Here is a 144179-nt window from a genome sequence, read left to right as displayed (position 1 = left end):
TAATTTTTAATACTTAAGTAAGATAATAATTATTAATTTTTTTTAATTAAATTTTTTTATATGTTTTTCTGCTCTTATAAAAAGGTGCTACAGTAAGCCATCCCACCTAAATCAACAAGTGTAAAGGTAATGTAAATAGTTTTATAGGTATTATTAGCCTGTGTTATTTACATTTAAGAGTATTGCCAAAGTTGCCTATTGGTCTGCAAATATTTAACTTTTAAATATCCTGAACTTAAAGAGCAACTAGTTTAACTTTTTTGGTATTAAATTTAACAAATTTTAAATAAATTTGCTTTACATGTTTTTAACATATCAAGTTTTGACGAAAATAGTAAAAGTTCATAATACCTTAATTAAATTTGCAAATTATAATATGCTAATGATTATACACAAAATATTTATTTAGATTCTTGATACTTAAACTGTTTAAAGAAAGTTAATGGAATAATATTCAGAAATGTCGAATCGAGGTATGTAAAGCTTAAAGTAAAATTTAAAATTTTTTCAGCAATCTATTTTTTTATAACATTATAATTAAAAAAAAATACATTTGATTTATTTAAAACTAATCACATTTTAATTTATTTTTTAGATGCAAGAGCATTGGTAAAATTTCTTTTTTATAGTTACTTGATCTTATGTTCTTAAATATTTCATTCAAATTATTAACTAACTAATAAGCAAATTATTAAATCAGCTTAATTGCTAGTTTTTTAACCCTATAAAAAATAAAAATGTTGTACATAATTTAAAATTGTTAAATACTTATGTAATTTAAGTTTGTCTATTACTATTTAAATTCATAGCAATATATTAAAATTTTAATAATTTTAGTAAGAACTATTATATATATATATATATATATATGTTTCACCATTTAATTACAACTTTTATATTTTCATGTAATTGGAACTAAAGCATGTAAGTTATATATTTATTAACCCACCATAATTATTTGTATTAAAAAAGAGTTTATTTAGATTATTAAAAATTGGTTTTAGTAAAAAAAACAATTTTTTTATTCTTAATATTCCTAATTTGTAAATTTCTTTTTTTATGTTGCCAAAACTACAGTATGTAAGTATAAAACAAAATTAAATAATTCAAATCTAAAAAAAAATTACCTACAATTGTAAAGTTTATGAAAATACACTTTAAATTAAATTATCTAAAAAGGTTGATTAGATTTTTAAATAAATTTATTTTTATGTTTATGATACGAAAGTGGGTAAGTCATAAAATTACTTAAATAATTTATGTTTTAAGGGTTAATTTAGAAATATGTTTCATTCTGAAAAACAATATTATGCCTGTAATCTAATTAGCATTTTAGAATTTTGTATTTATTTAAGACAATATAAATTTTCAATTGATGTTATAACACTTTAATAGTGATAACTTTATATGTTAATTAAACAATAAAATTTAACTATTGCATAAATTTTTATGATTTATTGGAACAACAGATCGTAAGTATTTATATATAAGTAATAAACAAGATATTGAGTTTAAAAAGTTTTACAAAATATCTTTAATTTAAAATCTGATACTAATATTTTAAACGAATTTAAATTATAAAAAATTTAATTATTATGTTGTTTATTAAATGATATATTTTTATGTATGTGGAACTACAGAGTGTAAGTAACTATTAAAATTTTTATGTTTAAAACTTGTTTTTAACGTCTTAAAATTTTATTAGATATCCCTTTTGTTAAATGAATTGCTATATAACTTAAAATGTTTTATTATTATATTTACGGAACAAAAGTTTGTAAGTATCAAAAAATCTTAATTAAAACATATTAAAGTATAACTCATTAGATTTAATACTATAAGAACAATAATAAGTTTTGTAATTTGTATTTTAAAATATTTTTGAACCTAAAATAAATTTTTTTTTTTAAATACCTTTTTAACATGCAACCTAATAATTTTTAGCAATTAAAAAAATTTTAAATATAGTTTAAAAACAATTTTTTTTAATTTTTTTATGTTTATTGGAATTTAAGTCTGTAAGTACTAACTTTTTTATGTATTTTAGTAAATAACGGTTATTATATTTTTACTTAGAGGTGAATATAAAAATAAAAAAACTGTATTAACCTTGATTTTTGTCCGCACCAAAATTTCATGTTTTGGTGGGCTTTAATAATTTTTGTTTTTAAGGTTATAAATTAGTGTATTAAATATATAGTACAGCTATATTACTGTCAATTATAAATGGGTTAAAACAAGTTTTTTGTTTCTAAAAACATTATATATGTTATTAGTCTCTAATTTAAAGTAGCAAATATCATTAAATATTTTAATTTAGCAGATTAACATGACATATATATTTAAAGCATTTTAAAAATATTTTTTTACGCATAAGCAGAATCAAAAATGTAAACATCAAAAAATCTGTAAACATCAATCTCGTGTTATTTCTTTCCATGACTGAAAATAAATTGAAACAAACAAAATCTATTTTTTCATAAGGAAATTTACTAATAAAAAAAGTTATTATCACATAGCTGACATATTTCAACTTGCACACACATTGTTTTTTTTTTTAATAGTTACACCACATGGCGAAGTAAATAAAAACAGACGACTGAAAAAAGATTTAACATTTTTTGAGGTTCAAAGGTTTCCCGGATTTAGTGAACAGCTTAAAATATAAAAATATAAATCAGATTAAAATTTTTTTTAGGTGAACAAAATATTGATGACAAGATAATTTTATACTTGTACTTATAAATTGGTAATGTTCTGGGTACAGCTGCACCTTTTTAGCTTTAACCGAAGTCCACCTCAAGTTACCTTACAACAAAAATAATGTTGGATTTATCATTGGGTATAACCTAAGTTTAAGATAGTAATTAATAACTTAAGTAAGATAATTTTTAATACTTAAGTAAGATAATAATTATTAATTTTTTTTAATTAAATTTTTTTATATGTTTTTCTGCTCTTATAAAAAGGTGCTACAGTAAGCCATCCCACCTAAATCAACAAGTGTAAAGGTAATGTAAATAGTTTTATAGGTATTATTAGCCTGTGTTATTTACATTTAAGAGTATTGCCAAAGTTGCCTATTGGTCTGCAAATATTTAACTTTTAAATATCCTGAACTTAAAGAGCAACTAGTTTAACTTTTTTGGTATTAAATTTAACAAATTTTAAATAAATTTGCTTTACATGTTTTTAACATATCAAGTTTTGACGAAAATAGTAAAAGTTCATAATACCTTAATTAAATTTGCAAATTATAATATGCTAATGATTATACACAAAATATTTATTTAGATTCTTGATACTTAAACTGTTTAAAGAAAGTTAATGGAATAATATTCAGAAATGTCGAATCGAGGTATGTAAAGCTTAAAGTAAAATTTAAAATTTTTTCAGCAATCTATTTTTTTATAACATTATAATTAAAAAAAAATACATTTGATTTATTTAAAACTAATCACATTTTAATTTATTTTTTAGATGCAAGAGCATTGGTAAAATTTCTTTTTTATAGTTACTTGATCTTATGTTCTTAAATATTTCATTCAAATTATTAACTAACTAATAAGCAAATTATTAAATCAGCTTAATTGCTAGTTTTTTAACCCTATAAAAAATAAAAATGTTGTACATAATTTAAAATTGTTAAATACTTATGTAATTTAAGTTTGTCTATTACTATTTAAATTCATAGCAATATATTAAAATTTTAATAATTTTAGTAAGAACTATTATATATATATATATATATATATGTTTCACCATTTAATTACAACTTTTATATTTTCATGTAATTGGAACTAAAGCATGTAAGTTATATATTTATTAACCCACCATAATTATTTGTATTAAAAAAGAGTTTATTTAGATTATTAAAAATTGGTTTTAGTAAAAAAAACAATTTTTTTATTCTTAATATTCCTAATTTGTAAATTTCTTTTTTTATGTTGCCAAAACTACAGTATGTAAGTATAAAACAAAATTAAATAATTCAAATCTAAAAAAAAATTACCTACAATTGTAAAGTTTATGAAAATACACTTTAAATTAAATTATCTAAAAAGGTTGATTAGATTTTTAAATAAATTTATTTTTATGTTTATGATACGAAAGTGGGTAAGTCATAAAATTACTTAAATAATTTATGTTTTAAGGGTTAATTTAGAAATATGTTTCATTCTGAAAAACAATATTATGCCTGTAATCTAATTAGCATTTTAGAATTTTGTATTTATTTAAGACAATATAAATTTTCAATTGATGTTATAACACTTTAATAGTGATAACTTTATATGTTAATTAAACAATAAAATTTAACTATTGCATAAATTTTTATGATTTATTGGAACAACAGATCGTAAGTATTTATATATAAGTAATAAACAAGATATTGAGTTTAAAAAGTTTTACAAAATATCTTTAATTTAAAATCTGATACTAATATTTTAAACGAATTTAAATTATAAAAAATTTAATTATTATGTTGTTTATTAAATGATATATTTTTATGTATGTGGAACTACAGAGTGTAAGTAACTATTAAAATTTTTATGTTTAAAACTTGTTTTTAACGTCTTAAAATTTTATTAGATATCCCTTTTGTTAAATGAATTGCTATATAACTTAAAATGTTTTATTATTATATTTACGGAACAAAAGTTTGTAAGTATCAAAAAATCTTAATTAAAACATATTAAAGTATAACTCATTAGATTTAATACTATAAGAACAATAATAAGTTTTGTAATTTGTATTTTAAAATATTTTTGAACCTAAAATAAATTTTTTTTTTTAAATACCTTTTTAACATGCAACCTAATAATTTTTAGCAATTAAAAAAATTTTAAATATAGTTTAAAAACAATTTTTTTTAATTTTTTTATGTTTATTGGAATTTAAGTCTGTAAGTACTAACTTTTTTATGTATTTTAGTAAATAACGGTTATTATATTTTTACTTAGAGGTGAATATAAAAATAAAAAAACTGTATTAACCTTGATTTTTGTCCGCACCAAAATTTCATGTTTTGGTGGGCTTTAATAATTTTTGTTTTTAAGGTTATAAATTAGTGTATTAAATATATAGTACAGCTATATTACTGTCAATTATAAATGGGTTAAAACAAGTTTTTTGTTTCTAAAAACATTATATATGTTATTAGTCTCTAATTTAAAGTAGCAAATATCATTAAATATTTTAATTTAGCAGATTAACATGACATATATATTTAAAGCATTTTAAAAATTTTTTTTTACGCATAAGCAGAATCAAAAATGTAAACATCAAAAAATCTGTAAACATCAATCTCGTGTTATTTCTTTCCATGACTGAAAATAAATTGAAACAAACAAAATCTATTTTTTCATAAGGAAATTTACTAATAAAAAAAGTTATTATCACATAGCTGACATATTTCAACTTGCACACACATTGTTTTTTTTTTTAATAGTTACACCACATGGCGAAGTAAATAAAAACAGACGACTGAAAAAAGATTTAACATTTTTTGAGGTTCAAAGGTTTCCCGGATTTAGTGAACAGCTTAAAATATAAAAATATAAATCAGATTAAAATTTTTTTTAGGTGAACAAAATATTGATGACAAGATAATTTTATACTTGTACTTATAAATTGGTAATGTTCTGGGTACAGCTGCACCTTTTTAGCTTTAACCGAAGTCCACCTCAAGTTACCTTACAACAAAAATAATGTTGGATTTATCATTGGGTATAACCTAAGTTTAAGATAGTAATTAATAACTTAAGTAAGATAATTTTTAATACTTAAGTAAGATAATAATTATTAATTTTTTTTAATTAAATTTTTTTATATGTTTTTCTGCTCTTATAAAAAGGTGCTACAGTAAGCCATCCCACCTAAATCAACAAGTGTAAAGGTAATGTAAATAGTTTTATAGGTATTATTAGCCTGTGTTATTTACATTTAAGAGTATTGCCAAAGTTGCCTATTGGTCTGCAAATATTTAACTTTTAAATATCCTGAACTTAAAGAGCAACTAGTTTAACTTTTTTGGTATTAAATTTAACAAATTTTAAATAAATTTGCTTTACATGTTTTTAACATATCAAGTTTTGACGAAAATAGTAAAAGTTCATAATACCTTAATTAAATTTGCAAATTATAATATGCTAATGATTATACACAAAATATTTATTTAGATTCTTGATACTTAAACTGTTTAAAGAAAGTTAATGGAATAATATTCAGAAATGTCGAATCGAGGTATGTAAAGCTTAAAGTAAAATTTAAAATTTTTTCAGCAATCTATTTTTTTATAACATTATAATTAAAAAAAAATACATTTGATTTATTTAAAACTAATCACATTTTAATTTATTTTTTAGATGCAAGAGCATTGGTAAAATTTCTTTTTTATAGTTACTTGATCTTATGTTCTTAAATATTTCATTCAAATTATTAACTAACTAATAAGCAAATTATTAAATCAGCTTAATTGCTAGTTTTTTAACCCTATAAAAAATAAAAATGTTGTACATAATTTAAAATTGTTAAATACTTATGTAATTTAAGTTTGTCTATTACTATTTAAATTCATAGCAATATATTAAAATTTTAATAATTTTAGTAAGAACTATTATATATATATATATATATATATGTTTCACCATTTAATTACAACTTTTATATTTTCATGTAATTGGAACTAAAGCATGTAAGTTATATATTTATTAACCCACCATAATTATTTGTATTAAAAAAGAGTTTATTTAGATTATTAAAAATTGGTTTTAGTAAAAAAAACAATTTTTTTATTCTTAATATTCCTAATTTGTAAATTTCTTTTTTTATGTTGCCAAAACTACAGTATGTAAGTATAAAACAAAATTAAATAATTCAAATCTAAAAAAAAATTACCTACAATTGTAAAGTTTATGAAAATACACTTTAAATTAAATTATCTAAAAAGGTTGATTAGATTTTTAAATAAATTTATTTTTATGTTTATGATACGAAAGTGGGTAAGTCATAAAATTACTTAAATAATTTATGTTTTAAGGGTTAATTTAGAAATATGTTTCATTCTGAAAAACAATATTATGCCTGTAATCTAATTAGCATTTTAGAATTTTGTATTTATTTAAGACAATATAAATTTTCAATTGATGTTATAACACTTTAATAGTGATAACTTTATATGTTAATTAAACAATAAAATTTAACTATTGCATAAATTTTTATGATTTATTGGAACAACAGATCGTAAGTATTTATATATAAGTAATAAACAAGATATTGAGTTTAAAAAGTTTTACAAAATATCTTTAATTTAAAATCTGATACTAATATTTTAAACGAATTTAAATTATAAAAAATTTAATTATTATGTTGTTTATTAAATGATATATTTTTATGTATGTGGAACTACAGAGTGTAAGTAACTATTAAAATTTTTATGTTTAAAACTTGTTTTTAACGTCTTAAAATTTTATTAGATATCCCTTTTGTTAAATGAATTGCTATATAACTTAAAATGTTTTATTATTATATTTACGGAACAAAAGTTTGTAAGTATCAAAAAATCTTAATTAAAACATATTAAAGTATAACTCATTAGATTTAATACTATAAGAACAATAATAAGTTTTGTAATTTGTATTTTAAAATATTTTTGAACCTAAAATAAATTTTTTTTTTTAAATACCTTTTTAACATGCAACCTAATAATTTTTAGCAATTAAAAAAATTTTAAATATAGTTTAAAAACAATTTTTTTTAATTTTTTTATGTTTATTGGAATTTAAGTCTGTAAGTACTAACTTTTTTATGTATTTTAGTAAATAACGGTTATTATATTTTTACTTAGAGGTGAATATAAAAATAAAAAAACTGTATTAACCTTGATTTTTGTCCGCACCAAAATTTCATGTTTTGGTGGGCTTTAATAATTTTTGTTTTTAAGGTTATAAATTAGTGTATTAAATATATAGTACAGCTATATTACTGTCAATTATAAATGGGTTAAAACAAGTTTTTTGTTTCTAAAAACATTATATATGTTATTAGTCTCTAATTTAAAGTAGCAAATATCATTAAATATTTTAATTTAGCAGATTAACATGACATATATATTTAAAGCATTTTAAAAATATTTTTTTACTAAAATTATTATAAACTAAAATATATTTATTTTTATATTCATGGATCATTAGCCTGTAAGTTCAATTAATATTTTCCAATTTTAACAATATGTAAAACATTTTTTTAAATTTAAAATAATAATCAAAAATATACTTATTTAAAAAAATTGTCAATAAGATATAGTAAAAGTTTCTTAATTAACAGCAAATTTTGCTTTTTTAAACATAAATAAAAATTTAAAAAGAAAATTTGGTAGATAAACTTTAAATACCTTACACATAAAGTTAATATAACTTGAAGTTAATATAACTAATTATTTCTAGAAATTAAAAAATATAATGCTAAACTATGAAAAAACTATGAAAACTGTAAGTATTTTTTGCTTTTTTTTATAAAGTACTAGTTTAAAAACTAAATTCATTAAAATATTAATTCAACTAATTATATTTTTAAAAGTTGTTTGAAAATCAAGCATTTGATATTGAAGAATTTGAAATTCAAAATAAAAAAGCATTGCAAAAAGTTAATGAATCATTTCCTAATTTTACTTTAAATGATAAAGATTTTATCGATTTCGTTGATGACAGGAAAAAGATATTTCAAATTGATAACCAAAAAAACCTAAAGGTTTATAAAAATTAGTTAAATTTATCTTATGTTACATTATTATAATACATATAAAAAGAAAACACTTTTTATGTTGCAGAAAATTTATGAAACAAAAAAAAATTATGAAGAAGGATTAGAAAAGGTTTCAATGGGCTTTTAAATTGACATATTAAACTGTGCTTCTAAAAGCAAGAATAAATATATTTACTTAATGTTATTGTTTACTTCAATAACAGAAATGCTTAAAAACCCTAATAAAAAAATCTTATTTATTTTTTGCAGCTGTGTAAATATTATGTTTTTACTGAGAAAGAATTCGAAACCAAGCATGAACAAATGTTAGATGCTATTAAAGATTCACTTCACCCAAATCTTTTTACCAACAAAAGCTTTCAAGATTTTGTAAAAAAAAACTAAAAGAGAATACAGCATTAAAAATGTCAGAAATTAAGACTTAAACACATAATTTCATCAAATAACAAACTTTATAAAATTTATCTCTTAAGTCTTAAACTAACTAAATAAATCAAATAATAAAAAATGTAACACAAAACATTGCATTTATTGCTATAAACATTTTTTTATATTTAAACCAGACAAATGTAAACCTGACCAAAAGAGTTGATGAGTTATTAAATCTCAATAAACGAATTTCAGAAGAGTTGCAACAAAGTAAAGAACAACAAAAGAAAATCCAAAAAGTAACAGTTAAGCAACTAAAAAAACTGTAACTAAACAAATATGTAAAAAAGAAAATTTTGTTTAATTCATCAGAAAACAAAAAATCTAGAAAATGAAATTGCAAGATTACAAAAAGAAATAAAAGAGATGCCAAGACCTAATTATAAGGCGAGTGATAGTTTTTACTTAACACTATAAAATAATTTAAACAAAATTTCTTACAGTAATATTTTTAAATGAAATGTTATCATAACTGCTTATAGTAAATTAACTTGTAAATTAAAAAAATTGTAACAGTATTACAACCCAAATGATGTCGAGATTAACAAAGAAAGAAAAGGTTTTCTTGGTAAGGGGGGATTTGGTTGTGTTCGTCTGGGTTTTCTTAAACATTGTGGAGTTGTTGCCATTAAGTGTATTTCATTAACAGGAGATTCAGCTAATGATATTGATAAAAAAAGAGAAAGGTTAGCATTTAAGTTGCACCAAAAATAATAATAACACTGACTAAAGCAACTCATATTGTTAAAAGTATACCCTAAATCTAATACCATATCACATTGTATGTAGTCGTATTCATTAAAATAAAACTTATTTATATTTAATCGCCATTATGGAAGACAATTTTATATTACAGTATAAACTTTGAGTTACAAATACAGAAATCTCCTTTTTAAATACTCTATAACATAAAAGCAACATTATTAACTTTAAATCCAATTATATGCATAGAATGTTGTTAAACCAGCACCATTATCTGTTTAGTATCTTGTCTCTTAAAACACTACAAAATAACTTTTATAGTAATAAGAAAAAATGTGAGCAAAAACAAACCTAACCATTAATTGCAAGATTACCCAGAAAATTTTTTTAACAGAATTATGCACGAAATTAATATGTGTATGCAAGCCAGTCATTCAAAAATTGTTAGTTACATCGGTTACACCGAATGGGGGCCATATCCAGAATCTATGGGAATAATTATGGAGTACATGCCAAACGGAAACTTAAGTGCGCTAATGGTTCAAGCACTGGATCAAAAAAATATAAGTGTTCCAATAAATGTTAGGTTAAGATTTGTGTCTGACATTGCGTGTGGGCTTTCTTTTTTGCACAATCTTGATAAGGATCAAAGAATGACACATGGTGACTTAAAACCTGAAAATGTGCTTTTTACGCATGATCTTCAATGCAAAATCTCAGATTTCGGTGGTGCAAATATAGCAACAGTCACTAGCACTACTCAGACATGTAATGCCCTAGCAACAGGAGGAGGAGGACATACTTGGCGTTACACAGCTCCAGAGCGATTGCAAAACATGAGTTTAAAAGTAACAACAGCAATGGATGTTTACAGCTTTTCCATGATGCTTTTTGTAATACTTTCGCGAAGATATCCATGGATAGAAAACGAAAATTTAAACCGAGATGAGCACAAAAGTTTAGTACTTGGCGGAAAACGACCAAATTTGCAGAACAGTGCAAACCTAGGGCAGTTTGTCCCAGGCCAAAATGGCATAGAAATTAGTGATTTTCTAAAAAAACAAATGGAAAAATGTTGGAATAAAAATCCAAAATCCCGTCCTAAAATGGTTGAGGTTCGAGATGATATTGATATCATGTTAGCAAAACAAAATGATATTAAAATAAAACAAAATGTTGTGGACATTATTAGCACAATGAAAATTAAACCAATTTTTAAATCCTCAATTACTTTTGAACCACTCCAAAATTTAAACTATTTTTAAATTTTATTTAATTATTTTATAATTATAACTTTTTTATAAAAAGTAATAAAATTATTATATTATTGTGTAGTTTTTACCTAAATTTTTTTGCTTAGCGCAAAAACTGGCATTTCACACTACTGCTGTGCTATTTTTGATATTGGTATTTAAGTTGTAGAGCTAGTAAATAAATACCTATTATTTTGCTAAAATACATGTTATAAATTCAAAGTATAGCTTTTGCAATCTCTTAAGTTGACTAATGCTGGGCACTTAGTTTTTAATTTTAGTATTAAATTAAACAGTGCATAGGCACAGCAAATGAATATGTTTACTTTGTCTACAAAGCCTTATCATTAAGCCAATATAAAGAAATTTACCTAGGTAACAGAATATACAGATTAGTAATCTAATGCATGTAACCAGGACTCATTGCTTAAAAACGAACTGAATAATACTTACAAAATTTTTATAATTTTTTTTTTATTTTACTTGTTAAAATTGGTTCTATTATTCATAAGAACTGAATAATAGAACCAATTTGACAAATAAAATAAAAAAAAATTACTAGTATCAAAAATTAGCAAACTATTTTAACGAAATCAGGTAAATTTTATTTAAAAACAATTTTTTTAATTACAATAACTTATAAATTTTGATACCAGAAACTTTATATTTTTAAATTTTAATCTAAATACTTTTTGCCACATAACTTAAGCTACAATAAAGACCACATAATGTCATATTCAGGTAACTAAAAAATTATTCAAAACAGAATATGCCTATTGTTACTTAATTAATGGTTTATCAAAATACTTTTAAAAAACTCATGTTTGTAATATAACTCTTTTAAACTAAATTAAGATTTAATACTCCAAATTTATAATATTCAAATTTATTTCAGACAAACATCTTTGCGTTAAAATAATTTTATAGATTTAAATTTATATATTGTAAGATATTGAACCAGTGTGAATTTATCGTCGTATACTTTTACGCTTGACCGATTTTATGTTCTTTCTTTAGCCAAGTATTGTCAGAGATAAGATATAAATTTAGCGTGTTAGTTTTATCTGTTTTAATCTAGTCTAATCTTATGTTTCTTTTTATGTACTTTGTGTAAATTAAGTTTAAATGATAAACTGAATTACCAAGCCAACGAGATTTTACCATACCGATATATTGTTCAACTGGGCTTTGTCTTAAAATAGTTTGGTAAGCACGTGTTTTATAATGTTTTCAATACTGTTAATTTGAGTGCTTTATAATGTTTACTGTTATCTTAAGATAATTGTGTAAGGTATTTTGGACTATAAGTAGCTTATATATGTTTCTTTGTTTTAGAAACCGTATTTTTCACCGATCTGTGTGCACCGTTTTTCGTTATAAGAATTGCGTTGTCCTATTGTTGCGTCATATGAAGGGCTAACAATAATAAGTTCAAAGAAAGTTAAACTGGTGTGATTGATGTCTAAACGAGTTAATAACTATAACTAAGTCTGGTGTTGGTAATTGATTATTTCTGCTACTCGTCTGAGTGTATCAAAGCCGCACTTACTGCAAGGACGACGTAACATATATAAAACAGTTTTCATTTAAACTTAATAAATCGCTGCAAAATTATCCATATATCATGATTGTTGTGATTGTTGGACAGGAAAAAAAGAAGTGTTTAGAAAAAATTACTCTGTTACACATAAATTTATTTCTTATGTCTATGCCTTATTATCTGCACTATGTAAGCATCATTTTTTCCTATAATTTTACTTGTGTTAAAATCCGCCACTAATTAAGATATGTATAATTGTATATTTTAACAGATTAGTAAATATGGTATGATTAAAGATAAGGAGCTAACATGAAAAAACACTTGATGTGATTAAGAAGTGACAAGAACCTCATCTTTTCAACAATGTTACAAGAAAAGTTCGATCTTCTCGTAATTTAGCCTAACGTTTAGGTGGCGATATAATAAAGGTTCAAATCGTATTGACCCTCTCCTTAAAATGTGTATTAGGGCGAGACGATCTCCCAAATTAAGTATAAGCCTACGTACTCCGCTTTAACAATTAACTGTAAAAAAACAATTAAGCTAACTCTGTTATCTATACTTGTATTATTAAAAACAAGTAAGCTTATGGTACAACACTAAAACACTTGAAGGTATATAATTGTATTTGTATATATTGTATATTCACTAAAATCAGTTTTTTTACTGCACTATTTCTTAACAACACCTTATTATTTACAATAAATTTTTACCTATTACACTGTGTGCTACAAATTTAATACCCCGTTATTAACTATCTTATAAAAATTCTGCTCAACCCAGTGTCTAAACATTAAAGAAGCATCATTTTATTATATTTTCAGTAAATACTTCCTATAAATACTTTAACTAAGAATTTATTACTGCCAAGAATTTTTTTTTTAGGGTGGTCCCTCAGACCATGTACTCTAAAAAGCAACACCAACCTTACCTCATCGTCGTAAGATCATATGCTGGCAGACATAAAAAAATGACCCTATTTTGTCTTCTCTGAGCCGTTTGTTGTACTTTTTTTAGTATTTTTTTGCAGAAAACAAACTTAACATAAAAAGCAATATTTAGCCATATTATATTAAAATTTTTTTATTTTTTAGGAATTTTTAATAGGGTAGGCCGTATTTAAAAATTTTTAACAAATTATGGCTATGCTGTTAATTTTGAAAATTTAACAGCCAAAAACGCTTACAAACTCTTGCAGGAAACGGACAGGTCAACTAAGTCTTATTAAAGCAAAGTTTACCGTTAACACAATCTTAGTTTTGTTTAAAATAAAATCACTTCATTGTTTTTAACTAATATATTGTCAGTTTAGCGTATAGCCTATATGGACGATATATATTTTTATTTTGGTTATACTATAACAATTATTTAGGTTATATTTTTACAATTGTAAAGCACAAACTAAAGTTAAAAAAGGCAGCAAACACTATTATTTGTTGCCAAGGGTACAAGTACTTACGTATATTGTACGTTATATTAAAAATTGTTTGGAATTATTAATAAAAAAAATACATAAAAGATGTTAACCAGAATATTTAGTTTATAGTTTATTGATGTATAATATACTTTATGTGTTAACCAATGTGACGTTTAGTGATTAGAACTATTTATATATGATACCCAACAAAATTGTCGGATATATGAAAGTTTTAAGCAAAACTTACTGTTCTAACAGGTAAACTTTGCTTCGATAACACTCAGTCAACCTGTCCGTTTCTTGTAAGTGTTTGTCAGCCAAGATTAGCAATTCTGACTGGTAAATTTACAAAATTAACAACATAACCTTGATTTGTTAGAAATTTTTAAATACAGCCTACCCAATTAAAAATACTTTAAAAGTAAAAAATGTCTTATATAATACAGCTAATTATTGCTTTTTATGTTAAGTTTGTTTTCTGCAAAAAAAAATTTAAAAAAAGTACAACAAACGGCTGAGAGAGGACAAAATAAGATCATTTTCTTATGTCTGCCAGCATATGATCTTATGACGATGACGTCATGCGTCACGTGACTCGCGAACGTTAGAACTTTGACTATTTAAAATATTTACCTTCAAATCCGGATATCTTAAAAACTACCTGCGGCCAATTTAAAAAAAAATAGTATCCTTATGCAAGTTGGAAAAATTCCAACATAATTAAAAAAGAAACTCTGCGACCGAACCATCTCTTTAAATAAACATTTTGGTTACACTGAAAGATCATTGACGGTTTACTTTAAAACATCAGAGGTATATTATATACAAATTAAATTATAAATCAATAAATAACAAGGATAATTTTTCACATTTATGTTTCATTCAAATTTTAACAGGTACCTGTACTAGCCCAATATTAAGTAATATATTTCTAACCTTGCATTTTTTCTATGGTGTCTTCTCTACGAAACGGATTTTTAAATGTTTTATATAATAGAAAAGCCACACTGTCAAACAAATAGTTTATACTGGTTGGATAAGTGATAATTCGCCTCCTGATACAAAAACCATTGTCGAGATTTTGTCCAAAGTTGGGAAATATTTTGACAATGCAGTTGAAGTTCGTGGCAAAAAATTTATTGCTTTGTTTCATTGCATGTAAGTATATCAAAATGTATTTACAAAGGTTTATTTAAAAATGGAATACCGTTTTTTAAAGAACAGTACCAATATTAATTTTTAGCTAGATGTATTTTATTTTTTTTATTTTTTTTTCTTGTTTCAATGTATTGGTACGTATGTGGTAGTTAGAACACTTTGCTATACATTTTAAGATTATTTGTTTATTTTTCACTGCGTCCATGTAGCGCCTTTAAGTAAAGCGCCTAAACAGTACAAATTTCTACCAAACCCATAACCAAACGGCATCTTATTGAAATATTTAAAACTGCATCTTGCGACTGGATTGGGATATGTTATCCTAGTTTACGCCCATGAAACCGGCTTTCTTACATCAAGGTTAAAAATACACAAAAAAAAAAAGTCACAAAAAATAAGCAAAGTTAACAACAGTTCTTTATTTAAGAGATGGCTCGGACAGAAGCGGTGCTGTTTGTGCCGTTGCCAACTTAATTAATCGTTTAAAAAATGAGAACAAGGTCGACGTGTTTCGGTCGGTAAAGGATTTGCGCGACCTTAGGCCTGGAATGGTTTATAGATTTGGCCATTTTCGTTTTTGTTACGAAGCTGTCTGTGAATTTATTCAAACCATTAGCCTGTATATTGATTTTAATTAGAAGGTTACAAGTTTCAATGTTGTTCAAAGCCTTCGTTCTTTCAGAAAAATTAATTTTATATAATATCTAGGAGTAAAACTTAAAAAATTTGTCGATTTACTATTTTGCGCTTATACATTTACATAAATATTGCCTGTAATTAAATAACAATGTACATATTTCATCATATCGCGTTTTTACAACTGTATTATGAAAAGGAATTGTAACTAATTACTAAATTGTACTTCTTGAACTCTAAAATTAATTAGTTAGCATTGTGCAACTGTTAAAATTTTTTATCAGTCTTTTACTTAAAAATTTATAACATTATGTAATTATTTATATTAACTTACAAAAATTGATGCGCCATTAACCAACTCTTAATTTGGGATCAACAAAAAAATTATGATATGGTAAAGAGGGTAATTTATAAATTTTTATGCTTATTTTCCTTTTTTTTGGTAATTTTTTTTAAGAAAATACGTCCAACCTTGATAATTAAACGCATATGTTTACCAATTACCAACAAGCTTATTCTCTAATTTAAAATTAAATTATTATGTGTCTTGATGTAACATTTTAAGATATCTGTAGGCTTGAATTTTCGACAAGTAAATGCTATTAACTTCTTTATTGAGGTGGCCACAACATCTTACTATGTAACCTAGTCCTTTAAACATTCGCCAATACTTTTTAATTATACTGGTGTGAAGGTATTTTAAATACAAGAATCTAACTTAGACCTATCCTTGCAATTTCATTGGTCAGGTGGTTTCAAGTGTGCACAGGGAATCCTGATACTACCATGTAGGCATAACCAATTGTTTTCACTTGTATTATAAAGGTTAAGGTAATACGACTCAGGAATATATGAATTTTGGCGACGACAAAATATTTAAAACCCATTTTTATATATGTTAAAATGATGAAGCAGGTTTAGTGTAAGAGTATATTATTTTGTGTTTAAAGAACTGCAAATGAATGTAGAAGTAATAGGTTTGTTTAGGGCGTAAACTACACAAAATCCAAAATTACAGATACAACTACGGTGACATAGCGTAACACCGAAAATACTTCCCACGTGACGTAACAAAGTGGCATCATTGATTATACACCTTGAACTGGTTAATTACAAGCAATAATAAAATCCTTAAAATCTAAAAGACTTGAAGGCTGACGTCACTACAATACACCCAGTGTTAAAATTTTAACGACATTTCAATAAAATTTAGGTCAAGACTTTTTTTGAAAAGTAAAGAAATAGTAAGGTTAACATTAGCTGAGATTAATATAAAAAAATATATTCATCATTGAAATAATTGTTGTAATATGAAGTTTTCGGTTAAAAAACAGTAATTTATGTAATGAGTTTTGTTTTATTGTTACAACCAAATAAACCTTCCAGCTTATGAGACGTTCGAAAGGCTTCGAGCGTGGTTGTTATTAGCGATTAGTGAATGTACAGATACAGAGGGTTTTGAAAGGTAAAAATTTAAAACCCCGGACTTTTTCTAAGGGTTCGCAGATATTGTCTTGCAAATTATTTGTTGATGTTGAACCCTTCATTCAAATATGATAATGTGTTTTACGTTATTATGTATATAGTTTGGTTACAGTAATTTTTGACCCACCAAAATAGTTGGACGCCAAGAATTTATATTTGTTGATATGTATATGTATATTGATGTGAAATGATTGATATGTATATGTTTATTGATGTGAAAGGCTATTTTTCCTAAATTCGATTCAAAAGTTTTTTACATCCTTTATTAATATTTTTAGTAAAATGTCGTTTTAGTAATTAACAATGAATACAAACTTATTTACAAGAAAGTAAAAACAAAAAATACACAAAATTACTCATTGAAAATTAAAAACTATTTAGTTTTTTTAGTATAAGAACACTACAAAGGTTAATTAATCTAGTCATAGCATTATAAATTAGGTAAAATCGTTGAGTAATCCAAGTTCCGTTTTGAAATCTTACTCAAAGAAGTAAACTAATTTTTCAACCGTTATTAAAAACTTGCTTTTAAACCTTTTCTCTAAGTAACAAGTTAGTGATTTTGAATAAAAAAACATCACAGTTTAAGATATTTTGGTGACTTTCAATTTAACAAATATATTTTTAAGCAAAGATGCTTTTTTGCCGTAGATAGATTTAAAAAAAGTTTTAAACTATTACAGTTGTAAGGTATAATTGATAAATTAAGACCAAACTGTAAGAGAAATTTTTTTTAAACAAGAATAACTTAGTTAAAATATTTTTTACTTATTTATGTTACTTTTATTACTTTTTGCATTTAATAAGAAGGTTTAAAGTATCAAAGATTGAAAGGCTAACTTATTTATTAAAAAATTTTAAACAAAAATTACGATTTTATTTTTGTAAGTTGTATAGTATAGAAAATTTTGAGTAATTTTTACAACAATTTTTATTTAATTTCTACTTTTACTAAATATTAACATTTGAGTTTTTATTTGGTAAGAACAAACGTCGTAAGATGGACATAATATTGCTGACAATATTTTTAATTTTAACACCTTTGCCGATACGAACGCAAGGTAATTTTATGAGTTTTTAAAAACTTTTAGTTAAAAAAATAAAATATAGCGTAAAATAGCTTTGTTTGATATTTTCATGCTAAGTTTGTTTTTTTGCAAACAATTTTTTTTTTAAAAGTACAACAAACGGCTCAGAAAGGGCAAAATAATAAATTTTCCTATGGGTGTCAGCGTGTGAGCTTACGACGATGACGTCATGCGTCACGTGACTAGCGAGCGTAGGGACTTTTCCTATTTACAATACTTTATCTGCAGATCCTGAAATCTCAAAAACTACTTAATCAATTTTAAAAATAATAGTATCCTTGTGCAAGTTGGAAAAGTTTCAACTTAATTAAAAAAGAAACTCTGCCACCACACCAGCTCTTTAAAAAAATTTTTTTTAAATTTCTCTTATACAACCATAAAAATAATTTGCATTTATTGGTTTTCTTTTGCTATTAGTAAAATCAAAACAGTTTTGTATAAATGAATAAAAGTTATTGATATAATTCTTGGGAAACCTAATTTAAATCTTGTTTTCTAGAATTTTTACCGTTTTGTTTTACAGATGTGAATGAATGTGATACGAATAGAGGTGGTTGCCATATTGATGCAGTTTGTACAAACACACCAGGTTCTTTTGCTTGTACATGTATGAGTGGTTATACTGGAAATGGAATAATATGCTCAGGTGCTTATAAAATGTTTTTGTGTTTTAGTTAATATTTAAAATAAATATATTTTAGTGCCTTTACTGAATGAATATTATTATAAAGTATATTCAGCGTTATTTTTAGACAATAAAAATTGTTAAATCTCAGTTAAATCTCATTAAAAGCTTTAAAAAAAGTTTGAAAGTTTCCCTTCTACAACTATAAGTAATTTGCATTCTATAGTTTTGTTATACTAATGTTTACATACTGCTATCAGTAGAAGCAAAACAGTTTTGTAAAAAATAAATAAAAGTTATTTAAAAAAATGTTAAATGCATTTAAAGGTCGATATTGGAATGTTAATTCAAAGTCTATTCACTGTTCTTTTTAATAATTAAACAAAAAATTATTATTAAAAGCAGACAAAATTATCTAAATATTTTTATAAATGACAAGTAAAAACTTTTTTATTTTTTATTGTTATTATTTTGAAGGTTTAATTAAAAAATTAAACTTTAGTTAAAATTTTTTTATTTGTACATGCTTTTATGTAAAAAAATTGTTTGCAAATTTTTTTTTTTGTTTTTACTTTTTAAAATGAAATTTGGTTAATGTTTTAATGTTATTTGAAAAACAAAGCAATTATTAATAAACCTAGAAAAAAAATTTAAGTTTAGAAAAATTTAAAATCGTTTTAAAAATTGTTTAACATAAATTTATTTTACAATTTTTTTTTAACAGATATAGATGAATGTAGAACAAATACAGATAATTGTCATAATACTATAGCAACATGTACAAACATACAAGGTTCATTTACTTGTGCATGTAATAGTGGGTATACTGGAAATGGGATAACATGCTCAGGTTCTTATGCTAAATTTTGTTGTTGTTATTAACTATTATGGATAAACCATATATAAATATTAAGTGTCAATATTGAAATGTTTTGATATAGGTATTATATTAAGAACATAAACAACCATTTAAGAAAAGAAGATAATTTTCACACTTACCAAGAAATATATATATATATTTATTTTTATATAAATGTATATATTTTATTACTAATTTTTTTACTTTTTGTTTAAAATATTTGCCAAATATAAGTTTAAATTCAATAATGAAATAAATAATGCTAATGTAGTTTATTTTGCTATTGAAAGTTACAATATTTTTTATAAGTTATACTAATTATATAATTTGGAAAACTAATTTCTATGTTATGTTGTGTTTTACAGACATAGATGAATGTACTTTAAATAAACATAATTGCAACAAAAATGCAATGTGTATAAACACTCCAGGTATTTTTACCTGCAGATGTAGAAATGGTTTTACTGGAAATGGAATTAGAACTTGTGGATGTCTAGGTATTATTCCTAATCTAAAATAGCTTAATGTTAACATGTTTAGGTTTAAAATTATTTAAAATTTTAAGATTTAATGCAATTCTTATACTTATAATTATAATTAACTGCTAAACTAAATATCATGTACATGCAAGTAAAAGTAATATAATTTTTACAGAGATTAATACTCAGAATTCTGTTGGTACTTGTTCCTATTATTTCTCAAGTTTTACAGTAGAAAGTTATACTGATGCTAAAACACAATGTTCAAGTAGAGGTTCAGTGTTAGCCAAGTTCAAAACCAGTTATGAAATGTCTTTTGCAAGATTAACTATTAACAGAGTTTATCCCTTAACCAGTAATGTTTATTATGTTGGTGGTAGAGAGGAAGGAAAAAACTGGTGGTTGTGGAATGATAAAGATAACATTATACCAAGTAAGTTTTTATTAAGTTGTAATGCTTTATTAAAACCTAATTTATTTTAAAACTTTTAAAAATTGTTGTAATTTTTGCAATTTTTATTTATTTTATGTTTTTGTAAGTTTGTTCTATAATAATCTAATCTCTTAATGCTTTTTTTTACAATAAGATCCTTCAGGTAGTTTAAATTGTGCAGCTATCTCAACTTCATCTTTTACTTCAGTGTCATGTTTTTCTACAAGATATTTCAGTTGTGAGCGGGCAGGTTTGTTTAAAACAATTTTTTTATATTAAAATTATTTTTTGGCTTAACTTTGTAAAGTTGATTGTAAATAGTTTAGTTCAATCTACTTTTATTTTTTTTTTACAAAAATAATTTTTAAATACTACTTATTACATTAGTCAGTGGAAATAATTGTCAACCAAACCCATGTCAAAATGGGGGAACATGTACTCTTGATGGTTGCACATTTACTTGTCATTGCGCACACAGTTACTTTGGTTATACTTGCAAAATCCGTAAGTCATGTTTTCAATCTATAAAACCAGAATTTATTTTAACACAATAAAAACTCCATAATGACATTGTTTAAACCCTAATTATTAAAAGAAAATCTAAATTACAAATAATATTTTTAAATTTTAATTGTTTTACACTTCTTGCTGTTTTGTAGAACAATTGCAAATATTATCAGAAACCAATATCACAGCAATACAAGGCGACAATGTTAACCTGGAGTTTAATGTTAATATTTTTGTAACTGGAAGTGTTGCATGTACTTTACGATTCAGTGGTCAAGATTTAAGAACTTTTGATTCTTTTCAAGAAAATCAACAGTATGTTTAAAATATTTTCATTAAATATTACATTTTTAACCTGAATGTGAATATTATATATTTGTTACAAAGTTAAATTTTGTTAAAAAAAGAATTATTCCGAAATTTAGATAATCAAATAAAATTTAATGGTTGTTCATAAATTTGATTTAAAAGTTTAATGACATTACTCATCTTAAATTGTATTTAAAATCCCATTAAATAAAATCTAAAAATTGTACCCATTAGGTTATCTTACATGGTCAACAACATTCAAAGAGATGCAACATTTGTGTTAACTTGTGTTCTGACTACAAGCTCTAATGTTAATGTTCAACAAACTAGGACAGTTAATGTTGTTGTACATGGTAAGTGATTTTAATGGTATTGAAAATTGTTAAGCTGTGTGTTTAGGTAAAAAATAAAATAGTTAAAAAAATAAAATTTTGCTGTAATTAAATATTAAAAAATATTTGAAACTTTTAAAAGTTGAAGGGTATCTAAGCTAAATTGTTATAATTTTTTACAACTTTCAGATATATTCTCTCTAAAGTAAGGAACTAAGGATTTAGTTTTGTTAATATTGCTAATCTTTTAAATTTGTTCTGTAAAAAAGTTCCTGCAAGTATTCAGATCTCAGAAACTCAGGTTGATATTGTAAGGAGTAGCAACCCAAGAACTGTTGTTGTGGATTGTACATCAACCGGCACACCATTGCCAACTGTAGTTTGGAGAAAAAACAATGTAGATGTTGCTACTTTAAGTAGTTCAAGTGTTTATCAAACAATAAAAACTGGTGTCAATGCTGGAAGTAGACTTATTCTAACTAATGTAAGTTATAATTCAATTATTTTTTGAACAACTTTTATTTTTATTTATTTTTAAAATAAAAAAGCTTGATTTTTGTGATAAATATCAATGATCTTTTTCATATGTTCAATTGTAAGGTAATTTCGATTAAATTTACTTGTAGTATTTCTCAAATCTTACAAACAATATTATATTTTAAAATTTGTTTTAAGGCGAGATTTGAGGACCAAGGTATGGTTGGCTGTGTTTCTTACAATCTTGTTGGTCCTTTACAAGAAAAACGAACAGTTTTTCAAAACATCACAGTAACTGTAACAGGTACATTTTTTTCAATTAAAATAAAATAGCATAACTGTTAATAATCATAATATCTTGATTATTCTTGTAAGTTTATTTGGTTTTTAGAACCACAACTAATAAAGTATAACGTTAGGAAAAATGCATTATGGGAACAAAGACAATGCATGTATTATGACGTTAAAATAAACACTTTAATCAACATTCCTCTTTTTTTAGCCAAACAAAATAACTAAGTTAAAATCAGATCAATATCAGTTTAAGAGTTAATTTTTTCCCTTTTCCCATCCACGTTTCGAAGGGTGCTGAAAATATACACGTTGGCCTTGTCTTAGATCAGCCATACCCTTTGCACTTTTGTCATATGTATTTTTCACTTGTTCTTGTCGCATTTTTTGTTTTTTAAAACTCATGTTAGCAGAGCTGGTTTTAAACATGGGTATTACTGATCTTGTTGCTCTACCAAACATTATTTATGCAGGACTTGTGTTTGTATCCTGTCTTGGCATATTTCGCATTTCAAGAAGGCAACGATTTCTTGATAAGATTTTTAATCGCTTTTACACCAGCTTCTGCCTTGCCGTTACATTGCTGATGTCCCGGTGATGATGTAACATGGTTTATTCCCCATTCTTTGGTAAACTCATTAAACTCGTGTGAAGTAAATTGTCGACCACAATCTGATACCACACATTTCGGAATACCATATCTTGCAAAATTTCTCTTTAGGCAAATTATTACCTGAGAACTCGTCATTGTAGTTAGTAAATCAACTTCAATAAAATTTGACAAATAATCCACAGTGATTAAGTAGGTATAATTTTCGTATACACATAAGTCTATTCCAACTTTTTCCCATGGTAGTGTACCTTCACTATGCTGTTAAAGCGATTCTTTCTGATTTTTTGACTTCAGTTCTTGACAAATATCACATGACTCAGCAATTTGTTTTACTTCTTGCGACATACCCAACCAAAATATAGCAGAACGTGCTCTACGCATCATGCTATCATAACCAAGATGTGCGCTATCCAATCTATTTCTCATATCAGGACGAAGTGATCTTGGTATAAAGATTTTTTCTCCTTTTAAAATAATTCCGTCTTGATGACTCAGCGTGTCGCGAATACAATAATATGGCTGTATTAGCATAGAAAGTTCACATCTGTTATCTGTCCAGCCATTCTTTATTACCATTAGAAGCTGTTGCGCTTCATTATCATGTATCATAGCTTGGTTTATTTCTTGACATCTTGCGTCAGGCATTTCACTAAATACATCTATGTTCATTATTCTTACGTCATCAGTCTCTCTTATGACGTACGCTCGACTAAGAGTGTCGGCTATCACCAATTCTTTACCGGGTGTGTATTGAAATACAACATCATATCGATTTAAACGCATCATTAGCGCTTGCAATCGCTTCGGTGCTTGACTAAGAGGTTTTCGTAATATTGTCTCCAGCAGTTTATGGTCATTCTGTACATATACGAGTCTGCCATATGTATATTGATCAAATCTTTCCAAACCGAAAACTACAACTAGAGTCTCTTTTTCTATTTGAGCCTAGTTACGCTCTGACGACGTCAACGCACGAGACGCATACTCGATCGGTTTTCCATCTTGAAGTAACACTGCACCTAAACCGTCTTTACTGCTATCCACTTGGATATCTACTTTTTTACTTTGGTCAAAGTAGGCTAAAAGTGGAGTCGAAGAAACTTTTTCCTTAATTTCACAAAAATTTTCTTCTTGTTCTGCATTCCACTTCCATTCAACGTCTTTCCGAACTAATGTTCGAATAGGTTCAAGATCCATCGATAAATTTGGCATGAATCTCGCCAAGTACTGGATCATACCACAAAATTGTCGAACACCATTCACGTCAGTAGGACGAGGCATCTTTAATATTGCTTCCACCTTCAAGCTATCAGCTTTTATACCATTGGCTGTTATACGGTGTCCCATAAAAGTTATTTCGGTACTTTTAACGACTGCTTTGTTTTTATTTAGCTTTATATTTCGTTCTCGACAACGATTTTTCAGGTTCTTTAGATTTATTTCATGATTAAGTTCAGCTTGCTCATCTGTTGAACCACATCCAACAACAACAATGTCATCGGCTACACAAATTACACCTTCTAAGTCTATCAAGGCATGAACTAGCTGTTTTTGAAAAATTTCGCTACTTATTTTTAAACCAAAAGGCAACCCTTTCCAGCAAAATCTACCGAAAGGCGTAATCATTGTCGTTAATTTACTGGCGTCTTCATCAAGTTTTACATGCCAGTAAGCTTGCTTAACGTCGAGTTTACTAAATATTCTTGCCTTGTTTAGGCTAGGTAGAACATCGTCAATAGTTGGTAGTTTAAAATGTTCTCTTTTGAGTGCAACATTAAGTGGTTGAGGATCTATGCATATCCGCAAACTACCATTTGATTTCTTGACGACTGCCATTTGACTCACCCATTCTGTAGGTTGTTCCACTGGTTCCAAAATTCCCCTGGCAACCATTGAATCGATTTCTTGTTTTACATTATCCTGTAAAGCAAAAGGAATTCTTCGGCACGGAAGTGCTCTCGGAGAAACATCACGATCTACAGTTAAACTAGTCATTCCTAAATCACCAAGTGCTGTATCTTCAGTTATATTTGCAATAAACTTTTTGTCATTTACCGTTATGAGATTTATTTTTGTAATAGATTCTAGTCCCATTAGACAATTAAGATCATTCTCCACTACACAAAATTTAATCTTGTAGATTTTCTTATTTTTAATGTTTGTGACATCTAGTACAGCTTCACCAATATGTAAAATACCGATTTATTCCACATCACTAATTTCTCAGCATTAAAATCTACTTGGTCTTCTTTCACATACCTCTGATAAATCGTATTCACGTCAGAAGCGCTATCGAGTTGAAATTTCACCGCACAACCATTTACTTTAAACTTTGCCATTTCACTTGCACGAAATATCTGTCTGGTTTTCGTTAAATTTAAGTCTACTTCGCGTAATAATTCTTGCAGTTTTCCAGTGACTGTAAATACAATTTTATCTCTTATCATTCTGTCTTTATCTTGAAAATTGCATGCTTCTGCTCCTGTACGCAATTCATTTAGAAAGGTATCAAAAGATTCTTGGTAAGCCACATTCCAAAAGCAATATGTTTGTACCACCATATTCTGTCTAGGTGTACAATAGTTTTCTATGGCCTTTAACATTTTATTAGGATCATCTCGATCTTCAGGATCGTCAAATTCAAAATGTTAAGCACTGTCAATTACCTGAGGTCCCGCACAATGTAGAATTATAGCTGTGCGTATCTTTTTGTCTTTTGTTGAAGCTCCACTTGCCAGCATGTAAACATCTAACTGCTGTCGCCAATTTCTAAAAGCTTCCGACAAATTACTATCATTGACATTTAATATAGGCGGTAATCAAAAATTAGCTTCTGCCATCTTCTTAAATTCAAATCAGTTTAGCTGCTACCATGTTGATAATCATAACATCTTGATTATTCTTGTAAGTTTATTTGTAGTAGCCACGAGGTTTTTAGAGCCACAACTAATAAAGTATAACGTTAGGAAAAATGCATTATGGGAACAAAGACAATGCATTATGACGTTAATATAAACACTTTAATCAACAATAACCTTATTTGCTGTTGTAGTTAAAAGTTGAAATTTAGTTTTTAATTATTTTTTAGGAATTCCTGAAATTGTTTCTTCAACTGAGTATTTAGATTTACCATTAAACAATAATGTCAGTTTCGAATGCTTATTTGATGGAAATCCACTTCCTAACTTGCAATGGACTTACTCTAATGGAGACCCCTTACCACAAACAAGTCAATTTAAGGTGTCTGGATTGAAAGTATAGTAACATAAATTCTACATTTAAATTTTAAACTAAGGACATTTTATGGAATGTTAAATAATGTGTAATACTTAACACTTTAATTTTAAACCAGGTTAGTGCTCTCAATCAGATTACAGCATACAGAGTTTCATTAAAGCTTGTTGTTTATGGAACAACATCCAGGGATGTCAGTTTGTTGAGTTACAGATGTCAAGCTTCTAATTCACTTTCAACAACTCCTGTTTTAAGTCAACCATTTGTGGTCAACATAGGTAAAGATTTTTTTCTTTTTTAAACTTTACATTAGCAATTTTTATAAATTTTGTTAATTTTTAATAAGTTTTAGGTTTCATAATTTAATAAATAATCTAGAACAGAAAATTTACTGAATTAACAAAATTATATGTTACATGTTTTTTCGTACTTGTCTAAAAAGTTTTTTGTGCTTGTCTACAAAGTATTAACGTAAAATTTAAGTTTAAGAAAGTAACCTCCTGAATGTTTTGATTATTTAATAAATTTAAGATCGAACTTTTTGGAGATATTCTGTTGTCTCAAGAACTTGCTTGGAAGCAAAATCCTATTGTGCAGGAAAAGGAGGTTCATTAATTGTGTTTCCAAATCAAAAAGCTATGTCTGAAATTAATGGAAAATCAGTTGTCAGTAAGTTGTGACTCATTTTAAACAAAAACAAGTGATGTTAGTTTGATTATATTTTATATAATTTACAACTTTACCCATCGAATATTTTGTGTCTTGAAGTCGTGTTTATTCTATTTTAACAGCAAGATCTTATTGGATATCATCTCAGACACTTGAATATTTTGAAAATTGGTCACAATGGGACACAACCAGAATGCCCAATCCTGATGGTTGCATTCGAGTTTCAAAAAGAAGCGGTGTTTGGTCAACTACTCAATTATCACCTGCTGCATCATTATGTGATGGTAAGTGTATTCGGATTGAAAAACAGTTTAGTCAAAACTTGATAAAGGGCATGGTGTAATTCTAAAAACAAATGGCTTTACTTCATAATTTAATAAATTCTTGTCACTTTTATGCTGTAACACCCTGTGAATGGTGAAAACTGTAAGGTGCTGTGAATGGTGAAAACTTTACTTGAGCTTTTAAAAGGTTAATTTCAGATTTATAGTTAAGCAATTACATTCGTTAATATTCTAAAATAATAAGATCAACTTAAGATTGAATCAGGGTATCAAATATTATTTTACGGGTTCAGGCATTCTCTCATAGTAAGCATACTAAAAATAATTCACTGTTATTAACATATTAGCATTACGTAGAACTATATCATATACAAAAACTAGAATTACTAAAGTAGTATTTTTAAGTGTTTACTATTTTCAGTGCGAGTTTTATTACAACCAAGTATCACAATTAACACTGATGTTTGTGATGGAAAAAGGGCAACCATTTTTTGGAACACTTTACCAGGAACTTCCTCACTTAATTACCAACTTGTATATTTTACTTCTCAAAATACCAGGTTTGTACATGCTGTTTAATTTTTTCTTAATTCAGAAAACATTTATTTTAACCATTTTTCTTGTTTGTTTAACAGAGAAAATGTAACCATACCTAGGGGGGAGTTAACATATGATATTGATAACTTATTGCCAAGAACATTATACCGAGTACAGGTAGTTCTTTGTTTTTATATTTTTGATTGTAAATACTAGAAAATAAATTGTAATTTGAAATGTTTAGAAATAAAAAAAATATAAGTTTTTAAAATAATTTTTTTTATTAAGGTTATACCTTTATATTTTGGTTGCAACATAATCGTTCCTTCAAGGCAATCCACACTTTTTAATACAACCAGAGATAGTTTAAATGCACCTAATCGCGTACAAATAAGAAAAAATAATGAAATGTGTTCTGTAAGTTGGGAGGATTTTAACACACAAACTGAAATAGAAGCATTCAGGGTAAAATTTATTGATATAAATGTTTATATTTTCTTGCTATTTCATATTAAATTTTTGTTTTCTTGAGTTTTCTAGAAACAGACACAAACATGGTAGAGCTTTATGTTATTCTTTTAAAATTAGTTTAATACTTTAAATGGATTTAAAAGTTTTTGCGTTAAAATCAACTATTTAAATTTAAATCAAACTAAAAAAATTAAAAGTTTTTGTTTGATGTTTAAAAAGTACAATCTTCTAAAATATTACAGTTATGTAAAGTGATTGTGACAAACTTATAAAATTTCTTCTTAATCGGTTTATCTTATTGTAAAATTAAGATAAAATGTGCAGGTAAGATACACTGCAGTTGCAAGACAAAATCAAAACAAATTTGAACCTGAAGTGAACTTTACTCAAGTTGAAGCAACAACTGACCAATTTGTAATTCCTTTCTTGAAACCCAACTCTGAATATCAGATTATGGTTGGTGCTGTGGCAAGTTTTCCGTGTGAGAATAAAAAAAATGTGGTTTGGTCAAATGAAACTACTGGATGTTTGACTTCACCTTCTGGTATTTAACTATTATTATTTGCCTTTTTAATTGTAAAAAAATGTTATGATATTAAGATAACTTTGGCATTTTTAAGATTTAGTAAGTGAAATTTAACTTTTTTAAAAGCACCTGACATGATTCCACTGTCACCTGCAGTTAATACAAACAACCAAATTAAAATTTCTTTAATTCCAGCAAGTGAAAGAAATGGTTTAATCAGGTTGTTTATATTTGTTTATTTTTGTCATTTTTTTGTATTTAATTAATTTATAAACCTAAAGCAACCTAATTTAAACAACATGTTTTTATTGTTTGTAGTTGCTATTTTATTGTTGTACAAAAAGTGGCAAATAATTCTGATATCAGTGTAGAAAATGACATTAATCTTATACAACAAACTGATAGCAATGTTGGCAGAAAATACATTGCCTTTGCCACCAAGTAATTTTATATTATTAAATATTTTGTTTAACTTCAAAATAAAATAATTTAAACTAATAATTAAAACAAATTTATTTAAACCTTACACTAATTTAAATTAAATTATTTTAAGTTTAACTGCGCCTGTGAGTTTGATGTTGGGTGATAGTAGATTAACATGTTGTGATATTAGTGGAAATCAAATAGAAACTTGTTCTATTGAAAACTCTTTACGTAAACGTCGAGCAGCTAGTTTAATTAGACAAGGTCAAAACCGAGTGTTAGAACCAAATGTAGAGTACCAGTATTACATTTTAACTGCAACACCGGATCCTGATAGCCTGAATGTAATTTACTCAGCAAGTTCTGTGTCTCCCCGATTTACACTGGGTCAAATGTCAGGTTAACTTTTTTTAAACAAACTTAATCTAAATTAATTTTGGCATTCTGATGCCATATCATTAAATGACCTAAATTTATTAGTTTCGGTTGCATATTTTATTTAAAATAGGTGTAATTTTTATAACATTAATTGTTGGTAATCTTTATTAAATTGTTATTACTGGTAAAACTACAAATAAAATTTGATACCAACATCCAAATTGCTTACGTTTTTTTACTTACCCAATATTTTTTATAACATTTTTATTTTGTATAAAACAAACTAAAATATCTAAGTATTGCAACTTGTTTTTTATAGGTAAAAGCTTAAATAGTGGTCTTATTATTGGAATTGTTGTTGTTATCAGTGTTTTGGTTATAATTGCAAGTGTTGTTATATATAAAAAAAGGTAATAATAGAACATTTTCTTTGCAAATACTATAAAAATTGAATGTAAAATAATTTTTAATTTGTTAAGTAAAGTAAATTTTAAATTTAATTTAATATATTTTACAGACGGGCTCATCCTATAGTTCAAAGTCGAAAAATTATAACACCAAGTGAACACAAACTTATTGGTGATCCATCTTCAATTGTTAACCAATCACTACATAGCCCAGCAGGTAGTTTAAACATTACAATAATTTGTCTGTTTTTTTAAATATCCAAAATTTTTATTAAAATATATTTCTTGTTAACCAAATTTTTATAAACAATTTAAACTTTTACAGATCACAGCGGACCAGTTATTGAAATGGATTCTGTTAACATTTCCACTGGTTTATTTTCCAAGTTTAATATCTTGACTGGAAATTTTCTATCTCTTTACCAGTACAAGTCTGATAAAAATAACCTAATATTTCGGGAAGAATTTCATGTACACTTTTTATCAAACTTTATATGTTCCATATATTTTTTAAATAAAATGTAGTATTTTAAATAAATAAAAACTTAAATAATATTTTTGAATATACATACTATTACTTTTTTGATCCTTTTTTAACAATATTTGTTGTTTTCTAGAACAAGTTGCCAAACATTGGAACAACCTCTTCAACTTCTCAAACAAATCTTCAACCACATAGTTCAAAATCTGTATATGCAAACACTTCACATGGTACAAAAAACAAAAAATAATTTATAAATTTATTAATACTAATAAATATTTTTAAATTTGTAGTATATAAATAACTTATTTATATTTTGTTAAATTGTTGGTATTTAAATTTGTTTTAAGTTGAAGCAACAAAACTTGGTTTGGAAAAGTCTTTGAATGATACGCAAGATAGTTCATTTAACTTTTCATTTGTGGATGTAAGGATAACTAAAATTTAGTCTATTTTTTGTTGTTTTTTGTCAATTTTGTAGTAATATTTCAATTCTAAAGTTAGAAAAAATAGGTAAATTTTGAAGAACTTATTTTAAAATTAAATTTTTTATCTAGCATTTTTAAAATGAAAATTTAACTGTTTTTTATTTTTAAGCTGTTTAAATAAAATTAGCTTAGTGTTTAGTTAACTTTTTTTAGGGATTTTCAAAAAAGAAAAAGTTCATTGCTGCTCGAGGACCAACATTCTCAAATGTTAATGAATTCTGGAGATTAATTCAAGATAATCACTGCACCGTTATCGTCATGCTAACATTGGTGGAAAAAAATGGCTTGGTATGCATATAAAAAAAATGGTTAATGATATCATATATTCTTGTGTTTTTGTCTGTTTTTTAATTCATTTTTTTTTTAGAAAATTTGTGAAAAATACTGGCCTGACCGGGAAGACAAAAAACTTTTTGGAAATATTTTGGTTGAAAATGTTGAAGAAGTTGAAAGTGGAGAATATTTGCGCAGAAATTTGGTCATGAAAGTTGAAAATGTAAAAAAAAAAAATAATTTTATAAATAATTTTTTTTAATTTTAAAGATATTTATTTTATTAACCTAAATATTACTTTGGTTCGATGTCTTTGCGTTAAAAACATATTGTTATTCTCTTTATTATTTATCTTATTATTCAGGGTCTTATAAGCTCTATAACTCAATAATAAATTTTAATCTAGTAAATTTAAACTTATGAAGGTCAGTATGTAGTTCTGTACGATATAGTGCCACAAGGAAATATTTTTCATGGATCAATCATTACTTATTCCAACTTAATAAATGTTTTTGTATAATTCAAGTGGCTATAACTTTTGATTTTGTTAATTTAAATTTTTTTAGGTAATTAAATATTGCTTATTACTAAGAGATAGGTGTTTGTTTATTCAAATTTTAAGATTTGTGTTAAATTTTTAAATTTTGGTCAAGTTTGTATTATGCTATAAATAAGATAAAAATATATCAAAAGATTAATTTTAAGCCTTTAAAATTTGGTCTAGTGTATATCCTAATATAAAAAAATGTAACAACCAATAAGAGGAAAATGTGTTAATTTTTTTTATTATTAAATTTCTAATTGCTTATTAAAATTTTAAGTTATCATAAAATTGTTGGGGTTTCTTGTAATTAAAACTTGATATTTGCATTACCATTTTTAACAATTTATTTAAAAGTCTTAATTATGGAATGTTTATGCATTCTTTTATTTATCTATAACGAATTATTTTACAAATGATTTTATTATTTATTATATAAATCTAGTTACTTTTGTTATACATTCTAAAGATATACTTTTTGAAAGCATTTATTTTTTTTAGGGAAGAAAATAACAAAATTATTTTCTATGTTTAATTTTAAATAATTTTTTTACAAACTTTTATTTCTCGATTTTAGGAGGTTCTTAGGATCCAACAGTTTCAATATCTATCAGAATCACACAGTCCCATTCCAGTAACTACAACTTCATTGTTACAACTTTATGATATTGTCAAGTTTACTGCCAAGAATAATGTTAACCCTATCATGGTACATTGCAGGTAATATTCTATGTTTATTTTTTTAGAAGGTGGTAGTAGATTTACTGGAAGATTTTAATTTAACTTAATTGCAAATTGCTGTAACTATTTTAAATATTACTGCCAATTATATCTGATTTTTAACCTGTTGATTAAAAATTAAACTAAGCAGAAAAGTAAACTGATACGGTGTTAACATAGGTGGAAAACAAAAACATTAATTTTTGGTTTATTTGTACAAACAAAAGGTTTAATGGTATATCACACTGCAACATAAATAATAGAAATTTAACTTTAAAATTCAAAATTTAATGCATAAGTTAACCTTGTTAATTAATTATTAAAATATTAACTGTTTGGTGCCTACCTTCAAATGTTACCATTTCCAAAACCTTATGTTAACAGGAAATCTTAATCAAATAAATATACTTGACTTAGATTAAAAAAAGATTTTTATACTTTATATGATGTTTTTTTAGTACTGGGTTAGGTAGAACTGGAATTTTTATAGCTTTGGATATTTTAAGTGACCAAATAAAAAGTGGGGAAGTTGTTAATGTGTTGAAATGTGTTCATGATATGAGAATAAATAAATCTGAAATGATTCAAGGAGTAGTAAGTATTTTATTTTAACAAACTTTTTTTTAAATATAAACATTTTGATTTAATTTGTTTTTTCTAGGATGAATATATTTTTATCTACAAACTTTTGGCTGAAATTCTTGAATTTGGTAACACTAATGTTAATAGTGTTCAGTTTTTAGGATATGCAGAATCTCTAAAAAAGTAAGTTTAAAATATTAAACTTGTTTTTTATTCAATTTTGATTGTTCTAATTTTATGTTAATTTAATTTTAATTGTTTTGAACATGCTATATTTTAAACTGTGAAATTTATACCCGCTAATTAAAAAAATGATATTACTTTGTTAAAAAATTTACTTTGTTAAAAAAAAAGGTCGATATTTATAATTACACAATTAATTTAGGTATATAGTTTAATCTTTATTTTATATCTTACTGCACCTGTTTAATAAAGTTGAATAAATTTATAATTTTTTTAGTGTAAATAACACAACAAATACTTCCGAAATGCATCGACAATTCGAAAATCTGAACTTAATTCCTCCGACTTTTACTGAACAAGAAGTTGGCAAAAAATCTTATGAAGAAAATGCTTACCTGACTTCTACCATTTTACCATGTAAGTTTTAAGAAAAAATTTAAAAACACAGTTTAAATAATTGGGTAAACATGAACTAAATTTAGATGATCACAACTTGGCATTTCTAAGTAAGAATCAACAAGATGAAAAAGCATTTCTTAATGCATCTGTAATTCCGGTAAATTTGTATAAATTTGTTTTTGATCAAGTTTAAATCATTTACATTAGGGATTCTTCAATATAAATAAAACATTTTTATTTTAATTAAGGCTTACAATGCTGGGTATTACTATATTACCGCACAAGATCCCTTACCTTCGAATATTCACTTGTTTTGGAGATGTGTGGCAGATAATGAGATTAAATGCATTGTCATGCTAGCTATGGTAAGCCTTATTTTATTATGTATGTCATTGTTTTTTCATTTTTAAAATGCGTGTACTAGTTTTGTATCTCATTAACTACGTGTAATTGTTCGTTTATAATTCTGCCAAATGCACTTCGGTCTAAACGCTTGAAAAAAAGCATTGCCTAACTTAAACTAATAAGTGTTTAAAATTGTCTTAATATTTTTGTAAGGACGACTTGTCTTGTCCAAAATATTGGGCAAACGAAAATGAAACTAACTCTTTTGGTGACGTCACCGTGCATTGTATTAACTTAAATAAGTATTCTGGTTACACTGAAAGATCATTGACGGTTTACTTTAAAACATCAGAGGTAAATTATATACAAGATAAATTATATACCAATAAATAACAAGGGTAATTTTTCAAATGTTACTCAGATTTTATGAAGTTCCTGTATTAACCTAATATTAAGTAATATATTTCAAACCTTGCGTTTTTTCTATGGTGTCTTCTTCCCTACGTAAAAATTGTTAAGTTTTTTTATATAATAGAAAAGCCACACTGTCAAACAAATAGTTTATACTGGTTGGATAAGTGATAATTCGCCTCCTGATACAAAAACCATTGTCGAGATTTTGTCCAAAGTGGGAAAATATTTTGACAATGCAGTTGAAGTTCGAGGCAAAAAATTTATTGCTTTGTTTCATTATTGCATGTGAGTATATCAAAATGTATTTACAAAGGTTTATTTAAAAATGGAATACTATTAACAAGAACAGTACCAATTTTAATTTTTAGCTAGATGTATTTTATCTTTTTTATTTTAATTTTTTTTTTCTTCTTGTTCCAACGCATTGTGTAGTGTGGCAATTAGAACACTTTGCTATACATTTTAAGAACATTTGTTTAATTTCCACTGCGTCTATGTAGTTGCGCCTTTAAGTAATGCGCCTAAACTGTACAAATTTCTGGCAAACCCTTAACCAAACAAACGGCATCCTATTTTTTTTAAATATTCAACACTGCATTTCGCGACTGGATTTGAATATGTTATCCTAGTTAACGGCCGTGAGGCGGGCCTTCTCACATCAAGGGTAAAAGTATATAAAAAATAAACTAAATTTACAACAATTCTTTATTTAAGGGATGGCTCGGACAGAAGCGGTGCTGTTTGTGCCATTGCCAACTTAATTGGTCGTTTAAAAAATGAGAACAAGGTCGACGTGTTTCGGTCGGTAAAGGATTTACGCGACCTCAGGCCTGGAATGGTTTATAGATTTGGCCATTTTCGTTTTTGTTACGAAGCTGTCTGTGAATTTATTCAAACCATTAGCCTGTATGTTGATTTTAATTAAAAAGTTACAAGTTTTACTATTTTTCGTTTATACATTTACTTGATTAGTGCCTTTAAATAAATAACAATGTACATATTTCATCATATCGCGTTTTTACAACTGTATTATGAAAAGAAATTGTAACTAATTACTAAATTGTATTTCTTAAACTCTAAAATTAATTAGTTAGCATTGTGCAACTGTTAAAATTTTTATCAGTCTTTTACTTAAAAATTTATAACATTATGTAATTATTTATATTAACTTACAAAAATTGATGCGCCATTAACCAACTCTCAATTTGGGATCAAGAAAGAAATTATGATTTGGTAAAGAGGGTAATTTATAAATTTTTATGCTTATTTTCCTTTTTTTGGTAATTTTTTTTAAGAAAATACGTCCAACCTTGATTATTAAACGCATATGTTTACCAATTACCAACAAGCTTATTCTCTAATTTAAAATTAAATTATTATGTGTCTTGATGTAACATTTTAAAATATCTGTAGGCTTGAATTTTCGACAAGTAAATGCTATTAACTTCTTTATTGAGGTGGCCACAACATCTTACTATGTAACCTAGTCCTTTAAACATTCGCCAATACTTTTTAATTATACTGGTGTAAAGGTATTTTAAATACAAGAATCTAACTTAGACCTATCCTTGCAATTTCATTGGTCAGGTGGTTTCAAGTGTGCACAGAGAATCCTGATACTACCATGTAGGCATCACCAATTGTTTTCACTTGTATTATAAAGGTTAAGGTAATACGACTCAGAAATATATTAATTTTGGCGACGACAAAATAATTAAAACCCATTTTTATATATGTTAAAATGATGAAGCAGGTTTAGTGTAAGAGTATATTATTTTGTGTTTAAAGAACTGCAAATGAATGTAGAAGTAATAGGTTTGTTTAGGGCACTACACAAAATCCAAAATTACAGATACAACTACGGTGACATAGCGTAACACCGAAAATACTTCCCACGTGACGTAACAAAGTGGCATGATTGATTATACACCTTGAACTGGTTAATTACAAGCAATAATAAAATTCTTAAAATCTAAAAGACTTGAAGGCTGACGTCACTACAATACCCAGTGTTAAAATTTTAACGACATTTCAATAAAATTTAGGTCAAGACTTTTTTGAAAAGTAAAGAAATAGTAAGGTTAACATTAGCTGAGATTAATATAAAAAAATATATTCATCATTGAAATAATTGTTGTAATATGAAGTTTTCGGTTAAAAAACAGTAATTTATGTAATGAGTTTTGTTATTGTTACAACCAAATAAACCTTCCAGCTTATGAGACGTTCGAAAGGCTTCAAGCGCGGTGAAATGATTGATATGTATATGTATATTGATGTGAAATGATTGATATGTATATGTATATTGATGTGAAAGGCTATTTTTCCTAAATTCGATTCAAAAGTTTTTTACATCCTTTATTAATATTTTTAGTAAAATGTCGTTTTAGTAATTAACAATGAATACAAACTTATTTACAAGAAAGTAAAAACAAAAAGGCAATTTTTAAATACACAAAATTACTCATTTAAAATTAAAAACTATTTAGTTTTTTTAGTATAAGAACACTACAAAGGTTAATTAAATTAGTCATAGCATTATAAATTAGGTAAAATCGTTGAGTAATCCAAGTTCCGTTGTGAAATCTTACACAAAGGAAGTTAACTAATTTTTCAACCGTTATTAAAAACATGCTTAGATTTATGTAACAAGTTATTGATTTTGAATAAAAAAACATCACAGTTTAAGATACTTTAATGACTTTCAAATTGACAAATATATTTTTAAACAAAGATGCTTTTTTGCCGTAACTAGATTTAAAAAAAAGTTTTAAACTATTACAGTTGTAAGGTATAATTGGTAAATTAAGACCAAACTGTAAGAGAAAATTCTTTTAAACAAGAATAACATAGTTAAAATATTTTTTACTTATTTATGTTACTTTTATTACTTTTTGCATTTAATAAGAAGGTTTAAAGTATCAAAGATTGAAAGGTTAACTTATTTATTAAAAAATTTTAAACAAAAATTACGATTTTATTTTTGTAAGTTGTATAGTATAAAAAATTTTGAGTAATTTTTACAACAATTTTTATTTAATTTCTACTTTTACTAAATACTAACAATTGAGTTTTATTTGGTAAGAATAAACGTCGTAAGATGGACATAATATTGCTGACAATATTTTTAATTTTAACACCTCTGCCGATACGAACGCAAGGTAATTTTATGAGTTTTTAAAAACTTTTAGTTAAAAAAATAAAATATAGCGTAAAATAGCTTTGTTTGATATTTTCATGCTAAGTTTGTTTTTCTGCAAATTTTTTTTTTTTAAATATACAACAAACGGCTCAGAAAGGGCAAAATAATAAATTTTCCTATGGGTGTCAGCGTGTGAGCTTACGACGATGACGTCATGCGTCACGTGACTAGCGAGCGTAGGGACTTTTCCTAATTACAATACCACAATTGCAGATCCTGAAATCTCAAAAACTACTTAATCAATTTTAAAAATAATAGTATCCTTGTGCAAGTTGGAAAAGTTTCAACTTAATTAAAAAAGAAACTCTGCCACCACACCATCTCTTTAAAAAAAAAATTTAAAAATTTCTCTTATACAACCATAAAAATAATTGGCATTTTATGGTTTTCTTTTGCTATTAGTAAAATCAAAACAGTTTTGTACAAATGAATAAAAGTTATTGATATAATTCTTGGGAAACCTAATTTAAATCTTGTTTTCTAGAATTTTTACCGTTTTGTTTTACAGATGTGAATGAATGTGATACGAATAGAGGTGGTTGCCATATTGATGCAGTTTGTACAAACACACCAGGTTCTTTTGCCTGTACATGTATGAGTGGTTATACTGGAAATGGAATAACATGCTCAGGTGCTTATAAAATGTTTTTGTGTTTTAGTTAATATTTAAAATAAATATATTTTAGTGCCTTTACTGAATGAATATTATTATAAAGTATATTCAGCGTTATTTTTAGACAATAAAAATTGTTAAATCTCAGTTAAATCTCATTAAAAGCTTTAAAAAAAGTTTGAAAGTTTCCCTTCTACAACTATAAGTAATTTGCATTCTATAGTTTTGTTATACTAATGTTTACATACTGCTATCAGTAGAAGCAAAACAGTTTTGTAAAAAATAAATAAAAGTTATTTAAAAAAATGTTAAATGCATTTAAAGGTCGATATTGGAATGTTAATTCAAAGTCTATTCACTGTTCTTTTTAATAATTAAACAAAAAATTATTATTAAAAGCAGACAAAATTATCTAAATATTTTTATAAATGATAAGTAAAAACTTTTTTATTTTTTATTGTTATTATTTTGAAGGTTTAATTAAAAAATTAAACTTTAGTTAAAATTTTTTTATTTGTACATGCTTTTATGTAAAAAAATTGTTTGCAAATTTTTTTTTTTTTGTTTTTACTTTTTAAAATTAAATTTGGTTAATTTTTTAATGTTATTTGAAAAACAAAGCAATTATTAATAAACCTAGAAAAAAAATTTAAGTTTAGAAAAATTTAAAATCGTTTTAAAAATTGTTTAACATAAATTTATTTTACAATTTTTTTTTAACAGATATAGATGAATGTAGAACAAATACAGATAATTGTCATAATACTATAGCAACATGTACAAACATACAAGGTTCATTTACTTGTGCATGTAATAGTGGGTATACTGGAAATGGGATAACATGCTCAGGTTCTTATGCTAAATTTTGTTGTTGTTATTAACTATTATGGATAAACCATATATAAATATTAAGTGTCAATATTGAAATGTTTTGATATAGGTATTATATTAAGAACATAAACAACCATTTAAGAAAAGAAGATAATTTTCACACTTACCAAGAAATATATATATATATTTATTTTTATATAAATGTATATATTTTATTACTAATTTTTTACTTTTTGTTTAAAATATTTGCCAAATATAAGTTTAAATTCAATAATGAAATTAATAATGCTAATGTAGTTTATTTTGCTATTGAAAGTTACAATATTTTTTATAAGTTATACTAATTATATAATTTGGAAAACTAATTTCTATGTTATGTTGTGTTTTACAGACATAGATGAATGTACTTTAAATAAACATAATTGCAACAAAAATGCAATGTGTATAAACACTCCAGGTATTTTTACCTGCAGATGTAGAAATGGTTTTACTGGGCATGGAATTAGAACTTTTGGATGTCTAGGTATTATTCCTAATCTAAAATAGCTTAATGTTAACATGTTTAGGTTTAAAATTATTTAAAATTTTAAGATTTAATGCAATTCTTATACTTATAATTATAATTAACTGCTAAACTAAATATCTTGTACATGCAAGTAAAAGTAATATAATTTTTACAGAGATTAATACTCAGAATACTGTTGGTACTTGTTCCTATTATTTCTCAAGTTTTACAGTAGAAAGTTATACTGATGCTAAAACACAATGTTCAAGTAGAGGTTCAGTGTTAGCCAAGTTCAAAACCAGTTATGAAATGTCTTTTGCAAGATCAACTATTAACAGAGTTTATCCCTTAACCAGTAATGTTTATTATGTTGGTGGTAGAAGGGTAGGGAATAACTGGTGGTTGTGGAATGATAGAGATAACATTATACCAAGTAAGTTTTTATTAAGTTGTAATGCTTTATTAAAACCTAATTTATTTTAAAACTTTTAAAAATTGTTGTAATTTTTGCAATTTTTATTTATTTTATGTTTTTGTAAGTTTGTTCTATAATAATCTAATCTCTTAATGCTTTTTTTTACAATAAGATCCTTCAGGTAGTTTAAATTGTGCAGCTATCTCAACTTCATCTTTTACTTCAGTGTCATGTTTTTCTACAAGATATTTCAGTTGTGAGCGGGCAGGTTTGTTTAAAACAATTTTTTTATATTAAAATTATTTTCTGGCTTAACTTTGTAAAGTTGATTGTAAATAGTTTAGTTCAATCTACTTTTATTTTTTTTTTACAAAAATAATTTTTAAATACTACTTATTACATTAGTCAGTGGAAATAATTGTCAACCAAACCCATGTCAAAATGGGGGAACATGTACTCTTGATGGTTGCACATTTACTTGTCATTGCGCACACAGTTACTTTGGTTATACTTGCAAAATCCGTAAGTCATGTTTTCAATCTATAAAACCAGAATTTATTTTAACACAATAAAAACTCCATAATGACATTATTTAAACCCTAATTATTAAAAGAAAATCTAAATTACAAATAATATTTTTAAATTTTAATTGTTTTACACTTCTTGCTGTTTTGTAGAACAATTGCAAATATTATCAGAAACCGATATCACAGCAATACAAGGCGACAATGTTAACCTGGAGTTTAATGTTAATATTTTTGTAACTGGAAGTGTTGCATGTACTTTACGATTCAGTGGTCAAGATTTAAGAACTTTTGATTCTTTTCAAGAAAATCAACAGTATGTTTAAAATATTTTCATTAAATATTACATTTTTAACCTGAATGTGAATATTATATATTTGTTACAAAGTTAAATTTTGTTAAAAAAAGAATTATTTCCGAAATTTAGATAATCAAATAAAATTTAATGGTTGTTCATAAATTTGATTTAAAAGTTTAATGACATTACTCATCTTAAATTGTATTTAAATTCTTATTAAATAAAATCTAAAAATTGTACACATTAGGTTATCTTACATGGTCAACAACATTCAAAGAGATGAAACATTTGTGTTAACTTGTGTTCTGACTACAAGCTCTAATGTTAATGATCAACAAACTAAAACAGTTAAAGTTGTTATACATGGTAAGTGATTTTAATGTTTTTAAAAATTGTTAAGCTATGTGTTTAGGTAAAAAATGGAATAGTTAAAAAAATAAAATTTTGCTGTAATTAAATATTAAAAAATATTCGAAACTTTTAAAAGTTAAAGGGTATCTAAGCTAAATTGTTATAATTTTTTACAACTTTCAGATATATTCTCTTCAAAGTAAGGAACTAAGGATTTAGTTTTGTTAATATTGCTAATCTTTTAAATTTGTTCTGTAAAAAAGTTCCTGCAAGTATTCAGATCTCAGAAACTCAGGTTGATATTGTAAGAAGTAGCAACCCAAGAACTGTTGTTGTGGATTGTACATCAACTGGCACACCATTGCCAACTGTAGTTTGGAGAAAAAACAATGTAGATGTTGCTACTTCAAGTGGTTCAAGTATTTATCAAACAATAAAAACTGGTGTCAATGCTAGAAGTAGACTTATTCTAACTAATGTAAGTTATAACTCAATTATTTTTTGAACAACTTTTATTTTTATTTGTCTTTAAAATAAAAAAGCTTGATTTTTGTGATAAATATTAATGATCTTTTCCATATGTTTAATTGTAAGGTAATTGCGATCACATTTACTCGTGGTATTTCTCAAATCTTACAAACAATATTATATTTTAAAATTTGTTTTAAATTGTTTTAAGGCGAGATTTGAGGACCAAGGTATGGTTGGCTGTGTTGCTTACAACCTTGTTGGTCCTTTACAAGAAAAACGAACAGTTTTTCAAAACATCACAGTAACTGTAACAGGTAAACTTCCTTCAATTCAAATAATATAGTGTAATCTAATTTTCTGTTGTAGTTGATAATTGGAATTTAGTTTTTAATTATCTTTTTAGGAATTCCTGAAATTGTTTCAACTGAGCATTTAGATTTACCATCAAACAATAATGTCAATTTCGAATGCTTATTTGATGGAAATCCACTTCCTAACTTGCAATGGACTTACTCTAATGGAGACCCCTTACCACAAACAAGTCAATTTAAGGTGTCTGGGATGAAAGTATAGTAACATAAATTTTACATTTAAATTTTAAACTTACATATTATGGAATGTTAAATAATGTGTAATATCTAACACTTTAATTTTAAACCAGGTTAGTGCTCTTAATCAGATTACAGCATACAGAGTTTCATTAAAGCTTGTTGTTTATGGAACAACATGCAGGGATGTCAGTTTGTTAAGTTACAGATGTCAAGCTTCTAATTCACTTTCAGCAACTCCTGTTTTAAGTCAACCATTTGTGGTCAACATAAGTAAAGATTTTTTTTTTAAACTTTACATTAGCAATTTTTATAAATTTTGTTAATTTTTAATAAGTTTTTAGGTTTTATAATTTAATAAATATTTTAGAACAAAAAATTTACTGAATTAACAAAATTATATATTATATATTTGTTCATACTTGTCTAAAAAGTTTTTTGTGCTTGTCTACAAAATATTAACACAAAATGTAAGTTTAAAAAAGTAACCTCCTGAATGTTTTGTTTATTTAATAAATTTAAGATCGAACTTTTTGGAGATATTCTGATGTCTCAAGAACTTGCTTAGAAGCAAAATCTTATTGTGCAGGAAAAGGAGGTTCATTAATTGTGTTTCCAAATCAAGAAGTCATGTCTAAAATTAATGAAAAATCAATTGTCTGTAAGTTGTGACTCATTTTAAACAAAAATGAGTGACTCTAGTTTAATTATAATTTATATAATTTACAACTTTACTTACTAATTATTCTGTGTCTTGAAGTCGTGTTTATTCTATTTTAACAGCAAGATCTTATTGGATATCATCTCAGACACTTGAATATTTTGAAAGTTGGTCACAATCGGACACAACCAGAATGCCCAATCCTGATGGTTGCATTCTAGTTTCAAAAAGCAGTGATGTTTGGTCAACTACTCAAACATCACCTGCTGCATCATTATGTGATGGTAAGTGTATTTGGATCGAAAAACAGTTTAGTCAAAACTTGTTCTAAAAAAAATGGCTTTACTTTATAAATTCTTTGGATTAATTTTTGTCGCTTTTATGCTGTAACACCCTTGGGTAAAGTGCTGTAAATAGTGGGAATTTTACCTGAGCTTTTAAAAGGTTAATTCTAGGTTTTAAGTTAAGCAATTACATTCATTAAAATTCTAAAACGATATGATCAACTTAAGATTGAATCAGGGTAACAAATATTATTTAACGTTCAGGCCTTCTCACATAGTAAGCATACTAAAAATAATTCACTGTTATTAAAATATTAGCATTACAAAAAACTATATCATATACAAAAACTGAAATTACTACTGAAATTAATTAGTATTTTTAAGTGTTTACTATTTTCAGTGCGAGTTTTATTACAACCAAGTATCACAATTAACACTGATGTTTGTGATGGAAAAAGGGCAACCATTTCTTGGAACACTTTACCAGGAACTTCCTCACTTAATTACCAATTTGTATATTTTACTTCTCAAAATACCAGGTTTGTACATCCTGTTTAATTTTTTCTTAATTTAGAAAACATTTATTTTAACCATTTTTCTTGTTTGTTTAACAGAGAAAATGTAACCATACCTAGGGGGGAGTTAACATATGATATTGATAACTTATTGCCAAGAACATTATATCGAGTACAGGTAGTTCTTTGTTTTTATATCTTTAATTGTAAATACTAAAAAATAAATTGGAATTTGAAATGTTTAAAAATAAAAAAATATAAGTTTTTAAAAGAGTTTTTTTTATTAAGGTTATACCTTCATATGTTGGTTGCAACATAATCGTTCCTTTGAGGCAATCCACACTTTTTAATACAACCAGAGGAAATTTATCTGCTCCTGTTCATGTACAAATAAGAAAAAATAATGAAATGTGTTCTGTAAGTTGGGAGGATTTTAACACACAAACTGAAATAGAAGCATTCAGGGTAAAATTTATTGATGGAAATGTTTACATTTTCTTGCTATTTTTTATGAAATTTTTGTTTTCTTGAGTTTTCTAAAAACAGACACAAACATGGTAGAGCTTTATGTTATTCTTTTAAAATAAGTTTAATACTTTAAATGGATTTAAAAGTTTTTGCATTAAAATCAACTATTTAAATTTAAATCAAACTGAAAAAATTAAAAGTTTTTGTTTGATGTTTAAGGAGTACAATCTTCTAAAATATATTAATTATTTAAAGTGATTGTAACAAACTTATATGTTTTTGTAAAATTTTTTTGTTAATCGGTTTATCTTATTGTAAAATTAAGATAAAATGTGCAGGTAAGATACACTGCAGTTGCAAGACAAAATCAAAACAAATTTGAACCTGAAGTGAACTTTATTCAATTGAAAGCAACAACTGACCAATTTGTAATTCCTTTCTTGAAACCCAACTCTGAATATCAGATTATGGTTGGTGCTGTGGCAAGTTTTCCGTGTGAGAATAAAAAAAATGTGGTTTGGTCAAATGAAACTACTGGATGTTTGACTTCACCTTCTGGTATTTAACTAACATGTTTTGCCTTTTTAATTGTTGATAAAATGTAATCACATTAAGTTAACTTTGGCATTTTTAAGATTTAGTAAGTGAAATTTAACTTTTTTAACAGCACCTGACATGATTCCACTGTCACCTGCGGTTAATACAAACAACCAAATTGAAATTTCTTTGATTCCAGCAAATGAAAGAAATGGTTTAATCAGGTTGTTCATATTTGTTCATTTTTGTTATTTTTTTGTTTTTAATTAATTTATAAACCTAATACAACCTAATTTAAACAATATGTTTTTAATGTTTGTAGTTGCTATTTTATTGTTGTACAAAAAGTGGCAAATAATTCTGATATCAGTGTAGAAAATGACATTAATCTTATACAACAAACTTATAGTGATGTTGGCAGAAAATACATTGCCTTTGCCACCAAGTAATTTTATATTATTAAATATTTTGTTTAACTTCAAAATAAAATAATTTAAACTAATAATTAAAACAAATTTATTTAAACCTTACACTAATTTAAATTAAATTATTTTAAGTTTAACTGCGCCTTTGAGTTTGATGTTGGGTGATAGTAGATTAACATGTTGTGATATTAGTGGAAATCAAATAGAAACTTGTTCTATTGAAAACTCTTTACGTAAACGTCGAGCAGCTAGTTTAATTATACAAGGTCAAAACCGAGTGTTAGAACCAAATGTAGAGTACCAGTATTACATTTTAACTGCAACACCGGATTCTGATAGCCTGAATGTAATTTACTCAGCAAGTTCTGTGTCTACCAGATTTACACTGGGTCAAATGTCAGGTTAACTTTTTTAAAACAACTTTAATCTAAATTAATTTTCGAACTTAGATGCCATATCATTAAATGACCTAAATTTATTAGTTTCGGTTGCATATTTTATTTTAAATAGGTGTAATTTTTATAACATCAATTGTTGGTAATCTTTATTAAAATGTTATTACTGGTAAGACTATAAATAATATATGATACCAACATCCAAATTGCTTAAAGTTTTTTTACTTGCCCAATATTTTTATAACATTTTTATTTTGTATAAAACAAACTAGAATATCTAAGTATTGCAACTTGTTTTTTATAGGTAAACGCTTAAATAGTGGTCTTATTATTGGAATTGTTGTTGTTATCATTGTTTTGGTTATAATTGCAAGTGTTATTATATATAAAAAAAGGTAATAATAAAACACTTTCTTTGCAAATACTATAAAAAATGTCTGTAAAATAATTTTTAATTTTTCTAGTAAATTAAATTTTAAATTCAATTTAATATATTCTACAGACAGGCTCACCCTGTAGTCCAAAGTCGAAAAATTAATAAACCAATTGAACACACAATTATTGGTGATCCATCTTCAATTGTTAACCAATCACTACATAGCCCAGCAGGTAGTTTAAACATTACAATAATTTGTTTGTTTTTTTAAATATATAAAAAAAAAAAATTTTAAATATATTTCTTGTTAATCAAATTTTTATAAACAATTTCAATTTTTATAGATCAAAGCGGACAAGTTATTGAAATGGATTATGTCAACATTTCCACTGGTTTATTTTCCAAGTTTAATATCTTGACTGGAAATTTTCTATCTCTTTACCAGTACAAGTCTGATAAAAATAACCTAATATTTCGGGAAGAATTTCATGTACACTTTTTATTTAATATTATATGTTCAGCATAGTTTTTTGTATAAAAACTTTAATAATATTTTTGAGTATACATACTATTACTTTTTTGATCCTTTTTTAACAATTTTTGTTGTTTTTTGGAACAAGTCGCCAAACATTGGAACAACCCCTTCAACTTCTCAAACAAATCTTCAACCACATAGTTCAAAATCTGTATATGCAAACACTTTACATGGTACGTAAAACAAGAAAATATTTTATAAATTTATTAATACTAATAAATATTTTCAAATTTGTAGTATATAAATAACTTATTTATATTTTGTAAAATTGTTGGTATTCAAAGGTGAAGCAACAAAACCTGGTTTGGAAAAGTCTTTGAATGATACGCAAGATGGTTTATTTAACTTTTCATTTGTGGATGTAAGGATAACTAAAATTTAGTCTATTTTTTGTTGTTTTTTGTCAATTTTGTAGTATTTCAATTCTAAAGTTAGAAAAAATAATTAAATTTCGAAGAACTCATTTTAAAATTAAATTTTTTATCTAGCATTTTTAAAATGAAAATTTAACTGTTTTTTATTTTTAAACTGTTTAAATAAAATTAGCTTAGTCTTTAGTTGACTTTTTTAGGGATTTTCAAAAAAGAAAAAGTTCATTGCTGCTCAAGGACCAACATTCTCAAATGTTAATGAATTCTGGAGATTAATTCAAGATAATCACTGCACCGTTATCGTCATGCTAACATTGGTGGAAAAAAATGGCTTGGTATGCATATAAAAAAAATGGTTAATGATATCATATATTCTTGGGTTTTTGTCTGTTTTTTTATTTATTTTTTTTAGAAAATTTGTGAAAAATACTGGCCTGACCAGGAAGACAAAAAACTTTTTGGAAATATTTTGGTTGAAAATGTTGAAGAAGTTGAAAGTGGAGAATATTTGCGCAGAAGTTTGGTCACGGAAGTTGAAAATGTAAAAAAACAAATAATTTCATGAATATTTTTTTTTAATTTAAAGATACTTGTTTTATTAATATAATGATTTTAAAACATATTGTTATCTTTGATTTAAAAACATATTGTTATCCTCTTTGTTATAAATCTTATTTTTCAGGGTCTTATAAGCCCTATAACTTAAGTAATATTAACTTTTAATCTAGTAAATTTAAATTTATGAGTTTTAGTATGTAGTTCATTACGATGTATTGCCACAAGGAAAATTTTTTCATGAATAAATCATTACTTATTCCAAAAATTAAAATATCACAAATGATCTTTTTATTTGTTAAATAAGTCTAGTCATTTTTGTTATACATTCTAAAGATATACTTTTTATAAGCAATTATTTTTTTACTTTAGGGAAGAAAATAAAAAAATCATTTTCTATGTTCAATAATAATATAATTTTTTAACAACCTTTTATTTATCGATTTTAGGAGGTTCTTAGAATCCAACAGTTTCAATATCTATCAGAATCACACAGTCCCATTCCAATAACTACAACATCATTGTTACAACTTTATGATATTGTCAAGTTGACTGCCAAGAATAATGTTAACCCTATCATGGTACATTGCAGGTAATATTCTATGTTTATTTTTTTAGAAGGTAGTAGTAAATTTACTGTAAGATTTTAATTTAACTTAATTGCAAATTACTGTAAACATTTTAAATATTACTGACAAATATAAAACAAAAACATTAGTTTTCTTGGTTTATTTGTACAAACAAAAGATTTAATGATATCACATCGCAACAAAAATTGCTGGGCCAGGTTATAATTTTGTAAATTAACTTCAAAAGTCAAAATTGAATGCATGAGTTAACTTTTTTATTTAAATATTAAAATATTAACTGTTTGGTAAAAAAGATTTTTATACTTAGTACATTTATTTATATACAATTTTTTTTCTTATTTTAGTACTGGGTTAGGTAGAACTGGAATTTTTATAGCTTTGGATATTTTAAGTGACCAAATAAAAAGTGGGGAAGTTGTTAATGTGTTGAAATGTGTTCATGATATGAGAATAAATAGATCTGAGATGATTCAAGGAGTAGTAAGTATCTTATTTTACCAAACTTTTTTTTAAATATAAACATTTTAATTTAATTTGTTTTTTCTAGGATGAATATATTTTTATCCATAAACTTTTAGCCGAAATTCTTGAATTTGGTAACACTAATGTTGATAGTGTTCAGTTTTTAGGATATGCAGAATCTCTAAAAAAGTAAGTTTAAAATATTAAACTTGTTTTTTATTAAATTTTGATTGTACTAATGTTATGTTAATTTAATTTTAATTGTATTGGACAAGCTATATTTTAAACTGTGAAATTTATACCTGCTAATTAAAATTCTTTTTTTTTATATCTTACTGCACCTGTTTAATGAAGTTAAATAAATTTACAATTTTTTTAGTGTAAATAACACAACAAATACTTCCGAAATGCATCGACAATTCAAAAATCTAAACTTGATTCCTCCGACTTTTACTGAACAAGAAGTTGGCAAAAAATCTTATGAAGAAAATGCTTACCTGACTTCTACCATTCAACCATGTAAGTTTTGTTAAAAAAAATAAAATAAAGAAAAACACACTTTAAATAATTGGGTAAACATAAATTGAATTTAGATGATCACAACTTGGCATTTGTAAGTAAGAATCAACAAGATGAAAAAGCATTTCTTAATGCATCTGTAATTCCGGTAAATTTGTTTAAATTTGTTTTTAATCAAGTTTTAATATCATACATCGAGAATTGATCAATACAAATGAAATATTTTTATTTTAATTAAGGCTTACAATGCTGGGTATTACTATATTACCGCACAAGATCCCTTACCTTCGAATATTCACTTGTTTTGGAGATGTGTGGCAGATAATGAGATTAAATGCATTGTCATGCTAGCTATGGTAAGCCTTATTTTGTTATGTATGTCATTGTTTTTTTCATTTTTAAAGTGCCTGTACCAGTTTCGTATGTCATTAACTATGTGTAATTGTTCGTTTATAATTCTGCAAAATGTAGGCTTATATGAATTACTAACACCTAATTTCAGCTTGTCGTGGCATGGATTTATTGGGTATAAAATCTTGCACTTCGGTTTAAACGCTTGAAAAAAAAAAACTTAAACTAATAAGTGTTTAAAATTGTCTTAATATTTTTGTAAAGGACGACTCGTCTTGTCCAAAATATTGGGCAAACGAAAATGAAACTAACTCTTTTGGTGACGTCACCGTGCATTGTATTAATTTAAATAAATATTCTGGTTACACTGAAAGATCATTGACGGTTTACTTTAAAACATCAGAGGTATATTATATACAAGTTAAATTATAAATCAATAAATAACAAGGATAATTTTTCACATTTATGTTTCATTCAAATTTTAACAGGTACCTGTACTAGCCCAATATTAAGTAATATATTTCTAACCTTGCATTTTTTCTATGGTGTCTTCTCTACGAAACGGATTTTTAAATGTTTTATATAATAGAAAAGCCACACTGTCAAACAAATAGTTTATACTGGTTGGATAAGTGATAATTCGCCTCCTGATACAAAAACCATTGTCGAGATTTTGTCCAAAGTTGGGAAATATTTTGACAATGCAGTTGAAGTTCGTGGCAAAAAATTTATAGCTTTGTTTCATTGCATGTAAGTATATCAAAATGTATTTACAAAGGTTTATTTAAAAATGGAATACTATTTTATTAACAAGAACAGTACCAATTTTAATTTTTAGCTAGATGTATTTTATCTTTTTTATTTTTATTTTTTTTTCTTGTTTCAATGCATTGGTACGTATTGTGGTAGTTAGAACACTTTGCTATACATTTTAAGATTATTTGTTTATTTTTCACTGTGTCCATGTAGTTGCGCCTTTAAGTAAAGCGCCTAAACAGTACAAATTTCTACCAAACCCATAACCAAACGGCATCTTATTTTTTTGAAATAATTAATACTGCATCTTGCGACTGGATTGGGATATGTTATCCTAGTTTACGCCCGTTAAACCGGCCTTCTTACATCAAGGTTAAAAATACACAAAAATAAAAAAGTCACAAAAAATAAGCAAAGTTAACAACAGTTCTTTATTTAAGAGATGGCTCGGACAGAAGCGGTGCTGTTTGTGCCATTGCCAACTTAATTGATCGTTTAAAAAATGAGAACAAGGTCGACGTGTTTCGGTCGGTAAAGGATTTGCGCGACCTCAGGCCTGGAATGGTTTATAGATTTGGCCATTTTCGTTTTTGTTACGAAGCTGTCTGTGAATTTATTCAAACCATTAGCCTGTATATTGATTTTAATTAGAAGGTCAAGTTTTAATGTTGTTCAAAGCCTCCGTTTTATTGGAAATATTTATTTTTTATATAACATTTACTAGTAAAACTTTATAATTCCGTTGATTAACTCGTTTTTGTGAATCACGTATGTTGTCCGGCTTTTTAGACAACAACGTGCGGTTTACCATAGAAGAGAATTCTCTCAAACCGTAATCCCGACGAGAGAATTTAGGAGAGTCGTTAGTGTAATTATGTTTTGTGTCAAATTTGTATGTGTTCTTTCTACTTGTAAAAGTGTAACTATGTAACATAAAATGCAATAAAGCACATACATCTGGTATGAATTACTACATTTTAGGTAATATAGTTAAATTTAACAGTTATAAGTTGATTAAGCTTCAAATTTGGCGGTACGCTCGTTGTTAATTAGCAGTCGTCATACAAGACCTATTGTTTTAAGTTCGCGACTTTACTGAACACTGACGGTTGTTTTACCACTGCAGACATCATCTAAGTCTTTAAATATATATGCCCTTTACCCCAACCCTATCTAAGTTTGCTGTTAATTAGCCGACATGCCCAAAACGAAGAGAAAACAACGTTCCGTTCACCATAGCAAAGAATTCTGGCAAACCGTTTTTTATAGGTAAAAATTCTCTTGTGACGAGAGAATTTAAAAGAGCTGTAGTGTAATTATGTTTTGTTTAGAACCGAACAATATACGTTACCCCTTTTTATTTATACATTTACTTTTCTGGATGCCTTCCCGCGTTTTTACAACTGTGTTATAAAAAAAGAATTGTAACAAAATAGTATTTTTTAAACTTTTTTGAAACTCTGTGCAAAACGGTTGCAGCTTCCTACCTAATTTCAAAAATTGTGACGCTATTTAATGTTAGTTAAGATATTGGATAAACTATAAAACAATGATTTTGTTAAAAGGGTTTTTGTATATTTTTGATGGTTAATTGATTTTTTGAGTAGACTTTAGTTTTAATTTAAAAAATGTGTTTTACGTTTATTGGTTAAGGTTGATTTTTTAATAGTTATTTTAACTGTCTATGTTGGCTTGACAAGATAGTTTAATATGTTTAACGGCAAAAATGTTTAAAATCATAATATATCATTTAACTTCAAGCGGTGAATTAAAAAATACATTATTGTGATAAACAATCATTATTAACAGTTTTGCTAGCTGCGGTTTTTACTAGCTGCTTTGATATTTATGCTTGCTGTTAAATACGAAATTTGTGTAATTAAATTAGCAGGAACGGTTTACTTAATTGGGTTAAGGAAACATCAACTATATTTTAAAAAAACGTATCCTAATTATTAAACTATGCAACCTTGTTTTAAAATTCTTACTTTTTTGTAAAATTATTTCTTCAGTCGACTAAGTTAGTTGTGTGGATTTTTTTATTTTTTGTATATGTTGGAAACTCCTTTTTTGGCAACACTAGAATGATTTAAATTTTCTGTTTTGTTTTTTTTTCACGTGTTGGTGTTTATCAGTACTGAAGGAAAGTTTAGGATTCTAAACCTTTAGCTAACCACTTTTAAAATAGTTTCATTTAAGTTGGGGTAAGTCTATTTTGTGTCTTTAAAATATTTTTATATTAAATAAGGTATATAATGTTATTTGTAAAATTATAACTATGTAAGAACATATCTGCAAAGTTAAAACAGCTAACGTTTATGTCTGCCCAGATTAAACAACGCACGGCCGAATCCCACTTGATCCACGTTACGAAACTTAATATTTTATGGATAAACGGATCAAACTCATCGAATGGATCGAGTTATATTAAATGAATTAAAATGAATTAAAAATAAATATAACATAATTGATATGTATTATTTTTTTTTTGTTAAATTAAACCTTTACTCCAGCCCTTATCTATTCAGATTACCCATTAACACATGCGGTCCATTCGATTCTTCGATCCATTTAATAATCAGTTGCGATGATTATTAAATGGATCGAAGAATCGAATTCAGTTCATTATACAGCGCTATGTTTAAAAACTAGTTTATTATTCTGCACCAGATTTAAAATCTAGTTCATTATTCAGCACCATATTTAAAATCAACATTATTATTTAACCCCAGATTCAAATCTAGTTTATTTATTAGCCCCAAATTTAAAATTCCTATTGGGTAAAAAGGTCTCTGTAACTCCTTTGTCCAGATCTTTGTTTCCGGTGACGAATAATGAACTGGGAACCAGAGTGTCTAACTACTAACTCACAACAAACGTATTGTCTGATTTAAAATACAATTAAACTTGTAGCTCACCAATTAAGCTATATTATCCTAAACTGTAAATATATTCACTCGCTGTTTATTATTAACGGCATGTTATGTTAAACAGTTTTATTTTAGCAAGTAAAATAAACTTAAAAAAATATGGAAACTTCTTTATCCTACGGTCCTTGCTAATTCTCTCTTTTACTTTACGGTTCTAATTCTTTTGTAAATGTGGGCCTGCTAGTGGTACAATACTTAAACAATATTTATAAAAAATAATTTATTTAAAACACACACATTAGGAACTTTCTGCATACGAATCATTATCAAAAGCCATTGACACCCCACTATCCCTTCCCCTGTTTAACCCCTCCGTTGTAAAATCACAATTCGAATTCAGTTTGTCTATTTCTATGTTGCACGAGTTTTCTTCTAAGGGTTGCAACGGTGAATCCCCGAAGGTGATACTGGGTTGTTTTACTGTCCCTAATCTGCGCTGTTTGCTGGTATTTGTTAAAATTGAGGTTCTGTATCGAGGCACTTTGTCTGGTATTCTGCGCCGTTCGTAAATACTCGCATTTGTCTTTTTGCTTTCGTCGCTATACGTAAAAACGTCCGAACAGCCGGTGACGTCATCAAGGGTCATGTCATCAATAACAAGCGCGGTCTCTGATGATGTGCTGAATTGGGTGGTGAAGGATTGTCGTGGGTGAACTCTCGAGTAATCTCTAAACTGGTCGTCCGAGTCGGAATCGAGTTCACCCACTAACCAATACGTTTCCCAACTACCCAAACCCTGAAAAAAAATGACGAATTTGAACCGACTAAGTTTTTTTTTGAAAATATCTTTATCCTCGATGTGGAAAGATCGGTTGTGCGACCTAAACATAGAGTAACATCAGTTACTTCGACCCAGTCTCGAGTTGATTTTAGCGGTTTGGTATATTATATAGATTATAATTGCCCGATAATTGTTCTGCTGATGAAATGCTGACTCAGCAGGAGTTCATACCGTTTTATAGCGCCTTACTCAGGTGCGGTACAGCATGAGAGCAGTGGGAATTGACCCACGATCTCATGTTGGTGTAGCAAGTGTTCTTACCACTACACCACGCCGGTAAGTTGATTGGCTTAATCTGTGTTTATTTAATAAGCTTTATAAGTATTTGTATACGATACTTCAATTGTTTATAACAAATCAGCTGTATTTGGGCCCCATTGATATACCTTCAGTGTTATAACTTCTATTCGCTTTTCGAGCTGAAAAGTTCCAAATTCTTCCAATATTTCTTTAGTGTGGGGTGATACGTGAATTTTTAACTCTTCAAGTAAAAAAAATTAAATCGAGCAAACAAATCAACAGGTTTTAAATTTTTTTTATATTAAATTTACCGATTTATTAATAGAATTTTTTATTTTCTAAATTGGTAAGTAAAATTAACTTTGGTTAAGGTTGTTTTGCTAAAATTATTTACCTTTTCCGTGTTGTTCCATTCGAGCAGCAGTATTAACTGTATCACCATATAAACAATATCTTGGCATCTTTAACCCTACAACACCGGCCACTACAGGTCCTGTGTGAATGCCAACTCGTAACTTTAACTTTTCATTTGGCATGTGTCTAAATATTTGGTTTTAAGTATAACTAGTTGTACGCAATAATTTTGGTTTAGGTAGTTTAGGTATTTGTAATGCAAAAAAAAGCAGCGTGGTGTAGTGGTAAGAACACTTGCTACACCACCATGAGGTCGTGGGTTTAATCTTCACTGATCTCATGCTTTAGCGTCCTTGAGTAAGGCGCTATAAACGGTAAGAACTCCTGCTGAGCCAGCACTTAATCAGCAGCATAATTACTGGGCAATTATAATCTATAATATCCCAAACTGCCACAGACAACTCGAGACTGGTTCAGAGTAACTGATGTTACTCTATATTTAAGCCGCGCATTCGACTTTTCCACATCGAGGATAAAGACATATACAAAAAAAATCAACTTACGCGATTTTAAAATTTGAAACACTTTCCCTTAGTGACAAAGCCATTCTCGCAATTTCACTCGCATGGTGATTGTGGTTACGCACAGGCAGCCCTGATACCACCATATAAGCGTCACCAATAGTTTCCACCTGTAGCATAAGGTAATTTTTACGTTTACCATTTAATTACCTGTTCCAACAATGACGTAACTAAATTACGTCATTGTTTATTTATTATAAGGGAACTATGGAAAAACGGGCAAAAATGAAATCCCAAAAATTTTAAAGAAACATGTTGTAACAAAATAAGTTAGTAACGTCGTACGAAAGACAACAGTGACGTCATTAACAGAACCTCACTTTATAAACGTCGAACTCATCGATAATTTGATCAAACATGGTGTAAAGCTCATTTAACATTTGAACGATATCTAGAGGTTGGCTGTCGTGACAGATGGCAGAGAATCCAACAATATCGCTGAAGTAAACCGTCACGCTGTCGTAACTCTCCGGCATCACTTCCTACGTAAGAATGACGTCATTAATGCGTGCAATAGTGACATTACAATTGAGATAAATATCAATATGGATGTTTATTTATAACTTTGGACACCAAAATACCCCTTTACTTTAATGGAGATTTACATAACTCCATAATTAAACAGTTGACTTCATATTAAAGTTGATGTCATATTTTAAAATATATGAACAAAACGTCATAGTATGACGTCATGATACATTCAAAATTAAAGTAATAATGTATTTGAATAAACCACAAGGTTACATTGGTTTAATAATGGATACCAACTACCATTTTAAACGTATAACTCTTCCCATTACAAACTTAAAATAACGTAACGAGCATGATGACGTTTATTATGGACTAATGACGTCTTAAATTTAAGAATTTAAAATAAAACATTTGATTTTTACTTTTTTATATTAAAATTCCTATGACGTTATGTTTACATTTTTATATAAATAAAACTCAAAGAATTCGGTAATAGTTAACTTGTTCTATTTATGTAAAAACATTTAATTATTATTACAACTGCGTAACTATTGATATTTTTGACGTCATTATTCGATCTAATTTTATAATTATGTTATGCGACCATGTTCAAAAATTCACTTCGGAATATTTTTTAAATTTTTGCGAAATTTTTTTTTTAGTTTTAAATCCTGAGAATTTGTAATTTATTTTTAAATATTCGACCTCATGACATAATGTTGAACAAAGTAAAACAGGATGTGAGGCACTTGTATCTTTTTTATCAACAATCTTAGACTTAAAATGATTAACTCAAGTGCTAATATCTTTTTAAGTATGTAATTGATTAAGAAAATTATAAACGTGTTTTAAATGTTGTTTAAAAATTACGGAAACCGAAATAAATAGTTGCAATTTAAAACTGCTTACTTATTATTTATTTCTATTATAATTTTCTTGTTGGCATAAAAAAATGTAATATTAATAATTTAGTTTAATATTTTTCATTGTTAAACAAAATTTGTTTGTTTTTAGATCTTATTGACACGATATAAAATAAACTTATAGAGTTGGTTCGGTCGCAGAGTTTCTTTTTTAATTATTTTGGAAAAAAGTTAGAATTTTTCAAATACAGCCTACCTAATTAAAAATTCTTTAAAAAGTAAAAAAATGTCTTATATAATACGGCTAAATATTGCTTTTTATGTTAAGTTTGTTTTCTGCAAAAAAAAAAAAAGTACAACAAACGGCTCAGAGAGGACAAAATAGGGTCATTTTCCTATGTCTGCCAGCATATGATCTTACGACGATGACGTCGTGCGTCACGTGACTCGCGATAGTTGGGACTTTCCCTATTTACAACATTTACCATCAAATCCCGATATCTCAAAAACTACTTGACAAATTTTTAAGATAAGAGTATCCTCGTGCAAGTTGGCAAAATTCCAAAATAATTAAAAAAGAAACTCTGCGACCGAACCATCTCTTTAACAAATAAATTTAAATATTTTTTTTTTTACAAAATTAATTTCACCACTCTCTTAAAAGATATATTGAACTTAGTATTGACTTATTTGGCCAATATGTATCGTTCTGTAACCTTGTTTAACTTTAGGCACTTCAGTTTTTGTTTGCAAAAAACTCTATCGTATATTTATTTCGATTTCTGAGGTAAAATTATAGATAACTGGAATTGTGTTAATAATTGATAGATGCGCTATAGTAATCTTATTATCGGTATCAAGTTTCTAGTATAATTTGTTTTGTTAAAATAAGTTTGGATAAAAGTTTAAAAAAAATATTACGTTGTGCGTTTTAAGCGTTAGACTAGATTTAGTCACATTTTTTCCCGCAAAAATCTAATGGTAAAGATATCGTTTTTAAATTGAACCTGCAACTTAAATAAAGTATACAAGTACATTTCTTCAACCAACTAAAATATTAACTTTGTAAATGATTATTTTCTTTCGCCAGAACGCGTCATTATATTGACAATGTGACATTTATTTGTCAACTCTAGCTCACCCAAGAGCACCTTTTTTAATAAATGTCTTTCTTAAATTTTAGAAAAACGTTAGTTTAATTTTGGTAAAATGTCGGTTTTGAATTTTAATTTTTTTTTTAAATGTCAATGTGATTAAGTTGGCGGATAGAGTTTAAAATAATGTAGCCTGGGATAGGATATGTAGCTTTAGATTTAATTTAGAAGCTTGAACAGTATTATTGTGACGCAATCCCAAATCGGAACATTTTGGTCAAAACACAATAAAAATAACAACATTTTATACCGTGTTCATTTTGAGTCGCTCCGCTACCGATCGCGGCAGCATTTGATACAACAACGAATCCGACTTTTCCTTTTCCGCACGATATTGCTCTGTTTTTTCCTCAACCTTTTCCTCGAGCCTGTTCGAATATTGTTGCAGTCTTTGAATTAAGCTATCGACCAACGTTGTGTCTCTGCAAAACAATGATACTTGTGACGTTATCTTAAAAAGTAAAATGCTTTTAATGACGTCATAATTTATTTTGTCATAATTTACCGTTGTAGTCCTGACGCCACTTGGTGGATTTCGTGAAATCCTGGTCGTTCTTTGTTGTTCTCCGACCAAGAGAGACGTAATACTTTTCGCCATTGTTGGTCGATTATGACGTCATCGTCGTCTTCTAGAGTCGGGCGAAATAACGCCTCACTGGTTTTGTGTGACGTCACGAAACTGATGATTTCTGTCGAAAATAAAATTACAAAGTTGCATAATGCCAGATAATTTACCTATCAATTTGTTTTGGACTTGGCAGGAGTTCGTACTATTTATACCACTCTACTTTAGAATGATAATTCGTGACAGCAGTGAGATTAAATATTTGCAAGACTGTTAAGTAGTTTACATATGTCATTGAATTTGATATTATACATACAAAAATTCCCACCTTCGGCGCTATAGTTGTCTTCTTTTCGATAAAAAGGACCTCTTTGATATAAAATTTCTTGCGCAATAATCGAAAAACTATAAACATCTCCTTCCTGCGTGCCGCACGGTGGCGTAATAACAGCTCGCAGCAATTCTGGTGCTGTCCACAACTTTCCTGAATTTATGTTAAATTGGATAAAACTATTGGGTTCGCATAAATACTAGACATGTTTAATTACTGTTTATAATATTAAAATTGCACACCCTATAATAAGTTGAAACTGTGAGAAATTGAGTTTCTTTAAGTTAATTTAAAAGTCAACTGGTTAGTAAAAAGTTCTTACTTTGATAGGAATCGTTCATAACGTGGGCAAGCGTGTTTTTGCGAACTTTGAGTCGCTGTCCAATCATCCCAAAATCTGTTAATTTTACCATAAATCTGCTGTCAATCAAACAATTCGATGGTTTTAGGTTACCATGGGAACCGATCGGGCTTCGGTGTAAATAAAGCATTCCTTTTACGATGTCGAATATTAAGGAATTTCTGTATTTAATGTTATAATCAGTTATTTTATTAATAAGTTACTAGAAAACTAATAAGTTTTATTCCAGGCGACTTGCATTTGTGTTACAAATTTAATTAAATTTGAAATTTTTCGTTAACGTTGTTTGATTTAGCTTAAACTTAAGTTATTGTAAAACCACATTTTTTAATTAAGTATAGAACCATATTGCTCCAGGGTCTTTTTTTTCACCCTTTTTGCAAGAAAATTTTTTTTTAATTTTTTTTTATCTGAAAAAAAGGTTAACCTTTTTGTAAAATTTTTTACAACTTACTTAAATACATCATCCCATTCGTCTTTGTCTTTTAATAAATCCCTTAGAGAACCTCTCGTACAATATTCAGTTAAAACTGTCACATGTTGTCCTGAGTGGTTGGCCCCATAAAATTTGCAAACGTGATCATGATTCAACATAAAAACCTAGAGAAACAATAGCTTAAACATATTAAAATAATTTTATTGTAAGATATATTTAAAAACCTAAAGAGTTGTTTAACCCCCAGAGCATTTTGACAAGCACAAAATAAACATGGTTTTAGAATATTCAGCGCATATTTTATCATGTGTGAATATAATTATAAATATTATCTAGGGTCAAACATATTATTAAACTTTTATGTGCAAAGTCCAAATTTGATATAAAATAGCCCAAGTATGTTAGCATAACTGTAATACATAAACGATACACAAAAAATGTTTATAGTTACAATTTAAAAAAAATTACTTGATCAAGATCGCCCAGTCTTGGTCGATCCAGGGAAAGTCTTCTTGCACGAAGTTGCTTGACAGCTACGATTTTTCCTTTAAAATACCCAACTGTTGTGAAAACATTTCGATGGCGTTTCTGAATGAGGTGGCGCTTTCCTGTGCTCATTATACTTTTTGTACTGAACTTCTGCAAAGTTTAAACAGAAATAAATAATTTAAAAAAAATTATTAAAATCTGAATTAAACAAGGTTGAAAAACATTTTTTTTTCAATAAAGAGGGTTAAATTAGAAAACTATTAAAAAGTCCCTTTTTTTATTAATATTTAATTTTAAAATAAAAAATTAAACCTAATTAATTATGTAATTGTCAATATTTCCCTTTGTCGGTATCTTATTGTTTTCTTTTAATCATTTTAATAACTTTCAATGGCGCCTTTTTATCTTTTGTAAACTTTATAAATTAGACAAAGTGGTTCTTTAAACTGACCGACACTAATTTGTTTTTAATTAAACTTCATTAAAATTTATTTTTAGTCGGGGAATTCTGTTTTAAAATTAGAAATACTATAAGGTGTTTTAAGCGAAATTTGGTGGTTGTAGTAATAGTATGTTTATATAGAAGTAAAAGTGATTTCTTGTTTATGTTACCGATTAAATTTAGCTTCCTAATTATATACATAAACACAAAATCTCTCCTATTATATAAATATATTATTACAACCATTTTTAAACTTTTTCTAAAAGTTATTGAAGGTAAACGGTGGTCGATTGCTCGTCCTACGAATTACATTTATTTGTTGTGATATAGTAGCAACTTGCAACCAATATTTGACCACGATAATTTACCTACTCACCATAAAATGTGTTTTTTTAAAGATCTTTAAATTGTACATATATGCATACACAAAACTTTATTGTTTGTAAATAAAGCCAACCATCTTATTTTTAAATTATACCTTTTGTGACATAACTGGTGTGTAGGGTTTATTTTTATCCCAGATAATATCTTCCCATTTAACTTTCCACATTGTTAATCTTTGATTTTGTTCGTGTTTGTACATTCTGTAACATAACAAAATATTTTATAGGGAAATTAAAAAAAAAAAGTGCGTTTTACTATTTATTGTAACTTCATAAGAAGTGTTACAATATGCTTACCTGTTTGAGGCAACGAGTAGAATAATGAGGATAATAATAATTGAACAAAGAACGGTTATGGTGATGTGGTATGCTAAACAATAACAAAATTTAATTTTTACTTCTGCATAAAAAGGAGAAAAAATTTTTCGTCGAAAGAGTATAATTTTATTTATAATTATTGGTCGAAGTTGTCAAGTGAAATGCAGTGGTCAACTTCCTAATTCTATAGCAGGCCATTTTCTTGTTATATTGCGGCCATGTTAAGATTTTTAATTACCTATTATTAGCAATATTGGCAAACTATGCTAGCTATTTAAACAGGCTTTAATACTAGGGTTAAACGTAAATCTCTGTTATTATTTTGTTGTATATTGGTTGTATGGTAAAGCGCAGATGCATCTGTTGAATAAGGTCTTTGTAAACGAATTATTTTAGATTCTTTTTTTTTTATTAAAAGTTGATAAATAAGAGTTGTGGGTTAAGCAAAAAAATAAATATTTGTAAATTTAAAAAAATAATAAAATAACTTTTCTTTTTCTAATTTAATAACGATGCAGTGCAAAATTAGTATATATAGTTTTATATTTAAAAGTTTAAAATTAATAACTTTAATTTATCAGGTTGAAAAAAAATTTGCCTACCTGTAGTGTTACATTGGCCGCATTTCGTGCAATCGCAAGGCGGAACAAATGAGGTAAATTCTCCGCCATTTTCAATCAAATACGCCGTGCTGGAGGCCATTAAAAACTTTAAATAAATTTAAATATTACCTTAAATGGAAACATTCAATTCTCAATTTTAAAATAATTGTAAGTTGTTTGTAATCAAGTGTTTGTGGTCTGGAGAGCTCAATGTTTTACAAACTGTTGGCCAATTAAAACATAAGTTATATTGCTATAAACTATGGTAATTACAGGTTAAAAAGCGCTTGATACACGTTATAAATAAACTCGAAAATATTTCAATTCGACCTTTATAATTTGGCGTTTTAAATTAAACGTCTTTTCGCCATATGAGGGATTTTTTAAAGTTTGCACTTGTTAAAATTTGATAAGAATAATTCCTAGAAGTTAAAGTCGCAAAATGATCTGACATTTACGTACATTGAATTGCGAAGAGCTGTTATTATTTTACTTGCTTACGGTTGATTCGCTCACACGCCTCTTTAAGCCTAAGCTAAATGACGTTAATTCAAAGCATTTGTGTCAATGATTTGAAATCCTGTTATTAAAACTGACATTTAAAATTATTTTTTGTCTCACTTCTTGCTAAACAACATTAAAATGGTGACAATTGTCTCAAAATCAGAAACCTTTAATTTTTACTTCAAATAGGTAAAACAGGTATTATATTTAATACCGAACCTTTTCCAAAACCGAAAGACTGTTAATTAAGCAAACAAAATTAAATAAATAAAAGCAATAACCTGACCAAGTGTGATAAATATTAATAAAATCACAAGTGCACTTTTTTCTCTAGCTACAATCTTCAAGAACAATTTTAGTTAATCCATTTGCTAATAATTTAATCAGCTTACTTAAAATGGTCGATATTAACTAAACATGGCGTTAATATGACTTCATTATTCTATAAATAATTAAACATTAATTTGCCTTTTTAGTTAAAGCTCGATACTAGATATCGATTGAGTAATAATGGCTCAACTTGTTAAAGACAATGTCAATATGTTGCAGTCCAAAGTGTTTGAATGTAAATATTGTTATCCGTTGCAGGGCTAATGTCAAAACTTTAACAAACTTAATTTTAAATTTAAGTTACCCCCATTTATGTTTGTTTTATAGGAATTGCATTTAAATTTAAGCATAGATAAAGTGTTTGCAAACATTGTGCATCGCGATACAAAATATACCAACATGCTGCTTATCAGTAAGCCAGACCACTAATTGAAATGTCAACATTATGTTTTATTTTTTACAATTCTATCGCATTTACACTTGAATTGATTTTTCTAAAACAAATGTCAATATTTTGCTTCTAAATTTACATAATCTCCCTGGCTTGCTAAGTCTAACTTAACTTTAAATGCTCGATATAAATAATTTACCGTTTTAAACTTAACGTAACATGTTTTATTGTTTTTTTTTTAATCTATATATAACTTAAGTTTATTCTTAGATTAGAAAACTTTGTAAATTACAATAATTAACTGCGGTTTAATCAAAGAGCCTCACCCATTTATATGACACATAAAGCTTACTTGAAATGATATCAACAAAAAAATTACATCTTGAACTTACTCATTTTTGCCACTGTCTAATTACATGGCGATGCTCTAAAACTGAGATGCTACAACCTCACTAATTATAGCCTTGTTTTTTCTATAAATAAATGCTTTATAACTTTAAGAAAGGTCAATTTTAATGTTAATTAAACTTAAAACGAAATTTTGTTAGGGCGTTCTTATCTTTGTCTGAATATTAAAGTTATGTAACTTGTGTTAATGAAGTTTGGCCGGTATGTAGTCTGATAACATTGTTAGCTTACAATGAGAGCTACTGTGACGCTATCTCCTGTTTAACTAATTAAAAATACGTGCCCCACGTGGCAAACAATGCAATTGTCAACATGACATGGGGGTTTTGAGTTTTTGAAGAATCCATAACCTCACATTTTTACGCCCTGTTTAAATAGCACGTTAGACTCAAATATTAATCAAGCTTATTATAAAGTAATTTTTTTATTTATTGTTTAATTAGTTTAGTACCAAATTTTATTAATGTCTAATTGATTGTAAAGGAACTGTTTTTTTATAAACTTATAAAATCACCTATGCACAAACCATGCGGTTTTAAAGTATTTTAATATATAACAAACTTATTAAGCTATAGTTAAAAATAAGCTTGACTAAGCTATATAAAAATTAAGAACTTGTGTGCTTACGTAATAAGTTTTGAAATATGTAAGCTAATACAAATATTTAATGTAGCGGGTTAAGGCAATACAATTAGCCCCATGGTGTGTAATTACGCTGTAATTACAACATACAACATTTCAGGGAGAAATCATTTGGGTATTGAAATATCTTTTTATTTTTTATTAACTTAAAATTTTATATTCTCCAATTTATATACCAATGGTTGCTAAATCAATAACCTATTGCTAAAACGTAATAAAGAATTGTATAGTGCATTTTTTGTGTGTTAGTTGTTTTATTCCATTATAAAACAAAATGCATAATTAAAAGCTTATTTAACAAACTATTTTCATTTTAAGGCTTTGTGTACCTTAAGTTTGTAGGTAAGAAAGAAGTTATATATGTTAAACACGTTCAAGGGTGATCATTTTTTGATTTATTAAGCTTTCATAATTTTAAAGCTGATTAATTTTTATTTTTAAAATGTGAAAAGGCCGACCTAACAATAAAAACGAAGTTTGGTACCCTGACCTAGTCTTGAGTTACGTTCGGCAGATTTAAATATTTTTCGAGCACTTTGCCAGATAAATAACATGTTAATTGGTATCGGATTTGCAGATGCTTGTGCCGTCTATAGCATCGTACTCAAGGCTGCCACAACGTGGAAGTAGATGAATTGAAACCAATGAATTGACGCTGCAAAGCCAAATCTATTAACTACATTGATGAAAGTAAATAATAAATACGATATACAATTAATATTACAACAATGCGACGTGAAAAAATGACAAAATCAATTTAATGATTTAAAACATGCCAAAAGTAATAATGTTTACATAAAAATTTTAAGTATGTTATGGCATGGTCACCAAAACCGCGGCGCTAGGAAAACTGATTTAAATAGACCATATTATGTTGTAAAAGCAAATTTTATATTTATTTTAAAATATATTTTATATTTATTTATCTAAATACTTGATAATCTGTTAAATTTAATGTTAAAACAAATTTATTGGTTGGACAATTTTTCAAGATGAAGTGGTGGCGCCAAATTCAATTTTATTGATTATGACGTCATAGTGTGAAGGTTATCTACCATATGTCTCTCTTCGCGAAGAGAAACATTTGCGTCTAGACCAATCGATATTATCGCGTTTTAAATTTAAACAGCGGCCTGCACTGGCTGACTGCACTCTAGAATCCCTGTGTGACAGGATTTAAACAGAATTTTATGTTTTTATCAATATTTTAGCATATGCTCTGTTTAGTAATTATGAACAGTGAGTTTTTAGGTTACTAATTATCTTTTAAGGGATTATATATTTTTTTAAATTTTACTTGTAATCGTTATGTTACAGACTGGCAGACAAATTGCAATAATTTTATGGATTTCTTTTTAGTTAAATGTAAACAAACAAAATAATTCGGCAAAATTACTTTTCATTTTTTTTTTAGATTTATGTTAAAGAGTAGAAAGGTGTTATAATAGGGTTACAATACAGTTATTATGACGTCACTAAATGTTCTTGTTGTTGTGGGAACGGTGGAAGATGAATACAACATTAATTTTATCGTCAACTTTATTAAAACAGGTATATATGTTAAAGTTATTAATTAAATAAAAAATTTAGGCGTAAAAATTGTAACTTCAGAACATTTCCTTTTTAGCAGAATTTTCAAAATAATATCTGGCTTCCTAAATTTGATAAATTATAACCAGTATCTATAAAACTTATAAAAACAATGAATTGCATGTATTAGGTGTATGCAAATATGTAGGAATTGTGTTAAAGGTTTGATCTGTGCGATTCTTGCGACCTAGTGTGGAAAGTAGAGCAGCGTGCACACACAAGATTTTTTTCGGTAAAAAAAATGCACGCCTGAAATTAACGTATTGCACGCCTGGTTTTAAAAATAATTTGCGCACGCACAATACTGAGGCCTTATTTAAGCCAAATTTAGTTAAAACACGCAAAAAAATAAATCGCGCAGGCACGCGTAGACCTTAAATTTTAGCACGCGCGGTCACGCCATTTTTTACGCTTGCACGCACGAGATCTCGTCGAAAACTGCCCTGGTTTCCAGACTGGCTTGCGACTTAATCAATATTCACTTGGTATATATACATTCGATTCATTCAGTATATTTAATAGATACCCAAATATAACAACTTTTTAAATCAAAAAAGGAGTTGTACAATAAATTTTTATTTTAGTATGGTAATTTGACAAACTTTTTGACGAAAAAAAATTGTTTTTCTTTTAATTTTAGGGATACAACAATGGGCAAATGAGCTAAAATCTATTAATGTTGATGATTTGCTTCTTGGTCTAAACATCAACTCTGCTAGTCATTTAGAGGAAGAATGCTTAGGTTTTTAATTTTTTAGTCATTTGTTTTTGAAAAGTTAATTTAAATTTTAGTGAAAAATCAATTTTAATTTATAATCTATTTTCAGTCTATTAACCCTTGTATAAGTCTTCTTTTAATTAAAAGTATTAATCTGCTTATTTTTTAATTAGACTATTAATCCATGTATATATATAAATAAAGTAATCTTATTTTATTAAAACCCTTATTCAAAATTTTCATAATTTGCTATATATGCAGTCACCTAGTTTTAACTTATTTTATAAAATGAATATGTTTCAAGTTAATTTTAACAAAACTTAACCATTTTTTAATTTATATATACACAAATGTTTTAATTCCATTATGGTTTTTAATTTTTTTCTAATATTTTTTAAAGGAATAAAATTTAAATTAATAGCTCGATGTACTACATTAAATCACGCTTGTGACAACACCACAATTCAGCTTGTAAGTAGTCCAACATGCCTGATTCTACGGCAGAGCATTGCCACATTATTGACCACACCATCGGAACATTCTTTACTGGTGTTTGGTGGCCATTTTATGGACCAAAGTTCAGGATGGTGTCTACAGGATGGTTTATATTCTGTACAAGATTTTAACCAACTTTTGACGGGTTAGAAATTGGTCTTTTTTGCAATATATTTAACCAGATTTCGATTCAAATATTGAATTATAAAGATTTTTTAGTAATAATTTATTGTTTTATATTTTTGGTTTTTAGTTAGTATTACTTACAAACAAAATTGTTTATTTAATAGAAGTTCATTATTTTTTATGTGATAAAATTTGTTTGAAGAATATTTAGATAAAAATTGGTAAAATCATTTAAACCTTATTTTGTAGAAGAAAGAGTGAAAATGTTGATGGGCAAGTTTGAAAATTCATTGACGATAAGTTGCGGAAATGCTGAGATTTGGCGGGAAAACCTTGAAAGTTCACTTAAAATTCAAGTTGTCGATCCAATACTGAAACAAAAACAAATGGGTAAATACCTTTTAATAGCAAAAACTTTTTTTAATTTCAAAATTTATTAAATCATGTACTTTATGATTCCTTAGAAATTTTTAGAACTGTAAAGTAATAAGATACAAGAATTATATATATTCCAAAGACTGTAAATACAATAAGATGTTTTTTAAGGACCGTCAAGGTTATAAGTTAATACAAAAACTGTTAAAGTATACATACACTACACATGATCATAATGTTATAATTTACTTTACAATAACTTAAAAATAAATAGTAGCATTAAAAATCTAAAGGTTAAATATTTTAAAAAGAAAAAAGGCGTTATGTATATAATTTTAATAAATTGCACAAAGTCGATTGAAATTAATATTGATTATTTACTAAAGTGAAAAACCTGTCTGGCTAAATAAATAATTTATATGTCTGGAGAGCATATGCCTTTTAGCTGTTGTGAATAATTAATATTAGGTGTGGCCCGATCCTTTGTTTTTCTATTTTGTATAGCTGTAAAATTTTAAGCATATTTAAACGGAGACTAAAAGTTTTTTGTATTTTATATATACAACAAATTATCAAATCTTTTTTAAAATAGGTATTTTTAGACTTCAATATGGTATCAAATAAAAATTAGGCATATGTAATATTTTTTAAGTAAAAATTGTTGCATAGACCCCATATATATACAATTATTCTAACCTTTCTCGTTAATTTTTTTTTTAATAAAAATATTTAGTATAATTTGAATTTATTTTTAGAAGATAAGTCTAATCCTCTATCATCGCCATCATTAAATAAGGGATTTCAAAATCTGACTTTAATATTGGAAGACCTATTGTCTGAACAGGTAATCTCTTACAAAAAATATAAATCTACATTTTATTTTTATTATATACTGAACTTAAAAAAATCTGTTACTAAATGTTTAAAAAAAATTTTAAAATCGAAATTTTTTTATTTTTAAGACTGAAGGAATTTTTAATCAACTTGAGCCCCCACTCCAGGAGGGTCAACTGCGAACAAAGAACCCCTGTTTATATGTCATGCCAGGGGGAAAAGGGGATTCTGCCTTTTTTGTGTGTGATGGGTTTAATATCTTGCTTAACGGGGGCTCTTTACCAAGGTGGGTAAAAATTCTTTAAAAACCTGGTAGTGTTGAAAATCAATCATGACATCTAATTTTTAGCCCAAAGGTTTCGGGTTTGAGTCACAACAATGCCACACTTTTTGGGTTTAAGTCTGGCAATTAGAAATACCTTTAACATGTCACAACAGCACACTTTTTTTTAATTAAATATAAAAACCCATCATCTTGAGATAAAAAAACAATTTATTAAATAGAAACTTGTACTCTAACTCAGAGATTTTAATGTTTAATATTTTAGTTGTTTATTCATTAGAAAAAAGCCATAACAATTACAAAAATGCGTTTTATAAAATAATAAGGAGTTTTTAATTTCCTTCATAAATATTTCAAAAGCAGTCTAGACGAGTAAACAAGACTTATATAAAATTCTAAATCAGTCTTCGAAATTTTCGTACTTGAAAACTACTTATGATATCATAATCATCTATGATGTCATAGCTTTAAATATTTTATATTCAGTCTATGTTGTTTTTAAATTCTTTTACTTCATAATTTATTTATAAATTAATATAGAATGTTTTTATGTAAAATTTAACGCCTTTACATAAGTTGTTTTTTACTCTTTGTTGGCAATACAGTGAGTTTGACAATTTTTTGAGATGCTCTAACATAACAAAAAAAACATTAAGATTAATTTTTTTTACATCAAAAATTATAAATTAGTTGATACTTGGTTTTTTATTATATATAAACCAATAAAAGTTTCAAAATTTAAATATGGTAAAACATTTTAAATTATACATTTTTTATATTGACAAATTCTTTGTTATTAATTTTTTTGGAATTTTTAGACCTTGGTTTTGGAAACTACTGAGGCATCAGTACAGATTGGATTGTATTATAGCCACTCACTTAGATCCTGACAGTTTAAATGGAATAAACAGTTTTCTATTAAGAAAAGCACAAGAAAAACAAATACATCTGCCAATGGATAATACCTCTAGGGAGTATTCGGTAAGCAATTAAATTAGGTTTACAAAATAATTGAAAACTGTTTCTATTATATTGTAATGTTATTATTGGAACAATTGCATTGGTTTTAATATTCAATTTTCTATCTTTTAAATTTTTTGTTTATCGATTTTATTTTATATATAAACTTATTTTAAAAAAGCGCTGAAAATAAATTAGAAATAATTCTTTTTTGTTTTAATGTACTTAATTACATTTTAAAATCAATTAAAACAACACAAAAATCAATTGTTTTTCTCAATTTAATTTGTTAGTCTTGTTTTTGATTGTTTAACATTTTAATCCATCAAATTAAAAATGAAACTACACAAATTAATTAAAAGAATAAAAAAGTATGAACACAATTTTAATTAAATAAATTTATATTTTTATGTTTTTTTATATTAAAAAATTTATTGTTTTTATTATTAAGTTCTTAACAAAAAGCCTGAGCTAGAATAAATTTCCATTAAATGTAAAAACTTTAAAAAAATAACATTTAATTTATTTTTTCGAGGTTTTAAAAATTATTAACAAAAAACATTTTTTTTAGGAGTTGTCCCAATGTAAAATCTCACCAGATATCGGAATGTTTTTCATGAATGTCCCCGATAACTTTTACGAGCATGTGCTCAGTAGAGGGAGCCAGAGTGAGATAAATGAGGAAGAAAATGAGGATAAACTAGCAGTGAAAACTACCGATGTTGTAAAAGATACTTTGAGACTTACAAGGGTAAGATTTTATTAAAATACATTTTTCAAAATATTTTTAAATAAGCAAAAAATATTTAATTTTATTTTTAAAATTTTTTTAGGCACTTAACATAGAAATCGAGCCCCTCACCCAACAAATTACCCCGATCACTGTTTTCTACCACATCGGGATTGGAAAACTTGATATTTATGTTCTTTCACCATCTGAGGGAACCATGGAGTTAAAATATATTAAGGAAAAGTGGGGGTTGGGGTCAAAACCACTCATGCGTGAAACAGGGGTAAGCTTTTTTGGTCTATTTTTAAATTTGTGCATATTTGTTGCTTCGACTTGTAAGCAAATATAACTGTATTAGTTGTGATATAAAATAAAAATAATAATGTTAGTTTTATTATTGATGGTTACACAGTATCTCATAGCTGATTAATTAACCTGTTTATGTAAAGGTTAAAATAAATTTTTTAATAATTTTTTATTTAATTTTATGGCATTATAACAGTAGTGGAAATTTAATTTGAAAAATGTGGTATATATCATTAATTTTAACAAAGCTAGTGTGTGTTTTATTGTGCAATGGTGCCACTTTTTTTTAATTGTGCAAATGTGCCATATTTCAGTGCAACATTTTGCAATTACTGTCATTTTGGCATTATGACAGTAGTGGAAATTTAACTTAAAAAAATGTGGCATATCTCATTTATTTTAACAAAGCTAGTGTGTGTTTTATTGTGCAAAGGTGGTGCCACATTTCAGTGCCACATTTTTTTAATTGTGCAAATGTGCAATATTTCAGTGCCACCTTTTGCAATTAACATTTTTGTGTTTTTTTCTAGGTAACCATGCCGAATGGTGAACCAGGAAAATCGTTAATGTCCGATTTGGCTTCGATATCTTGTTTGCTGGTTTTTCATCCCAAAGCAAATAAAGATAAAATTATTCGAATTTTGTTTCCAGGAAATGCTCCACAGGTTAGAATATAAAATACTATTTTATTTATGTGCCTTTTTCTTCAAAGCTGCAATTTAATTGTTGTAAAAATCGCTACTTTCAACTTTTATTTCCTTGTAATATTTTATATGCCCGTTATAGGCATTTTATTTTATTTAAATTGAACATAGATGTATAAATATCAAATAATAACTCTATTACATATGCATTTCTAATATTTTTTTTTGATTTTTCACATTTTAAAATATTTTAAAAAAGGTGGCAATTATTTATAAATTCTTACTAGCAGACACAAACTATTAGTCTAATTCAAACAATGGTCTAGTTTTTTTATATTTAAAAAAAAAATATTTATTTTTAACTTAAAGACGAAGATATTGGAAGGTTTGGAAAAAATAAATCATCTTGATTTTCTTAAAATTCCAACTCCAACCCAGTTCATTCTTGACAACACTAAAGGTAAAATGTTGTTGCTAATTTACTTCAAACAATTTTTTTATTATCAAGTTATTCGAATTTAAAAAAAAAAATTTCTGTTGTTAGGATCTAAATCTCCATTAAAGGCCCCTAGAAGTTTGGGAACAAAATTAAACCAGAAGCAAAATTCCGGTTCCCAAAATGGTCAACAGAATGGTCGAAAAATAACACCACCTACTCAAAATACACCAACCAAATCTGGTACTTCTAAAGTAAATACAGCAACGAAGCCATCTCGAACTGCTCAACCCAAAATTTCTGCAAAAAGTTTAAATGCCACAAGTAAAAATCTTAAAAAGAAACCAAATTCTGCTGGTTCCAGTTCTAATACTGGTGTAAAAACCACTTTGACTTCATCCAAGGGCACTGGTTTATCCAAAACAAATACAACACCATCAAAAAGTAAAGTTGAACCATCTAAAAGTAAAGTTGAAACATCAAAAGGAAAAGCTGAACCATCTAAGGGAAAATTCGAACCACCCAAAGGAAAGGCTGAACCATCAAAAGGGAAAGTTCAACCAATCAAAGGTAAAGTTGAACCATCTAAAGGAAAAGTTGAACCAACCAAAGGAAAAGTCGAACCATCTAAGAGCAAGGTTGAACCGACCAAAAAAGTGGTTGCTCCTAAAAAGGCAGCGCCTTTGAATAAAAAAGTTTTTCCGCCAAAGAAAGCACCATCTGAAAATGCACCAGCAAAACGTGAAGCACTCGGTTTTAATAAACCAGCTGACAAAAGAGCAAAAATGGAAAAAGTAAAACCATCTACTGGTGCACCACGCACCAAAACTGGTCCAATAAAAGCAAGGGCTGAAAATCGAGTCAAAGCTGCTCAAACTCTCAGTAAAAATCAACCAAGCAAATCATCGCCTTCTAAAAAATTACCGGCAAAGTTTACATCAAAAACATTTGCTCCAAGCACAAGTAAAGGGACAACAAAAACTGACAAACCTAAAAAACCAGATGATAAAATAAAAAATGTTGCGAAGAAAACAAAACCTGAGGACAATGCCAGCACTGATAAAGTAGCCCCCATTGAGATAATTGATCTTACAGAAAGCTTAAACGAAAGTGGAAATTCTAAATCAGAGGAACTGGTTCATATTTCTGCTGATATGGTGCCTAATGTTGAACAGGTATCTGCCAATGAAGCAACTGCTGATGATAAATTGGTTTCTGCTGCTGGTGTGGCCAGTAATGAAAGTTTGGTATCTAGCTTTGAATTGGTTTCTAATAATGAAGTGGATGATGAACCAGTGAACAACGAAGAACCAGTTGTTAACAATGAACCAGGAACCAGCAGTGAATTGCTTGCACATGATGAAATAGTAATCAGCAGTAAATTGGTAAATGAAAATGAACCAGACATAAACAGTGAAGTGGTTACCAAAGATGAACCAGATAACAAGTTTGAATTGTCTGTTGACAATGAACCAATAATCAGAAGTGAATTGATTACCAATAAGGAACCAGTCACAAACAGTGAATTTTTAACCAGTGATGAACCAGTTGCCCATAATGAACTAGTAACCAGCAGTCAATTGTTCACCAAAAATAAACCAGACAGCAGTAATGAATTGACAACCGAAGATGAACAAGCAACCAATGAAGAATTAGTTGCCAGTGATGAACCAGTAACCAGCAGTATGTTGAATACCAATAAAGAACCAGACAGCAGTAATGAATTGATAACCGAAGATGAACAAGCAACCAACAAAAAATCAGTTGCTAGTGATGAACCAGTAACCAGCAGTGAATTTAATACCAATACAGAACCAGATAATAGTAATGAATTGTTTACCAATAATGAAGCAAATAACGGTAAATTAATTAACACCAACGAACCAAACACAAACAGTAACTTTCAAACCATTGATGAAGCAGAATTGATAAATAACAGAGACATGGTATCTACTGATAATATATCGAATGTTGATTTACAACAAATAAACAATCAGGATTTGGGATCAGATTTAAAAGCAGCCCAACCTGGTGATGTCTTGTTAGTGCATGATCTTCAGCAAAACTTACATTCATTATCTGAAGTTAATTGCTCTGAAATTTTGACAGAGTCAGATTTGCCAGAGTGTGAATTAGAAGTTGGAAGTGTTGATGACAATATTGGTTTCTTGGATGAAGATACGGAGTTAGGGGAAAAAGATGCAGATATACCAAAAGAATCAGTTCTTGCTGAATCTGAGAATGTTCAAACTGGTATTATTGAAAATGTTGAAGATTTTCACACAAATGAAAGGAAAGATGCTAATCACTTGCAAGAAAATGAGTTCACAGAATCTGGGAGTAATTTTGAAAACGATAACACAAACTTTAAAGCAGTGGGTGACGATATTGCTTGCGACTTTCAGACTAAAACTTCAGAATTACAAGAAGAATCGGAACTACCTGAATCGGATTTGGAAAATGTCAAATCTTCCGATGACATGCAAAACGACATTGAAATAGGCATTTCTATGGAAAAACCAACTGAAGACTGTATGAATCAAGATTTTGAAATCTCTGAAAAGTTACAATCTTTTGATCCCAATACAGTCAGTGATTTTAATAAAGAAACTGAAGACTCTGTTATTGATGATAAAAATAAAATATATGAAGAAAATGACAAAATTCAACCAACTGAAACTGACTTGATCATCACAAAAAGCAATGTTGAGGTAATTAACTCCAACCAGGATATTGTATCTGATGATTATCATGGCAAAGACTTTAACGAACCTCCTGAGGAAAGGGATGACTTTGTTGAATTAAAAAACAACTCTCAACCTTTCGATGAAAATTTAGTTTTAGTTCAAGATAACTTACTTCGTGGTGCTGAAATATCTGCTTTTGACAACCTTGCAGAACCGAAATCATTGATTTGTGATTCTGAAAATATTCAAGAAAAGGATAAAAAATTTGGGCAAGTCGATTCGGAAAATGAAAGCCCAAGTTCGGAATTGTTAATTCTTAATAGAGAAACTGAATCAATTGACTGTGAGCAAAGTGACACTCCTTATTTTGAACAAGAGGTTTTAAGTTCAAATCTTGATGACAACAAAAAGTGTGACGGGGAATTAGAACAAAAATCTGAAATTTTTAGTAGTGATTTAGATACAAAAGAAATGCATGGAAGTACAGGATTAGAAGCCAACACTGAAAGCCAATGTGTGCAAAATATTAACACTGATATTTCAATTGAAAATGAATTTGTTGACCTTAGCGGTGATTTTAAAAACAACAACCCAATTGACAACGTTGAAGCGGCTGGTGATTCAAAAAAACAAAATGATTTTGCTGACTTTGAAAATCTGAAATCGCCGAATGTAGAGTATGCAAGACATACTCCTGAGCCTGATATGCTGATAAGTGAAAATATACAATTTACTGAAGATTTAGAACCGAAATATGCTTTAAATCTTCATGAAAATAAAGCTTTCGAGAATTTGGAAAAGAGTCTTGATACATTCAGCGAAGAAATGCCAGACTTTAATAACCAAACTTCGCTTGAAATTATGGATACTAATCCTGTACTTTTGAAACAAGATTTCCAACCTGAAACTCAAACTCAAGACTTAACTCAAGATCAAAGTAATGAAGACAATGACATGCCAAAAGTGTTCGAATACGAAATTGAAAAAAATCCTGAATCTGAAAATCAAGATCAACAATTTTCAACGTTGTTAAATGATTTTGAGCTTATAGATTCTAACACCAACCAGACTGAAGACAAAATTGTCAGTTTGGTTAGTTTTGATGATAGCTCTCAACTAATGAAAATAAACCCAAAAACTGATTTTGAACAAGCTGATCAACCACAAGAAAATAAAAAATATGAAACTAGTGAAAGTTTGGTTGGACAAGAGTTCAACGAATTTTATCCACAAGAAATTCAAGCGAATAAACCTTTTACTGATTTTTTTGAAACTAATTTTATTGAAAGTCGAAGTGAGGCTTCTGAAACTGATGATACTAACCAAAACAAAGATATTTTAGAAAATTTGGAAAAACAAAAGTACAATGAAGAGCAACCTGGCATCTTGGCAGGCAATCTGACACAATCTGACACCTATCCAACTAAAATTGAAACTCCCGAAAATCAAAATGACTTTAATCCGGACTTTGGTGCACCTGAAATAATGAGAACTGGCCATTTGACACCTGACCTTTTACCCTTGACCCCTGATTCTTCACCCTTGACCTCTGATCCCTCTCAGGATAGTGTTAAAATCGAATTAACCAAGTTTGATGATAATGATCATACTTTCACATTGGTTGAAACAAGCTTGCCGGGTCGGGTTTCTATGGCAATGGCAACGGATTTGAAAGATGTAAAAGGTTTGGAAAAATATTTAAAATTTGTTTCTTTTAAAAGTTTTATTAAAAAATGGTTGGGAGTTAAGAAAGTTGTTAGTTTTTAGGTTTAACTCTTCAACTGATACAAACTCCCTAAATTAAAACTCATTAATTAGTTGATTAAAATAAATTTATTTAATCTTTTACTACCGTGAGTTACAACTTGTTATGATTTATATTTTTTATTAATCACAAAATGCAATAATTCCTTAATTTAATACTCTTTTTCATAAATGCTTAAGCTTTTTATTTCATCCAACAAAAAATGGAAAAATAAGAGAAAGACATGTTGGGTTTTTGTTATTCTTATAAAATATATTTTTGTAGTTAATTTTGAAGATGATGGGTTTAACTGTGAATCAAGCTCGAATGTCGAAACAGGGAAATCACCCTGCCACACCCTTGACCCCATGATGGTCCAGGACGGGGTTAAGGCAACAACCTCAGCTAAAAAAACTGCAAAACCAACATCGCAAGGTAATTTTATTTGTTTTGATATAATTTAACATTTTACTTTTATTTTTGTTTTATTTCGAATTTTTTTAACTTTTTACTTTAATACTGATTAAATTTTTTTTTTAGGGTCGGCATTTTATTTTGATTTGGCTTACATACCACATCACGCTAACCAAAACTCTGTTGGCGTTGAATTCTTTGAAAGAATTAGATCCAAGTATGTATTATAAATTTCATATTTTTTTAATTTTTTTATTTAATTAGCAGCATGGTGTAGTAGTTAGAACACTTGGTTTTACTATGTGAGCTTCTGGGTTCAATTTCCACAGCTTAAACACTAAAGCATCCTTAAGTAAGGCCATTTAGGTGTAACAAATTCCAGCTAACCCAATGGGTGGATGAATCATCAAGCAATTATAATCAATAAAATTCTTAAGTATGAAAATCTCTATTTAAGACTGGGTTGGGATAAATATTGTTACTCATAATGTATAACGCCCTACTCAAGGGCGCTACAGAATGAGAGCAGTGGGGATTTAACCCACGACTTCATGTATGGTGTAGCAAGTGTTCTTACCACTACTTGGTGTATATGTATATTTAATTTTGTTTTTACTAGGTATTATGTGGTGAGTGGAATAGACTCGAGTTGTGAGGAACCGAACGAAAATGTTTTAAACTTTTTGCTGGATGGTAAACAGACATGGGAAAACTCTCAAACTGATGCTCCTTCCCAGACGGTGACTGTGATACCTACCCACAATTCACCTGCCCTTCATGCATGGTTGGTTACTATATTTTGTTAATTTATTGAATAAATATGTTTTTAAATTAAAAATTTTTTTTTTTTATGTTTACTAAAAAATGGATGTTTATTAGGTACCAGAAAAAGCATGCAGAGTTAGAAGGTGAAAATATTCACTTGGTGGCGGCAGGGAGCAAGGTAATGATGCATAATGAAATGGTGGAGGCATGCAAAATTGAATTCTAAACAGCTTGCTTGCAAGGTACTGTAGTTTATTCTATTTTCAAACATTTGAATTAAAATATTTATTTATATTTTTTATTAAATTTTTTGTTCCTAAATAAACACATTTAGCTTTACTGTATAAGGTCCTGGGTTTGATTCCCACTGTTTTGTACTGTTTTGCTTGTTAGTAAGGCATTAAAAATGGTACAAACTTCTGCCAAGTCAAAAACCAGGTAATTATTAGGCTAGTTCACTTGAAATTATTTAAATTTTATGATTTTCCTTACTGCCAAGGTCAACTCAAAAAAGGTTCAGCAAAAATGTTGTCCATCTAAAGGCTGTGAAATTGACCTTTTCACACAGCAAATAAAAAAAAAATATATTGTAAAATTTTTTAAACTTTTGTTTAGATTATTTCTTGAATTATGGTGTTACTGGAATTAAGTGTGCTTTAAACTTATTGTACAAAGTGTTATTTTGTAGTGGTACGCATGATTATATTTTCGCAAAACTTCATTATTTATTCACTGTTACTTTTAATCAATACTGTCTATTTCAAATTATTCTGTAAACTTTTTTTATTTTCCTAAACTATTAACAATAAAAATAATTTTCCAAATCAGTTTTTGAGAGTTCTGGTATTAATTATTTTTGCTTTACTATGTTTTTGCTTGCATTACATTTTTTCGCTCTCTTGCCATAGGATTTCAAGTGTTAACTTTATCTTTTTTGCAGTTTTTTTGCCAATGTAGTAGACATTTATTTGCTTTACCATGCTTTTTCGTTGTCACTTCAATAAAATTTGCACGAAAAAATGTATCTAATATTTATTTAGAATTAGATGATGGCCCGCCCTACAGCCAGTATTCAGTTGTCGTAATTTAGTCGCAAATTTTAACTAGTTTTTTGCACTCGATAATTTACTAGTGCACCACAAGTGGCTGTTTTAATAATTTGTAGACTTATAAATTTTGTCCACCAGGTTCTTAATAGTATTTTATCTTAAATTTGTAATAAATATTTAATGTGTGGACAACCGGTCATGGCGTCGGACAACGAGCCGAAAGGTTTCAGGTTCGAGCCTCACTAATGCCACGCTATTCGCCCTTAAGCCCAGCGTTTACAGAGAGCTCAAACATATTCGAATTGCAGACCCCTACCCAATAAAATATCAAAAACCTATCCCCCTGAGGGGATATAAAAAAAGAAAAAAAATATTTAAAGTGGTGGTTCGATCGTAGAGTTTCTTTTTTAATTATGTTGGAATTTTCCCAACTTGCACGAGGGTACCATTATTTTAAAAATTGGTCAAGTAGTTTTTGAGATATCGGGATTTAAAAGTAATAGGGAAAGTCCCAACGCTCGCGAGTCACGTGACGCACGACGTCATCGTTGTAAGATCATATGCTGGCAGACATAGGAAAATGACCCTATTTTGTCCTCTCTGAGCCGTTTGTTGTTCTTTTTTTTAATTTTTTTTGCAGAAAAAAAACTTAACATAAAAAGCAATATTTACCCATATTATATAAGACATTTTTTACTTTTTAAGTATTTTTAATTGGGTAGGCCGTATTTAAAAAAATTTAACAAATTACGGCTATGCTGTTAATTTTGAAAATTTAACAGCCAAAAACGCTTACAAACTCTTGCAAGAAAAAGACAGGTCAACTAAGTCTTATTAAAGCAAAATAAAAGCACTTCATTGTTGTTAACTAATATATTGTCAAATTAGCGTATATAGCCTATATATTTCATTTTGGTTACACTATAACAATTATTTAGGTTATATTTTCACAAGTGTAAAGCACAAACTAAAATTAAGAAAGGCAGCAAACACTAATATTTGTTGTCAGGGGTACAAGTACTTACGTATATTGTACGTTATATTAAAAATTGTTTGGAATTATTAATAAAAAAATACATAAAAGATGTTAACCAGAATATTTAGTTTATAGTTTATTGATGTATAAAATACTTTAGGTCTCACGTGACGTTTAGTGATTAGAACTATTTTTATATGATACCCAACAAAATTGTCGGATATATGAAGTTTTAAGCAAAACCTACTGTTCTAACAGGTAAACTTTGCTTCAGTAACACTCAGTCAACCTGTCTGTTTCTTGTAAGTGTTTGTCAGCCAAAATTGGCCGTTTCTGACTTGTAAATTTCCAAAATTAACAACATAACCTTAATTTGTTAGAACTTTTCAAATACAGCCTACCTAATTAAAAAAACTTTAAAAGTAAAAAATGTCTTATATAATATGGCTAAATATTGCTTTTTATGTTAAGTTTGTTTTCTGCAAAAAAAAATTTAAAAAAAGTACAACAAACGGGTCATAGGGGACAAAATAAGGTCATTTTCCTATGTCAGCCAGCATATGATCTCACGACGATGACGTCGTGCGTCACGTGACTCGCGAGCGTTGGGACTTTCCCTATGATTTTTAAATTCCGATATCTCAAAAACTACTTGACCAATTTTTAAAATATTGACATCCTCGTGTAAGTTGGAAAAATTCCAACATAATTAAAAAAGAAACTCTGCGACCGAACCATCTCTTTAAGGATAGCTTTGACGCTTATAATTTACTGGTGATGGGAACTGGTCGTGGTAATAAAGTTAGGTTTTAAAATAAAAATCTATGAACTTATTTACATTTTTCTTGTAAATTGGATTATTTTTCCTATTTTGCTAAGTTTCGAATTTTCGCAGGGTTTTTATTTGTTTTATATAAACTTAAATTGGTATTTTATATTTGATTTAAACATCTATTTTAACTGTTTATTACCATTTTTAAAATATCGCTTAACTACGTTTGTATTTAACCATAGATATTTAAACCGCACCCTCCATTTTTCAGCATTTTCTACTTCACATGTTTTTGCTTTTAACTCTAATTTCATCCATGGCAAAATTGTCCTTAGTGAATTTTTATATCATATTTTTTTGTAAAATTTGGTTTTTGCCAAAGACGTTTATAGGTTCTTTTTTATAATACCCTACTCCACTATTTTTTCTCTCATTCTCACTTTAGTCCCACTTGGAATAACTGTTTTATGATATATACTTGTCAACCGATTAAATTTTTGCACTATTTCAAATTTAAAATAGTAAGAAAGAGAATTTTAAATGGAGATTTATACAGGTTAAAATTGGATCTTTTTAGGTGTTGTAAAACTAATTTGGTGGTAGTTATATTATTTAAAAGGTGAATAAATTACCCAACATATAATTTAAAAAGGTAAATGAATGACCCCATTGTACCAGCAAATAAAATTGTGGGACCCCCACAACAACTATGTCCCCTTCTAGTAAACATTAAACCCCAACATAGACCCCTGTAGCATAAAACTGGAAAATACCCGAAATGTGACACTTTAGTCAGATTTAAGAAACTTAAAAATATTTTTTGGTGTCGGGAATCTAGAACTATTTTTAGGATATTTAAAAAGGGAATTTATTTATACGTTAAGTTTAATTATTCTACATATTCCGGAAATAAATATAGACATAAACACAGTCATGCATGAGTTGAGTCACATGTAAACAAATTAAATTCGATTTTTCCTAAAATTTTATTTAAGATTTAGTTTTATTTTTGTTAACTTTTTACTGTAATACAGGTTTTGGTTGAAGTAGAACAAAAGTTACAATAACTAACAATGCAGTCTTCCTTATATTTTACTTTTTTTATTAACTTTAAATGCTTAATTTATTTTTTATCTTACGAGACATTTTCTTAAGTAAGTGAATTTAATTTGTTAGAATATTATTGTTTGATCTCTGTAGAAATATTAGTAGGCCAAAACATTAGTTGTGTTTTATAATAATAAATATGGCCTTTGCCTATTTACATTTATTTCAAAGTGAAATAACAAATGTTAAACCAATATTTTAATGTTGGCTTTTTATTTACTGTTTTATTTTATCCAGAATGCTAAATAGGTGATACATTGATAGATTTTAAATTAAAGACATTTAACAACTATGAAATGTAACGTGAACATAAAAATTAAAATAAGATAAATTAAACTTATATTCTCAAATTTTAGTTAATTCCTTCTTATGTAAAGTGATAATGAAACAAATTGATTTTTTTAACAGTAAGTAATTTGTTTTTCGCAAAGAGCAAAAAACTTTACGTTACAAGCATCATCATCCATGGTGTAGGGGTAATTGACCCCATCTCGATGATAATTTCTATTCCACAAGTTGGCACATTCTCCATTTCCATTAGGTTGTGTGGGACCCCATGATGTTTGGCTACTTGTTGCCACGGTACCGTCAACCCAGGTATAGGGGATAGTGCTAGTTTTTCTTAAACCAATCCATACTCGGGCATTTGGGTCTTGGATAAGAGCGTGAGCAATTTTTCTGCAACAAAAAAGTTTTATGCCTTACTCAAAAACATAAATATAAGATAGTGGGTATTAAACCCAAGATCTTTAGTGCTGGAGATGGTGTTTTAAATATAATTTTAGATAGAAAAATTCATTACGGTTTAAAATACTTACAGTTTGGTCGCTACATTCCTCATTCCATATTGAGCTAAACCGGCCCCATTCCACAAGCAAAAATCCCTTGCTGCTTGCCAGTTCATTATATTTGGTGACAAAAAGTATTTGTACCCATCATAACCATCACTGCGAATTAGTTCTGTCGAAAAATAATGGATAAACAGTTAAAAACAATTCAGAATTTTTTTAATTGAAAAAATTTAGAATATTTTTTTTGCATTTAATTTTGTTTTATACGGATGAGATAAGTAATAATTATTTGATACTTACTGTTTTCGATATCATCCAATCTATTTAAAATTTTTATGGTTTGTTGTTGCAGACAGGGTGCTAAAGAAATTGTAAAGAAAATTTACCTAAATTTGCTAAAAATTAATTCTGTTTAATAATGCATCCACACAATTATTCTTAAAACTATAAATATTTAGAAATAACATATTTTGTGATGACTTACGACAGTAGGGTTGTCGTCTTTCGCTATTAGGAAGTTTATCTTCAGCTAGCGCTTGACCAACCACAAAGAAAACTAACAGCGTCACCAAAAAACATTTATGCACTAAACAAATAATTAACAAAGTTAAAGATTAAAATAATATTAAAATCATTTTTTTGGCAAATTTAAATTAAAAGAACATATTGGGTAAACCTGAATGAATAAATAAGTAAACTTTTATATACCTGACATCATTCTTCTTTGACCTTCTGTCTTGTTTGTTAAAAAAGAAAAACTTTATAATATTTTGCTGTGAAGTAGGCTGTTTATATAGCCTTACACGACAATGACGCCCCAAAAAAGGCCGACACTTTTGTTCGACGTCACCACTCTTTTTGTAACGATGCCACTCATATTGAGGTCTCGTTTCTCATTGCCTAATACGCACACACAAAAAAACTGCCTCTTTTAAATGTATTGTCAGTTGTTACATAACTTGCACCATTTTTCACGTTTTTAGTTTTACACTTAATAGATGTATAATAAAAAAAATCTGTTATGCTTTTTGCTTTTTATTGTGTCATTTCACGCTCTTTTAGAATGGGAATTTAAAAATATACAGAATACGTTTTATATTATAAAGGAAAAACTGTTAACCACAATTTTTTACAACATATTTTTAATTACTACGTATTTACTTTTCTATCTAAATACATTTAGTTATTTTTTAATGAATGTTTGTTTAATTAATGCCATGGTCACTTTACGTTGCTTACAATGTAATATTTAAAGATTGTTTTTTGAATTGTTTTTATAAAAAGCGCGCAAGAAAGTTATATTGAATGCATTACAAAATCTATAGAAAATAGAACTTAACTGTTACGTGTCTGTATAGAACGATTTAAATGATGAATAAGGAAAGGGGAAAAGGGCTAATACCGAGTACAAAAAGTTTCAAAAATCAATCAAAATAGGCGTCCGGTAGTGTGGTTTACCGGTGCTGGCAGCAAGCTAGGAGCCAAAAATTGATGGTTTTAGCCAGTATAAGTGAAAGTAATATAAGTTGGGTAAAAACTATTATTAACTTCCTGGTATAGCGTGAATAGACAATTAATAACTTGCTTAATAAAGCGACAATCAATTTATGAAACTTTTAATTTGTTTTAAAGTTGACAGAATAGTTGATTAATTTTACAACCAGCGTCGTATTTTTTACTAAAAATTTTTTTTTAATTTTTTTATATATCTTTATCCTCGATGTGGACAAGTCGAATGCGCGACTTAAACATAGAGTAACATCAGTTACTTCGACCCAGTCTTGAGTTGCCTGTGGCAGTTTGGGATATTATAGATTTTAATTGCCCGATAAAGAAAGGGGAAAAGGGCTAATACCGAGTACAAAAAGTTTCAAAAATCAATCAAAATAGGCGTCCGGTAGTGTGGTTTACCGGTGCTGGCAGCAAGCTAGGAGCCAAAAATTGATGGTTTTAGCCAGTATAAGTGAAAGTAATATAAGTTGGGTAAAAACTATTATTAACTTCCTGGTATAGCGTGAATAGACAATTAATAACTTGCTTAATAAAGCGACAATCAATTTATGAAACTTTTAATTTGTTTTAAAGGTGACAGAATAGTTGATTAATTTTACAACCAGCGTCGTATTTTTTACTAAAAATTTTTTTTTAATTTTTTTATATATCTTTATCCTCGATGTGGACAAGTCGAATGCGCGACTTAAACATAGAGTAACATCAGTTACTTCGACCCAGTCTTGAGTTGCCTGTGGCAGTTTGGGATATTATAGATTTTAATTGCCCGATAATTATACTGCTGATTAAGTATTGACTCAGCAGAAGTTTGTATCGTTTATAGCGCCTTACTCAAGGGCGCTACAGCATGAGATCACAGCTAAGTCTGATATACTTTTAGAGTAACATCAGTTACTCCGACCCAGTCTCGAGTTGCCTGTGGCAGTTTGGGATATTAGAGAGATTTTAATTGCCCGATAATTATACTGCTGATTAAGTATTGGCTCAGCAAAAGTTTGTATCGTTTATAGCGCCTTACTCAAGGGCGCTACAGCATGAGATTACAGCTAAGTCTGATATACTTTTAAAATATATTTATTCAAAAGAAAAGAAAAAAGTTAAATAGATTATTAACAAAAACTTTATAATCTGTTGTGTCTTGATTTTAATACTTAATGATATATCATGTTATTTTATAGAAGAGCTGACAAGATGAAGAAGAAAGATTAATAAATTGTTTTTTTATATTTTTTCTTTTAAATGTATTATCAGTTGTTACATAACTTGCACCATTATTTTTCCACATTTTTAGTTTTAAACTTAATAGATGCCTATAATAAAAAAAATCTGTTATGCTACTTTGCTTTTTATTATGTCAATTCACGCTCTTTTAGAATGGGAATTTAAAACATACAAAATACGTTATATATTATAAAAGAAATAGACAATAATAAATAAATACAAATTTAGTTAAAAAAAAAAAATAAAAATCTTGCTAATTCTAAATTTATTAATAATTCTTTTTAATTTTTTTCAACACTAGGTAGGGGAAAATTGTTTACCTTAAGGCCTATTTACACGACAGGTAACGTTGCGTTGCGCGAAATCTTACATTACGTTACGTTGCGTACGCAGTGTAAATAAAAATTCTTAGGTAAATTTTCTTGGTTTTGTATTTAAACGAGAATTTTATTTCTTTAACTTTTCTTTGTTGATTTTTAGAACTTTCTCAGATTTTTGTATATTGTTCTGTCGCTCTTCGTCAGTTAACCAATCAGTAGCTTGTTTGAAAGCTTCGATTGCCTCGGAGAACTTAGAAATTGCTTCGCTGTCTCGTGATTTACGTCCATACCACACACCAAAATTGTGTAGGAGTTGTCCATAAACGGAATATGTGCGTTTATTCTTAATCGTATCCATCAAACTAAGCCCCTCTGTATATGTTTGTAAGTCGTCTACATCCGCTAACCTTTCGCAAAACCCGATGTTACTCAAACACTGACTTAGTTTAACAACTTTTAGTTCTGCGTTCACTCCAGGTAAGTTTTTCATCTCTAGTTTCAGATCTTGCATGAGTGGAAGCACGTAACGCTGTACAACACATTTCATGTTTTGATCTTCTTTTAACATTCGGTCAACTGAATCATGAATTTCCCAAACACATAACCTCATGTCTTTAATGTATTTTTCCGGGTTTTCGGTATTCTCGTATAAGGAAAATGCAATTGAGTAAAACAGAATGGACTTTAGATATTTCTTCTGGGCACGAAGATCATAAGATATATGTTTAACTTGTAATCCAGTCAGCTGAGTTTTGTTTCGAATTATAAAATCTATTCTATCTCTAGTTTGAGTAACGCGATAACTTTTTTTGGTTTTTAAACAAGAAATGAAAGAAAGTATAAGATTTGAGATGCTTTGTATTTCTGGGTCGTAGTTATAATGCTTCATTGTTGCAGAAAAAATGTCGTCGAATTTTTTTGTTTTTTTTTGCAGTTTGTAAACATTTTCTAAACAGGTATTTTGATATAAATTGTTGGTTTATATTTTCTATAACGTAATCATTTAAAATGTTTAACAGTTTTAAACTGTATAAAAAATGGAATTAAAAATTAATATATATTATTTATAAAGAAATTAGTAACTAAATTGTAAGACTTAAATATTTCAAATTTTAATATTGTTAATCTGAGGTAACAAAACTTACCTTCGTGGTTGATTATTTCTAACAACACTTCGGTCGTCACAGATTCACCTAAAAATAAAATATTTAACAATCGCACGATGGTGCTAGTGAGTAATACTGCTGATTGTAAAAATCCGGTTGTGCGTTTTACTGATCATGGCATTAAGTTACGAGTAGTAAAGCTTCAAAGTTTGGCCGCAACAATAGGTAGCCTGAAAATGAGAAAATGGAAATGGAAGGACCGGAAAATGAATAAACGGAAAATAAAGGAACCGGAAAATGGAGAAACGGAAAATAAAGGAACCTGAAAATTAAGAAACGGAAAATAAAAAAAAACGGAGAATGAAGGTACGGAAAATAAAGAAAACGGAAAATAAAGAAACCGCAAATGCAGGAAAGCAAAAAAAGAGGGCAAAATCTTAAATATTAAAACGAGAAAATAGCGTCGACTGTTTATTTACAGTTATTGTCATTTGTTCGAGAACTAATGAGCGGTAATAAGTTAATTTGTATTATTCCAGCATACCCTAACCCTCTTCTGTAAAATGCCTGTTCATTTCTAAAATAACATTGACTTAAATACAAATAAACAGTCAACAGAATTTCCGCGTTTTATTTTTTTAAGATTCCGCCTCTTCTTTTTTCACTTTTCTTTAATTTCCGTTTTTTCATTTTCCGGTTCCTTCATTTTCCGTTTCTTTATTTTCGGTTTCTTCATTTTCTGTTTCTTTATTATTTTTCCATTAAATCCCGCGTCTCCGCAACAATGCGACACCATTCTACCTTAGGTCCGAAATTTACGAATAGCTTAAACACGTCACAAGTTCATGCCCTTTTCAACAAGAAACCTACCACTGCAAATTCTCCCAAAAAATAGTCTGTGATTTGAGTTTTGCATTTTATTTTTTTGCAGTTGATTTATTATTGTTTTAAAATATAACCTAACTTTATACTGTAACAAATATAGGTTGTTCTTATAGAACCTTATCTATTTAGCCATGTCGTTAGTTTTAAAGCAATATGTTCAAGGGCACATTTCTTTTAGATTCGTATCTCTTATCAGTCTTGGCAACTTTGCTTGCCTACTTGCAGCATCTATAACAATACTTACATAAATTGAATAAAAGTTTTAACATTTACCTGCAATATTTTCTTGTGAAAGATAATTCGCCATTTTTAGATTGTTTTAACGTTGAATTTTGTTCAGTATAGACCTACGCTAGCTTTTTGTAAGTTTTGGGTTTGACACAAACAAAGTGTGTTATTTTATTATGAAGGCGTCCGCCCTACACTTGAGTATTTTCTTTTTCAAAACAACTGAATTGTTTTGTTGTAATTAGAAACCGCCTTTTCAATGTGATTTGCGGTCACACGCCAAGGTTGTATAAGGAATCTCGATAAACTAATTATTTTTGTTTATTCTTGATCGTATTTCTTAACCTTCCCTTTTCTAATTAAAATTTGGCGATAACTGCCAACATAAGGCAATGCCCGATTTTAATCACACATATTTTTGGTCTAATAACTTTATGTTCCTTGTTTTCTTTAGTTAAGTTTTTATTCTTGATTTAAGTTTATACATAATTAAGATAATAGATTTCTCTTTAACATTAAGTCAATTATTAAAAAAATGTGTCTGATTTTCATTTAAAATTGCTAAAAGATCTTTTTTTATTTTGAATGGACTTTTGTTATGATATGTTAAGTAATGAATTGTGACGTCACTATACCATTCCGACAACATTTTAAGATAATTAGTTCATTGGATTTTGAATTTAAATGTTTTGTTTAAAATTAAAATTTTGTAATGAACGGTTCAAATTCAAGCGACCATATTTTAAATCAGCCTTTTCCGTGCCCTCCGTAAGTATTTAAATTTTAATTTCTAGTGACGATTCTTTTAATAATTACAAATGCCAAGTAAGAACTGTATACGAATAAAAGCAAAATATTAATCTTTATTGCGATATATAGTAGATTTACCTTATTGTTTTTGTGAAATTAACAGAAGACTGCAATACAAGAGCACTATATCAGACCCATGTTATAGCCACTTTCATGAATCTCACAAAATACATAGAAATCCTTCCAATATCCTGGCAAGTACGAATTTAAAAAAAAATACAAACATTTTTTATTATCATTTGCTTTTGGGCAGTTTAGGTTGGCTTAAAAAAATAGCTATTTATGACGCAATATTCTCTATTTTATTTAAACAGATGACACTGAAAAACGCAACATACGATGCGACGTTGACTCCATTGGTGATCAAGAGAATAAAGTTGCAAGTACTTCAATTGATCGAGTGTCGTGCCAAAACATAAACAACTTAACTTATCTACCTTCTCACTCAAGTTTAAAGGGGTTCAGGGGGGTCAAAGCGGATGACACAAGTCACGTGGCGACCACGACGACTCGAAAAAAGTTAGCGAAGCGTGTTTATGCAATCGATGACGTGGTCAAACACAAAGATCTAAGGGACATTAACAAAAAAACGTCATCGATCTTAACGTCCAAGAAATTGACGTTTGGTTCGGTCACATCTTTGTCATTTCCATCACTCGGTAGCGGACTCGGTCGCTTCAGTCACGAGCAACCGACGTCATTTTTGCGATTGTTACGTCACAAGTCCTCTACGACACCGCGTTTGCAACTTCTAAATAGACATCGTTCTACGATTGATTATGAGGTAAATTAACTTTTATTTGCTCGTATTTTTGCTATTCTGTATATGATAATAAGGCTGCACACCAACAAGCCTGCACGCCAGGTACCCTGCTTAAATACAGTAGCCTAGTCCAGGAGAAAGTCAAATATTATTTTTTCTATTTAAAAAAAATTAAAGGCAAAATAAACTTGTTGATATTTTATTAAATTTGTAGAATCTCGCACCTAAAATAAAGTCTTGGCATTATGAGGTCCGGGACAACGTAGGGTTAAAACCCTTGCAAGAAAGCCCTCCGATTCAAAATGCATTGCTGCTGAGTGACCCAACTTTTCGAGGTGATTTATTTTTGAGCATTGTTTATTTTATATTTTTAATGTAGAAAAAAAATTTTCTGTGGTAATTTTAAAATTATAGTAAAATGCTTGAAATATTAAAATATGGTGCTTGAAATGTTAAATTCTGGTGCTTGAAATTATAAATTTTTTGTGTTAATTTATTAAATATGATGTAGTGCTTGAAAAAAAATTGATAATATAAAATATTTGATTTGTAGATTTGGCAAAAGCAACAGACAAGTTTCACTCAAAAAAACTCAACAATAAAATTTCACTTCCTGGATTTTTTGTGACTGGACCAACCTCTAGAAGATCATTACCTCAACTCACACCTTTAAAAGGTTTCTTTTTATTAAATTTTGTAAATACAATGATCCAAGAGCCAGTGAAAGGTTTGGTTTTGTGATTTAAAACTTTTTTAGTGTATAATAACAGTTAAAAAAAAACTGAGAGCTATAATGTTACTTTATGTTCAGGCTGTAAAAATAGCATTCTCTGAGAATAAAAAATATAAAGAAAAGTTAAAATATTTACTTTGAGCAATAATTTAATATGGCAACTGTCAAAAAATATTTTAAAATATGAATAAACCAAGATACTTCAACCAGCAGCGTAATGTAGTGGTAAGAACACTTGCTACACCACCATAAGTTTGTTGGTTCAATCCCCACTGATCTCATGCTGTAGCACCCTTAAGTAAGGCGCTATAAATGGTATGAACTCCTGCTGAGCCAGCACAATCTATATAATATCCCACACTGCTAAAGGCAACTCGAGACTGGGTTGGAGTAACTGATGTTACTCTATGTTTAGGTTGCGCGTTCGACCTTCCCACATCAAGGATAAAGATATATACAAAAAAAAACTTTAGTTTATTAATAAAAGTTTCTTAAACAATTAAAGGTATAGCAGCACCAAAAGGCAGTATATTAGATCTTCATAAAAGTAAACAAAACATGAAAACTAAATCAGCAAGAGAACTTACTAAACTTCCTTCTATAATGAGCAGAGGAGAAATATTATCATCTCACACAAAGTTTTTTTCTGAAGACCATTTTGCTGATGATGAAAAAACAAATTCACAAATTTGCATTCCACCAATATCTACAAAAAATGGTAAAAAACAATTATTAAACTTTTTATCTAGGAGAAGTGTATAAAAAAAAACCTAATAAAAACAAAAAACTGTTTAAGCATGTTTATTTATAAATTTTATATATATATAATTTTTTTTAAATAACAACAAAATTTTAAAAAAACTAAAAAATGATAGTTAAATTGTGTACACATAAAAATGCTTAAACTTTTTTGCATTTTTTATTAATTTATACTAAACCCTGGCATTTTTAAAATGTTAATTTACTTGTAATTGAATTACTTAAAGATGTATAGGAAAAATATAATAACAGGTGTTTACTTTAAAAATATTCAGACATTTTAAATTTTAAAGTTTTAGGTAAAGTTAATATTTAAATTTTCTATTTTAAAAGGTCCCACCACTTTGCAGTCAAATAAAACCTTTAATATTTTTAAAACGAAAAGAAGAAAAAAAAAATTATCGAATGAGCCATCTGGTAAAATTATTCTAACATTTTAAATTTTTCAGTTTATGTTGTTTTTAATAAATTTGAACATATCTTTTTATTACTTGTATAATATTAATACAATTAAATTTGTGTTTTTAAAGTATTTAAATTGTTTTAACTGTTTTTTAATAACTAAAAACTACTACCCTTTATTAGAACCTTCATTAACGAATTTAAGCAAAAAATTTTTAAGAAAAAAAAGGATTCGAAATAAGGAAACTACTGTTAAGGGTAAATTATATTTAAAAACCTTTTTTTTCTAAAATGTAATTTTTTTAATTTACTTACAACCTTTTTTTATTTACTTAAACACAGTGGCGGCTCGTGTATGAAGCTAATGGGGCTAAAACCCCCAACTTTTTTTAATGGTTTTATGTTTTAATTTATATATATTTTTTTTAATTAATATTAAATTTTTTAAATAATATTTATTTTTTTGCACTGTTTTTCGCTAAAATTATTTAAAATATTAAAATATAGCGCCTATTTTGGCCACAAAATACGCAAAAATTTTCGAAAAACGTAGCGTAAACATGTGAGGGCTAAACCAAAATTAGCCCCACGGGCTGCCAAATACAAAATATCATAACGCCGTTTTTGCTGTCAGAATTCCGAAATTTGGAAAAAAGTTGAGAACTTTGATCGAAATGTGGGGCTAAGACCACCATTGAGTTGCCAAATATTTTGGCAATTTCAAACGTTGTATATTAACAAATTTTATCGTTTTTGTTTAACTATTAAACAAAAATAAAATAAAATAGGTGTAAACTGGGTATTTTATTCTTGTTTAAGGAAGTTTTAAGGCCTTAAATAATATTTTTAAGTTAAAAAAATAGAAATACTAATTGTTCGATCGAGTATATTCTCACATTATATTTATGATGAAAAGGTCGCTCTTAAGCCTCGCTAAAGCTAAAACAGCAAGTTTAAATCAGTTTTTGCATTCTTTTTAAAGAATTGTATGTTAATTAATGCTTTTAATTTTGATTAAGGCAAGTTTTTAAAGATAATCATAATGGATTTACTGCCTGACAGCCTGACAAGAAGACTCAAGAGCAGGTTGCCTGTTTGCCTGCCTGTCAAAAGAGCATAAATAAAGTTTGCCAATGAAAAAAAAACATGCAATGTACATAGTTTACTAGTGACTGTAAACATTCAGTCATAGATTAGGATGACAGACAACTGTTGAAACTCACAATAAAAAAGTTGAAAGAAAAAGGGCACATTCTAAGTAACTTTATCAAACCGCTGACATTTTGTGATGTGCATATTTTGATATGTAAGAAGTTAATTAAACAGCAAACTTTTGTAATCAAGAAATATTTTGGTTATTTGCAGCTAAAAGCTTAGTTCGACATCATTTTACAGGAGCATTTTGTAAGTGCAACCGGTCCTACTAATTACCACACAGGACCACACAGGACCGCACAGGACCGCACAGTACCCCACAGGACCCCATAGGACTACACAATAAGTGACTATTTACCACACAGGACCGCACAGGACCCCCTGACTACACAATAAGTGACTATTTACCGCACAGGACCCCCCTGACTACACGATACGTGACTATTTACCACACAGGACCGCATAGCCCCCCCCCCCCTCCCCCCCTAGGACCACGCAATAATTTTTTTTTACCACACAGGACCGCACAGGACCCCCTGACTACACAATAAGTGTCTCTTTACCGCACAGGACCCCCCTGACTACACAATACGTGACTATTTACCACTATTTTGTTTTGCAAAAAAAATGTTACATTATCTTTAATATGTTTCACGCAGAGATATCGTGTTGAATTTTGGAAGCAAATGTCTACTGCTTTAGTTAAAGCTTTTTCGTCATCACTTCCAATTGCGACCTTGATATCAAATTCAAGGTTGGCACTTTCCAATTTAAAATTGATGTGTGAAAAAAATGAACAGTACGTAGAGCATTTTCCATCCCAATGTAAATAACAAGGGCCGACGCAAATTGGGTGCTCTTTCGTCTCCTTGCTAAGTACCTTTAGATTTTTAAAAACGGTTACTGTGGCGAAGCATTTTGCAACATTAAAAGTTCTGTCGATCCCAATAACATATTTGTTATTATTTATAATAAGGAAATTTTTAAGCAATTCCATCTGTTCGTCTGTATATAAAATAACAGATGGAGGCTTATCTGAATTGTTGTGGATTATTTCTTTGATGAAAGGGTGCTTTTTACTCATCATCGAAAAAACCTGTACCACTTCATCGGCAACGGTTTTTGTAGTAGGAGTGTTTTTATCTAAATTGTAACGTACATTTCGGATTTGTTTAAAATCTCGTGGTCCATCAACGGAATCAAGTTCTTTCAATGTAGCATATATTGTTCTGGTTGGAATATTATGCTTAATGTTTTTTTTGATTTTCTCAAGAACGGCTGGTTTTGTTCTAATGTATTCCGTTCCCGAATTAACTTGATTTCCATGGCTACTTACAGTAATTGGGTGTTCCCCAAGATATTCTACTACAGTTTTATTTTTCAAAACACAACTTTTTGAATTAAAAACCGAAATTCTTCTTTTAAAACTAGGTTTTCTTTTTAGGGTACAATAATATCGATGTAGTTCAACTATTTTATCGCCTATGGGTTGAGGTTGTAATGGATCGTATATTTTAGTCCCAGAAACTGTTTTTTCGACACAGTATTTGTTTTTTTTTAAATATACTAGCTTGATTACACTTTCTTTGACGACGTAGATTGTTTTAGTAGTTTTGCCTAACTTGCTTGACCAAACTCCACAATCGTCAGCAAACACATTTTTTTTCTTATTGGTTTTCCGTAAGGCATTATCTTCATTATTTATTAAAAAATAACAATTTGATTTGTTACCAGGAGGTATATGTTGAAATTCCAATTCGCCGGACAAAACAAAATTATATACATCGTTTACATTCAAAAATCTATATTCTAGTTCGTGCTTTTTTGGTATTGCAGAAAGCTTTTTAAAACTTTCATCTAAAATATTTGGAGGAATATTCTCAGAATTGGACCTTTGTGGAGAAACTGGTGTAGTGTTTTTCGCACTCAACTGGGATGGAAACTGAGACTGGTGATGATCCTCCGAAATGGCACTTTGTAGCCTTGGATTTAATATTTTAGACATAGATGTATTAATAAAAACATTGGGATTTTTTATTGCTGAAGCTTCAGTTGTTTCAATATTTAAAAATTGTTCAAAACTTATTATTCCACTGTATGGTGACGAGTGGTGTATTGTTCCCACATTTCTTTTTAGTGGGACAAAATGATTGGGAATCCATATCGATTTGCCAGAGGGACCAACTGTTGTCCACATTATCCAAATTGGCTCAACATCTATATAGTTATATTCGTCAATTCGTGTGTTTAGTATGTCTATTACTTTGTCGTCATTGCCATTGCAGGGTGGGTATACACTAACAATTGGTCTTTTTAAAACGTTGCTTAATGCGAGCATTGTCCATGCAGATGAGTATGCCCAGTTCTTTGAACAGTCAATGCATGCATCGCTGTAATCAGGAGAAACAATATCAAAATCTGTTGCACATGGATGTGTTACATAATAATTTTCATTTAACGCCATCTTTATGCAAGTACAGACTCTCAATTCCAAAGCCAAATTTGTTGTACAGTTCAAGGCAAGCGAGGCCGCGTTAAAAAGACAATTGCCGTCACCAGGAGTATACAGTGCCACTTTTTCTGGTAAATGATCTTTTAAAAGATTATTTGAATAAGAGTCTATTTCCAGCTCCGAAAATAATTTTCCAGTCTCATCAACTTTTAAAAAGTTATGCTTTAAGAGTATAGATTCTCGAAATGCACATCTTTTTAGCTTCTCAAATTCATGTTTAGAAGCCTAAAAAAGTTTTAAAAAAAATTAGCTTTTTTTATAATTGGTTTATTTGTATTTTAAATTGTATTTAATAGAAATACCGTATCACAAATATTAAAAGTTAAGTACCATACTGCTAATGCCTCATTCGTTAATTAACCAAGTGAACTTTTGCATTAAAATTTAATTTCTAAAGTTAACCTTGAATATCATGATCCGGACATCGTGATTCCGTTAATTGGAGTTTAATGTTTAATCTTTTTTCAATTAAACTAAAGTAAACATGTTTAAGTCCTATTATTGCTGTTTTATTGAATTTAGAAGTTATAAATTCTTGCTATTAACCCGCCATTAAACAGCAGATTTTAAATTCTACAAAACAAATGTTCGTCCAGATAGAAAACGTTGTTTGTTTAAATCAAACTAAACGATAACGGTTATTGATAGCTTTCGTTACATTTCGTTTAATATGCGAGTATAATGTCTTTTGTATTAGTTTTTGTAATTTTTATATACTTTACTTACCTCGCTTAGACGTAACAAAGATAAGCAAAAATCAAAACCCCCATCACCGGACGATTGGGTACAGAGATGACAAATAAATGGTATATCCTTCAGTTTTTGTAATTCTGCTACTTCATTTTTACTTAAATTTTCACACTGAAAATGACTCCAACCAATACACACTTCGCATAAAATGCTGTCTACTGCGCATTCTTTTTTGCATGTTGTACAAGGCCATTTGATATTTTTATTCATATTTATTTCTAAAATTTATTATTTTAAAATTGTCTAACGTTTAATCAAAATAACTTTACTTTTTTTTAGTTACTATTACCCTTAAAAAGAATTTTACCAATAAAAAAGTGATAAAAAACTAAGCTTTTATAATTGTGTAATTAAAATATAGCTTTGTGCTTCTTTTTAAAATTGTTTGTTTAATCTATCCTAGGGTTTTTATTTATATAAAACTGGTAATAATTTAAACACTTTATACATTAAACTGTTAGGTTTATTTGAACAAAAAGACTCAGTTTTTTAATTTTTTTAAAAGCGGCTTCTTACACAGCTTGATACCATTGTTTTCTGCCTAGTTGGACGTCTTCGGTTTTTAATTATCTGCGAACAGTAAATTAAGCTTCTCAAATAAAAATGTACAAAAATAAAATTAATATTTAAACAAATTGATCGAAAGTTTAAGTAAATTTTTTTGCAATACCGTTGCATAAAAATATTGTATTTTGCACAATAAGATATAAACATCAATGACTTTAAACGATTAAATAATCCTACAACTCCCGGTAATTTTAAATTTGTCGCAGGAGTTCTATACTGATATTCCATTTTCGGTAAATAATCCAAAATTGACTTGGTCACAGAAAAATTCAAGATCTTTATCGAAACTTGTTGCGCCGTCCTGCGTGGTAAATAGTCACTTCCCGTGTTATCCTGTGCGATCCTGTGGGGAACTTTGTGGTCCCGTGGGGTCCTATGCGGCCCTGTGTGGTAAAAAGTCACTTATTGTGTAGTACTGCGGGGTCCTACGCGGTCCTGTGTGGTAAATAGTCACTCATTGTGTAGACCTGGGGGGTCCTATGCGGTCCTGTGTGGTAAATAGTCACTTACTGTGCAGTCCTATGGGGTCCTGTGCGGTCCTGTGTGGTAAATAGTCACTTACTGTGTAGTACTATGGGGTCCTGTGTGGTAAATAGTCACTTATTGTGTGGTGCTATGGGTTCCTATGCGGTCGTGTGTGGTAAATAGTCACTTATTGTGTAGTCCTATGGGGTCCTGTGGGGTAAATATGCATTTACTGTGCAGTCCCGTGGGGTCCTGTGTGGTTCTGTGCGGTCCTGTGTGGTAATTAGGCACTTACTGTGCAGTCCTGTGGGGTCCTGTGCGGTCCTGTGGGGTCCTGTGTGGTTCTGTGCGGTCCTGTGTGGTAATTAGTGGGACCCAGTGCAACAGTCATTAAGTGCACTTCTCTGTCTGTCGGTTTACTATTAAAACTGTGTTGGTGGAATACACTAACAAAAGTAAGGTTGATTTTATTGCAGCTCAACCAGATAAATCGACTAATATTAATACAATTTGCAATTCCTTTTAGATTTATCGTAAATGGTTATTCTGTTAAACAGTTTTTTGTTATATCACAAGGCCAATGATCTTACATGATAAAACATGTGCAATGGGTGGAAAAATTGCTTTCAAAATTAAAGTAAGTTATGTAAAAATAAATACTTTTTGAATAGCCCATTAGATAAATAGCCTTTTTTATTGCAAACATAGGCTATTTATGAATAGTTATGTACTTTACACAAACACTTAAACAATAAGAGTAGGACAACAACATATACATAGGGTGATGTTGTAATTGTACAGAAAAGAGAATGAAAAGAGGAAGAATGACGAGGAAAAAAAGGAAGGAGAGGGGGTGGTGGAGATTTAAGTATGTGGAGAAGATGGGAGAGATTTGTGATATATGATATTATTTATGGTTTTATTAATACTATTTGAAAAAACTCTATAATTTTTTAATTTTAACTATAAGACTTACTTTCTAGGTAATTATTTAGCATACAGCTAAGTCTGATATACTTTTAAAATATATTTATTCAAAAGAAAAGAAAAAGGTGAAATAGATTATTAACAAAAACTTAATCTGTTGTGTCTTTATTTTAATACTTAATGATATATCATGTTATTTCATAGAAGAGCTGACAAGATGAACAAGAAGTTCAATAAATTGTTTTTAATATTTTTTTTTTGAATGGATTGTCAGTTGTTACATAACTTGCACCGTTATTTTTCCCACGTTTTTGGTTTCAAACTTAAAAAACGCTTTTAATAAAAGAAATCTATTATGCTACTTTGCTTTTTATTGTGTCATCTCAAGCTCTATTAAAATCGGAATTTAAAAATATACAAAATACGTTTTATATTATAAAGAAAATAGACAATAATAAATTAAGATTAATATCTACTAAAAGTATACCGCTTACGAATGTCTACTAAAAGTATACCGCTTACGAAATCTTGCGTAAATTTTGCTCCCAACACAAAACTTGCGTAACTTTCGTACGTGTGAACGACGTTACGTTGCATACGCCGTGTAAAAGGGCCTATACTTTAAATAATTAACTATTAAATGTAAAAATAGCGTGTTTACAGCGAACTATTTACAATATTTCTGAGGGATCCAGACCCCCCTAGCGGTGTTGCGATTTTCTAAAATTAGCCCCCCCATTTATTTAACCCACGAGCCGCCACTGCTTAAACAAGTGTATTAAAAATTTTTTCGTGTATATATCTTTATCCTCGATGTGGGAAGGTCGAATGCGCGATTTAAACATAGAGTAACATGAGTTACTCCGACCCAGTCTCGATTGGCTGTGGCAGTTTGGGATATTATAGATTTTAATTGCCCGGTAATTTTACTGCTGATTAAGTGCTGGCTCAGCAGAAGTTTATACTGTTTATAGCGCCTTATTCAAGGGCGCTACAGCATGAGATCAATAGGGATTGAACCCACGACCTCGTGTGTGGTATAGCAAGTGTTCTTACCACTACCAGGAAAATTTTTATTGTTTAGTGTTATGTACTTATTTGACTTCCATTTTTTTAGACTTTATCGCAGGTGAGTTATCCAGTTTTGTTAATCCTGAAGATGGCGATGACGAGCAAGAAATTTAATTAAAACTTTGAGAAACAATAAAAATTGTGACAATTTTATTAAAAAAATGCAAAATCTAATATAACTAATCCAAGAGAATTTATAGGCTTAAAACTATAACGGCACAATATTTTTAGTTTTAAAATAATTACAAGTAATTAGTCTGTTTAATTTTTCAAACCAATAAATCATATGTCTTTTACAATTGCACTAATAATTGTAATAATAATAATATTGTTGTCAGTTTTTTTTTAATATTTTAAAATTCGTTTTAATGTTAAAACGCGTCAAAATAGCTTGGTTTGTGGCTAAGTGATAAAAAACAGTAATATATAAGTACAAAGTTTGGGCGTTCGAATCCGGTTGGATGACTTTACCCTTAAGTTGGATCAAAATTTTTAACAAATGACAAGTTATTCATATGATAACATAAGTTTAAAAAAATGACATTTATTTACAAATCAACCGATGGCGCATAATCGATTAACCTTCGTTCGTTGTTCTACCGATCCATTAGCCCTGGTTTAAAACCAGCACTCGGTAATATATAGAATGATGATACACTTTTTTGAACAATTAGGCGTGCTTAATCAAGCATAACTAATTGATGCGTTGATAGGTCACGTGATACTGATTAGCCAGCAAATTTTAGATTCGAAAAATAATTCATTAAATTTAAATTGACACGTGCCAACTTCATATACTATCGCAGACTGAATTCAAACTTAGTTGGCGGATTGTCAGCCTATTAAACGCGAGCTTTGTCGATCGGTCATAGAGCTACGCCACCGTTGGTCCATAACAATTCGACATTTTTACAAGCCTATTGCATGTTAAAAATAGTCATTTATATAAAATTAAATTCTTAAATAACGATAATGACTGGCTTGGCCTGGATTCGAACCTGGGCCACTGGTTCACAAGTTCACTACTATTACGCAGTAGGTTATCAAGACACATATTCGTTCTAAGAAGTTTTATTACAAAATATTATTAATTTTATTGTTTTTGTAGAAATACAAGGTAATAAAATTAAATAAAACTAGAACTAACGAGTTATAGATGGTTTTGCAACGCAAAGTAAAAAATTCCATTAATATTTTTTCGATTTTTTGTTAAAATCAGTAAAAATGAAGAGTATAACCTAACAAAATCCAAACATGCAAATTTCAGATTAACTATTTCTATAAAATTTTTAAACATACGGTATCTTTGTATATAACTATGTTTTTTTAAAAACCATGCCAAACTTACTTGTTGAACAAAACTTAAAAAGTTTCTAGAATTTTAAACTCGAAAAGACATAATCTTACTAAATATTTTTTCAATTTTGTAGATTTTGCAATTTAAAAAAAAAATAAAACCTTTATTATTTTTTAAAATTGTTTTTAAATAAAATTGTTTTTAATACAACATGTATTATAAATGCCGACAGGGTGGTGTAGTGGTAAGAACATTTGCTACACCACACAAGAGGTCGTGGGTTCAATCCCCACTGACCTCATGCTGTAGCGCTCTTGGGTAAGGCGCTATAAACGGTACAAACTCCTGCTGAGCCAGCACTTATTCAGCAGCATAATTACCGGTAATTATAATCTATAATGTCCCAAACTGCCACAGGCAACTCGAGACTGGGTCGAGGTAATTGATGTTACTCTATGTTTAAGTCGCGCATTCGACTTTCCCACATCGAGAATGAAGATATATACAAAAAAAAGATATTTTAGAACAAAACTTGTTTTTAGTGCGGTCAGGATTTGTTTTAAATTTTTAATAAAAATTAACTAATTTTTGGTAAGCATTTAAAAAAAATCAGTTTGTTATAATTAAAACAATTGATACATTATAGGTAAAGTAAAGAACAGCCTATAGTTGGTCCAACATTTTGCATCATGATTGTATATGTTGGCTAATAAAAGTAATAAACAAAAGTGTAACAATATTGTGGTGTGATATTTTTTATGTCAATAAACAGAGTAAGCAAGCAAAGTGAGAAAAAACTAGCGAGAAAAAAAACAAAACGAAAAAAGGTATTCCCGCAAGCAAAACGAGAAGCATAACGAGAAAAAGTATTCCCCCGCTTTTTTGCTCTGTTTTTTTTTTTCATTTTTGCAATATTTTGTACGTTATGGCCATTTGTTGTATTTAAGCATATTGATGCACGTTTTTTAGAAATATCAATTTCAACACATTATTGCTTATTTTTTATTACGTGTTTATTAGAATTGTAACGTATCTTTTGTATGAAAGCCATATTAATGTTTATACTACTTTATTGAGGAATATTAGCACACGACCGCCTCGCATCACGAATATCCCATACAACACCATTTTAAACCATTTTAACAAACAAGTCACGTGTTTCACGTGACTATAGGTGTAAACACGTGACTTAATGAAGATAACAACTTTAAGTAAATAAGAAAAAAGCGTATTCGTTGCAACATGGATTAGTTTTATAACTTCACTGTTTTACCACATATACAATATTACAATATACTTTTTGTCAAACATATATATATACATATATATATACTAAGCCGACTGTACAAAAAGGTAATATTACAAAACCATATTTAAGAACATATTTCAATAGCTAGGTTTCGTCGGTTATGCCAAACTTATATAAACTAAAACAAATTAACTACAACAAAGTAGTATTGTGTTTTTTAAAAGACCGTGTATTCGCTGGTATTTATCTTCATCCTCGATGTGGAAAGTTCGAATGTGCAACCTTAACATAGAGTACCCCGACCTAGTCTTAAGTTGCCTTGACAATTCGACACTTTGTGGATTATATTTCACCGGTAGTTATGTTGCTGATAAATTGCTGGTTTAGCAGGAGTTAATACCGTTTATAGCGCCTTACTTAGGGCGCTACAGCTTGAGAGCAGTGTAGATTGACCCACGACTTCATGGTGGTGTAGCAAGTGTTCTTACCACTACACCACGCTGCCAATATAAATTGTACAGTGTACACTTTCAAAGTTTTAAATAAAGGCTAAATACGTAAAAGTAAAACGTATAAGTGAATTTTAATACTTTTCTTGTATTATTAACTGTGTTAAAGGTCATTGAATAACACTAACTCGCTTAACATACAAGCAGTAGTAGAAAGACCAAAAAACAATGATATCATATAAGTTTATTTTATTTAAAACCAAGCGAATTAATATTTATTACATCAAATAATTTATTAAATATAGATTTGATTTAACAAAATTATTTTGCTATACATTTACTAATACTTAATAGAAACACTACTTTGGGATAAATTAAGACATTGTTTAATTTCTAATTGCATAGACCGAATCTTTCTATTTTATTGTTTTTTGTTGAAAAGTACATCTTCAAAAATGTTCAACCTTTCTTTATGTAATTCCTTTTCCTGAGTGATTGGTCTTTTAAAAGACAAATATCTTTCCCCGTTCGTTTCAAATAACGGCCATTCTACTTCGACTGGGTTACCTTTATTAGGATCACTATATAACACAAAATTGCAATTATTATTTACATTTTTTTAGATATATCCTCGATGTGGAAAGGTCATAGAGTAACATCAGTTACTCCGACCCAGTCTCTAGTCGCTTTAGCACTTTGAGATATTAAAAAAAAAATTAATTTCCCGTTAACTATGTTGCTGATTAAGTGCTTGTTCGGCAATGAGGTCATACCGTTTATAGCGCATTACTCAGGGGCGATACAGTATGAGAGTAGTGAGGATCAAACTCACGACCTCATGCTGGTGTAGCAAGTGTTCTTACCACTACACCACACTATTGTGGCTTTTATAAACTTGGATACTGTTTTAGTAAAATCTGTCGATATGTTTGGATTAAAGTTTACGTTATTCTACGCTAGTTTTAATAACCAAAGAGCCTGATACCACAACCCTTAATTTAATAAAAATTACTTGAAAACTAATTGAATACCAACAAAAAACGTTATGGCTTATTTCATCGTCATGTATAAAGGCTTATCTTACAAAAATGTCTTACCCGGTACTAGCAAAATTGGTAATGTAAGTCATCCACTGTCTGGACAGCAAAACCTCGTCGTCCGTAAACTTCACATTCACATTGCCACTCAAAGGGCTTCCCCAACTGAACATGAGGTCATCGCCGTGGTCACAGTCACAACATGATGCTTTATCCTCGATTGTTGGACCATATTCCCGATCGTAAGAGTAGCGAAAGCGATGACTCATTTCATACAAGTAAGTAGTTTTCCCCTGACCTAAAGTTTGACAAAATTGTCAAAGTGCTAGCGTCATTTTTAATTTTGATGAAGTTATTTTTGTATTCTTTTTAGATACGTTTTACAACATCCCATAATTATGACGTCACTAACGTGAATGCGCGAGAGCTTGCTTCATGGTCGAAATAACAAACATTTTATCCCCCATCAAGTCAGCATAGACCCTGCTCCATCGCATGGGATCATCTTCAGGATGTTCGACAGCATATTTGCTTATGACGTCATCGAAACTTTGTTGCGAAATTCCTTTCTGAAATAATAAGACAACTGTGACGTCACTAAAATAGTGGTACCCTAATTTGCGAAAAAGCTAATGGTATCCTTAATTATTTTTGATAAAATTAAAACATATATAAATAGAAACTAATCAAGTTAGCAAACTGCAAGCCAAAGGGTTTCGGGTTTAAGCCGCACCAATGTCATGCCATTTGCTCTCGAACCCGGCGTATACAAATAGCTTGAGAGCACACCATTTTCCAACAAAAACAAATAAAATTATTAACTAGGTGATAAAAAAACAATGATATTTATATACCAGAACTGCTTGAGATCTCAAATCTCCTTCTGCAATATGTAAAACTTCGTCTCGGGAAAGCCCCTCCTTAAACTTTGGCGGGTATTCTAAAGTAACAAGACCTCCACATTCCGAGTCAGTGACCCCCATTAAAAAGGGGATATCCGCGCCTTCACCCTGGTCAGAACTCTCCGAAGGTTCGTTTAAAAGAAATTTCCCGTCAACAATTGGGCTAAAGTACAATCCCTCCTGTGAAATAAAATTGGGTTTATTTGTCTAAATTAGGTGACACAAAATTTAAATATAAGTTAAATATATATAAACTAGATCAGGCCATTAAGAAAAAGCTAAGGACACTAACCGGTTCGATGTTAATTGGAATTTGCGCTCCGTCTGCTGGGGTATTTTTATTAACGCATAAGCGATTAACGAAAAAATAAATTATAAATATTTAAATTTTAAATATTTGATATACTACCCCAACCCCAGAAGTTAATAAATTTGAGTATTAATACTTTTTCAACAAATTTTATAGAGGTATAGCGACTAACGGTATAGTAACTAATTAAAAACAGTTTTATGTTTTTTTTTGTTTTTTTTTTAACTTATGTAATATAAAATATTAATTTAGATCAAAAGAAAATTATGTTACTAATAAAAAATACAGTACTAAAAATTTGCGCAATTATTTTAAGGAACCGATTTTACCTTTGCGATTTCGGTCTGCGCCTCTTTTATTTTCTCAGTAGAAATTTGTTTTATCTTGTCCATTACGTCACAATAGTCACCTTCCAATTTAAGATGTTTTTTGAATGAGTCGAACGCAGCAACTTGATCACTAAACGGGATTTCTTTAAAAAAAACTTTATTTATTACTTTCCTGAACTTTATTTATTACTTTTAATAAAATTTGATGTCAATTAACAATCATGAAAACTATGTCAAGTAAGCCATCATGAAAAAAACTAAAAAAAAGGCAAGTGAAAATTAAATTCGAAATTTTATTCATTACGTTTAATAAAATTTGATGTCAATTAACAATCATGAAAACTAATTTAATAAACAGACAACATATTAACAAAAAATGTCTTCGCACTTACTTGTCATGTAAATGTTTCCGCTTGAGGCGATAGCGCGATGAAACAGACCACGTGACATCGGTGATTGAACTTGAAAACCGACACAAGAGGCGCCCGCACTTTGTCCAAACAAAGTCACGTTGTTGGGATTTCCCCCAAAATCGCTGATATGATTTTGAACCCATCTGTTTTTAGTATTTAAGATTAAATTTAGGCATATGGGTGATTTAGAAATGTGTAAAGGATAACTTTATGCATGAGATAAGTTACATTGATGCCAAAGCATGAGATAAGTTACATTGATGCCAATTCTTAAGTTTCGAATTGCAGTTTTATATATTCTTTTAGCAACTATTTTCCACGAATTACCTGCTGGTTAATGTTTAAGAACAGCATCAAAATGCAGCGACTTACCCAAGGATTTTACGACATGCAAGCAGTAACGACGGCTAATAAAGTAATACAATGAAAACTAGATTTATTTGATTATGACGTCATACTTAAGAGCCATATTTTGATCCCACAGTGCCATGTTCCCCGTATTTGGATCTCCATTTGATAGAAAGCCAAAAATGTTAACTCTATAGTTTGGCACCACTATTATGACGTCATGTAAACCGCTGATGACGCCACCATGGTAAGGACCAGCAAAACCAGTTTGCAAGCCTCCGCCATATAAAAAGACTATTACCTAGAAAAAAAAAAATTTTTTTATTGTATTTATTTATCCTTGAGAAAGTCGACTGTACGACCTAAACATAGAGTAACATTATAGTTACCCCGACCCAGCCTCGTGTTACTATTAACAGTTTGGATATTATAGATTATAATTGCCCTATAAATACCAGCTGCTGATTGAGTATTGGGTCAGCAAGAGTTTAAACCGTTTATAGCGCCTTACATTACATTAACGATCGAACCCAGACCTTGTAAAGTGAAGCAAAGTGTTGACCACTACACCACGCTAATTTTCTGGCTCCTGATATTTTCAAACAAAACAATAATAATAATAATAAGAAGAAGAAGAATAATAATAATTACAATTTACCGGCATATTTGCACGTTTTATCGGGTTAGAAGTAAAAACATTGAGGTAAAGACAGTCTTCGGTCAAAGAATAAGGGTCGTAACCCAACATGTCATCCTCAGGAAAATATTTTGACATGATTTTGAAAAATGATGTATCCTGTTGGGGATTGGATTTGTTATTGCATCCTTCCAAATCCCCCTCCCAAGGTTCTGGTCTAAAAAACAAAAGTTTTTTTTTAAATAAATAGTTTGTCACTGGTATTACCCTAATATAACCGAAAAACTTCTGAACGAATTTCAAAAACGGTATTTTGCTAAAACTTAATTACGACTTAGTAGGTATTAAGGCAAGACTGAGTTATTCAAAAATGTATAAAAAAATAACACACGAGTTGTTATTTTATTTTAACAACTTATACTACCATAAACGATCGAATTCAACTTACTCCTCTGGGGGCTCGAACCTAAGGTCTCCGATCGGGGGTTTAGCATAAGGAATACCACCATAATAAAACACTTGCTTGGCCGATTCACATTTCGCTTTCGGTAACAAAATTCCCTTTACTTTTCCTAATCTAGTTTCAACTACTGGTGCTTCAGACATGCTTATTTTTGTTACACTAAACAGACTGTATATTTTAACAGGCAAAGGTAATTGACAATTTATAGTGAACGTACTATGGACTTATAGTAGCTTTATAACTAAATATATAGCTAGCAAAGATTTGCACCGATGCCCTTAAAAGCGAATGTCAATAACGAACCAATGTTTGCTCATGTGTTTTGTCATAATAACGCCGACAAAAAAACAAACTTTACCTTACTATTAACAACCCCAAATATAGTCACGTCTTTGAAACAACGTATCTTTTGTGCTTTGAAGTTACAATAAAAATTGAACACCGTGTTTGGTCATGTTCCCTAATTTGCTAATTTGGTCATATAGCAAATCGATAATGACGTAATTTAAGTTCTATTGCAACATTATTTCAAAACAAACAATATTTTGAAGCACTGACATTCTACGTAAAAACGTAAGCCCTATTAAAAAACACATTGTAGTTTTCCCCACAATCCAACTCTTTTTTGGGTGGTGCCACCAATAATATCATAAACAAAATAAGATATTTTAGGAATTTCAAGTTGTCGGTATATCAAATTAAATGAATAAAAACTTCGACAGAAAATAATCACTGTGGTAACTGTTACCATAATGAAAATAGTATTAAACTTATTTACATAAAAACTGTCAAAATATCTACTATTAGACCTATTTCAAGCTGGCCGTAAAACCACAACCGACGGAATAAAAATGGAATAAGATCACAATCGATGGAATAAGATCACAGCCGCCGGAATAAGATCATAATCGATGGAATAAGATCACAACCGACGGAGTAAGATCACAATCGACGGAATAAGATCCCAACCGATCTTAATCTTTTAAAATGATATTGAAAACCAGATTTGATTTCGATATGGTATTTGTTCTTTATACATCTATTTGTCAAACCATCAAAATCGGTATATTATATAATTATCTAGTTTAGCAAAAGGTTAGATTACCTTATCTGTAATATTCCAATCAAAACCTTAATTTGGCAATACGAGCTTAGTCCCCTTGTGGTCATATTATTTGCATGAGATTCCTTCGCGTTCCTTATTTGGAAATGCACAATATCGCTAAAACGGTTTTAAATTTTCGGTTTTTAGGATAATATGTCGGCTTGATAAATTGGCATACCACGAATCAACTTTTTTTGATTTATATAATAGCGTCTAAAAGTCAATTTTTCGATAATTTATATTTTATTAAAAAAATAATATAAAAACAAACTAAAAAGACACTACATAATGCATAAAAAAATTAAAATGAATTTATAGTTCGCTGACAAAAAAAGCAGCTAAACAACATAAAACGCAAAACAACGACAAGTTAATGTTATTTGCAGAGCCTTTAAATGGAAAAAAGAAATCAGAAGGTAGTCTGATGTTTATTGTTGGTTGTTGCATGTTAATAGACACTGGTGTAGCTGAAACATCAGTAAAAGTCACTGCTGATGTGACTTGAAGTGATTGCGTTGATGCACTATTGCAGGTTGTACCCAAACATCTAAATGTAACAAGTTGAGGTGAATTATACTGATATCTGACACCAACTATTTTGGCCTGGGGGTCTGAAAGCGCTCCTGTGAAGGCAAACAATATTTCAAGCTCGGCTCCTGTTACTAAATTACAACCTGCAGTGCCCTCCGGTGTTGAAACAGATTGATCACCAGAACTAAATAACTGTATCCAATTGGGGGTCACAGTGCTAATATCAAGTTCAGAGACCAATGAATTCCCAAATGCCGCAGCATACGTCGGGACTGTTGCTAAATCAGGCACATGTTGTGACATCACAGATGTAATTTCAGCTTGTACTGCACCGCAATTGCTACTTAGACTTCTGTTTAAACTAACAGTACAACCTGAAATCATGTCCTGACCGAAGTTGATTTGGATTCCGTTGGAGTTATCACACAGACCTGAAACGGGCAATAATGTTGGACCAACACCCGAGTTAACATTGGAACTTTCAAACCCATTTGAACCATTCTGAGCCCAAATTATTGGCATTCCTACAATATACCCAGGATTTCCACTTCTTGGTATAGTTGTTGCATTAAGAGTGACACCTTGGTATTGGACTGAAAAAGTCTGTTGCAAAGGTAGATCTGAAGTTATAATATTTGATAAGCCAATATCTAAAGTAACAGATGATATACCAGATGTACCATTCGTTAAAAACACAAACCTAACTGAAGAAACAACATTATTGCACACCCCAGAGGATGAGTTGAACGAAGGTGCAGTTGAACAATCTGGACATTGGCTTATGTTTACTAATTGTTGAAAAGTAAATGGCATTGTTGTATTTAGAGCTAATGCAAGGACCACAGGACTTGGAGCAAATTTGAAACCTTGGGAATAGAAAGTAGCATCTAATGTCACATCTGTTCCACATGAGGTTGATAAATCTTGAATATAACGAGAACATTCTTGATTTAAATCAAATAAATATTGAACAGGGCCAAAGTCTTGACAGACACTTGATAGTCCATTAACCCCAGGCATTGAAAATATGCCGGTGGCGCCACTACTTGCAATTATACTAACTGTATCACCTGATGTATAAAACTCTGTTGTAGTTGATGTTTCTGTTGATGCTAAATCATAGGTAAATGTTGAGGAAACGGAGCTGTCGAAGCATGTGTTTGTTGTGCATGTCACAGGAGTTGTGTAATTATTACGACTTGCAAAGTTGTCAGTTTGAATACAAAACAAACCATCTTGTCTTACCTCAAGAGTAGTAGGTAAGTTGTTTACGAAAACAATTTGATCATAAACGCAAAGCAAATTGTTCTCTACGAAAGCTGTGTTTAAACATGAACTAAATGTGTTTACATCTTCACTTGAGCAGTCTGGGTCACAGCAACAGTTGACCTCACAAAGGCCTTCTATGATGTCACAAGTGCAGGTTTGTGAGTCAACAACCACAAATAAAATAGTAAAGATTACAAATATTCTCTTTAGAATCATGATTTAAACCTAAGATTTATAAACAAAAAAAGAAACAATTTAGTATCCTAATTTAAATCCTTTTTTGCTGTGGCACCATAAACCATATTAGCTAGATGGCTACTTTAAGGACAAAAGGGTAAATTACCCCTTAATTAAACGTTTTTTTTTTTTTTTGTATATATCTTTATCCTCGATGTGGGAAAGTCGAATGCGCGACTTAAACATAGAGTAACATAAGTTACTCCGACCCAGTCTCGAGTTGCCTGTGGCAGTTTGGGATATTATAGAGACTATAATTGCCCGGTAATTATGCTACTGATTAAGTGCTGGCTCAGCAGGAGTTCATACCGTTTATAGCGCCTTACTCTTGGGCGCTACAGCATGAGATCAGTGGGGATTGAACCCACGACCTCATGTGTGGTGTAGCAAGAGTTCTTACCACTACACCACGCTGCCGGTTTATTATTTGTATCCAACTAAAAATGAGTTCTAATATTTAAAAAGCAACGTATAGACAGATAGAAGCACGAATCTAAACATAAAAACAATAGATACAAGTTATGCTCAATTGCAATTTATTTACTGTAACAAAAATTTGTTATATATATATAAAAAGTTTGCAAAGATTTTATAACCTTACAAAAAGCGGTTAAGTAAAAATATTTTTTGTTTGTCAAAAAACACTTTTAAAACTGTGGCTGTTTTGATAGAATTAAAGATATGTAATATCTGCAACTCTATAGGGTGCAAATACACAGCAGACTACATACAAACTTTTTTTAATACGCTAAAAAAATTGGTTATTTTTTTAAGTTTTATTTGTAGTTCTATAAATAATTTCGCGTTACTGGTTACATTTAAATTCACACCGTTTCAATTATTTAAAGTTAGCCATGTGTGACTAAGAGTTGCCAAATAAATTTAAAAAAACTTATTTTATTTTAAACCGGTACTAAATCACATTCATGCCAAGTAAGATACGATTACAGAATTAACTATTTAAAAATAACCGCTCAATATTAATATAAAAAAAGAAATACTGAAACAAGTGTGTTTAGGCATAAACTAGTTGATTGAAATTGTATCTGGTATAAAAAAATTATTATTGCCAAGAAAAGTTTTGTTTTTTTAAAATGGGTTTTCAGATCAAAATGGGCTTTTTAGATCGCAACACAAACAATTTGGACCATACAAAGTTACTTATCTATTTAGCTACTCTAACACTTTGCGTCACAAACTTTACTTAATTATGCAACCTCTCTTTAAACTAGCAATGCATTATATCTTATTTTATTAAGTTTCCCGTTTTTTTCTAATATTAACTAGTTTTAAACATTTATATTCTCTTATTCCATATATGTGGACCCCCACTAGTTGGTGGGTTGTTTAATATATTTGTGCATTGTATGTGATATACGTTTTGAAAGGCCATTTTGGTACGTTCTTTCTTTAGGGTGGTTTATTTAGGTTGATCTCTTTATCACATGCAATTTATTGTGACCAGTTCGTGCTTTCCTACTAGAGCCATACTGGGTTATATTAAATGTAATTATTTTTACACTGTAACTACAATCGACAGTGATAGGATTGCTTTACTATTATAAAAAAAATGTGTCGTAATTTTTTTCCGTACAATTTTATTCTGTTATTTCGTCACTCAACCTCTATTTTAGTTCATTTTTATTTATTATTTTTTTGGTGTCTATTCTGAAAATGTACTGCTATTCTATCGTAATTATTACTAATTGAATTTATACTGGGTTTGGTGGCCATGCTATAATATACTATAAAATCTTTGTGTAAACATTAATACTTATGGCATGTTTTATTAAATTGATTTTGTTATTTTTTCCCTCGCTATGTTGTAATATTTATTGTATATCGTATTTATTATTTAGTTTTAACAGTGCGCGAAAAAAATGATTTGATTAACGGTATATCTAAAATAAGCTAAACAAGACCCCGGCAACGTGGTATAGTGGACAACACTTGCTACACCACCATGAGGTCGTGGGTTCAATCCCCGCTGCTTCTATGCTGTAGCGCCCTAGAGTAAGGCGCTATAAAAGTATGAACTCCGCGCTATAAAAGTATGAACGCCAGCACTAATCGCGCAATCGACCTTTTCACATTGAGGAAAAAGATATATACAAAAAACAGTATTGTCGGATGTTTATGATTAAAGTTTGTTTATGATTAAAGTTTGTTTATTTTGCAACCTTGGCCCTTTATATGAACCTCTATATGTAGAAGTGTAACTTATTGTGCATAAGTTAACCCTTTGTTAACATTAAAAAACAATTTAATTTAACAATTTTGTATTTGGTGGAAATTATTTTTGTTATCGTTTTATGATTTCATTAAAATTTTAATATTAGGACTTTTAAAAAATAATATTTAACTTCTTCCTATTTTTTGTAAACTTAAAAATATAGTATTGTTAAGGTAGGGTTTTTATGAACATTTATTTTAAAAACACACCAAAAAATAAGAAAAACTGTTAATAAAAACACACTAACAAAACATCTTACAATAAACATGTGTTAAAAATAAATTTTTTTTTATGTAAAGAATGAGCAATAAATTATATCTATGAAAAGTGTTTTTTTAATCAACAGTGTTTTTCATACAGAACAAACAATTAATTACATTTTCTGAAATTTAATAAAAAAGCATCTTGTCAAAATTAATTTCTCAATGTACAGTAAAAAGTTGTATATTCAAACATCTAAAATGTTAGCCTTGAATTTGCTTTTGCTAAGTGTGTTTTTGAAGATGTTTGGTTAAGACATATTTATACCTAAATCTTTTATCACAATATGTGCAAGGAAATGGTTTTTCATTTGTGTGTTTTAAAATATGACCTTTTAGATGATGTTTACAGGAAAAGTTTTTATTACATTGTGTACAATGAAATGGTTTTTCACCTGTGTGTATTCTAGCATGTCTTTTTAAAGAAGGAGCACATGTAAAACTTTTATCACATTGTGTGCATTGAAATGGTTTTGCACCTGTGTGGATTAAATTATGTTTTCGTAAATAAGCAGCACAAGTAAAGCTTTTCGTACACTGGGTACACAAAAAAGGTTTTTCACCTGTGTGGATTCGAATATGATTTTTCAGTGATGCATTGCTGTTTAAACTCTTATCACAATATGTGCAGAAATATGGTTTTCCCCCTGTGTGTATTCTAGTATGTCTTTTTAAGATAAGAGCTCGAGTAAAACTTTTCTCGCATTGTGTGCAACGAAATGGTTTTGCACCTGAGTGGATTGAAATATGTTTTCGTAAATAAGAGGCACAAATAAAGCTTTTATTACATTGTGTGCAATGAAATGTTTTTTCACCTGTGTGGATTCGAACATGATTGCGTAAATAAGAGGCACAAGTGAAGCTTTCATTACATTGAGCACACGAAAAAGGTTTTTCACCGGTGTGGATTCGAATATGATTTTGCAAGGATGCATTTCTGTTTAAACTTTTATCACAATATGTACACTTAAATGTTTTATTTTTTTTCATTTTTGAGTTTTTTTGTTTACTGTTTTTTAAACCATTAGAGTTTAACTGTAAAATTTTCTTTTTGTTTGGCTGTTTTTCAACCTTAGATTTGTTGACAAAATTTGAAACTAAAAAACCTTTAAATTCATTGGTAACATTTTGTCTGTATGTTGATTTGTAACTGCTTGAATTTCCCAATTCTTCTTTCACTGCAGGGATTTCAGATGTAATATTTAAATTTGGTAAACAGTTGGAACTTTTTTGTTCTAATTTAACAGAGGTTGATAGGATTACATCTTGACTTATTTTGTTAGTGATTGCATTGTTCTGATCTTGTGGTTGAATAACAGCTGTTTGTTGTTTATTAGTATTTATATTTTTAGAGTTTGTACCTGTGTTAGATGGAATATTAGTATCATCAATGAACTTTGTTTGTAAGTTAACATCTGTGTTTCCAAAATATTGTATTTCAAATCCAGGTAGTCCTTCCAGATTTATATTTTCATCTTTAGATTCGGTATGTTTAATAACCCTACTAAAATTATCAGGTTTTAAACTTGTTAATTTATGCCCAAGATTATTAATTTCCTTCTGGATTGACTTCATTTCCTCTGTAACACTTCGTCGAAATAATTTAAGTTCCTCCAAAATTAATGAGTTAATTGTGATGTTGGATTGTGTGTCCATATTTAAGCACCAAGATTAAAATTTTAAAGTTGAGCTTATAGCAAAACTATTTTATTGTTTTAAAATCTAAAAAAGAAAAAATATGGTATATTATATAAAAATACACATGTAGTAGCTTAAAACTGTTTTAGATAAATTTTTATCACATTTTTTAAACAATAATACTGCTAGACATTTTTTAAACAATAATACTGCTGTTTTGTCAAGATAATGGTGACCTTGCGAATATTGGTGACTTTGATGAAATTATCCTTGGCTTTTAAATAAATGTTTGGAAACATAAAAATATATATTATTACAAAGGTAGGAATTTTATATAAACATCCACTTTGAAAACACTTAACAACTGATAATAAACATGCATTGTAACAAAATAACTAAAAATTATAATAACACAACATAACAATACAAAACATAAAACAATTTATCAACTTAACATTATTTAATTATTTTTTATGTAAAACATAGAAATTAAAATATAAATTAATATTCAGTGTTTTTTTTTATTTAAGAGTTTATTTTTATGAAGAACAACCATTTAGATTTAAAAATATTTATTAAAATAAAATTATCTTTTCAAAAATATTTTTAACAATGAACAGTAAAAAGGTATTTATTTAAACATAAGCCTTTAAACACGTTAGTAAAATTTACAATTATCACGACAGTGCCTTAAATTTGCTTTTGCTGAGTGTGTTTTTGAGGATGATTTGTTAAGACATGTTTATAGCTAAACCTTTTATCACAATGTGTACAAGGAAATGTTTTTTTATCAGTGTGTTTTAAAATATTACCTTTTAGATAATGTTTATAAGAAAAGTTTTTATTACCTTGTATGCATCAAAATGTTTTTACCTGTGTGGAATTAAATATGTCATATCAAAGTAGATGCATTAATATAACTTTTATCACAAAGTGAAAATTTTTATTTTTCATTATGTTTTCGAGTATGTTCTTTTAGGTGATGAGGGCGGGCGAAACCTTTGTTGCAGTATTTGCAGACAAATGGTTTTTCACCTGTGTGTATTCGAACATGTTCTTTAAGTGCAACAGCACGAAAAAACCCTTTATCACAATAAGTACATTGAAATGTTTTTTTACCTGTGTGTATTTTAGTATGGGTTTTTAAATAAAGAGCACATGTAAAACTTTTATCACAAAGAGTGCAATGAAACGGTTTTGTACTTGCATGTATTTGAGAATGACTTTTAAAGCTATTCGCGTGACTAAACCTTCTATCACAGATGGTGCACATAAATGGTTTTTCACCTGTGTGTTTTCGAACATGTTCTTTAAGACTCCAAGCACGATTAAAACCTTTATCACAGTATGTGCAGACAAAAGGTTTCTCACCTGTGTGTATTCTAGTATGTCTTTTTAAGGAAAGGGCTCGGGTAAAACTTATATCACATTGTGTGCAATAAAATTGTTTTACATCTGAGTGGATTAAAATATGTTTTCGTAAATAAGAGGCACAAATAAAGCTTTTATTGCACTGGGTACACGGAAATAGTTTTTCACCTGTGTGTATTCGAATATGTTTTTTCAAGGATGCATTGCTGTTTAAACTTTTATCACAATATGTACACTTGAATGTTTTATTTTTTTTCATTTTTGAGTTTTTTTGTTTACTGTTTTTTAAACCATTAGAGTTCAACTGTAAAATTTTCTTTTTGTTTGGCTGTTTTTCAACCTTAGATTTGTTATTTGAAACTAAAAAACCTTTGAATTCATTGGTAACATTTCGTCTGTATGTTGATTTATAACTTGAATTTCCCAATTCTTCTTTCACTGCAGGGATTTCAGATGTAATATTTAAATTTGGTAAACAGTTGAAACTTTCTTGTTCTAATTTAACAGAGGTAAATGGGATTAAATCTTGACTTATTTTGTTAGTGATTGCATTGTTCTGATCTTGTGGTTGAATAACAGCTGTTTGTTGTTTATTAGTATTTATATTTTTAGAGTTTGTACCTGTGTTAGATGGAATATTAGTATCATCAATGAACTTTGTATGCAAGTTAACATCGGTGTTTCCAAAATATTCTATTTCAAATCCAGATAGTCCTTCTAGATTTAAATTTTCATCTTTAGATTCGGTGTGCTTATTTACCCTATTAAAATTATCCGGTTTTAAGCTTGTGAATTTATGTCCAAGGTTGATGATTTCTTTTTGGATTAGTTTTAATTCTTCTGTGACACTTTGTCGAAATAACTGAAGTTCCTCTAAAATTAAAGCATTAATTGTGATGTTGGATTGTATGTCCATATTTAAGCACCAAGATTGCAGTTTTAAAGTTTAACTTATAGCTCAACTTCTGAAATGTACTAAAATGTATAAAATAAAAAATAAAGTTTATTGTTATTCATAAGAAGTTGTAACGAATAAACTTAAAACATGTTATAACAACCCTTAACAAACATAAAAACAGTTGTTAAAATGAAAATTAAAACGTCATATAAAATAGAAAAATTAAATTAAAATTACACCATTGAATAATATTTTACATAAAATATTATCAGTTTATCCTTTTCACAATACAAAAATAAATTACCAATGGAGCAATTACATTAAAGTTTTCAATAAAACCAAAATATCACGGGAACATAGAATAAAAAGCAAGCGCAATAATAATTTTTTTCAAATCACACATGCTTTTTATATTCATGCAACAAAACTAATTTAGCCATACTTTGGCAAAAAAAAACAATAAACCCAATTTAACAACAAATACATGTTTTCATACTGCTGTAAATTATTACACATTTTTAAAGGAAATACTTTAACCAACAAGCAGTAAAATAAAAGTGTTTAAACAAGATTTTTATAGGCATTGGCCAACCTTTATCATATTAGTTGCTTCAAAATTGCTATTAATGTTTGTGTATTTGAATGTGTTTGTCTAGAACATATCTATAGGTAAACTTTTTATTACAGTATGTGCAAGAAAATGGTTTTTCTTCTGTGGCTGTGTGCATTCGAATATGACTTTTTAGACCATGCGCATGACTAAACCTTTTATCACAGCAGTTGCACGTGAAGGATTTTTGACTCGTGTGTTTTCTAATATGTCTCTTTAAAGAAAAAGCATGAGCAAAACTTTTATCGCAATGTTTGCAGGTAAATGATTTTTTACCTGTGTGTTTCTGTAAATGAAATTTCAGACCATTAGCTTGGGTAAACCTTTTATTACAATAGGTGCATACAAATGGTTTTTCACCTGTGTGTATTCTCATATGTACTTTTAATGTGGAGGAGCGAGTAAAATCTTTATTGCAATGTGTACACACAAATGCCTTTTCACCGGTGTGTTTTCGAACATGTTCTTTAAGACTACAGGCACGATTGAAACCTTTTTCACAGTATGTGCAGACAAAACGTTTTTCACCTGTGTGTGATCTAGTATGGGTTTTTAAAGAAAGGGCACATGTAAAACTTTTATCACAAAGTTTGCATTGAAATGGTCTTGTACCTGTGTGAATAAAAACATGTCTTTGTAGATAAGAGGCACAAGTAAACCTTTTATTACAATATGTGCAGAGATATGGTTTTTCACCGGTGTGGATACGAATATGATTTTCCAATGATGCATTACTGCTTAAACTTTTATTACAATATGTGCACTTAAAGGGTTTGTTTTTATTTATTTTAGAATAGCTTTCTATACTGTTTTCTGAACAATGATGGCTTGATTTTAAAATTTTCTTTTTGTTCGGCGTTTTTTTAATCTTAGATTTGTTGTCACAATTAGGAAATTTAAAACCTTTGTATTCATTGGAAACATTTTGTCTGAATGTTAAGTTATAACTGCTTGAATGTCCCGGTTCTTCTTGAACTGCAGAGTTAAAATCTGGTAAATTATTAAAACTTTCTTGTTCTAATTTTACAGAGGATAATGAAATTAAATCCAAATTACTTTGCATTAATTCATTTTGATTCATTTTATTTATAGTTGGTTGATCTTGAACTTGCAAATTAACATCAGTGTTTCCAAAGTACTCTAATATAATTGGAGAAAAATCTTCCACATTGATATTTTTATCTCCAGAATTGGTATTCCCTTTCGTCTGATTAAAATTATCAGATTTCAAGCTTGTAAAATTATCTCGGAGTTTAATAATTTCCCCCTGGATTAACTTCATTTCATCTGTAACACTTCGTCGAAATAATTTAAGTTCCTCCAAAATTAAAGAGTTAATTGTGATGTTGGATTGTATGTTCATACTGAAGCACCAAGACTGCGGTTTCAAAGGTAAACTTAATACAAAACTTTCTACTTGTATTAAAATCTGTAAAAAAATGTGGTATTCGTTAAAAAAATCACTGTTACCAATAAACCTACAACATGTTAAGGGTAGTTTTAACACAAAAAATTTCAGCACTTAATAAATTTAATTATTTTTCCAGCATAGAATAATATGCAAGGGCAAAAATTAAATTTTATAAATATAGTGTTTTGTACAAGTTTCTTTTTATTATAAAAGCAGCCTTATAATGTTGTCACACATTTTGAAATATTTTTGCAATAAATAAAACACACATAACAAAAAATACTTTTAACCCAAAACCTTGTATAAGAGAATTACTTCTTAATCCAAACAAAGGTGTCATCAAAAACTAAACCATAAAAACTTCTACACAAACCTTACAACATAAGGTACTCAAAATCAACTTAACAACAGTAACTCTTAAAATCTAAATGTATCCAAAAAAGATTTTTTGAGATATAATTTAAAGTAAAACCCTTAATCAAACTGAACAACATGTTTTTTAACAAAGTTTGCAGCCTGTGTGTATATAAATTTTTTGTTTGTATTATCTTTTAAACAACCACACAATTAACTTCTCATTTGGCTATTGTTTGAACTAACACACCATTTTTATTTAACTTATTTTAGTTTGGTTGTTTTTTTTAAACTTAGACAATTTGCCAACATAACTTAAACTTCCAAATCTTCTTTAACTGCAGGAATTTCTTTAGCAGCAGGGACCAAATTGTTTGGATTTACTTTATTAGTATTCATATTTTTAGAGTTAACATCTTTGTCATTTTTATCAGTAGTGTTATCAATTTTAGGGATATTATTTATACTAAAATTTTTGGCCTGTAAATTAGCATCATTTTTTTCAGAATTCTTCAATTCATCTTGGGAATTACTACAGTGTTCATAATTTGCATTAAAATTATCAGGATTGACACTTGTAAATTTATCTCCAAGATTAACAATTTCCTTTTGCATTGATCTCATTTCTTCTGTAACACTTTGTCGAAATAATTTAAGTTCCTTTAAAATTGAAAGGTTACTTGTATTGTTAGATGATGTGTCCATACTTAACAAAACCAACAGTTGTTTCTACTAAAATCTACAAAAAAAATTAAATTGGTGAAAAATATCATAATAACAAATCTAATAAAAAATTTAAACAACCTTTACACCATATTAATTTCTACTAAATGTATAAACAAAAATTATCAAAGACAAGAGAATGTTTTATCAAAAAGAAGGTGTTTAAAAGAAGAAAGTAAAATAAATTAACAAAAGTTATCACAAGTACGTTAATATTTTTTCGCCTGTGTATGTTTAATTAAACCAAAAATATTCAAATTAATAAGCATAGCATGCACATTAAAATGATTTAAATTTAAGTAAGTTGTACAAATACGGTGACATCGAAACACTTTATTAATACATAGTCACACACAAATCCTTTTTCTAACTACATTAACTTCATGGTTTTTATAAGTGATTTTGTCAAAATTTAACACAAAAAAAAACTACAAAATAATTTTAACCTGTAGTTAAATACTCATATCATGTGCGGTAAACAGTTTTTTTGCCTTCGGTATAGGCAAAATAAAACTTTTATTACAATGGTTACATAAAAGTTAGTTTAACAAAATGGTTACCAAAGTGTTTTAGAATATTATTTATAAAATTTGGTTTATGGAAAGGTGTTTATTACATTGTGTACAATAAAATTATTTTTAACTTGTGTGTTTTTGAAAATGGGTTTTTAGAAGACTCCCTCGCCTAAACCTTTTATCACAAAGAGAGCAAGAAAATGGTTTTACACCAGTGTGTATTTGAATATGACATTTTAAAGCGTTTTTTTGACGAAACCTTCTATCACAATATGTGCAGGTAAATGGTTTCTCACCAGTGTGTATTCGTATATGTTGTTTAAGACTACTTCCTTGCCAAAACCTTTTATCACAATGAGTGCAATGAAATGGTTTTTCATCTGTGTGTTTTCGAGCATGACTTTTTAAATTATTAGCTCGACTAAACCTTTTATCACAATGCGTGCACTGAAATTTTTTTTCAATATTATCTGCGTGTATTTGAAGATGTCCTTTTAGACAATTGGCTCGACTAAACCTTTTGTCGCATTGTGTGCAATGAAATGGTTTTTCACCTGTGTGGTTTCGAAAGTGTTCTTTTAGAGAATGGGCCAGTTTAAATGTTTTATCACAACGTGTGCAATGAAATGGTTTTGCATTACTGTGAGTTACCATATGATTTTTCAAATAATGCTTATGGGGAAAACATTTACTACAATGCGTGCATTTAAACCGCTTTTCACCAGTATGTTTAACAATATGGGTTTCTAAATAATACTTTTTACGAAATTTTTCATCACAAAGAGTGCAATGATATGGTTTTTCACCGGTGTGTAGTCGAACATGTATATGTAGACTACTTGCTTGACTGAACCTTTTATCACAGTGTGTACAATGAAATGATTTTGAATTAGTGTGAGTTAAAATATGGCGTTTCAAACTAGATTTTTGGGAAAAGTTTTTATTACAAAGCATGCATATAAACTGTTTTTCACCAGTAGGTTCTGAAATATGCCTTTTTAACATATTTGCTTGACTACCCAAAGAGTTTTTCACTAATTTTTCATTGGTATGCAGTCGGATATGTCTCTTTAGAAGAAAATCATGTTTAAAACTTTTATTACAATGTTTGCATTTGAAATGTGTGTCCCCCTTACGTTTATTTCCACTTGAGTTATTTTTTAACCTGTCACAATTTTTCTTTAAATTTTGTTTCTTGTTTATCTGTTTCTTTTTTTTGTATTTCGAGGCAATATTTAAAGCTAAAGAACTTCGATAGTCAGTTGTAGCTTTATTTCTGCTTCTTAAGTTATCAGCAATACTTGAATATGCCTTTTTTTCTTTATTGTTACCAACAAATTTGGGTGAAATGATTAAGTTTTCTTGTTCTGAAATAGGTGAGGTCAATGGGGTAAAATCTCCATTTCTGTTTTCTAGGTCATTTGCATTACTTGAACAAACCATTTCTTCTTTAATTTTAGGAATTTCTGTAAACAATTCTGGCGAAATGTGTAATTTTTTCTCACTTGAATTAACTAAGGCTAATGTAGTAAAACTTGAATTACTGCGCATACTTTTATTTTGTATAATTGGATTATCGTCTAAAGAATTTTGAACTTGTAAATGAATAATATTGCTTTGTAGATTATCAGTATTAGGATTTTTGGTTTCACTAACTGTGTTATTGTTATCCGTAGTGTGTTTAGTGTTGGGTAAATCATTTACCCTTTCAATAAACTTTGTTTGCAAATTTACATCAGTGTTTCCAAAATATTTTTTAATTTTAGGAAATTCTTCTAAATTAATATTATTTGGACCAATACACTCTCTTTTTTCCTCCAAGTTATTAGATCTTGAAATTTTAAATTTTTCTCCAAGATTAATGATTTCCCTTTTAATTAGACTTACTTCTTCTGTCATACTTTGTCGAAATAATTTCAGTTGGTTTATAATTAAAACATTTGTTGTTTTGTCAGATTTGGCCTCCATGTTTTTTTTCAATTAGTTACAGTTTTAAAGACAAATTTATTGCAAAACACCTATTTTAATAACAAAATCTTGAAAGAAAAAAAAATATATGCAATTTTTCTTTTTAAAGCAAAACCTATAACAAAACAACTGCATAATACTATTTAAAGCAAAAAACTTGGGTTAAAACCCCTCCCCTCCTTCCATACTTTCAATGGCCTTTAAGTTGGTGCTACACAGACTTTTACATCTTGCTGATTCAAAAAGAAATTGGCAAATTTACTATCGAAAAATATATTAACGTTCATCACAAACAGCCAAAGAGTGAGTTGAGGTAACAAATGCTACTCTATCATAAGACTTTAAAGTCGGCCTTTTAATAACTAAATCAAGAAAAAAACATAGAGTGTCCACTAAAACAAATATGTTAATCACTAATTGCTATAACTATGTATCTTAGGAGTATTTATGTGACAAACTATCTTATCAATGCTCCTGGTTTAAATAAATAAACAAGGTAGATATTTTAGCATTATTATGCTATAATTTAATAATTTGATTTTGTCAGTTTCTGAAATTTTTTAGTTAATAGATTCAATTTATAAGAAATCAGTTCTACTGAATATCATGGATCACTTTTTTTAATAAAATAGGCAAAAATTAAATATTTTTTGGCTGAACAACGCGCAAAGGTACTTTGTTATTTTCTTAACCGTTTTCACTATTTAAAATTTATATTAACAAAGTCATAAAATAAATAATTTAAAAATTGCATTAATTAAGTTATGTATAAATATATGTATAAGATGATGCCACTTTTGCAAAGTATATATAACAATAACAAATAAACACAGAATTGTATTATTGCTTGAATGCTTTTGACAGTTTTTGACACTGAAAACAAAAATGATACTTACTGTTGTATTATGCCAGAATACTTTCACATAGATTTTAGGTACACAGGGCAAATTTTTTAACATGAAAAAAAATCTAAAGGAAAAGGCAGAAAGTTGTGGGTAAAATACCAGCTTATGTGCATTTATTTGTTTCAAAAACAGGTTTTTCTAAAAACTAACATGTGTCATTAACTTAACTGCTTTACAACCAATAAAAACTTATATATATACTTAAAAATATGGTCCTACGCTGACTTTATAAACGGGAATTTCATTGCCGACTCCCCACCGTTTTTTTTGCAGGACGAATCTTCTGGTAACTTTTTAAACATTTTGATAAATTATGTTTAAAGGCCTGTTTACATGACAAGGTAACGTTGCGTTGCGCTGCGTTGCATTACGTAACTTTACGGATTCTAGGGATTAACAAATACAAAATATCTACTAAAAGTATACCGCTTACGAAATCTTGCATAAATTTTGCTTCGGCTACAAAACTTTACGAAATCTTACGTAACTTACGCAAACTTTCGTACGTGTGAACGACTCTGTTCATTTCAAATGGTTGCGAAATCTTACACTACAATACGTTGCATACGCCGTGTGAACGGGCCTTTAAGAGTTTCCAAAAAATAATAATTAATAATCTATTTTCTTCAAATATTGTTTAGAAAGACAGCCCTATTTCGCAAAATACGTGATATCATAACGCATTGTCTTGTGTCACCTAAAAGCGCATGTTTTCAAAATTAGTTTTTTTATAGGTTTTAGTTTGTAAAATTAAAAAATTGACACGGGAAAAGAAGGATAACATGTTCTTGCACATTATTCCTTAAAAAACTATTAATTTACTGCTTATTTTATTTTAAATACTGTCTAAAAAACTGTGTTGGAATACGCAAAAATAAAATTTTTTGCGGTAATTAAAATGTGAAATCCCCACTGTTTAAAAAAAAAATTTTTGGCCAAAGTGTCTGGCATTCTGTGGGTGAAATACCAGCCTATGTGCATTAACAGATAATTTGCAAAATGCAGAAGGGGTCAGAGTTTCTATATCTATTCGACTTTATTTCTTGCACTTTAAGTTAATCCCACATTACCCTTTGACTTTTAAGGTAAATACTACTATTCTTGCTTTTCGCTACCCACTGTAAAGTACAAATATTACGTCAGTACGTCCTGCCACGCTTTCCACAAATTTTTGCTAATGTTTACATAGATTCCCTCACAACTCCCCATATAGTAATTTAGGGTAACCAGACACTTTGGCCACCGGACACTTCGGCCAAAATTTTTTTTTCAAAACAGCGGGGATTTTGCATTTTAATTACCGCGAGAAAATTTATTTTCGCGTAGTTATATACAGTTTTTTAGACAGTATTTAAAACAAAATAAGCAGTAAATTTATATTTTTTTTAATAATAATGTGCAAAAACAAGTTATCTTTCTTTTGGCATGTCAATTTTTTAATTTTACAAACTAAAACCAATAAAAAACTAATTTTGAAAGCGCGCGCTTTTAGGTGACGGAGGACAATGCATAATGGGCTGTATATTAAATAAACTTGGATTTTTTTATATAGTGGATTGACTACAAAAGCGTGAAAAAAATGATGTTTATCTTTTAAATAGTTGTTTTAAAGCAATTTATTTTTTTCGTAAAATTTTATGCTTATGTGTTTGTTATGGTTTTTTAATTTTTTAGAAATGCGTTTTATTTCAGTAGGATTGAAATTATAATTAAACTTATTCGTAATTTCGTTTTAAATATTGATAATATAAGTTTAAAATCAATGTGATGTACTCTAGCACAAATTTTTTACCTCAAAAGCGTTCGTTTTTAATGCGTTTCAAAAATACGTTTTCGAGAAAAAAAATTTAAAAAAATAAATATTCCAAAAATTAACATATATATTTATCTTAACAACAGGTTAAAACTTTTTTAACTATTTTACTTTTTGTCAAATTTCATTTTAAATATTGGTAAAATATGGTCTTGCGTTAAAGGTATACGTGGGCTTTACGTTGCAGACTCCCCGCAGTTTAATGAAAAATTTCGCAGGCCGAGAGCGATTCGTCGTAAAATTTTGAATTTCGATAAATACGGTGTTACGTTGACATCAAACGCGGGCTTTACGTCGTGGACTTCCCGCAGTTAGATGAAAAATTATGCAGGCCGAAAGTAAATTTTGTAGGGCATGAGCGCCCGTCTTTAATCCGTTTTAAAAAGACATTTTTAAGACAACAATTTAAAAAAAAATATATATTCTAAAAACTTACATTTATATTTATCGTAACAACTTATTAAAAATTTTTTATGTATTATACTATTTGTGAAATTTTATTTTGAATATCGGTAAAATATGGTCTTAAGCTGACATTTTACGCGGCAATTTCGTCACCGACCCCCGCGTTTTTTGCAGGCCGAACCTTCTGGCCGAAGCTTCCGGTCCCCATCCTCAGTGTAAAAAATAAAAAATTAATGTTTTATTTTCTATAAATATTGTTTGGAATGGCAGCACTATTTGGCAAAATACGAGATAACCTTATGCATTGTCCTCCGTCACCTAAAAGCGCGCGCTTTCAAAATTAGTTTTTTATAGGTTTTAGTTTGTAAAATTAAAAAATTGACATGCCAAAAGAAAGATAACTTGTTTTTGCACATTATTATTAAAAAAAATATAAATTTACTGCTTATTTTGTTTTAAATACTGTCTAAAAAACTGTATAAAACTACGCGAAAATAAAATTTCCAGCGGTAATTAAAATGCAAAATCCCCGCTGTTTTGAAAAAAAATTTTGGCCGAAGTGTCTTGGCCGAAGTGTCTGGCATTCGTAATTTAGTATAAATGCCAGGCACCTCGGCCAGCAAACATTTTTTGAGGTTATTAAAATGTGAGCACCCAACTGTTTAACAAAAATAAACTTCGGCCGACGGCAACAGAAGTTAGAAGTGTGTGCAAGCCAAAGTCAAAAGGTGACTGGCTACCCTTTAGTATTATCTGTAGAATGCCAGACACTTCGGCCCCCGGACACTTCGGCCAAAATTTTTTTTTCAAAACAGCGGGGATTTTGCATTTTAATTACCGCGATAAATTTTATTTTCGCGTAGTTATATACAGTTTTTTAGACAGTATTTGAAACAAAATAAGCAGTAAATTAATATTTTATTATAATAATAATGTGCAAGAACATGTTATCTTTCTTTTGCCGTGTCAATTTTTTAATTTTACAAACTAAAACCTATAAAAAACTAATTTTGAAAGCGCGCGCTTTTAGGTGACGGAGGACAATGCATAATGATATCTCGTATTTTGCCAAATAGTCCCGCCTTTCCAAACAATATTTGAAGAAAATAGAGCGTTAATTTTTTGTTTTTTACACTGAGGAATATGCATGAATATGTTATCTTTCTTTTCCCGTGTCAGTTTTTTAATTTTACAAACTAAAACCTATAAAAAAAAGCTGACTTTATACACGGGAATTTCATCGCCGACTCCCCGCCGTTTTTTTGCAGGACAAATCTTTTGGCAACTCTTTAAACCTTTTATTCTTTGTGTTTTAGTATATCAATTTATATACATTAACACGGGCAATAACTAATAACATATTTATGCACATTCCTCAGTGTAAAAAATGATTAATTAATGATCTATTTTCTTCAAATATCGTTTAGAAAGACGGCCCTATTTCGCAAAACACGTGATATCATAATGCATCATCGTCTTGTGTCACCTTAAAGCGCGCGCTTTCAAAATAAGTTTTTTATAGGTTTTAGTTTGTAAAATTAAAAAATTGACACGGGAAAAGAAAGATAACATATTTATGCATAATCCTCAGTGTAAAAAATAAAAAATTAACGCTCTATTTTCTTCAAATATTGTTTGGAAAGGCGGCACTATTTGGCAAAATACGAGATATCATTATGCATTGTCCTTCGTCACCTAAAAGCGCGCGCTTTTAAAATTAGTTTTTTATAGGTTTTAGTTTGTAAAATTAAAAAATTGACACGGCAAAAGGAAGATAACATGTTCTTGCACATTATTATTGATAAAAAATATTAATTTACTGCTCATTTTGTTTCAAATACTGTCTAAAAAACTGTATATAACTACGCGAAAATAAAATTTATCGCGGTAATTAAAATGCAAAATCCCCGCTGTTTTGAAAAAAAATTTTTGGCCGAAGTGTCCGGGGGCCGAAGTGTCTGGTTACCTTATCTGTACTTTGTTTTGCGCCAAGGCTGTCTGCATGTGTTTCTACACGAATAAAATTTAAGTTAAACTTTTTAACTTACGTGAAGTTTCGTTTTACTATTCGTTCATCTGCTGACCGCGTATCTCTTTCTCAATTCTTTTACTAAAAAATATTTCCAATTTGCCGGGAGATTTTGTTAACTAACTGAAAAGCTTAAAAATCGATGTAATAACAGTGATAGTCGCTTGGTGCCACACTCACGCAACATATTCACCACTCGTATGTAACAAATACTTGTTTAAAGTAAACTTATTTAAATTAAATGCATATCTTTTTAATAAACATACTTTTAGTCCATTAATGAAATACTTCAAATTACATATTGATCTACATGGAAAAAAAAACGAAATAATAGAAAAGACCGGCAGCGTGGTGTTGTTTAATATATACAGCTAATATATACAGCATAGAGATACTAATATATATATATATATATATATATATCAACAATAATATATATATATATATATATATATTAGTATCTCTATGCTCCAGACTACAACACCACGCTATATATTTTTTTTACCCCAGACTGCTCCGGACCATAGAGATATTAATATATATATATATATATATTAGTATCTCTATGGTCTGGAGCAGTATATATATTAGTATCTCTATATATATATATATATATTAGTATCTCTATGGTCTGGAGCAGTCTGGGGTCCATGAAAATTAGGGAATCGAAATTGAAAGAACGGAAAATAAAGGAACCAAAAAATAAGAAAACAAAAAATAAAGAAACCGAAAAATAAAGGAACGGCAAATAATAAAAAAAAATAAAGAACCTGAAAACGAAGGAAACGGAAAATGAATATAAGCAAAATAGGAGAGGGCGGAATCTCAAATTCTAAAACGCGAAATCGTCAACTTTTTACTTGAAATGACTGTCATTTTTTTGAGAACTAATAAGCGGTATTTAATTTTTTATAACCCCAGCATATCCTTACCCTATTTTGTGAATGCCCGTTTATTTTTAAAATAATATCCTTTAATTTCTGTTTCCCTATAATTCGTTTTTTTTTATTTTTCTGTTCTTTCATTTTCTGTTCCTTCAACTTCCGTTCCTCTATTTTCCAATCCTTCAAATTTCGCGTCCCTGTAGTCAGAACACTTCTGAGCCAGCTCTTAATCAGCAGCTAAAATATTGTCATTATTGGGCAATTATAATTGATTATATTCCAAACTGACAAAGGAAACTAAGTCTATCTACACATCAAAGTCTATCTACACATCAACAACAAAAATATATATCGGCAGCGTAGTGTAGTGGTAAGAATATCCCCACTGCCTCATGCTGTAACGCCCTTAAGTAAGGCGACATAAATGGTATAAACTCCGCTAAGCCAGCACTTAATCAGCAGCATAATTATTGGGCAGTTATGATCTATAATATTCCAAACCGCCACAGGCAACTTGAGATTCGGTTGTGGTTAAAGTTGTTACTATATGATTAGGTTGCACATTCGACTTTCCCACATCAAGAACAAAGGTATATATAAAAAGTATATATAAAGTGGGTAAAAAAGTTTCTTAAAAAAGAACAAAAAGAAAAAATGCATTTGTTTTTTTTAAAGTTGTTATAAAGCGCTGTTTAACGTGTTTGCCTGAATACGGCAACATCAGCAAGCGTTGTATGATAATGTGCTGCTTATTTCCAAAAAAACTAAAGCAATATACATTATAAAAAAATAGAAGACAATGCGAAAAGAAAAAAAGCAGCAGCTACAATTGGTATGTTTTTTGGTTTCTTCACATTTTATTTTTTTTATATATTAGGCAAGTTAAACAAAATATAATAATAAAAAAAGCTTTAAAAAATATAAATTAAAGTTAAACATTTTTACTATAAGAGACAAGTTTAATTTACCTATAAAAGACAAGAAGAAGAATGAAGAGAAGGAACAATACAAGTTGAAAATATGTTTTGTTATCTCTGCATCTAATTTTTTCAGGGCAAATTTTTTTTATACTAAAGCACACATATGTTTTTTATACTAAATTGCAATTAAAGTTAATTTCAACATTTTTTATGTATTTTCACGACCTTATGGCTCAAGTAGCATTTGTTTAAGTAAATTCTTAAACGCATTTTTACACATACAAAAATGTTTTAATGAGATATTGGTGACTTTGTCATGGTTTAGTTGTTTAAAAGAATTATACTTTACATAAATTTTTAAGAAAGACAAACTTTATCGATTTTATAAAGTGTTGATCTTTAACAATAATAGTTGCACAATTTTCCCAAACTTGCTTAAATAATATATCCAAATCAGTCTAAAGAACGCTTTTCCATATGTTGCTGTGTTGAACACTTCGGTAAAAACTTATAAAGCTGATTTTTCACAACGTTACTTTTGGTTTAAGTCAGTCTGCCGAAAAAAAAGATTTATAAATAAAAACAAGTTTTGCGTTTTAAATCAACTCACACAATTTACTGATCTAATTAAAACCAATCTGTCTTTCCATATTAGTTATTGTTAAACCTACTATGAAATGGCGGTTAAATATTAAAGGTTTTTTTAATTAAAGACGTAAGTGGCTAGTACTAATTTGAATTTCAACCCGAAATAGATTAATTAGGCTTTGTATTTACGACGTGTGTTTGACTTCATTTAAATATTTCTATTAAAATGCCAATTTGGCATTAAATTTAAAAAAATAAGAAAATTATATTCAATTAGGTTCTTTTATTCAACACCAATTTTTTACCAAGATTTTACCTATTAAATTTTTATTGATTTTTTTTCGACAGTTCTTTAATTAACCTAAACAAATAAATAAATTGTTAACGGACTTTCATAAAATGGTTACCTTTTAAAAGTTCTGTCATTTTTGCAATATAATTTTATTATCGTTAGCAAAAATGCTATTTTAACAACACAATACTTAGAAAATCGGTCGTTTAAATATTTTTAGCTGTAGTAAAACCTGTTCGAAAACTAAAATTTACCTTTTCATTGTACTTGGGTCGGGTTTTGTTGGATAGTTACTCCACGACTTAATCTTCGTGTAAACACGAATTGTATCAAACCTGTTTTAATTGAAAAAAAAAATTTGAAGTTACAAATAAATTTTGAATTCACAAAATGTCGAAAGTTTTACTTTACATAATTTTATATTACTTTGTATAGTCAAGATCTTGGCAATTAGTTCCTGATACTACGTTGTTAGGATCCAAACTACAAACCAAACCTTCAGTTTTTGGTACAACTACGACGTAAGAAGCATAGGGACTTTTACAAGGTTTTGAACCAAAAAATTCGTTGCTGTTTTCGCAGAAGATATGTTTCTAAAAACATAAGTAAAAACAATAACGACCCCACTTGAATCCAGTTTTAGTTAATTCAAACAGTTTAAAAATTCAAATAGTAGCCTAAAATCTGAAACCAAGACAACATAATTACTGAACAGGCTAAATAAAAAAATAAATATTTAATAACTTTTTAAATGTATAGGCTGAATAACAACATAAAACCATACTTCATTCAAAAATTTGTTCCCGAGGGCAGGGTCAGCTATAGACGTCACAAAATCTGACATGTCAAAACTCATCACGTGACCACCGTCACTATTCTCAGGAGTTTGTTGCAAAAGTTGAAGTCCATTTGTTCCGTTGTTGTATGGTACTAAAAAGTTCGAATCCCCCATGTGCGATACCCTGACATAGACTCTGTAAAGATTTTTTTATGTAACTATTTTTTTTAATTCTGAAAAAATATTTTTTGTATTTTAATTTAAACTCAGATTTAGTAACGGATATTCTCTTTTTTAGTCCAAAAAAAGCTTCAATTAAGTTAAACGCACTTAGATGAAATGTTAACAGCTTGGGGTTGTCCATCCAGCTAAACGACATTTTTATGGAAGTAGGTACACTGTTTTGAGCATGAGCGACAGCCTCATCGACCGTGTTTTGAACGTCGTCAAGGAAAACTTTGTTGTAAGATATAGCCTGAACAAAAAAATCATGGTTTTGCACCATGGTCGTTGTTTGTTAAGTGATGTTTGTTTTTTATTTTGTTTTCAAATAACAATCATTCAGCAAACATAATTCATTGTTGTATTACTCCTTGTTTAAGATATTAAGATATAATTTCTAACCTTAAGCTGTACGTCAATATTCATAATTCGATATATGAGCCCAATTCTTAATGCTCCGTCCCTAAAGTAATCATCTATTAATCGTTCCAAGTTTATCACCTAAACAATCATAACAATAAAGGTATTTAAAAGTAATTTGTTATGTAATAACACTTATATAAGATGTTTAACATCATCAAATTTAGGGTTAAAGTTTAATAAATACGAACAACGTCAGAATTGTCGTTTTGAAATAAACAATGAAGTTCTGCGAGCAGCTTTCCTTTGTTTTTAGCAAGTTCGCTCAACATTATTGCGGGCACGACTGAAGCATCCATAGTCGTAAAATCAAGGTCTTCTGGCTTAATCAACTGAAACTCGTACGCGAAGTTTAAACTAGACACAAAGTTGTACAAGTGCAATTAAGCTAATTAACAAATAAAAAGTGTTTTCGGGTAAATTTGTCTTACTTCTCCTCAACGTAAATGGAGGCTTGGGCTATGGATGGTGCATCGCAATCTGGTTTCCGAGAATAAGCATCTATAACCTGTAACCTTATTTGTTAACGTAAATGACGTAAACATATTTATAAAGATAAAATATATAAATAAATTAAACATATTTTTTATTTATTTTAAACTTGGTTATATTTGTAAAAATCTTACAACATTTACTTATCAACATCACAGGCCATAAAACTAACGCAACTGCACCTCAAAAGCTCCTTTTACAGCATCAGTTGGCTTTTCAAACAATAAACCTCCCGCGCATGCAACCATACCTCCAAGTAATGCCCCGAAATTAGCGTCATTTATCTAGTATATGTGATAGAAACAAAAACAAAATGAATTAACAAAGGTAATATTTACGTTTATTTGTAAGAAGAGTTACCTTGTCTACAGCAATTGCCAGTGGAACATAGATTTGAATTTGAACCATTTCTGCAGTCATTGTTAGCTCAAGCTGCTTTAAAGCTTTAACAAACAATTTTTTTGCACTTTTAAGTTCAGTTTCCATGTAGCCAAGTTCTTTTTGTTGTGTAGTTACTGATGAACTCACAACGCCTTGTAACGTCTGGCTTACTAGCGCTATGTTTTCAAGCTAAAAAATAAAAATAAATGTAAAATTTGTCAGTAATTGTTTTTATCACAAAACTTTTTTGGTGTTTAAATAAGTACATTTTTACTCTTGCATTGGCAACTAATATGTATTTTATTAAAAATTTTAAATTCTTTGTAATCTAGTTCGCTGACAAGATAATTAACTTTTAACATGTATTGCGTATTCGTGCAACATATAAATTTAGACTAACTTTTTTTTTTTTTTAAATTAACATTTCCACTTACATCTTCTATAACACCATTATATGCATCTTCGATTGCCAAACCGAGCTCAATTAACTGGTCAGTTCTTGCGGTTAAATACATCCAGTCCAAGTCTGGTGCATATTCATTTGTGTTGCCATAATAATCAAATCCTTGGTTTATTATTTCTAATTTGATGGAAACCTAAATAACAAAAACTGTAATACAGTACGCTTTAAACATGTTTTCTTCAACTGCGTTACATCGATGCGGAGGTACTGAAGTTATTCACGCGGTGTAATTTTACTAAGTAAAATGTTGAAATAAGAACAATAAAATAAGAAAAAGTTTTGCCGCTTTATTGTTCATGTCCATATAGTCCTATTAAAATTTATAATACCTCCTGATACAGTAATGACGTTTCGTTCGCAACGGACAAAATGAAAGAAAAAACGTCAGCAGCTTTTAAGTTGTCATTTCTCTGAAACAAAGACTCGCCATGTCTTCGCATTACGTCTTGTAACTGGAGCTCGGATTTAAACCATTGTTTAACACTTGGCACTTGCCTTACATTATTTGATTGAATGTTACCTACATTGCCCTAAATAAATAAAAAATTAGAATATTTTAATAAAATTTAAAAAAGTTGTTGGGTTAATATATTTACATCTAGAACAGTAATAAACGATTATTTTAAATAACTAAAAAAAATTACAATGCCAGCAGGAGGATATTGTTGGTAACCATCTTCTCCGTGTTCTCCCCGGTTTCCTTGATATCCAGAATATCCACAATCTTGGTTGTAAGTGCATTCCAACAGATTACAAGAATGCACATAAGCCGGCCAACAGATTACAAGAATGCACATAAGCCACTTTTTACATTTTGCTTCGCACCCTGGACTGCCCCCATGGCTAATAAAATTGCGTGCTGTTATTTACTGTAGTTTAAACTTCTATTTAATCTTTTTAATCGACAAAATTTGTTTTAGAAGCTATATGTATTAAATTTACCCCCCTGCTTTTCCGTATCCGTGCTCCGTAGGTCTTGCCCCAATTCCAGGATATAGTTTTAGGTTAATGTGGCCGCTTATGTTCTCCACGTTTACTGAGGCAGCCGATGCTGTTCCCCCGGCTCCCGAATTTCCAGCTTTAAAACCAGAACCTCCAGGCCCACCGTCGGGACCGTTGTTTCCTTTTTAAATATAAAAAATATAATATTTTTGATTACTTGTGTACTTTTTTTTTATAAAATAAACAGGATATTTTACTAAATAAATTTACGCAACAAAGTACTTTAACTCAAAATAATAATATTAATAATAATAATAATAATAATAATAATAATAATAATAATAATAATAATAATAATAATAATAATAATAATAATAATAATAATAATAATAATAATAATAATAATAATAATTATTGTATAACATTTTTCATATTTGTCTAATTATTTTTATTTTTATAAGATGTGTAAACCTCTATATTTTTTTGATCAAACATAGGTCCACAGTCCTTTTTACAAGTTTCATCATTTGTTTTATCCTTAGCTTTTATATGAGAATTGTCCACCCCTATATGACCATCCCCACCAGGTTGACCAACACTTCCATTTGAAGCCTATAAATCGTAACAGGTAAACTGTTTAACATGATTAGGATGGTTTGTAGATGTTACGCCTTTTAAATGCAAATTTTTTCTTAATAATAAAGTTCGCTTTATTAATTGTGTTATGTTTCACGTTTCAGTATTGATTTTCTACAAACATGTGGTTAATGCGAGGTAATTTTTCAAGATTTTGTTTATAATTATAACATACTGTGCTAGATATATGTTTTCGTGCTTCAGCTTTGTTTACAACATATAGTATACTTGACTTATAATGTTTAGTCCTCCGTGGACAGCATGTAAGTAGATATTAATAACAGGACTGTTTATTCCTCGCTTCCCGTTAAAACCATTCGTTGATTCTGAAGCCTGACTTACACTAGCACATGAACTACCGGACACGCTTTTGCAGGCTTCAGGGGCCTGTAAGGGTTGTAAAGATTTAAGATTTAAGAAATAATTTAATAGGGCGAAAAAAATTTAAAAGCGCGCATATTTAATAACTACGTTTTGTTTAGGTTGTTTATTATACCTGAAGCAGTAAATCGGCATTGTTTGTGACTAGTTTTCTTGCAATTATGGTAAGTGACTTAAGCCCTTGAAAATTCATGTTATCTTGGTCGACATAGACGGTATCACCTTTAACAGTTACATCAAGTTTTACCGTACTTGTTGTAGTGTGAGATATTGGAAAAGTACTTTAAAAAGAAAAAATACAATTTACGTTTTGGAATATCTAACAAAGAATACCGAAATACAATAATATTAAAAATATATATAATTGTTTATGGTTAAGATGGTAGCACTTTTTAAATTGTATTAAAAATTCGTGTTAAACTGTTTTTTTAACTTTTAAACTGTTTTTTTTAACGGTTGTTCATTTGTGAATTTAGGTGAAAAGTCTGGAGAAATGAAACTTACATTTTATCAGATAAAAGTTAATACACAGTACTTAGGTAAACCTCGCGCCCTAAAAACTCAAACACGTCTTCTGGCTGCTCGTTAACAGCAGGTGTGTAAATCCAAACCGGGTTGGAAAAGTGAATATTGTGTGATATTGAACTATCCCCAATTGTTTTTCCCTCTAAAATACGTAAACTTACAAAATTTAAATGCTAATGTTTGGCTTGTAAAATCATTTTTTGTACCGGTTTTAAGGTATGGCAGTTCGTTAACAGTCCAATATATGATAGGTTCTTGATCCCAACCAATGGCATTGTCTGTTCTAGTAATGTTAGCATAAAACCCATCTCGATCCCAACTATCCACAGTGGTTTTAAATCTATAAAAAAAGTTTACACGGAAAAAGTTGCTGGAAAAAATACGACAAAATTAAAAAATATACTTGTCAAGAAGTGTTACATCTCCTCGAACCCAAGCTTCTACATCAATAAATACAGAAGGAAAGCGGGAAGAAAAATTAACTCTTTCTCGTTTAAAATGATTTAACGAAGAAGAGATTTTCTGCTTCCAATCTAACAAAACATATTTTTTTTAACTAAGTTATAAAAATAACCGATTACTAAATACCATTACTCTTTTTTAGAATATAATTTTTTTGTAAATTTGAAAAATTTTTACATCCGGTTTTGGCTTCCCAATTTAATATTTGCTGAGTGTTCCAACCATCATTTTCGTCAAATCGCGTAATTTGGACTTCAAATCCAGTAACGCTTGTTCCTTTAATCTTATTGTTTAAAATTATAAAAAAATTAGAGACTGTTAATGTTTAGTTCAAGCAAGAAAATCCACCCTAATGCATTAAAAATGTAGAACATTTTAATTATTTATTAAAATAACAGAATCACTACAAACAATGTATTTCGGGTTTCATGTTACTTACTATTGCCTTAAACTCTTTATCATTACCATTTTCATGCACCCAGGCATAGACAGAAGGAATTGTAGAAAAAGCTGTTGGCCCTGATTTAAAGTTAACGTGAACTGTTAGAGACGGGTCTTCAGAACTTGCTATTGTAGCCGAACCTGACTGATCTTTAATATTGAAAATAAAAGAAATTCGTATTAGAACATCAAAGTAGAAAAAAAGAACCAATGGCTTAATTCAGGATAGTTGTATCAAAATTATACCTGAATTCACAGCGACAGGATTGCGGAGAAGCAAAACTCCAACTAACAGAATGTTGATAAAACTTAACATGATGTTATTACTAAAACCTATAACACCAAACAATGATAAACAAAATTTTATATTCCAATTTATAGCTTGTCGGTGTGTGAATAATTAAAAGGTATACCATATGTTAACATCTAAAATGTGTGTATGTAAATAAGGCTTGTACCCCTAAGTGTTTGTTTGGTTGAATTTTCTGGTAAATTACTTAACAGTTATTATCATTTTTATTTTACCATTTACACCCCTTTAGGTGGCGAATAGAAATGCTTAATTTCTGAAAGGCAATGTTGATGTCGTCTAATAATACTTTAAATACACACATAACAACATATGTGTTTTTCTCACACATCATAAAAACAAGTTTTATTTCGCAAACAAAGATACAAACACTTAAGCGAGCACGGCTGCAAACAAGTTATGGTGTTTAATCTTTTACTAAAAAGAGCCACAAAATATTTTTTAATCAGGATATTGGCTGATAATGTTTTTATTATAGTCTAAGATTTCGAAAACATATTGTTATTATGGTTCGAAATCTTAGATTTCGAAACATATTGTTATTGTCATTATATTTATTATTATGGTTCGAAATCTTAGATTTCGAAACATATTGTTATTGTCATTATATTTATTATTATTATTATTATGGTTCGAAATCTTAGATTTCGAAACATATTGTTATTGACATTATATTTATTATTATTATTATTATTATTATGGTTCGAAATCTTAGATTTCGAAACATATTGTTATTGTCATTATATTTATTATGGTTCGAAATCTTAGATTTCGAAACATATTGTTATTGTCATTATATTTATTATTATGGTTCGAAATCTTAGATTTCGAAACATATTGTTATTGTCAGTGTATTTATTATTATTATTATTATGGTTCGAAATCTTTGATTTCGAAACATATTGTTATTGTCAGTGTATTTATTATTATTATTATTATTATTATTATTATTGTTTTTATTCTTTCTAGTCAGAATTTTGAAAGACGATAACTTTTGTTCTTTAAAACAAAAAGTTCTAAAATTTTAGTATGTTTGTTATTATCCCAACGAATCGCAAACCTCCTATTTACGACATTTAATTATCACTAATTACTAATTAATAGGTGTTTGTTTATTAAAATTTAAAGATTGTTATTAATTTTTTAAATTTTGGTCAATTGTATATTATGATATGACTAACTCAAAAATAAATTAAAATTTTAATTTTTATCACTAATTACTAATTAATAGGTGTTTATTTATTAAAATTTAAAGATTGTTATTTATTTTTTAAATCTTAGCCATTTGTTTATCATGATATTGGTAACTCAAAAATGAATTAAAATTTTGAATTTTATCACTAATTACTAATTAATAGGTGTTTATTTAATAAAATTTAAAGTTTGTTATTTATTTTTTAAATCTCGGCCATTTGTATATCATGATATTGGTAACTCAAAAATGAATTAAAATTTTAATTTTTATTGCTAATTACTAATTAATAGGTGTTTATTTAATAAAATTTAAAAATTGTTAATTATTTTTTCAATCTTGGCCATTTGTATATCATGATACTAGTAACTCAAAAATGAATTAAAATTTTAATTTTTATCACCAATTAATAAATTATGGGTGTTTAGTGATTAAAATTTAAAGGTTGTTATTAATTTTTAAATTTTTGTCAATTGTATATCATGATATTAGTAACTCAAAAACGAATTTAATTTTTGTCACTAATTACTAATTAATAGGTGTTTGTTTATTTAAATTTAAAGATTGTTATTAGGTTTTTAAATTTTGGTCGGTTTTATCTTATAATATTTATAATTCGAAAAAAAATTAAAAAATAATTCTTGTTTGTTTTTTATATTTAAATGCTGGTTTGTTCATTAAAAATTAAAGTTCGACATTAAGCATTAAAAATTTGGTATGGTGTATTTTATAATATAAGTAATTAAAAAACATATTAGAAAAATAATTTTCGTTTATTTATCATATTTAAATGCTTGTTTATTTAATAAAAATCAATTTTAAGAATTTAAAATTTACTATAATTTATATCCTAATATCACCAACTTAAAACTGGGTTAAATATTAGTTTTTGTTTGTATTATATATATAAATGCTTGTTTGTTTATTAAAAATCAAAGGTTTGTAATATTCTTAGTTAATGTTTATGCATGTCTTTTTTTATTTATAAAAATTTATGTTAAAAATAATCAAATATTTTCGAACCATATTTTATTTATCAAATAAATCTAGTTGTTTCTATTCTTATTTGACGAATTTTGAAAGACGATAACTTTTGTTCTTTAAAACTAAAAGTTCTAAATTTTTAGTATGTTTGTTATTATCCCAACGAATCGCAAACCTCCTATTAACGTCATTTAATTATCACTAATTACTAATTAATATATTTTATTATTAAAATTTAAGGATTAAATTTGCTGAAATTTTAATATGTGGTTGGTATTATTATTTTGTATGTTGCTATTTAAAATAAAGATTTAACTCTAGCTAAATATCGTTTAATCACTATTTTTGTTTTTTTTTATAAAATATTGAATCAGTGTGAGTTTAACGCTTGAATAATTTAATAGTGTTCTGGTCGCCGTCAAAAATCGTCCTTTTCGCTGTCCATTAAAGTAAAAAATATTGGTTAAAAATTTAAGTAAAATGTTAAAATATAAGTAAAAAATGTGTAAAATTTTTGTTTTAATTGTTTTGTTATTATTATATTTTAATACTTGTTTGATTACTAAAAAATTAAGATTGGTATTTTGCTTTTAAATTTAGTTTACTTTTATATTACAATATCAATAAGTGCGTGTTTGCTTGTTAAAATTAGGTTTAAATATAAAAAAGTTCATATTTAAATTTATAATTTAATTAATAAACGTACTAAATAAATTATATTTATAAAAAAGAATCAAACAATTTCGAACCATATTTTATTTATCAAATAAATCTAGTTATTATTATTATGGTTCGAAATCTTAGATTTCGAAACATATTGTTATTGTCAGTGTATTTATTATTATTATTATTATGGTTCGAAATCTTAGATTTCGAAACATATTGTTATTGTCAGTGTATTTATTATTATTATTATTATTATTATTATTATTGTTTTTATTCTTTCTAGTCAGAATTTTGAAAGACGATAACTTTTGTTCTTTAAAACTAAAAGTTCTAAATTTTTAGTATGTTTGTTATTATCCCAACGAATCGCAAACCTCCTATTTACGACATTTAATTATCACTAATTACTAATTAATAGGTGTTTGTTTATTAAAATTTAAAGGTTGTTATTAATTTTTTAAATTTTTGTCAATTGTATATCATGATATTAGTAACTCAAAAACGAATTAAATTTTAATTTTTGTCATTAATTACTAATTAATAGGTGTTTGTTTATTTAAATTTAAAGATTGTTATGGATTTTTTAAATCTTGGTCAATTGTATATTATGATATTACCAACTCATAAACAAATTAAAATTTTTATTTTTATCACTAATTACTTAATAATAGGTGTTTGTTTATTAAAATTTAAAGGTTGTTATTAATTTTTTTAATTTTTGTCAATTGTATATCATGATATTAGTAACTCAAAAACGACTTAAATTTTAATTTTTGTCACTAATTACTAATTAATAGGTGTTTGTTTATTTAAATTTAAAGATTGTTAATAGGTTTTTAAATTTTGGTCGGTTTTATCTTATAATATTTATAATTCGAAAATAAATTAAAAAATAATTCTTGTTTGTTTTTTTATACTTAAATGCTGGTTTGTTCATTAAAAATTAAAGTTCGATATTAAGCATTAAAAAATTTGGTATGATGTATTTTATAATATAAGTAATTAAAAAACATATTAGAAAAATAATTTTCGTTTATTTATCATATTTAATTGTTTTTATTCTTTCTAGTCAGAATTTTGAAAGACGATAACTTTGTTCTTTAAATCTAAAAGTTCTAAATTTTTAGTATGTTTGTTATTATTCCAACGAATCGCAAACCTCCTATTTACGACATTTAATTATCACTAATTACTAATTAATATATTTTATTATTAAAATTTAAATGTTAAATTTTCTGAAATTTTAATATGTTGTTGCTATTATTATTATTATTTTGTATGTTGCTGTTTAAAATAAATATTTAACTTTAGCTAATTATCGTTTAATTATTTTGGGTTTATTTATAAAATAATGGATCAGAGTGAGTTTAACGCTTGAATGATTTAATAGCGTTCTGGTCGCCGTCAAATATCGTCTTTTTCGCTGTCTGAGTTGAAGTAAAAAGTATTGGTTGAAAGTATAAGTAAAATATAAAAATCTAAGTTAAATGTGTGTAAAAGTTTCTACTCAAAAACGGTATAAAAATTAATTTTTGGTTGTTTATAATAAATATTAATTGCTTGTTTTTTATTAAAAATCAAATCAATATTTGGTTGTTACATTTTTATTGATTTAAAATCATGATACAAATGATAAATTTTATAAAATCTCCATAATATTGTGTAAAGAACATTTATTCGATAATTATATTATAAAGTTTAATACATAAATTGGAATTTTGTGTTGGTTTAATGAATTTTTATCGCGTTGGTTATGCTCTATTTTTTCTTTGTTTAATAAGTTTTATCTTTTCTTATTTTTAGGGTCGCGGGACTGGACTAGTTTTATTTCTATTGTTCTAGGGTCTAACTTAATTTTAAGGTCGCGGGTCTGGACTAGTTTTATTTCCATTGTTCTAGTTATTGTTTTTATTCTTATTTGACCGAATTTTGAAAGACGATAACTTTTGTTCTTTAAAAGTAAAAGTTCAAAATTTTTAGTATGTTTGTTATTATCCCAACGAATCGCAAACCTCCTATTTACGACATTTAAATGTCACTAATTACTAATTAATATATTTCATTATTAAAATTTAAAGATTAAATTTTCTGAAATTTTAATATGTTGTTGGTATTATTATTTTGTATGTTGCTATTTAAAATGAAGATTTAACTCTAGCTAAATATCGTTTAATCATTATTTTTTTTTTTTTTTTATAAAATAACGAATCAGTGTAAGTTTAATGCTTGAATAATCTAATAGCGTTCTGGTCGCCGTCAAAAATCGTCCTTTTCGCTGTCTATTAAAGTAAAAAATATTGGTTAAAAATTTAAGTAAAATGTTAAAGTATAAGTCAAAAATGTGTAAAATTTTTTTTTTTAATTGTTTTGTTATTATTATATATTAATACTCGTTTGATTACTAAAAAATTAAGATCGGTATTTTGCTTTTAAATTTAGTTTACTTTTCTATTACAATATCAATGAATGCGCGTTCGTTTGTTAAAATTAGGTTTAAATATAAAAAAGTTCATATTTAAATTTATAATTTAATTAATAAACCTACTAAATAAATTATATTTATAAAAAAGAATCAAACGATTTCGAACCATATTTTATTTATCAAATAAATCTAGTTATTATGGTTCGAAATCTTAGATTTCGAAACATATTGTTATTGTCATTATATTTATTATGGTTCGAAATCTTAGATTTCGAAACATATTGTTATTGTCAGTGTATTTATTATTATTATTATTATTATTATTATTATTGTTTTTATTCTTTCTAGTCAGAATTTTGAAAGACGATAACTTTTGTTCTTTAAAACAAAAAGTTCTAAAATTTTAGTATGTTTGTTATTATCCCAACGAATCGCAAACCTCCTATTTACGACATTTAATTATCACTAATTACTAATTAATAAGTGTTTGTTTATTAAAATTTAAAGATTGTTATTAATTTTTTAAATTTTGGTCAATTGTATATTATGATATGACTAACTCAAAAATAAATTAAAATTTTAATTTTTATCACTAATTACTAATTAATAGGTGTTTATTTATTAAAATTTAAAGATTGTTATTTATTTTTTAAATCTTAGCCATTTGTTTATCATGATATTGGTAACTCAAAAATGAATTAAAATTTTGATTTTTATCACTAATTACTAATTAATAGGTGTTTATTTAATAAAATTTAAAGTTTGTTATTTATTTTTTAAATCTCGGCCATTTGTATATCATGATATTGGTAACTCAAAAATGAATTAAAATTTTAATTTTTATTGCTAATTACTAATTAATAGGTGTTTATTTAATAAAATTTAAAAATTGTTAATTATTTTCTCAATCTTGGCCATTTGTATATCATGATACTAGTAACTCAAAAATGAATTAAAATTTTAATTTTTATCACCAATTAATAAATTATGGGTGTTTAGTGATTAAAATTTAAAGGTTGTTATTAATTTTTAAATTTTTGTCAATTGTATATCATTATATTAGTAACTCAAAAACGAATTTAATTTTTGTCACTAATTACTAATTAATAGGTGTTTGTTTATTTAAATTTAAAGATTGTTATTAGGTTTTTAAATTTTGGTCGGTTTTATCTTATAATATTTATAATTCGAAAAAAAATTAAAAAATAATTCTTGTTTGTTTTTTATATTTAAATGCTGGTTTGTTCATTAAAAATTAAAGTTCGACATTAAGCATTAAAAATTTGGTATGGTGTATTTTATAATATAAGTAATTAAAAAACATATTAGAAAAATAATTTTCGTTTATTTATCATATTTAAATGCTTGTTTATTTAATAAAAATCAATTTTAAGAATTTAAAATTTACTATAATTTATATCCTAATATCACCAACTTAAAACTGGGTTAAATATTAGTTTTTGTTTGTATTATATATATAAATGCTTGTTTGTTTATTAAAAATCAAAGGTTTGTAATATTCTTAGTTAATGTTTATGCATGTCTTTTTTTATTTATAAAAATTTATGTTAAAAATAATCAAATATTTTCGAACCATATTTTATTTATCAAATAAATCTAGTTATTATTATTATTATTGTTTTTATTCTTATTTGACGAATTTTGAAAGACGATAACTTTTGTTCTTTAAAAGTAAAAGTTCTAAATTTTTAGTATGTTTATTATTATCCCAACGAATCGCAAACCTCCTATTTACGACATTTAAATGTCACTAATTACTAATTAATATATTTTATTATTAAAATTTAAAGATTAAATTTGCTGAAATTTTAATATGTTGTTGGCATTATTATTTTGTATGTTGCTATTTAAAATGAAGATTTAACTCTAGCTAAATATCGTTTAATCATTATTTTAGTTTTTTTATAAAATAACGAATCAGTGTGAATTTAACGCTTGAATAATTTAATAGCGTTCTGGTCGCCGTCAAAAATCGTCCTTTTCGCTGTCTATTAAAGTAAAAAATATTGGTTGAAAATTTAAGTAAAATGTTAAAGTATAAGTCAAAAATGTGTAAAAATTTTTTTTTAATTATTTTGTTATTATTATATTTTAATACTAGTTTGATTACTAAAAAATTACGATAGGTATTTTGCTTTTAAATTTAGTTATTTTTCTATTACAATATCATTGAATGCGTGTTCGTTTGTTAAAATTAGGTTTAAATATAAAAAAGTTCATATTTAAATTTATAATTTAATTAATAAACCTACTAAATAAATTATATTTATAATTATGGTTCGAAATCTTAGATTTCGAAACATATTGTTATTGTCAGTGTATTTATTATTATTATTATTATTATTGTTTTTATTCTTTCTAGTCAGAATTTTGAAAGACGATAACTTTTGTTCTTTAAAACTAAAAGTTCTAAATTTTTAGTATGTTTGTTATTATTCCAACGAATCGCAAACCTCCTATTTACGACCTTTAATTATCACTAATTACTAATTAATAAGTGTTTGTTTATTAAAATTTAAAGGTTGTTATTAATTTTTTAAATTTTGGTCAATTGTATATTATGATATTACTAATTCAAAAATAAATTAAAATTTTAATTTTTATCACTAATTACTTAATAATAGATGTTTATTTATTAAAATTTAAAGTTTGTTATTTATTTTTTAAATCTTGGTCAATTGTATATCATGATATCAGTAAATCAAAAATGAATTAAAATTTTAATTTTTATCACTAATTACTAATTAAAGGGTGTTTCTTTATTAAAATTTAAAGGTTGTTATTAATTTTTTAAATCTTGGTCAATTGTATATCATGATATTAGTAACTCAAAACTGAATTAAAATTTTAGTTTTTAATCACTAAATACTAATTAATAAGTGTTTGTTTATTTAAATTTAAAGGCTGTTGTTAATTTTTTAAAATTTTTGTCAATTGTATATTATGATATTAGTAACTCAAAAATAAATTAAAATTTTAATTTTTGACACTAATTACTAATAAATAGGTGTTTGTTTATTTAAATTTAAAGATTGTTATTAGGTTTTTAAATTTTGGTCAGTTATATATTATAATATTTATAACTTGAAAATGAAATAAAAATTAATTCTTGTTTGTTTATTATATTTATATTCTTGTTTGTTGATTAAAAGTTTAAGTCCGATATTAAGCATTAAAAATTTGGTATGATGTATTTTAAAATATAAGTAGTTAAAAAACATCTTTGAAAAATAAGTTTCAATTGTTTATCATATTTAAATGCTTGTTTATTTAATAAAAATCAATTTTAAGAATTTAAAATTTACTATAATTTATATCCTAATATCACCAACTTAAAACTGGGTTAAATATTAGTTTTTGTTTGTATTATATATATATATAAATGCTTTTTTGTTAATAAAAAATAAAAGTATGTAAAATTTTTAGTTAATGTTTATGCATATCTTTTTTTATTTATAAAAATTTATGTTAAAAATAATCAAATAATTTCGAACCATATTTTATTTATCAAATAAATCTAGTTGTTTTTATTCTTAATTGACAAATTTTGAAAGACGATAACTTTTGTTCTTTAAAACTAAAAGTTCTAAATTTTTAGTATGTTTGTTATTATCCCAACGAATCGCAAACCTCCTATTAACGACATTTAAATGTCACTAATTACTAATTAATATATTTTATTATTAAAATTTAAAGATTAAATTTGCTGAAATTTTAATATGTTGTTGGTATTATTATTTTGTATGTTGCTATTTAAAATGAAGATTTAACTCTAGCTAAATATCGTTTAATCATTATTTTAGTTTTTTTATAAAATAACGAATCAGTGTGAGTTTAACGCTTGAATAATTTAATAGCGTTCTGGTCGCCGTCAAAAATCGTCCTTTTCGCTGTCCATTAAAGTAAAAAATATTGGTTGAAAATTTAAGTAAAATGTTAAAATATAAGTAAACAATGTGTAAAATTTTAGTTTTAATTGTTTTGTTATTATTATATTTTAATACTTGTTTGATTACTAAAAAATTAAGATCGGTATTTTGCTTTTAAATTTAGTTTACTTTTATATTACAATATCAATGAGTGCGTGTTCGCTTGTTAAAATTAGGTTTAAATATAAAAAAGTTCATATTTAAATTTATAATTTAATTAATAAACCTACTAAATAAATTATATTT

General features: G+C 28.1%; 10 protein-coding genes and 1 pseudogene across 10 annotated transcripts; 3 read left to right on the top strand and 8 right to left on the bottom strand.

The window, feature by feature from the left end:
• The first annotated feature begins 31584 nt into the window (after nt 1-31584).
• Nucleotides 31585-41804, top strand: LOC145753479 (receptor-type tyrosine-protein phosphatase kappa-like). The gene is made up of 19 exons (XM_082569888.1): nt 31585-31602; nt 31662-31790; nt 32686-32828; nt 33287-33422; nt 33490-33593; nt 33871-34010; nt 34076-34149; nt 34241-34357; nt 34551-34691; nt 34873-35036; nt 35466-35632; nt 38462-38584; nt 39290-39415; nt 40078-40335; nt 40490-40585; nt 40723-40839; nt 40995-41157; nt 41387-41505; nt 41674-41804. Exons 1-19 carry the CDS (start codon nt 31585-31587, stop codon nt 41691-41693), a joined length of 2355 nt encoding a protein of 784 aa, XP_082426014.1. The 3' UTR covers nt 41694-41804.
• Nucleotides 41805-41936: 132 nt separating this feature from the next.
• LOC145753478 (receptor-type tyrosine-protein phosphatase delta-like) lies at nt 41937-51146 on the top strand. The gene is made up of 29 exons (XM_082569887.1): nt 41937-41968; nt 42170-42275; nt 42365-42513; nt 42623-42782; nt 43033-43170; nt 43293-43454; nt 43855-43993; nt 44069-44147; nt 44258-44434; nt 44776-44995; nt 45105-45198; nt 45297-45419; nt 45532-45800; nt 46099-46189; nt 46297-46403; nt 46515-46660; nt 46791-46878; nt 46990-47066; nt 47277-47411; nt 47489-47617; nt 48081-48223; nt 48566-48701; nt 48769-48872; nt 49063-49202; nt 49277-49350; nt 49442-49558; nt 49818-49958; nt 50143-50303; nt 50750-51146. Exons 2-29 carry the CDS (start codon nt 42191-42193, stop codon nt 50958-50960), a joined length of 3795 nt encoding a protein of 1264 aa, XP_082426013.1. The 5' UTR covers nt 41937-41968; nt 42170-42190; the 3' UTR covers nt 50961-51146.
• A 2331-nt stretch (nt 51147-53477) lies between these two features.
• LOC145753477 (atrial natriuretic peptide receptor 1-like) lies at nt 53478-61710 on the bottom strand. The gene is made up of 14 exons (XM_082569886.1): nt 61611-61710; nt 60988-61060; nt 60786-60891; nt 59845-60015; nt 59395-59540; nt 58902-59101; nt 58577-58732; nt 58189-58372; nt 57934-58105; nt 55516-55677; nt 55178-55305; nt 54655-54800; nt 54407-54501; nt 53478-53975 (listed from the first exon to the last, which is right to left on the bottom strand). The coding sequence occupies exons 1-14, from the start codon at nt 61708-61710 to the stop codon at nt 53478-53480; spliced, it is 2337 nt and encodes a 778-aa protein (XP_082426012.1).
• Nucleotides 61711-65299: 3589 nt separating this feature from the next.
• Nucleotides 65300-78004, top strand: LOC145751916 (uncharacterized). Its single transcript, XM_082568072.1, has 17 exons — nt 65300-65436; nt 66116-66217; nt 66615-66833; nt 67064-67204; nt 67945-68033; nt 68152-68309; nt 69125-69287; nt 69838-70017; nt 70100-70279; nt 70833-70967; nt 71316-71406; nt 71491-75753; nt 76099-76248; nt 76354-76444; nt 76847-77011; nt 77107-77234; nt 77608-78004. Exons 1-16 carry the CDS (start codon nt 65352-65354, stop codon nt 77216-77218), a joined length of 6324 nt encoding a protein of 2107 aa, XP_082424198.1. The 5' UTR covers nt 65300-65351; the 3' UTR covers nt 77219-77234; nt 77608-78004.
• Nucleotides 78005-81297: 3293 nt separating this feature from the next.
• Nucleotides 81298-82421, bottom strand: LOC145753476 (hepatic lectin-like). The gene is made up of 5 exons (XM_082569885.1): nt 82396-82421; nt 82172-82273; nt 81988-82047; nt 81715-81856; nt 81298-81574 (listed from the first exon to the last, which is right to left on the bottom strand). Exons 1-5 carry the CDS (start codon nt 82403-82405, stop codon nt 81298-81300), a joined length of 591 nt encoding a protein of 196 aa, XP_082426011.1. The 5' UTR covers nt 82406-82421.
• A 2334-nt stretch (nt 82422-84755) lies between these two features.
• On the bottom strand, nt 84756-87111 carry LOC145753129 (uncharacterized). The gene is made up of 3 exons (XM_082569525.1): nt 87005-87111; nt 85886-85933; nt 84756-85688 (listed from the first exon to the last, which is right to left on the bottom strand). The coding sequence occupies exons 1-3, from the start codon at nt 87036-87038 to the stop codon at nt 84868-84870; spliced, it is 903 nt and encodes a 300-aa protein (XP_082425651.1). The 5' UTR covers nt 87039-87111; the 3' UTR covers nt 84756-84867.
• Nucleotides 87112-101242: 14131 nt separating this feature from the next.
• Nucleotides 101243-105482, bottom strand: LOC145753108 (carboxylesterase 1C-like). Its single transcript, XM_082569506.1, has 9 exons — nt 105293-105482; nt 104866-105061; nt 104318-104508; nt 103839-104002; nt 103447-103589; nt 102760-102987; nt 102318-102474; nt 101966-102203; nt 101243-101449 (listed from the first exon to the last, which is right to left on the bottom strand). Exons 1-9 carry the CDS (start codon nt 105448-105450, stop codon nt 101290-101292), a joined length of 1635 nt encoding a protein of 544 aa, XP_082425632.1. The 5' UTR covers nt 105451-105482; the 3' UTR covers nt 101243-101289.
• A 1162-nt stretch (nt 105483-106644) lies between these two features.
• On the bottom strand, nt 106645-108432 carry LOC145752094 (tectonic-3-like). Its single transcript, XM_082568303.1, has one exon. It carries the CDS (start codon nt 108426-108428, stop codon nt 106725-106727), a length of 1704 nt encoding a protein of 567 aa, XP_082424429.1. The 5' UTR covers nt 108429-108432; the 3' UTR covers nt 106645-106724.
• Nucleotides 108433-110866: 2434 nt separating this feature from the next.
• On the bottom strand, nt 110867-114983 carry LOC145753475 (uncharacterized). The gene is made up of 2 exons (XM_082569884.1): nt 113527-114983; nt 110867-112604 (listed from the first exon to the last, which is right to left on the bottom strand). Exons 1-2 carry the CDS (start codon nt 114865-114867, stop codon nt 111168-111170), a joined length of 2778 nt encoding a protein of 925 aa, XP_082426010.1. The 5' UTR covers nt 114868-114983; the 3' UTR covers nt 110867-111167.
• A 4-nt stretch (nt 114984-114987) lies between these two features.
• Nucleotides 114988-120489, bottom strand: LOC145753474 (uncharacterized). The gene is made up of 4 exons (XM_082569883.1): nt 118591-120489; nt 117546-117853; nt 117244-117294; nt 114988-116969 (listed from the first exon to the last, which is right to left on the bottom strand). Exons 1-4 carry the CDS (start codon nt 120428-120430, stop codon nt 115473-115475), a joined length of 3696 nt encoding a protein of 1231 aa, XP_082426009.1. The 5' UTR covers nt 120431-120489; the 3' UTR covers nt 114988-115472.
• A 7812-nt stretch (nt 120490-128301) lies between these two features.
• Nucleotides 128302-134725, bottom strand: LOC145753473 (uncharacterized; annotated as a pseudogene).
• Between the last annotated feature and the right edge of the window lie 9454 nt (nt 134726-144179).

The sequence above is a fragment of the Corella eumyota genome, chromosome 5, assembly GCF_963082875.1.
Source record: "Corella eumyota chromosome 5, kaCorEumy4.1, whole genome shotgun sequence".
Lineage (NCBI taxonomy): Eukaryota > Metazoa > Chordata > Ascidiacea > Phlebobranchia > Corellidae > Corella > Corella eumyota.
The sequence above is the reverse complement of the archived record's forward strand: the minus strand, read 5'-3'. Positions and strand labels throughout refer to the sequence as shown.

Bases quoted from the DNA above. Each gene is read 5' to 3' on its own strand.
- LOC145753479 (XM_082569888.1), top strand. The intron at 32,829-33,286 runs GTAATATTCTAT...ATGTTTTTTTAG, and splicing joins CCTATCATGGTACATTGCAG to TACTGGGTTAGGTAGAACTG. The intron at 35,037-35,465 runs GTGAGTATATCA...TCTTTATTTAAG, and splicing joins GCTTTGTTTCATTATTGCAT to GGATGGCTCGGACAGAAGCG.
- LOC145753478 (XM_082569887.1), top strand. From the start codon at position 42,191: ATGGTTGGCTGTGTTGCTTACAACCTTGTTGGTCCTTTACAAGAAAAA. The intron at 44,996-45,104 runs GTATTTAACTAA...CTTTTTTAACAG, and splicing joins ATGTTTGACTTCACCTTCTG to CACCTGACATGATTCCACTG. The intron at 47,412-47,488 runs GTATGCATATAA...TATTTTTTTTAG, and splicing joins TGGTGGAAAAAAATGGCTTG to AAAATTTGTGAAAAATACTG.
- LOC145753477 (XM_082569886.1), bottom strand. From the start codon at position 61,710: ATGGCCTCCAGCACGGCGTATTTGATTGAAAATGGCGGAGAATTTACC. The intron at 58,106-58,188 runs GTAAATTATGAC...ATTGTTTTGCAG, and splicing joins GTGGCGTCAGGACTACAACG to AGACACAACGTTGGTCGATA. The intron at 55,306-55,515 runs GTGAGGTTCTGT...CTTATGCTACAG, and splicing joins ATGAGTTCGACGTTTATAAA to GTGGAAACTATTGGTGACGC.
- LOC145751916 (XM_082568072.1), top strand. From the start codon at position 65,352: ATGACGTCACTAAATGTTCTTGTTGTTGTGGGAACGGTGGAAGATGAA. The intron at 68,310-69,124 runs GTGGGTAAAAAT...TGGAATTTTTAG, and splicing joins AACGGGGGCTCTTTACCAAG to ACCTTGGTTTTGGAAACTAC. The intron at 70,018-70,099 runs GTAAGATTTTAT...AAATTTTTTTAG, and splicing joins ATACTTTGAGACTTACAAGG to GCACTTAACATAGAAATCGA.
- LOC145753476 (XM_082569885.1), bottom strand. The intron at 82,048-82,171 runs GTAAGTCATCAC...CAATTTCTTTAG, and splicing joins AAGACGACAACCCTACTGTC to CACCCTGTCTGCAACAACAA. The intron at 81,575-81,714 runs GTAAGTATTTTA...TTTTTGTTGCAG, and splicing joins AGGAATGTAGCGACCAAACT to AAAAATTGCTCACGCTCTTA.
- LOC145753129 (XM_082569525.1), bottom strand. From the start codon at position 87,038: ATGGCGAATTATCTTTCACAAGAAAATATTGCAG. The intron at 85,934-87,004 runs GTAAATGTTAAA...TTTTATTTTTAG, and splicing joins TTCACAAGAAAATATTGCAG to GTGAATCTGTGACGACCGAA. The intron at 85,689-85,885 runs GTAAGTTTTGTT...ATACCTGTTTAG, and splicing joins AGAAATAATCAACCACGAAG to AAAATGTTTACAAACTGCAA.
- LOC145753108 (XM_082569506.1), bottom strand. From the start codon at position 105,450: ATGTCTGAAGCACCAGTAGTTGAAACTAGATTAGGAAAAGTAAAGGGA. The intron at 105,062-105,292 runs GTAAGTTGAATT...TTTGTTTTTTAG, and splicing joins AGGTTCGAGCCCCCAGAGGA to ACCAGAACCTTGGGAGGGGG. The intron at 102,475-102,759 runs GTATATAAATAT...TTATTATTTCAG, and splicing joins TGAGATCTCAAGCAGTTCTG to AAAGGAATTTCGCAACAAAG.
- LOC145752094 (XM_082568303.1), bottom strand. From the start codon at position 108,428: ATGATTCTAAAGAGAATATTTGTAATCTTTACTATTTTATTTGTGGTT.
- LOC145753475 (XM_082569884.1), bottom strand. From the start codon at position 114,867: ATGGACATACAATCCAACATCACAATTAATGCTTTAATTTTAGAGGAA. The intron at 112,605-113,526 runs TAAAAATTTTCA...TAATCTTGGTGC, and splicing joins CTCGAAAACATAATGAAAAA to TTAAATATGGACACACAATC.
- LOC145753474 (XM_082569883.1), bottom strand. From the start codon at position 120,430: ATGGAGGCCAAATCTGACAAAACAACAAATGTTTTAATTATAAACCAA. The intron at 117,295-117,545 runs GTTTAAGTTATG...GGATACATTTAG, and splicing joins CAGTTAAAGAAGATTTGGAA to ATTTTAAGAGTTACTGTTGT. The intron at 116,970-117,243 runs GTTTGTGTAGAA...GTGCTGAAATTT, and splicing joins TGAGTACCTTATGTTGTAAG to TTTGTGTTAAAACTACCCTT.